Source organism: Chlorocebus sabaeus, chromosome 11, assembly GCF_047675955.1.
Source record: "Chlorocebus sabaeus isolate Y175 chromosome 11, mChlSab1.0.hap1, whole genome shotgun sequence".
In the NCBI taxonomy this organism is placed as follows: Eukaryota; Metazoa; Chordata; class Mammalia; order Primates; family Cercopithecidae; genus Chlorocebus; species Chlorocebus sabaeus.
The window spans coordinates 90441087-90575584 of NC_132914.1; the positions used below are offsets into that span (position 1 = coordinate 90441087).

The 134498-nt window shown below is 41.3% G+C and overlaps 2 long non-coding RNA genes and 2 pseudogenes across 4 annotated transcripts; 1 reads left to right on the top strand and 3 right to left on the bottom strand.

Moving 5' to 3' along the window:
• Window positions 1–6925: 6925 nt before the first annotated feature.
• On the bottom strand, window positions 6926–41529 carry LOC103239517 (uncharacterized; annotated as a pseudogene).
• Window positions 41530–59445: 17916 nt separating this feature from the next.
• On the top strand, window positions 59446–67253 carry LOC119623849 (uncharacterized). The gene is made up of 3 exons (XR_005239908.2): window positions 59446–60461; window positions 61382–61511; window positions 66724–67253. It is a non-coding gene; the product is annotated as an uncharacterized lncRNA (long non-coding RNA).
• Window positions 61496–77193, bottom strand: LOC140712785 (uncharacterized). 3 transcript variants are annotated; one of them, XR_012094555.1, is made up of 4 exons: window positions 77069–77193; window positions 75347–75492; window positions 68555–68652; window positions 61496–65488 (listed from the first exon to the last, which is right to left on the bottom strand). It is a non-coding gene; the product is annotated as an uncharacterized lncRNA (long non-coding RNA). The 3 variants fall into 3 exon arrangements; XR_012094553.1 differs by having other exon boundaries at window positions 68555–68788; XR_012094554.1 differs by lacking the exon at window positions 68555–68652.
• Window positions 77194–104442: 27249 nt separating this feature from the next.
• Window positions 104443–104561, bottom strand: LOC119623910 (5S ribosomal RNA; annotated as a pseudogene).
• Window positions 104562–134498: the final 29937 nt, after the last annotated feature.

Here is a 134498-nt window from a genome sequence, read left to right on the forward strand (position 1 = left end):
TAATGGCTAGGTAGTTCCTTCTTTTGTCTTCCAGGTATGCATTTTTGAGACACAATTCATAAGGCTGCTCAGAAAGTTCCAGTGAGATAGAAGAGAAGTTGTCTGTAGCCACGGCCAAACCTGTAACTCATCCTCTTTTGGGCTTTTCCTCCTTCCCTGTCTCACATCCCTTGTTCCCTACTCCTCTTCTCTGGAATAATTTTTCTCTTTTTTTTTTTTTTTTTTTTTTTTTTTGAGACAGTGTCTTGCTCTGTTGCCTAGTCTGGAGTGCAGTGGCACGATCTCAGCTCACTGCAACCTTCACCTCTTAGATTCAAGCAGTTCTCCTGCCTCAGCCTCCTGAGTATATGGGATTACAGGCACGCACCACCATGCCCTGCAAATGTTTTGTGTTTTTAGTAGACAGAAGGTTTCACCATGTTGATCAGGCTGACTTCCAGTGATCCGCCTGCCTTGGCCTCCCAAAGTGCTGGGATTACAGGCATGAGCCACCACGCCCAGCCTCTGGGATCACTTTTCAAATAAAATATCTCAGGCTCTGCTTTCAGGGCCACCCAAGACAAGACAGTATATCGTGGCTTCTTTGTAATTGTCTAACAGAAATCATAAAATTTTGGTACCAAACGGACCTCATGTCTAATTCTAACAGTATGACTGAAAACAAATTGTTTAGCCATCTTAAAACCCAATTTCCTTATTTTTATTACAAAGATAACATGAGTGGCCCCTATGATGTTTGTCTAAATACTGAATCAGATAGTCTCTCTGAGAAGCGTAATAGGTACCTGACACAGAGTAGCACTCAGTCAGTATTCATTCTTTTCTCCTTATTCTCACCCATTGTTCTGATAAGAAATAAGAACTTTTTAAAAAAGAGTTATAAGGTAGAAATGAAAACAGATATAATAAATGGAGAGTTGTATGTTCAAAGAAAACATATTTCAAATATACATACTTACTAGCATAAATATGGATGCACATGTAAACATTCATTAAGCTAAACACTTAAAATTTGTGTGTTTTATGTAAGTTATGCTGTAACTGCCTATTTATTTTTTTCTTTTTTTTTTTTTTTTTTTTTTGAGGCGGAGTCTCGCTCTGTCACCCAGGTTGGAGTGCAGTGGCCCGATCTCAGCTCGCTGCAAGCTCCGCTTCCCGGGTTTACGCCATTCTCCTGCCTCAGCCTCCCAAGTAGCTGGGACTACAGGCGCTCGCCACCGCGCCCGGCTAGTTTTTTGTATTTTTTAGTAGAGATGGGGTTTCACCAGGTTAGCCAGGATGGTCTCGATCTCCTGACCTCGTGATCCGCCCGTCTCAAGAGATGAGGTCTTGCTCTGTTACCCAGGCGGGAGCACAGCGGCACCATCATAGCTCACTGTAGCCTCACACTTCTGGGCTCAAGTAACCTCCTGCTTCAGCCTCCTGAGTTGCTGGGACTACAGGAATGCACCATGTGGTTATTTTTTGTAGAGAGAGGGTCTTGCCCAGGCTGGTCTCAAACTCCTGGGCTTAAGCAACTCTCCTGTGTCAGTCTCCCAAAATGTTGGTATCACAGGCATGAGCCACTGCACCAGGCTTGTAATTTTTTTTTAAGTTAAGAATTTTATGGATGTGGTAAATAATCCCTAAAATGAAAGGATGCTTTATTGTTCTAAAACGCATTTAACATAGATCCACAATGGGATGCACAAATGGGTTCTTATTTCTATCAGAGCAGGAACTCTTTAACAAGTTTTAAATGGAAATGCCCTTATTAAATATATATATTCAAAACAAAGTGTTTACGTATACTAACCCATCCTTGTTTTTCTTGTCTTTTGTTTTTAGTTGAGACAGACTCTGTCACCTTGGTTGGAGTTCACTGGTGCAATGATAGCTCACTGCAACCTCAAAGTCCTGGACTCAAGTGATCCTCCCATCTCAGCCTCCTGCACAGATGGGGCTACATGTACTCACACCACACCCAGCTAATTAAAAACAAATTTTTTTGTAGATACACAGTCTCACCCTATCGACCAGGCTGGAGTGCAGTGGTGCAGTTATAGCTCACTGCAGCCTCAAACACCTAAGCTCAAGCAATGAGCTCCTCCGCAGCCTCCCAACTAGCTGGAAATACAGGTGTGTACCCTCATGCCCAGCTACTTTTTATCTTTTGTAGAGACAGGACTCACACTATGTTGACTGTACTGGTTTTAAACTCCAGCTTAAGCTTTCCTTTCCATCTCAGCTTCCCAAAGTGCTAGGATTACAGGTGTGAGCCACTATGCCCTGAAACTTGTGAAACTCAAAGTTTCATAGTATGAATGACAGATTCTTTAAGAATCTGATAAAAAGGGAGCATCACATTTTTAATCTCTTGCATACTTTTAAAAATACGTCAACAGAGAAAATAAAAGACTGGATATTTATATTAGAAAAACGAATCGTGGCCAGGAGTGAGGCAGAGGAGGTGGGGCCGGCCAGTCATCAGAACCACCTCAGGAGGCGGAACATTGACACAAAGGGAGGACTTTGGCTTGATCTCTGTGGAAATGGGAAGGAAAACCTTGGTCTTATTAGCGGCAGATAACCAACCGAGATAATCCACCTACAGTGGGGTAAGAAATTTCACAGTGAAGTAAAACAAAAAAGTGCATGCCATAGGAGTCACCACACAGCCAGAGTCGGGGGCGTTGCTGGAACACCTCAGAGTAGGAAACCCTTGTCAAATAAATGCTAGGATGCTACCCTCTCAGGTCTTGACTTTTACTGTACTAGCTTCTGTTCTTATCGTCTTTCCCTCCTAACCTCAGACTGGGGAAAGAGGAATCGTGGAAGAAGGGATCCCTGAGTGCAAGAGCGGAAGGTGTCACCAGCTCCCCTCAGTTCTCTCTGCCCACCTCACCTAGCGGAGTGGCAATTTCTTGAGTGCCACTTGCACAGGCAGGGAGGCACTCACAGTCTTTGTTGGATTTGTGGAATGGATCCTGTGACCCACAGACAGCGATGGGGTGCAATGGGTGCTATCCTGTATGGAAGTAGAGCGGTAGGTGGCCCTGTCCTTGTTTGGAGGCATTCACGATGCAGCTGAGAAGACAGAAAATGCACTCCAGCAGGGGCCTACAGTGGACAAGGTTTCATGCCAAGTGAGGGAACCCAGAAAAGTACATGAATGATGACCAGTGCGAGGGTGGCCCAGAAATGGCCAAGGAAGGAAATGTCATGGGAATGATTTGCTTACGTTATGAGTATCCAAGGGCAAACTTGTACTATGATTCTAAGATAATAACAATTACTGCTCGAAACAAAAGCACATATCACTTTTGAGATGTATGCCTTCTTGTAACACATCTCAAAATGCCAAGAAAACTACACATAAGCCTAGAGACAAGTCAGTAGACACAAGAGAGACAGAGTCATATTAAAACAGGTTGTGAAGGTAGCAGCTGCGGCAGGAGCTGAGGGGGTAAAGGAAGCCCATCTAGAGAGCCAAATCGTCCCGGTTACTGAAGCGTAGAGCCAAGAAACCCCATGGGGCCCTCCAGAGACCCAAAGCATGCTGCCAGCCTTGGGTGCCTGCTACATGGGAGCACCCAGATGCCAACAGAGTAAGGCTGTGGCACAGCACTGACATCGTGAAAAGACTGCAGATGTGTACGGGCAGCTGAGAGACACTGATCCCTTCCTCTTCGCCTCCTCCCCACTTGACACACTGAAGGAGCCTAGGAAAGTGTGGAGTGGAAGACAGAAGCTGTGAACCAGAATGAGATTTAAATTATGCAGACCTAGTTTTTTGAAACGGCAGATTTCTACAATCTGCCCTGGATGTTGTTGGACAGAAAAAGGGATTAGACATAGCACCATGGAAAGTGCTGATTAGGGGCCAGGCACGGCGGCTCACATCTGTAATCCCAGCACTTTGGGAGGCCGAGGAGGGTGGATCACTTGAGGTCAGGAGTTTGAGATCAGCCTGACCAACATGGCGAAACTCCATCTCTACTAAAAATACAAAATTTAGCCATGCATGGTAGTGGGCGCCTATAGTCCCTGCTACTCGGGTGGCTGAGGCAGGAGAATTACTTGAACCCGGGAGGTGGAAATTGCAGTGAGCCGAGATCACACCAGGGCACTCCAGCCTGAGAGACGGAACCAGACTCCATCTCACACACACACACACAAAAAGTGCTGATTTTAGGGACCAAAAAGTGAATCCATTCCATGTTTATGTCCCCAATATGTTGCAATTTTCCAGTTAACTGCTTCCTGAGAGGTCAGTGATGTAAGAGAGGCATGTGTACATGCAGTATCCGTTCATACAAACAAGGAATTGATTTGAAAAGATTCAAATAGTTTCAGGGTAGGATAAAAACAGCGACATTCACACTGCGATTCTTATTGTGACCTGCATTGAACCAAGTTCATTATCTTAATCTATCTCACCCTCCCAAAAAGTATTGCATTATCCCCATTTCTCATACGAAGAAACTAAGACTTTAAGACACTTTGAGGGCTAAGGAGTCTGAAGTCCTGCTGTTTCTAAGTGTCTAGTTAGTGGCTCTCTGCCCTCAACCTCCTCTTATTGCTTGTCCTAAACCAGGATTCATTAAATCAGTCTAGTTCTACTTTCTATTACCTGATTTTATAAATGTTTAAACTTAGTCCCAGAGAAATTAAAGGACTTGACTAAAGTGTTTAGTATTTAGTGGCAGAGAAAAGATTTCTAACATAAAAAGATCTTCTACCTGTAGTCCCAGCTGCTCGGGAGGCTGAGGCAGGAGAATGGCATAAACCTGGGAGGCGGAGCTTGCAGTGAGCTGAGATCTGGCCACTGCACTCCAGCCTGGGGGAGAGCAAAACTCCGTCTCAAAAAAAAAAAAAAAAAAGATCTTCTAAGTTTTACTCCTGGGCTTGTAATAAACCCCTTACAAAGAAAAAGAATTATTGCAAACTTGCCCTATCAACATGTGATATGCACTTTTGTTTTGAGCAGTGATTGTCTTTACCTTAAGAGAAACATAGTACACAAAAGATGACTGCCTCTGGCTGTCCTCTTATCGAGAGTGGGCAATGGAGGGGCTTTGTACAATTCTTGCATTCTCAGCACCTCGCGTACTGCCGGCAAACAGTCATTACTCAATGAATGTTTGCTGAATGAATATTATACATGACTCAATATTCCCTGGACACAAAAAAAATAGTTCTTTTCCCCCTTCACATTGTGAAGAGAACACTAATGAACAGATTGACTTTGTTTTTTCTGCCAACTCACATCATTCCAAGTTTTATTTGCGTTTGTAATAAAGATGCATACAAGTGGGCTCATCCATCATCTCCTCTGAGCTAACCATCATGACATCATTACCAGTCCCCAGATACCAAGGCCAGATCTTCTAGGTCAGTCTCTCTACATATGTGTACTGCTTGTTCCTTTGCATTACTTATTTCTTTTTTGTAGTATAGCTGATATTCCAGGAGCTGACTCCCAGACCCTCTTTGCCCCCAATGACTTTCAAGGTGCAAGATTCTGTTGCCTCTCTTTTGCTGATAGATGTTGCTGAAAGGCCTCTGTGGAAACTTACAAAATCATATGAGTTTTCTTCTCCTCCCCTTCTGTTAAATTCTAACTCACCATCCCTCACCCATACCTCAAGCCCAGCTCTCTCCCGCAGGCAGTCTCTGCCAGTCAGGCCAGGCCTGAGCTTGTTCTCTGCATGTCTGAAGCAGGGAGTCATAAAAGGAAATATTTCTCTCATTCCAAAGTTGCTTCATCTTCATGGGCAAAGACAGAAAAAAAAAAAAAAAAGCAGAGGAAGGTAAATGCAGCAACTCTGAGAAATCTTAGTTGATTATTTACTGTTTAACCTTCGAAAGATTCCACTGCAGAAAGGGAGGGCAGGTATTTATACAGTTCCTAGCCCAGGTAACTTCTCTTTGGTTCTAGGCCAGTTAGCTTGAGCTCATTTGCAAGGAGGCCAATTCTATGACCCCTTTCGTTTCCCAGAATGCCTCACAGTGGACACCCAAAGCAGTCGACTTGCTAACAAGGCTAAAGGAGTTAGGTTTTACATCATTCCTGAATTATTGATGGTGCTTTGCAAATTAGCTTTTCCTGTGCACATGACTCTCCTTAGCTAATCTTTACAACATATAAGACAGTTGTCAAAACTGTTTTGCAATATGATTCTGGGGTTTCAGAGTACTGTTTCATGGGTCTTGAGTTTTCAGAACAAATCTCTGTGCAGAGATAGGAACTATTCTGCTTAATAAGTATTATTATTATTAATTATCTAAAGCAATTACTCAAAATACCTAAATGTAATTTGCAGAGTAGTCAGGTAATAACACCATGTAGAAGCTCATGTTAAGGACTACCATTTCAAAGAATGTAGGGAACACTATCCACTTTTCTCAGGGTCCTTAGAAAAATATAGTAAGTGAAAATAAAGGCTGGGCATGGTGGTTCATGCCTGCAATCCTAGCACTTTGGGAGGCCAAGGCGGGGGCCTCATTTGAGGTCAGAGGTTTGAGACCAGCCTGGCCAACATGGAGAAATCCCATCTCTATTAAAAATACAAAAATTAGGGCCGGGTGCAGTGGCTCATGCCTGTAATTGCAGCACTTTAGGAGGCCGAGGTGGGCGGATCACTTGAGGTCAGGAGTTCGAGACCAGCCAGGCTAACATGGTGAAACCTGGTCTCCACTAAAAATACAAAAAAATTAACCAGGCATGGTGGTACATGCCTGTAATCCTAGCTACTCGGGAGGCTGAGGCAAGAGAATTGCTTGAACCTGGGAGGTGGAGGTTACAATGAGCCAAGATCACACCACCGCACTCCAGCCTAGGCGACAGAGCAAGACTCCATCTCTAAAAAAAAAAAGTAGAATGGTTTATTATACACAAGAGGCAAATACAAAATGACACATGGTAAACAGACTGAACCAAATACCAAAAATAACAATGCACTCTTTTCTTTTTTTCATCCAATAAGAAACCTTAACTTTATTTATGATAGAAGCAGTACAAATTTCAAACCAAGCTGCAGTCACTCATTTGAGACACCAAAAAAAGTTGCTTTCAGATGGTTACATTGTTAATTCCATAATAGCATTTACAATATTATTACTGTGTTCTTTAGGGCTCTGACTGCCTTTGCTCTCCACACATTCCCTTGAGACTTGACCAATTTATGTCCTTCACTTCTACACCTGTTTCATCAACTTTGTATTCTTCACTCTCCTTTTGTACTGTTGGAGTCTGTGTGTTTTCTTGAATGTCTGAGACAACTTCACCTTGAACTTTGAATTTCTCAGCAGCTGCTGCTTGTGCTGGCTGAGATAAATCTTCGATCTTGGCTTCCCCCAAAACTATGTAGGTATCTGAAGCAGGGCTCTTATAGACATCTGGTTTTGTGATGACAAAGAGGATATTCTTAGATTTCCGGATAGTAACTCTAGTAACCCCTGTAACCTGTTGAAGACAGGTTTGGACATAGCCTTCTGTGTCTTCTTTTCACTCCAACTCTGTTTTGCTTTACTGACTGGTTCTTCATCAATTTCAGCTGCTGCCGCCACAATGCACCCTTTATTATGGCTACACCAGTTAGGAAGAGCAGTTGGATGCAAATCACAGAGGTACAACAAGCAGCTAAAGAAAATCAATGGTTACTATCACACCTAAGAAAGTCTGAAGGTATGCAGTCCTCTGTCTTTTGTATCTGCCATCCTTAACCTCAGGACCCGAGAAGGAGGCTGGAGCCCTAGTCATAGCATCCATATCCCAGAAAAGAAAATGGGAAAAAAGACAAAAGGGGTAGGCCAGGCAAGGTGGCTCATGTCTGTAATCCCAGCACTTTGGGAGGCCGAGGTGGGTGGTTCGTTTGAGGCCAGGAGTTCGAGACCAGTCTGGCCAATATGGCAAAACCCCGTCTCTACTAAAAATACAAAAATTAGCCAGGTGTGGTGGCACACACCTGTAATCCCTGCTACTCAGGGGGTCAAGGCAGGAGAATCACTTGAACCCAGGAGGCAGAGCTTGCAGTGAGCCAAAATGGCGCCAGTGCACTCCGGTCCGGGTGACAGAATGAGACTTGGTCTCAACAACAACAGCAACAACAATAAAATGTTCGTTATTTACTGAAATTCTAATTTAAGTGTCCCTTATTTGATCTGGCAACCCTGACCACCCAACAACTCCTGGGATTTCATTAGCCACCCCTACTGCGAGGGAGGATGAAAAATGGAGCCTTTTAGCCAGGCACTTTCCCAGGCTGCAGTTATTCTACTGAGGAAGACATGGAGAGTGAATATTGGGTAAGGAGTCAACAGTCTTTGCAGGAGTGAGGGTGGTTCTGGGAAAAAGTAACAGAGCCACATCCACGCCCCATGACCTCTGTGAAGAATTTCTTGACTGCATCAGCCTCTTGTGGTCACTGTGACCTCTGAAAGCCTATGGCCTTTTTTTGTCTTAGTTCTATTAATAGATACAAAGTAAAGATATTGATTTTTAATTAACATGTAAGAACTGATGTATTCAGGTGGCTACTGTCTTCTTCAAAGGGTTAATCACACAATATTGCCATTCTTAAAAACACCTTTAGAACTCAGATCTGGTAGAAGCAGAAGTCTCCCTTTACAAGGCATACAGAAAGTTGCAGGTTGTAGGCAGGGCCAGGGATGTGTTGGAAATTTGCTGACTCTGAGTGCTTCAACAAATTGCATTCTATGTCAAACTCATGCCATTCCAAATAGAAAGACCAATTTCAAATGTCCTCGCTCATATGGGAAAGCTGAAAATTAAAACAACTGAACTCATGGAGATAGAGAGTAGAATGATGGTTACCAGAGGCTGGGAAGGGTAGCAGGGAGCAAGGGGAAAAATGGGAATGGTTAATGGCTGCAAAACTATAGTTAAATAAGATCTAGTATTTGACAGCACAACCGGGCGAAAACAGTCAACCATAATTTACTGTATATTTTTAAATTGCTAGACTGTATATGTGGCTTATACTTGTAATCCCAGCACTTTGGAAGGCTGAGGTAGGAGGATCACTTGAGCCCACGAGTTCGAGACCAGTTTTGGCACCATAGGGAGACCTCTTCTCTTGGAAACGTTCAAAAATTAGCCAGGCATGGTGGTGCATCACCCTCTTGTGGTCACTAGGGCCTCTGAAAGCCTATGTCCTTTTTTGTCTTAGTTCTATTAATAGAACTACATGGGAGGCTGAGGCCGGAGGATCACTTGAGCCCAGGAAGTCAAGGTTGCGGTGAGCCGTGATCTTGCCACTGCCCTCCAGCCTGGGCAACAGAGCAAGACTCTGTCTCTCAAAAACAAACAAAAATGAAACTAAAAGAGTAGAATTGGGATGTTCCTAACAAAAAGACATAAGTGCTTGAGGTGATGGACACCCCAATGACCATGATGTGATGACTATGCACCACATGCGTGTATCAGAACATCACAAGTACCTCCGCCATGAATACCTACACGTATTATGCCCCCATAATAATCAAAAATAAAAAATAAAAACTTACACCATTTCTCCCCAGAGCCTTCTCCTACCTTTGCAGGAATATAAGATTATCTTCCCGGATATCAACAGCTCTGGCCAGTGGGGACAAGACTGATGAGAAGCACTGGTTTACGAAACCGACCTTGGAAAGCTCATGGCCTCTCGTAACTCAGTCATCTGTGGCCTGATCAATATCACTAAAGCATAGTTTGTACTCTGTGGTATGTCCTAGAATAAAGGTATGGAACAATGGAGGAAAACAGGCCTGAATTAAAATGTTCTCCATGTTTCTCTCCAAAAATTCCAACTCGGAAGTCCCTTTTGCCTGATAGTGACTGCTTACAGTTCATACCCAATGTAAACTATACCTCCATGTGTTTTTCCCCTGGCTCTTAACTGGCTGAACTTGGGATGTTTTATCAGGGTCCGTCTGTACCTCTTATGACACCCAGTCACATCCAACCTATCCTCAGGTCCCTTCCCCAAATTAACTCTGTGGCCCACTGACTTCCAAAAGTAGGGTCAAAATTATTTTTCTACGATTAAGCCTTAATAACATCACTTATATGTTTCATCTTTTCCTGGAAGGCTACTGGGTAAAAACATTTTCATGCAGGTGCTGATAATAGTAAACACATTATATATCTTCAGCCTGGGGTTTAACCACATTCATTTCTGGGTTTGTCATATGCTCTCTCGCTATTTATACTGCTTTGGGTCAGCTACTTGATACTTAATAAAATTTGCCTCCAAGCTGTCCTGCAGGGAAAATGACCTATCTGGGGGGAATGCTGTTCCAACTCTATAACCTCTGACGATTACCCAATAGTCCTCCAAAAAGGTTGCAGGGCAGGAGCAAGGGAAGGTCCATGCCACTTCCTGGCATTTAATGGCAACAAGTGCTTTAGTGTAAGTATAATTATATCCCCTGCTTTCAGGAGGCCTTTCCAGCCAGCCTCTCGGACACGGGAGCAACCGTAGATGGCTTGAGCAATGTGGAAATTCGGCCTCTGCTCAAGGTCAGAACAAGCCGTTCGCCAGCGTTGATTTTACCAACCTTTCGGTTATTTTGGAAAGCCGAAAGAGAACGCAACAGAGGCAAGAATGGATCTATGGGATGGAAATAATGAGCCATTTATAACCCAAAATGAGACTGCCAGGAAAAACAAACACACAAAAAAGTACATTTTATCAGAGGCTTGGGCTGCCCAAGGCTATTGGGGTGCAAAGTACTGCGTGTTCAGCTGCCTGGGCCAAGAGCTACAGTAAGTCGGGCCCCCTGCAAAGCTCCCCTCCTGTCAGCCTCATCAAGCAGCCTTAGCCACCTGGTGGAGAGGAGCTTTAGTGTTTTTAAAGTGTGTGCTGGGTGGATGTTTCACATTTTTGGTAAAGATGTGGAGTCATGTTGCAACACTTAAGTGCTTCTGCGTAAAACTTGCGCAATTCTGACAGGTACTGGGTTCCTCGCATCAGTGGCATCCTCCGCTCACATACAGCTTATGTAATGTGTGATCAGGCCCCCCAGGTTTCTCCCTGTAGCCTTTCAAAAAATTTCAGGCTCTGAACTTGGCCCTGGTTTCCGGCAGTTCTTTGCTCCAAAGGTGCATGGAATGGCTCAGCTGTCAGCACCTGCTGGTGAGATACAGAAAAGTGCCACGGGTTGATCTTTCTCTGGCATCAGCACAAAGGAGGCTGGCAATGGTCCCCAGATGGCCTTGGCCTGCCCTGAGGCACCCTATAGGGAAGGAGAGTGAGGCCGGTTCATCTAAGGAAGAGTAGGTCGGAGGATTGAGCCGGGGCTGCTACCAATAGGTAACAAACATGAAAAGGATTTCCCCAAAGCAAAACTTTCTAGCCAGAGCAGCAGCACAGTGAATGGTTTACTCACAGCTCCTTTGTCTGCTGATCGGAGATTTGGCACTGTGCTTGCCTCTTGGGCTTACCTGAGCAAAGTTATACAGTAGGTCAAGTGTTTGATGCCTTCTCACCTCCAGTCACTGTACTGGCACCCGCCTCCGTGCCTGGCTTCTGTTTCCATCCAGGCTTCCATCCACTCAACAAAGCTTTCAGGCACCTGCTCTATGCCAGGTGCTGTGCCAAGTGCTGTGCACCAGGCAGGGCTTTCTCAACACCTGGTGGCCCCCTGTGGTGCGCTGGGCCAGTCCTAACACGGGCCTTCTCTCCAGTGTCACTCTCAGCCCCACCATGTCCCAAAATTACCCTCCCTGCATTCATTTCCTATGACTCTTTTCCTTTCTTCAACCTTAGAGGTGGGACTATTTCTTTAGAATTTTTATCATAGAAATCCAACATATTTTATTTTTATAAAAGAATTGTTCTTGGTAGTCACAGATTTCTCCCTGTGGAATCTGAGTTTCTGCAGATTAAAAAGTGATGATGTGAGCTGAGCACTGCAGGTGGTGCCTGTAATCCCAGCTACTTGGGAAGCTGAGGCAGGAGGATCACTTGAGTCCAGGAGTTTGAGACCAGCCTGGGTAACACAGAGAGACCCCCATCTCTAAAACATTAATTAATTAATGCTAATTAATTAATTAATTTAAAATGGTGGCTCGAAGAAACAATGTCCTCCATGGAATGAACAAGGCATTAACTGAAAAATGTGAAACAGGAAGGAACAAGGGAGTAATACATTGTCTGAGCAGAATCTCTACAATTTCACCAGGTAGACAAGTTGCCCCTTTCATCTCTCCATTTATTGTTGGTAAGCTGTATGTGTAATGGTTAAGGAGACAAATTCTGGAGCTGGACTACCTGGGGGTTCAGATCCCAGCTCTGCAGGTTATAATCTAAGAAAGCTATTGATATTTGTTTCTTAATTTCTTCATACGAAAAGAGGGATGGTAGAAATATCTGAGCACATCTCACAGAGTGGCTTAGGGATTAACATAAATTAATATGTATGAAATTTTTATAACACTGGGATGCACAGTAAGCACTCTATAAATATTAACCTTGATTTTTCATGAAGGCAACTCTATGCTGTCTACTTTGCAATCAGATTCTCAAGGCAGTTACTGCATTCGAAAGACAGAAATTGTTATTTGGCCTGCAGTTTCCACATCTGCAAAGTAGGAAGAAATGACTGAATAAAGATGTGGGGGCGGAGGCTGCGTTCCGGTCTGTGATCTCCACTCGCTTCGCAGCCTTGGATAACTCACTCACTGTCTCTGCATCCTGGAGATTGCACTTGATCTGAATTTCCCAAACTCAGGTCATTCAAATAACACTTAGAGAATCTTTACCATAGTCCAGTCCACTCTCCTGTTCTCAGCTACTACCTTGATGTTTTCCTTTAGATAATCCTTAAATCAATTCACTTTCATATGTAGCCTCACGGGAAGCAGTAATATGCAAGAGTCTGATATGCTACAGATTTTTCTTTTTCCTTATTTATTTATTTATTTATTGTGATAGCGTCTTGCTATGTTGTCCAGGCTGGCCTTGAATCCCTGCCTGGACTCAAGCGATTCTCCCGAGTAGTTGGGACTACAGGTGTGTGCCACCACAGAGGGCATGATACGCTGTCGATTTTTCTAATGCATGTTAACATAAATGCCTAATGAAAGTTTTAAACATTTGTATAATACCCAAATCATCTTGCGTCCTATCAATGAGATGAGGACAACATTTCTGGAAACTCTGGATCAAATGTTCCCTCTGGATCCAGGCAACTCTAAAATCTATAATGTTATACCATGTTCATTCAGGTCGTTATTTAACTTACGATATGTTTCTTTATACCATTTGCCTCCTTGAGAGCTCAGACTGTGGCTTACACCTCTTTGGGCACGTAGCATGTAGAAAAGTGCTTGATAAATCTGTATTTAATGTGAAACAATAAGCACACCATACATACGTACAAATATATCCATCGCCTACTCACCCCTAGACCCCAGATCCACTGCCAAAACGCTAGTTTCTTTCTCTCCAGCTCAGTGTCACCGTGTTCCTCTAGTGGCTGTTCATAAATGAATTGAAGCATGTGGCGATCCAGGCCTTGTGTGGGCACTCGGGAAATGTCACCTTCCCTGACCCCCTTCCCTCTTCCTGTGCCTCTTTGTTCATGAGCTGCCGTTCGTTTGTCCGTGTGGAAAGTGGGCCCACTTCCCAAGCAGTTTAGAGCCCAGGCTCCTGGGTCAGAATCATTGTTGTCTTCAGTTTCAGCCCTAAAAGACGTTCCGTTGCCAGGTCCAGAAATGTCTAATCTAAGAAAAAAAGAAAGTATACTTCTAAAAGCTATTATTAAAGAGATCTTGAAAAACTGTCTGGTGATTTCTTAAAATCCATCAGCAAAAATGGAACACACACCCACAGCATCATGACACCATTGTGGGTTCACGGTCTGAGCAATTTCACAACCAACCAGCATTTACTAAGCACCTGTTTGACCCCTCTGTGTGTCCGTAACCTTGGGAGACACAGATCTGAATGAGGCTATCTATTAGACCATGAGACTAGAAGAGACTCAAAGACTGAACACCTTGAAAGCAAGGAATATGTCTCCATCTTTGCCTCCCCAAGGGCTCAGCAAAGCATCATGCATGTGGTAGCTATGCATTAAATATTTGATCCGTAAATGAACAAATGGATGAATGACACTGCTCCAACACTGAAGGAGCTTACAGTCTGTTTGAGAAGAAAGAAGCCATAGATAAACGATGGGTTAATTAACAATAAACTCCACATTACAAGAGATAACACTGGCTAATGAAAATGTCTAAATGAAGGGGGTGCTGTCGTTTACTTTCCCCCAAAACACCAAATGTTGATTCAGCCACAGGTCTCAAAAAAGAATATGTGTTATTCACTCTTCTGTACTTTCATTTTTCTGCACGTGAGTCCAACTTTAGAAGGAAATTGCTAGGTTGTTGTCATGTGACTGATTTTTAAAAATTAATTAATGTATTTATTTATTTTTGAGATGGAGTCTCGCTGTGTCACCCAGGCTGGAGCACAATGGCATAGTCTTGGCTCACTGCAACCTACACCTCCTGGGTTCAAGCAACTCTCCTGCCTCAGCTTCCCCAGTAGCTGGGATTACAAGCACGTGCCACCATGCCCAGCTAAGTTTTGTAATTTTAGTAGAGACAGGGTTTCACCATGTCGACCAGGGCTGGGCTCGAACTCCTGACCTCGTGATCCACCCGCCTGAGCCTCCCAAAGTGTTGGGATTACAGGCGTGAGCCACCGCGCCCAGCCCATGTGACTGATTTCTAAAGGCCACCAACCTTGTTGGCTCCTGGGAATGAGCAGGGTATTATTTAATGTAAATAAATCAGCAAGTGTTTATCCTTCCATGCATTCTTCAGTCATCCACAGGCAAAGAGAGAAGTGGCAATGATGACATTTTTAGAGCTATGAAGTTGGAATATACAAGAGAAGCTGAAAGCTTTCAATTAATGATTTCTTAGGCTTTAAGTCAGGGTGACCCTTCAACAAAAAAGGGCTTTAGCCACCACTTGCTGGGGAGAGGTGCTGGGCTTTCTACACAACTCTCTGGGACTCCAAATTGTCAGCATAAAAACAGCAGCCCAAATCAATGTTCTCTATTATTCATTAGTTACCGAAATACTTTTCCCAAATATGCACATAGCTGAAAGATACCTTCTTTCAAAACGTTTTAAACCATTTTTAGCCCATGAATCTTAGTCCATCTTTAAAGGGCACCCATTTTTTTTCAATCCACATATTTCAGTCGATTTCACTGGGCAGTGATACCATCACCAGCTAAACCCTAATTAATTGGGAAGAATGACATTTCCATTAAAATTCTTTTTGAAAAATGATTTATGCACCTGGCTGATAAAAATTTCAAACAGGGCAAAACAATATAGAGTGGAAAGCAAACTTCTATCGACCTCCGGAACACAGTCTCCCAATCTTCTTCACAGAAACATCCAGTGTTAAATTTCTTGGATATCCTTCTAGAAACAGTCTATGTATATATAAGTGCACACACACACACAAGAAGTCTTTTAAAAGGTTATGGAAAATGCATATTACGAAAAACTTACGCATGGATTTTCATTTTTCTTGCACCAAAATAAACTCATACTAACCTGTTACAACATGTCTGGACAGAATCTAGTTGAGGCAGTAAGAAGGATAAGACTTCAGTTTGAAAAGCGCCTCTGTCAGAGCAACATGAATTCTGCTAAAATTGAAGCAAGAACAAACTTCAAATCTAGGGTGAAGCTTGGATGGAAGAATAGTGAAATCATTGAAACTGCACAAAATGTGTATGGGGACACTGCCCCAAAGAAATCAACAGATTACATATGGCTAATTCATTTTAAGAAGAGATGACACAGTGTTTAAGATGAAGCCCACAGTAGCAGACCATTCCCATACATTTTCGAGGAAAAAGTTAGTATTGTTGGCTCACGACTATAATCTCAACACATTGGGAGGCCAAGATGGGAGGATCGCATGAGCCCGGGAGTTTGAAACCAACCTGGGCAACATAGTGAGACCCCCATCTCTACACAAAATTTAAAAATTAGCCAAGTGTGGTGGCACAGGCCTGTAGTCCCAGTTACGTGGGAGGCTGAGGTGGCAGGATCACCTGAGCCTTGGAGGTCAAGGCTGCAGTGAACCACTATTGTGCTACTACACTCCAACCCGGGCAACAGAACAAGACCCTGTCCCAAAAATAATAACAATAATAATAATATTGTTTGTGCCCCAATTACAGAGGACTGACAGTTAGGAGCATAAACCTAATTATAAACATAATCAGCATAAGCCTAATTATAGCCAACACCATAGACATCACAGGTGGTTCAGCTTACACAATTCTGAATGAAAAATTAAAGTTGAACAAACTTTTCACTGGAAAGGTGACAAAGTCACTGCACTCAGATCAGCTGCAGACAAGAGCAGAGCTTTCAGTGGAACTTTTAAAGAAGTGGGATCAAGATCCTGAAGCATTTCATTGAAGGATTGCAATAGGAGATGAAACACAGCATTACCAGTATCATCCTGAAGACAAAGCCCAGTCAGAGCAATGACTACCAAGAGGTGGAAGTTGTTCGGTCAAAGCAAAGGCAGACTGATCAAGAGCAAAGGTCAGGGTAACAATTTTTGGAGATTCTCAAAGCATTGCTGTTGACTTTCTGGAAGGCCAAAGAATGATAATATCTGCTTCTTATGAGGGTGTTTTGAGAAAGCCGAAACTTTAGCAGAAAAACTCCAAGGAAAGCTTCACCAGAGAGTCCCTCTCCACCGTGACGATACTCCTGTTCATTTGTCTCACCAAACGAGGACGATTTTGTGAGTTTCAGTGGGAAATCATTAGACATTCAACATACAATCCTGATTTGACTCCTTCTGACTTTTTTTTTTTTTTCTAATCTTAAGAAATCTTTAAAGGATACCCATTTTTCTTCAGTTAATAAGGTAAAAAAGATTACATTGATATGGTTAAATTCCCAGGACCCTCAGTTCTTTAGGGATGCACTAAATGGCTATCACTGCTTACGAAAGTGTCTTGAACTTGATGGAGCTTATGTTGAGAAATAAAGTTTATATTTTTATTTTTATCTTTTAATTTTTTCCATAAACTTTTTGAAGTCCCCTAATGCAGCAGTCACCAACCTTTTTGGCACCAGGGACCAGTTTCGTGGAACACCATTTTTCTACAGACAAGCGTGGGTGGAGGATGGTTTTGGGATGAAACTGTTCCATCTCAGATCATCAGGCATTAATTAGATTCTCATAAGGAGTACACAACCTGGATCCCTCACATGGGCAGTTCACAACAGGGTTCACACTCCTGTGAGAATCTAATGCCCACTGATCTGACAGGAGACAGAGCTCGTTCGCTTGCCTATTACCTTCTGCTGTACGGCCTGGTTCTTAATAGGCCATGGACCAGTAGCAGTCTGCTGCCTGGGGACTGGGGCCCCCTGCCCTAGAGTGTGTGTGTGTGTGTGTGTGTGTGTATGTGTGGTGTGTGTGTATTCCCCTCCCCTTCCTTACATATACTCTTACATTCTTCATTGAAACTTAACAGATATTGTGAAGTTTGCTGCAAATCTGCACAGCTGCACTATATTTCATAATATGACTGTCCCATAATTTGCCCAGCCTCTTCTGAATAGACATAATGGTGGTTTTCAGTTTTTTGCTTCCACAAACATACTTTTGCACATATGTATGAATAGGACTACAGAATCAATTCCTTAAAGTGGAATTACAGAATCAGAGGATATGTGAGTTTTCATTCTAATAGACATTGCCAAATGGTGACACTTAACTTTTGATGAGAACTGCCAAAAGTAAAGTATTTGTTCATGCCAGAAACACGAGTGAAGATAGCATTTTATTTTAAATTTTAATACCTCAGGCAAGCAAGTAGCATATTTATTCATGAAACTCATTTGTCCCGGTCTTGCCCACCTAAAACACATACACATTGTTATGAACCCATTCAAAACACACTTGTGACAACAGTTTACCCAATGAGGAACTTGCCAGAAGTTTCCTATCACCAAATTGTATGAGTATTTGTCGCAATGGAGTTAGCTTGCACGCTCTCTACTTTGCCCTGGCTGTGTTTACTACATTTCATGGCCCTGCTAGTAACACTGTCTTTTCTTTTGTAACCAAAGGTCAAGTTTGTGACCCTGCTCCACTCCCCACCTCCTCTGCCTTAGTTTCTTCTCACCTTAGTTTCCTCATAAAAGTAACCAGTCTTAAAGTGTCAGGGCAGGCACGTTATTGATGTATCAGCGAAGAGCCCCTGGGCGCAATGGAACTTGAATTTGATTTTCTATTACCTGTGAGGGTGAGTTAGTAAACAGACAGCCTTGTACTCTGTTCAGCGGCTTCCCTTGCTGCCTTTGTAATGGAAAAAGTAGAGACCCAGAACATTCTCCCGTTTCTCTAGTGTTTACTCAACACACACTCTGTGCTACCATCGCCATTTGTGGCTTCTTTCCTATTTGCTCTTGTAACATGAGAAACAGTGTGGAGGTTTTATGCTTGTTTTGTAACCAGCTATAACCATTTCCTTTTCTCTGCCTCTGACTATAAACACATTTCCTTCCTGGTAACCATTGAAAATCTATATCCGACCAGGTTGAAACCAAATGAAGTCATTTTGGTTCCATTGGTGACAACCAATTAAATATAATTCTGTTTACATTTAGAATGGGTTGTAAATTTAAGAAAATGACTTAAGCCCTACTTAAAATATTTTTTGGCTCATAAAACCATGAAATAATTTCTGTACTATGAGTAATGAAGAAGCTTCATATTTACATTTACCTTTAAATTGCTCTCAAAGAGCCAGAGACTGGACATAAAAAACAAACAAACAAAAGATTCAGACTCTGCAAGGAAGCTATTTCACTATCCCCATGCTGTGAGCTGGTTAAGCTCCTTAGCTCAGATAGTCCTATTTTCTTAGGGAGCAATGGAAAAAACAGATCTCCTACTTAAAAATAACAGTAAAAACAAGGAACAAACTGCACTATGTTGGTAAACCTCAAACTCACGTAAGTCAGTCACCTGCCCAAATGGGAGTTTAGAAGTTGGTGCTACTACTCTTAGTCCCACCATAAGAGGTCACCAGAAAACAGGATCCTGAGTTCTAGGAAAAGGGATAAGAATAGACAACAGGTGGGAGCCACCAAACTATTCCAGACCTGGTGACAGAAACCTTAAAAGAAAAGCTCCAAATACAATTAACTGACCAAACCCCTCCACACAGTGGAGAGGCTTCAAAATCAATAAAGACAACGCCCCACTTCTGGGCACTTACAACAAAGATGCAGATGTATCTTTGGCAATGGACTTTTCTTCACAAGCATGTATTAAGCACGTTTTATGTGTTGTATTTTCACTGGGTGTTGTACAAAAACTAAAAAGTCATCAACTCTGCCCCATAGTGGGTGGTCGTTAAATGTTGTAAAATAAATGAATCCGTGAACGTGTTCATGTGTGAATGAATAAATAAATAAAGCTTTTAATATGGTTATGGGAGAAAACACAGCTTTAATTTTCTGTTACTTGTTGGGGTGGTATGTACAGAACACAGTGGAGTGCGTGGCCAGTTCCACCCACGGTAGTGTGGCAAGACCTCAGACTTGAGGTGACAATTGATTGGGCGTTGGTCAGATGAAAGGAGGAGTTTAATGTAGACAAGTAAAAGACCACAGAATGAGCAAAAGCCTAAAGCAGAGATCAGCAAACTACAGCCTGTGGACCAAATCCCATCTGCTGCCTGTTTTTGTAAATAAAGTTTTATTTGAACAGAGCCGTGTTCATGCATTTATATTTTTTTCCATTGGAAATATATATATTTCCAATGCAATTATATTATATTGTAGTGCTTTCACACTACAATAGCAGCACCAAGTACTTGCAACAGAGATCACATGACCCAGGAAACCAAAAATATTAACTATCTGGCCTTTTACAAGTAAATGCCTGCTGCCCTCTGGCCTAGAGTTATGAAAGAACTGAATATTCAGGAACCTGTAGGGAAGTCCTAATAGTTGACACTTGTAGTCCAAAAAGGGGCTCAGTGAGAGAAGAGACAAAACGATGAACGGAGGCCAACCCTGAAGGTTCTTCTGTGCCATATTAAGAAATTCAGTTTTGCTGGACGGGCGCAGTGGCTCACGCCTGTAATCTCAGCACTTTGGGAGGCCGAGGCGGGCAGATCACGAGGTCAGGAGATCGAGACCATCCTGCCTAACATGGTGAAACCCCATTCTACTAAAAACATTAAAAAATTAGCTGGGCGTGGTGGTGGGCGCCTGTAGTCCCAGCTACTTGGGAGGCTGAGCCAGGAGAATGGCGTGAACCCAGGAGGCGGAGCTTGCAGTGAGCTGAGATTGCACCACTGTACTCCAGCCCTGGCAACAGAGCCAGACTCCCTCTAAAAAAGAAAAAGAGAGAGAAATTCAGTTTACTCCTTTAGGAAATGGGTAACAAGAGCAGTTTTGCTCTTAGAAATATGTCTCGGGGATCAGGATAGACGAGAGAGATGCAAGATTGCAGCAGGAGATCAGTTCTCCAAACTTCACATCTCATAAATTCCTTGATTCAACAAACATTGGAAAGCTTAATGCTGTCATTATGCCTCTTGCTCTATCCTTGGGAAACAGAACCTGGCACACAGACATGCTCAATCAATATTTATTGAATAAAGGAATTAAGGAAAGAATAAAGACAATATTGTAATGGCATCATTATTAAATGGTTTTCTGAATAGGCTGCCTCTCTATGAGACAAATAGCTGAGATTCTCACAGATTTCCAGTTTCCATGCTAGCAGGCATTGAGATCCAGGCACAAGGAGGTTAATAGTGAAACACAAGCCAGAGAGAAATTCCTCCCCTTCTCTCTGGTGCCAACATCATCAAATACCAGTCACTAGCCAAACCTGTGTTTATTCCATGCCCTGTGCCCTAATGAGAGGGGGTGGGACAAGAAGCAGCTCTGCTAATAACTGTCATGAAAATAATAATATCACTTGGCTCTATGCACCAACTTTCATTGGAAGATCTTGAATCATTTTTTTTCTCTTGCATAACTATTATTTCCATTTTATTTCCACTAAAGGAGAAGCCAAACCACACAGAGAGGCTGTGACTTGCCCAAGGTCATGGAGCAAATCAGAAGAGCAGTTTTTAAAAGCTGAGAAGAATATCAGGGGATGTGAAATCCAGTTGCCTTCCCAGCCTAGAATGGGCTGCATTCATGACTCAGTAAGACACACGGCACTACCTAAGCTCAGTGTCTCCGAAAATGAGTCACGCTAAGGAAGACTCAGGGCCTGAGGGGCTGTGTCAGACCCATGTTTTCAGTAGTCATTCATTGTTCCTGCCCATCAGATTTTAACGTCTGTCATCACAGGCAGGGCCTCTTGGGAGGTTTAGCCTACAGAATTGGGGAGGTCTGCCTTGGGGGTGTCTGTCTTTTCTGGATGTTTACCCAGCTGTCAGTTCCTATGAAGCCCAGGTCTCCCCATTCCATTATCCATCAGGAACCTTCTGCTGGGGTAGCCATGGTTTCCACTCGGTCCCCGATGATTCTGGTGTTTGCCTGTTGTCGCAGCATAATTACTAATAAATCCTTTTTTTACTCTAAAAAATGTCCCAGTTTGGACTATAAATTAATTATATGGTCACTCTAACTGACAAATCAAGAAGCATCTATGCAGAAACTGAAAGCCCTCTTTTCATCATGATGGGTCTATCTCAGCCACTTTTGTTTCATGGACTTAGAATCTTGAACTCACAATAGGCCCAAACTCCCAGTCAGTTAAGGAATCTCCTCCAAGCTACATAAATGTTCCTGGTCATAGAGTTAGCTACACAGTCCATAGACCAGTTAATTACTAATTGTGAGTAATCACTTCCTTACCTTGTACCAAAATCTGCCTTCCATATCTTTTATACAATGTTCTTAGCACTATTCTCAAGAAGATGAAAACTCAATTCTCCTTCCCAGTCCCATAAGAGAACCCCCTTAAGTCCTCTGTTATCCAGCCCAAACACCACAGAGCATCAGGAACAAATTCTAAACAGCATTTGGGAATGTAGCTTTGGAGTCAGACATACCTGGATTCGGATCTGGGCTCCATCACTCCCTAGATAGATGGCCTTTGGTAAATACTTAACTTCTCCAATTTCACTTTCTTTGTCTGTAAATTTTGACAAACATTAACTACTTAAGCTAAGCACGACTGGTTATAGAACCAATAGCTAGTTCCCTTTTCTTTCTTACTAACCAAGGGGCTCACTTAAATGCTCTTGGATTACTCAGCTTTCTTGCAGCTAGATGTGGTCATGCAACGCAGTTCTGGACAAGGAGCTGCAAGAAGAGGCACCAGCTGGAGTTTCTGAGAAAGCCTGTTAGAGGGCACACATCCAGCTTGCATTCACCTTGTCAGTTTGTGCTACTTAGCTTCTCCCTTCTTTCAAATACTCCCTGCCTAAAAATTAGTTGTGAAGCACAAAATAGAACAGCTATGCTGCATACCTGAGGAAGAAAGCCTCCAGCAAAAAGAGACTGGGTTCTTGATGGCACCACGGGGCCTGCACACTCACCCTGAAATGCTTACAGCTGGACTTCCTATTACATGAGAAAAATAAATCCCTCCATTGGATTTATTCAATGGTTGAACCATTGAAATTGGGTTTCTGCTACTTGCAGTCAAACCAGTCCTAAATGACACATACTTCAGAAGGTTGTTTTGAACATAAAATGAACTTACTATGGTGCCCAGCACAAAACATATAGTGACTGGTTTACTATTATCATTATCATAATTATTATCATTGCTTCTCATTTCCATAGACCTTAGAGAAAGGGGCAAGAGCACGTAGCTATAGCAATCCTTCCAACCTCTGATAGCACCAACACAAAAATATCTGTGATCTCTTAAGCACACACAAAAAAGTCAGTTGCTGATGTCTCAACAAGTGCGTCTTTGTTAGTGGCTAATGAAGCCAGTTCTTCAAAGCACCAGATCCCGAGAGCACAAAGAAATGAAATTCCACCTGGCTGGCAGGTCAGGGAGCAAGTTCTTTCCTGTAGTGAAGGGTGAGCCTGGTTTCCTCTCTCGATGGGGAATCCATCCATATCGTATCCTGCATCTCCCGGAAGTGCTGTCCTTTCTGAATGACAAGCAAAGCACAACACTTTAAGGATGTCATTATTTCATGGGAAGAGAGTTTCTGCTCAGAAACCAAAGCCACACCTAAAACCAGCTGAGCTTAGGAGCACATGTTCAAGTGGAGCACTGGGAAGTGGAATGAGCTTTCTATAACCTTACTGAAGCATCTGCCAAGATCAGACAAGGATGGGACTGGCCATGCATTATTCCCTGGAGTCCACCAAGCCACAGATTTGGGTTCACGGGGTCCTATCATGGTATTCATCCCACCTCCACCTACTCCCTACTCCACTCTGCAGATATAAAGAGTGGTGAAGTGAAAACACACACACACACGCACACACACAATACAAAAGAAAACATCATAAGTTTCAGAGTTCAACAGACCTAGGGTTCAAATTCCAGCGGGTCACTTATAAACCAGGTACTTTTGGGCAGACCATTTGCCCTTTCTGAGCTGCAGCTTTTGTATCTGTAAAATAGATAAGAGTTTCACAGGTTTGCAGAGGATTGAAGGAGAATGTCTGTGTGGCAGTACCTGGTACAGGGTTATCATTAGTCCTTCTTTCCCTATCAGCAGGATGGCGCTGGCTGACTTTTTGTATTCACCACCCAAGCCCAAGGAGTGGACCCGGCTCAGGTCACTGCCACCAAGGGCAGCTTGTTTGTTGCCTTCTACCCTGTGCATCATCATCCAAGTTTTTGGGCCACACTTGGGGAGCCAAAGCCTTCTCCAAAGCTGAGGTCATAAAGCAGAAAAAGACAAAGCTCTGCTTTCAGAAAGCAGGTTTGGTTGGCAGTGAGCAAAGCCACATCTCTATAGCCAATCCGCCCTTGGGTATAGGAGTGAGTCCCCAGCAAATCCAGCACAAAGTGGCTGGCCCGCTCAGCCCTCCCACCCACCACAGCCATGCACAACACCTGGACAAACATCTAAGGCCTGGGAAGCAGCTTCGCCCAGCCTCTCCATCTCCGGGCACAGCCCCCTTGGGGCACAGCCTCAGGCCGGATGGAATATGACAGTCACAAGATTCACACCTCAAGCCATGAAACATACTCTTCTCCCTACGTCACCTGGCAGGTGTCATCGGCAGTTGGTTTTACAGCTACAGTGGCACACACAGCATTTTCTTCACCTCTGTGTTACAGGGATGGCCACTGTTACTCTCCTCACTTTTAACCACTGGAGTATCTAGGGATATTTGTCAACAGGGTTTGTGGATATTGAGACTGGCTGGATATTCATACATACATTTCTCTGTAACTCCATAAGCTGGCAACATAAGACCATGCAAAAACCAGAAATGTGGGGTCCATACATAATGACTCCATACAAAATGTGTTTTGGCATACAGTATAAGAATAGATAAACCAGTAATAGCAAACAATGTGTATTAACTGTACTTCAGGCTCTGTGCTGAGCATGTCACTTTCTACAATTATTATTATTATCCATTATCCCCATTTTACAGAAAAACTCCCTTGAGTCTTCTTGGTGTATTCTAGATTTTAATTATTTGTAGGTTTTATATATTATAAATCTTTTCTCACTCTGTTCCCTTTTTCGTTAACGTTGCTTATTGTGTTTACCCTTTACAGAATTTTAAATTTTTAAAATATAGTCAATTCTATTAAAATTTCAACTTATGGCTGGGCATGGTGGCTCATGCCTGTAATCCCAACACTTTGGGAGGCCGAGGTGGGCAGATCGTTTAAGGTTAGAAGTTTGAGACCAGTCTGGCCAAAAAGGTGAAACCCTGCCTCTACTAAAAATACAAAAATAAGCTGGCCATTGTGGCATAAGTCTGTAATCCCAGCTGTTGGGGAGGCTGAGGAAAGAGAATGGCTTGAACCCAGAAGGCAAAGGCTGCAGTGAGCTGAGATGGCATCACTGCACTCCAGCCTGGTCAACAGAATGAGACTCCATCTCAAAAGATAATAATAACAATAATTTCAACTTATGGTTTGTGTATTGAGTACCTTCTTTAACACCTCTAATATCATTTTAGCTTTATAATTTTACTTTTGCACTGAATTCCTCTTTGGCCTATGCTTGAGAGAGTGAACCAATGAGCTGTTTCTCCACTACCAAGTAGTAGGTTTTAGGCAATCCATCCCTTCCGCACTGATTGATGATGCCATGTTTTCCCAAAGCAGGTTCCCATGTAGACTCAGGTCTGGCTCTCACTCTCTGCTCTTTCCCTAGATACTGATCCCATACTGATTTTTTCTGGAAGGGTGAGTTCCTTCTCTCTGCTCTTCTTTTTCAGAATGACTTAGGCATCATGAACCTTTATTCCTTCATATGAATTTTAGAGTAAGTATGTTGAAGTCCTCAAAAAAAAAAAAAAAAAAAAAAAAAAAAAAAACCTTGCAATAATTTTATCTGAAATTACATTGAATTTATAGGTTAATTTTGAGGGAAATTAACATATTTGTATTTCAAAGATGTGGTATATATTTCTACTTATTCAGATCTCTTCAAACCAACAACTGATTTTTAAACTTTTCTTGGTAAGTTCTTTGATAGGTTATTTTCTACATGCTTTAGAGTTTGGGAATAGTATCTTATTTAAAAAAAAAAAATTCAAGATGGTTTTGACAAAGAATAATAATTCTTAGGCCAGGCACAGTGGCTCATGCCTGTAATCCCAGCACTTTGGAAGGCTGAGGTGGGAGGATCACTTGAGGCCAGGAGTTTGAGACCAGCCTGGGCAACATAATAAGACCCTGTTTCTACAAAAAAATAAAAAATTACCCAGGCATGGTAGTGGGTACCTGTAGTCCCAGCTATCCAGAAGGCTAAAGTGGGATTGCTTTAGCCCAAAAGTTTGAGGTTGCAGTGTGCTATGATCTCACCAATGCACTCCAGCCTAGGCAACCCTGTCTCAAAAAAAAAAAAAAAAAAAAAAAGCAAAACAAACAGAAAAGGAATAACAATTGTTTAAAAGTAATCAGGTATTCATCATCTCTGCTGAAGTCTCTTATTTAGTCTATTGATTAAATATGCTGAGACAACCTTTATTTCTTTTTTCTCTCCTTTTCCTTTTTTCTTATCTTCCTGTCTTGCCGAGAAACTGCAAATACAAAACAATTAACAGTTACCTGTTGTTAAACAGTAACAATGAAAGCAGGTTGTGTCTAAATTTTCTTTTAAATCCCATTGTATGACCCTTTACAACTTTCAAATAACTTCCATACCCATTACACCATTTGTGTTTCATAAACACCCTTTAGTAGGGAGAACAAGTATATGGCTCATTTTATAATTAACATTTAATACGGTTGGGTTTTGGAGGATCACAAAACGAGAAAGGATCAAAATTCATATTCAGGTCTTTAAAGCTTCAAGTTCTCTCACTATAACAAGCTGATTTATATCTAAACAAAGTATATAAAACTACACGATTTAATTCAGTAACACTGAATTTTAATTTAAATCTCATTCCATCCTGAAAAAGATGATCTGATATCATCCTATCATTTTTAAAGAAAATTGTATCAGCTGATATTAAATGCCTAAACATTTTCAAGGTGTAAGAGCCATATGACCATTATCAATTAGGGTTGTAATTCTACTAAGAATTTGGGTCTATACCATAGCAAAACAATCAGTTAATTTGGTCAGTTTAGGTAAACAGGTCAGTTTTGTGGGAAGGAGGGAAATTAGGTAAGAAATATTCATCAAATTAATTTTACTAACATTGCAATACAACTAAAAATTTTATTTGGTTGGGCATATTCAAACATTTAAAAGCTGCTGTAAAGATAATATTGTTACCTCATTTTTATAAGAAGAAAAAACTAAGTAAATCAATTCCTTGCTTGTGCAAAAATAGCCCAAGGGGAAGTGACACACCTGTGAACAGAACTCATGAATTAAACCTGAGCTTGGTCTACCAGTTCTCTGTAATCAAGTCCCATGATTCACTGACGGAAATCAATGCCTCTTAAACTCACTGAATGACAGACACCTCAACAGACACACATCTGTGGATTCCCATAGCTCCTTTAAAAGTAACCATCAGGAAGCAGTTAGGGAGTGCATCTGTCTCTAACAATGAAGGTATTTTTCCTTCCATTTCTTGCATCTTCTCTTAGGGAATGTGTAACTGATCGTCCTTTCTAAATGGTGCTGTTACTTGGAATGTACAAAGTATGCTGACTTATGAAAGAGTTCCAGGCTTAGACAGCAGGAAAACACAAATAAAGCTGTGCTCAAAGAAGAAGAATCAAAGTATCTCAGAAGAGGAAACCAGAAAATTGTCATCTTTCTTAAATACAGCTTTGCAAGCTGAGTGATAAAATACAATAATGTAACTAAGCAGGAGGCTTACATAACTGTGAAAAAAAAAAAAAATTGAGGGGCAAAGAACTGTTCCAAATCCATTGTATTTATTAGAACTTCTGATTTCCTTGCAAATGACACATGCAATAAAATTTACTGTGAGCTAGCTAACAGAAAAAAAAAAAAAGTTTTTATGGGAAATAAGTATTGTCAGAAAAACTAATAGATTCTATTTTAAATCCTCAAGATTATAAAATTGAGCTTTTAATAGATGAAGAAAAAAAAAGGCTCCAGAACAGAGGCATCACGGAGGCAGTGATTTCTATTTAATCTATTATCTGCCAAAGAAAAAAAAAATCACCTCAATTGAAACTAATATAGTTTTATTTGGCAGAATATACCATAACAGCTAATAATGCAGTGGCTGTCTGTATTAAGTGAATTTTCTTTTTGTTAAAAAAATATACCCATGTTTGTTAAGCACGTGAACTGTACAAGTTTATATTTGGCCAACTCCTGTCCCTCCACCTGTTCATTCAGGCATTAGCCCTAAGGACTTACAAAGCAAATGAATGTATCTGTAGGGCAATGGGTAAAAATAAACTGAACTATTCTTGTAACACTATCAAAAATGATCTGACCAAATAGAAGATCACATTTCATGAGGCAAAGTAGTCAAATGAGATGTTTCCTCACGTTTTACGATTGGTTTGGCTTATTCACTGAGTATAAAATAGCTGACCTTCATTCCAGGAGAATGAGCAGCAACCAAATTTAATGCTATTTGCTCAGGGGTTCAAATCTGGTTTCACTGCCTCTGAGGCAAAGTTTCTAAATGTGCTACTGTTACACAGAGACCCAATGCTTGGCACATAACTAAGGAGGAACATTTAAGTCAATGGACACTATATCAGCTTTGTGGGTTAATCATGTTATTTCAATGTGTTCCTCTCTCTGGGAATAAAGTTCAAGTAGAAGTTGGATAAGTTATTAGCTTTTGGAGTTAGCATATTTTTTTTTGAGTAAGCACATATATATATTTTTTGAAGTAAGCATATTTTTGTGCTTCTTATATATGTATAATGCTTATTATATATAATATATTAAAAATATTCTCTATAATAAGAAGTTCCCGGCTGGGCGTGGTGCCTCATGCCTGTAATCCCAGCACTTTGGGAGGCCGAGGTGGGTGGATCATGAGGTCAGAAGTTCAAGACCAGCCTGACCAACATGGTGAAACCCCGTCTCTATTAAAAATACAAAAATTAGCCAGGTATGGTGGTTCACACCTGTAATCCCAACTGCTCGGGAGGCTGAGGCAGGAGAATCGCTTGAACCTGGGAGGCAGAGGTTGCAGTGAACCAAGATCGTACCGCTGCACTCCAGCCTGGGGGACAGAGTGAGACCCAGTCTCAAAAAAAAAGAAGTTCCCAAGGACAGGCAATTATAAAATCAACCAGTACTATCACTCCCTGGCTCACTATTCTTTAGCCATATTGGCAATGGATTGCTTGAAAAACCTAGTCATGGTTGATTGAATTATCGTTCACAATTTTTCACATCTTTCCCATATTAAATGATTTATCCACATTCATCTACATTCTTCCAAAATACCACCCAAAATGGGTAAAATATTTTCCCCATCCCATTGATTTTGGGCTGGGCCATATGGCCTCCTTTAGCCAATGAAGTGTTCCTGAACATGTTAAGAGGCCTTAAATGTGCTTGTGTGATTCCATTTGGGCTCCTGTGCTCCTATTGTGTGCTATGTAAGGAACATGTTCCCGGAAGTTATTGGTCAACACAAGATGAGTAACATACAAGGGAGACCTGAACCCTGGAGTCCAGTCAAGCCCTACCAGTTGCAGCTGACCCACAGACTCATGTGGGAGGAATCAATGCTTATTGCTTCAAACTAGAGTTGTGGGTAGTTGGTTGTAGCAAAATCTCAGTGCCTTCGCACATACCCTTCCCTCTACTAGAAATCGTCTTGCACGACCACTCTTTGCCTAGTTAATTCCTACCTATGCTTCAGATCTCAGTTTAAATGTCTTGACCACAGGACAGATGTCACAAACCAGATGACCTCCCTCTTCACATCCTGGGTTTCCTCTTTTGTGAGATTCATCACATTTACAACGTTTGGCTTCATGGCATTCAACTAGAATACAAGCTTCTTTAAGTGGTGGGACCACAAAGTATTTTCATTGGTATTATTATTATTCCTAGCACACGACACACAATGCGAATACGAAGTAGATTTAATAAATATTTGTTACATGATTTTTTTTAAAGGCCATGTGGTTCTACTATGTAAGAGTTAGAAAAGAAACTTAATTTGTATGAGTTTTGGTTTTCAGCAACTATAACATGAATACAATAATACCTATCTCCTAAAACAGTGAGGATTAAATAAACCAACCATTAAACTTAATGAATTTGAGGAAAGACTTAGTATCTGACACATGGGTGCATAAAAGGCACTTGATAACTGACAATTTTTATTATGGTTGGAAAGATAAATATATTTGCCCTCTGTCTAAGAACTTGATTTATTTTAAAGTGATATTTTTGCAAGTCAAAAAAAGAAAGAAATCAGATTCGGTTCCTACTTATGATTATTTAATTTGGATATTTCAAAGTATCCTGCTTACTTCCCAGGCTCTGAGTTCCTCTTAGAAGCACTTTCAGGTAGAATTCAGCTAAGAAGAAACAGGTTGGGGATTGATACTTGGTTTATTTGAAACATTCGTCATTAAATGACTCTATCCTTTTAAAAAAGAATGAAATTCATTTTTGCTATTTATGTTTATTTCTATTTGTATTCTTTCCCACCATTTTTGCCATTTAAAATTTTTTTCCCTGCTTAATTAATTTTTTAGAGTTGGTACTTACTTATTTTCAAAATGTTTTTCTTCATTCCTACAAATAGCTTTTGGAATAGGATTTTATACAACCTAAATCCGTTTTTTTCTTTTGCCAAAAACAACATATATCCACTACAAAACATTAGAAAATACAGGTAAGTGTAAGGAAGGGAGATTTAAATGTTTATAATCCTGCCACTCAGAGATATCCACTGTACATTCCTCCAAATAGTTTGATTCAAATGCATATTTTTAATAATAGTGGAATTATATTGTACATTTACCCTTTTGAAGTTATTATTTCATTTAATTGCCACAATTATCTTTCTATGCCAATATTCATCTACATCTTCTATTAGTAGCCTTCCATCATAACGTCATTTACCTGAGCAATTCCCTATTGTTGGAAATTTAGTACATTTTACTTTTTTTCTTTTACTATTATCAGCAGTATCTTTGTGAATAAGTGAAGAGATAACAATAAGTTACCCAACCTTTAGAAAACACCACGTAATGGGGTCTTGCAGTGCAGAGCAGAACAGATCATTAGCCCAGCTGTAATCCAGTCCTTTCCTTGCATTTCTTATTGTGAGTCTAAGACCATCATTGGAAAATAATAAAGTTTGGTAGGTGGGCTAAACTAGAATAAGAGAATTTGAGACAACACTTGTTCTGGTATCGGTAATGAATGTGCAAACCAGAACCTACAAATCGACTCGTGATCAAAAATACCTTAACAGAAAGCAGGAATTCTGAAATGGGAATAAGGGAAACAGAAGGAAACCTACAGACCCCTGTTGTTCTCACTATCTGCAGCTACCATGTCCACATTTGTTTTGACAAACACTCCTTTCCCACAATCTGGTCTCTGGTATCATGAGCACTGACATTCCCATTTTCCAGATAAAGGCACTGAGGCACACACAGAGGGGCTGAGGACAGTGTCCACAGTGCCACAGTTAGTAGCACAGCCAGGGTCTGAGCCTGTGTGTTCTGGCTCACAGACAAGCGTTCACAGAGTTCTCAGTAATACCGGGAATTATTCAGAAGAGGGAACAGGGTGCAATGCAGCAGGGAGATTCGCAGAAGCAGAATTCTCCTGAGAGTCAGCACGGAGGCATTTGTTAGCTACTCAACACTGGTCTAACATCCACGGTAAGAGGATCATAAATACCTCTATCCACCTCCCTAGGGCAATATGAGCATTATTGCTTATTCAGAAAGGTGTCCCTGTAAGAGCTTTGATATTCTCAAAGGAAAAGTGCTGCCGAAAATTGAAAATATTTTCTGTGCTTCCACTATGCATGTGAGAGAAAGGGGATTTGGATCAGGTAAAAGAATTATTGGCAGACACATCAATTCTTTGTCTAATCATATTAGGATAATACTCCTGAGCTCCTTGAATGGAGGCGTCGTGAGTACCTGCCGTGCTTAGCACACACCTTACAAAACAGTGAAAATCTTACTCAACACAATCAGAACTGCTCATTCATGAGCTAATCAGTAATGTCAGTCAAGAAAAAAAAAAGGGGATACATTTATGTTGTAAATGTAATCACTCTACAGGTTCTTCCCGCCCGATGCACAGAAGAAATCAGTTCACTGACACCATGGTATTGGAGTGAAGAATGAGTTTAATTTATGCAGGGTCACCCAGTGGAAGGACTGGCGTTATCACCCAAGCTGGTCTCCCCGAAGGCTCAGAGGCTAAGGTTTTCCAAGGCTAGTTTGGTGGGCCAGGGACTAGAGAATGGGTGTTCTTGACTAGTTGGGGATGCAATCAGAGGAATGTGAAAAAAAAATAATCTTCATGTGCTAAGTCTGCCTCTGGGTGGGGGCCACAGGACAGGTTGAGTCATGAGTCACAAGTCCAGGTAGGGTTAGCAGGTTGCCAGAATGCAAAAGCCTGAAACACATCTCAAAAGACCAAACGTAGGTTCTACAATAGAGATGTTATCTATAGGAGCAACTGGGGAAGTCATAAATCTTGTGACCTCTGGCCACATGACTCCTCAGCAATAAGAGATGATAGAAGCTCTGCCTATACCTTAGCAGAATTCAGGCCCCTTCCATAATCCTAATCTTGTAGCTTTTCATTCTTCTACAAAGGCAGTTTCAGCCCCTGAACAAGGAGATGATCAGTTTTAGGTAGGTACTATTATGATCCTTGTTTCAAAGTTAAACTATACACTAAATTCCTCCCATGGTTAGCTTGGCCTACACCTGGGAATGAATGAGGACTGCCAGCCTGTGAGGCTAGAAGCAAGTTGGAGTCAGCCATGCTAGACTTCTCTCACTGTTGTAATCTTTGCAAAGCTGGTTTCATAAACATTATATTTTATTTATTTTTTAATCTTTTTAAGATGGAGTCTCACTCTGTTGCCCAGGCTGGAGTGCAGTGGTATGATCTCAGCTCACTGCAACCTCCACCTCCTGGGTTCAAGTGATTCTTCAGCCTCAGCCTCCGGAGTAGCTGGTATCACAGGCATGTGTCATCACACCCGGCTAATTTTTTTTGTATTTTTTAGTAGAGGTGGGGTTTCACCACGCTGGCCAGGATGGTCTTGAACTCCTGACCTTAGGCGATTCGCCCACTTCGGCCTCCCAAAGTGCTGAAATTACAGGCGTGAGCCACCGCACCTGGCCCATAAACATTATATTTTAAATTACATAAATATAAATGTATTTGCCAATCTGGTGGAAGGCCATGGTTCTTTCCCTCACTATAGATTGACTGGCAAGGGTCCAATACCACATTTTTTTGCCTAAACCACACCCATAAGATCTCATTTTTCATTTCCAACTTTTCTTTCTTTGTAGTGGGTGAGAACTTAAAGACACTCATGAGCAAAATACTGTAGAGTTTATTATTTTTCCTAATCTCTTATTGCTAACTAATTTAACATTAGTGAGTCTTTCCAAAGTATTCCCGTTAAATGTCATTGTAGTAATTCTCTCTCTTCACTCTCATGTTACTAAAGTAATAATATTAAAGTAAATAGCATAATTTTAATAACAAGTAAAACTAGCACAAATATGTCAGGGAACAAACAATTCTGATTCTCACAAAGCACAAAACTCGGCTTCTCAGAGAAGAAAGGGATCGGTGTGGACAAAGTGGACAGCTCTGTTCAGTGTGTTTTGAGCACCAGCCCAAGACTTACAAAGGGAACGGACACTGGTTCCTCCTACGAGTCGCTTAAGTAGAAGTTGGTTTAAAGAGTGTCCACTATAGTTTTTTTATTATTATTAGTTAATTATTAATATTAAGCAGTGTATTTGTGGACAATGACTGGTGACAGTCCCAGGCAGGAGTTTAAATCATATGTATCCATTCACACTCAAAGTTTTAAAATCCCATCCTCCCTACCCAAATAAATTTCCAGAGTCTGTCAACTTGCCTCTCTACATAATAGGTTTGAGTTCACATTATCCTGCTCGTAGGACCATAAAAGACCCTGTTACTCACCAGGGAAGCCTCTTAAGATGAGAGGGAAGAGCTAGAAGAGCAAATTAAATCTCAACTTTTATTTTCTTCCTACTACTTACAAACATTGTAAGCTTTCTTATTATTTCTTATTTTCTGCCTCCAACCATTGGAAGGTAAGTTCTGCGAGAGGAAGGATTTCATCTCCCTCACCTACCTCTATATTCTCGGCACACTTAGAAGAGTGCCTGGCACAGAGAAGTTATATAATAAATGTTTGTTAAGTGAATGATTGATTTAACCCAGGTAAATACAACATGGATGTTTGCTACACAAATTTGATCCCGCTTAATGGTTAACTTTTTGTTTTTCCATTTTTTAAATAAGTTTCTACACTGTTAGAAATTTTTCAAATTTCTTGGCGAAAATACAGCATGCAAAAGGCTAGCTAGATTTTAATCTTGTCTAAATCAGGTCAGAAAAATCACTTTTATTCCAGAAAACACAAAGGGCAAAGTACAATGGCCAGAGCTACCTAACAGCTACACCCACCAGGTGTGCAAAGCGATTTAATATTGTCATTCAGACTCAGCTCTAATGAGCAATCTTGTTTATCTACAAAACTGTGAACAACCAGCTGCTAACAACCGGACATTGTCCCCAAGCCCAGCACACTTCATGTCACCTCTCGATGCACCTACAATCTAGGACCGTTATTAGAACTTCTAATAAGGACCACGATAGAACTGCTGAGAAATAAAGAAAAAAACGAATTTCATTGTATGCTTTAAAACTTTATGTTTAGTTATTTTAAGTATATGTTTTGTTCTGGTACACTTAGATTTGCAACTGAAAAGAGAAAGGCATATCAGAAAGAAGGTTTTGTTAAAGCAGGCTGATGAAGAAACCAATGATAGATGGAAAGCACAACTAATTTTTAGTTACCAGAGGAAGCAACAGAAAGTTTCTCCAAAAGAAAGAAAAAATAAAGAAAGCAGCAGCCAATTGGAGAATTACTTATTGTATTATGCCAATTAAAATGATAGTCAAGGGGCCAAGCACAGTGGCTCATGCCTGTAATCCCAGCACTTTGGAAGGCAGAGGTGGGTGGATCATTTGAGGTCAGGAGTTTGAGACTAGCCTGGACAACATAGTGAAACCCTGCGTCTACTAAAGATACAAAATTAGACAGGTTTGTTGGCGGGCACCTGTAGTCCCAGCTACTTGGGAGGCTGAGGCAGTTGAACCCAGGAGGCAGAGGAGGTTGCAGTGAGCCAGGGCACCACTGCACTCCCGCCTGGGTGACAGAGTGAAACTCCAGCTCAAAAAAAAAAAAGATAGTCAAGGGCTTCATGCCCCACGTGTCTCTCTCTTTTCGTTTTTGAGACAGAGTCTCACTGTGTTGACCAGGCTGGAGCGCAGTGGCTCAGTCTTGGCTTACTGCAATCTCAGCCTCCCAGGTTCAAGTGATTATCCTGCCTCAGCCTCCTGAATAGCCAGGACTACAGATGTGTGCCACCATGCCCAACAAATTTTGTATTTTTAGTAGAGATGAGGTTTCACCATGTTGGCCAGGCTGGTCTCGAACTCCTGACCTCAAGTGATCCGCCCCACCTCAGCCTCCCAAACTGTTGTGATTATAGGCATGAACCACCATGCCTGGCCCCACATATCTCCACAGAGTGAACATGACCACGATCTTTCTTAAAGCATCACCTTTCATAGTCTTTCAATATAGAGTTATGGACTTTACTTCAAACATTACCTCGTCTTCCACATTCAGCCATCAAAACCATTGAATACAACCTTTAAAACGTTTTGCAAGTTCAGCACTTCTCCATTCCATTGATACTGATTCAGACTCTGCTCCTCACTGCAATGAGCTGTTGTAACAGCCCCTGAATGATCTACTTGCCAGTGCTCTATTCTTGTGCTAATCCATCTCATGAAGCCACCAGGCTTCCCTCTGACCCAAACTCCCTGGCATACCATTTAAGGCTTTCACCCCAACTCACCTCTGAAATCCTCTTTTTTTTTTTTTTGAGATGGAGTCTTGCTCTGTCACCCAGGCTGGAGTGCAATGGTGCAATCTCAGCTCACAGCAACCTGCACCTCCCAAGTTCAGGCAATTCTCTACCTCAGCCTCCCGAGTAGCTGAGATTACAGGCGCCCACCACCATGCCTGGCTATTTTTTTGGTATTTTTTAATAGAGACAGGGTTTCACCATCTTGGCCAGGTTGGTCTAGAACTCCTGACCTCATGATCCACCCACCTCAGCCTTCCAAAGTGCTTGGATTATATGTGTAAGCCACCACGCCCAGCCTGGAATCCTATTTCTAGTCAGTCCTCCTGCAGCATATATTTTATGCTTTAGGCACAATTAGTAGATAGTGAGCTACATGAGTCTGAAGCCCAGTGGGACAATCTGGAGCAACTGAACATTTGTAAATAGAGTAGTTCATGATTTCTGTGGTGGATACTGTGATGTGCCACTCAGATCCTTCAAGACCATGATGCTCATTCTTCCAACTGCAGGGGAGTGCGGACTCACAGCTAAATCTCTCTCCAAAGAAGCTGCCTTACTCAAGCTCACATCCCCTCCACACTGGCAGCCCATATCCAGTGACTGGTTGAGGCAGAGCACAGAAGCCCAGACCCCTTGCCTTCATGGCTGATAACTCTGACGGGTGATCCCAGCTTGAGGACTCATCCCACGCCATGGGCTCTGTGTTGGCTGTATTATAGCTTACCTTCTCCTTCTGCCCAGTCCTGATTCCCTTACTTCCAAGGAACTCTTCCCTATAAAGCTCCTGCATAGAAATCTTAGGCACAGGGTCTGATTCCAGGAAACCTACCTAAAGTGGTTTTATTTACATTTTACTTGAAATATTATTATCTTATAAAAATGACTTGCTTTTTAATTAATGTTTATGCTTGACCATTTCAACTTTTTTAAGGTTTCAATTTAATTCAGAATGTTTAATTGAAAGGAAGGAACATCTATATCTCTTTTTTTTAAGTATTAATTCCTATCCAGCTCCACAATCAGATATTGCTTAAAATATCAGAGCCAGAACTCTGAAATCTGGCTCCATCGTTTCCCAGCTGTGTAACCGTCAGTAGGTTACACAGCCCCTCTGTGTTTCCATTTCCTCACCCATAAATTGAAGATAATAACAATAAAATGATCCTAAATAAACTGTTGGGAAGACTAAATGAGTTATCATATATAAAGCATTAAGAATGATGCTTAGTAAATATACATGTGCTAAAATTCATTAGGGTAACACTAGCTGCTATAACAAACAGACCTAAGATCGTCCAATGACTTGACTATATAATAGATATTTCTTCCTCATTTGTTTACATGGTTTTACAGGGACTATGTTAATAGATGCCCAGTTATCTTCAGTACATAGTTTCTCCATCCCAACTGGCCAGAAAAGGGAAAGAAAATGAAGGAGTATGTACCAGAGAATTCTATGGAGGTCATTCTTCCTGCTCGAATCCCATTGGCCGTCATTCTTCCTGCTCAAATCCCATTGGCCAGAACATAATCACATGGCCACACCTCACTGCAAAGGAGGCTGGGAAGTGTAGGCTAGACAATGGATTGTAATGACTAGCTGTCTATACAGCAAATTTTGCTGTACTGATAATTATTGTTATCATCTCATTATTACCAACTTTCAAGCTTGGGCTCTTATCTCCACTTACCTAGAATGTTGCAAAAGCCTCCTCACTGGTCCAACTCCAGGCTATTTGCCATCCCAAACCCTTCCTCCACAACAAACCCAGAGTTATTTATCTAAAATCCAAGTCTGATCTTGTCCCTCACCATCCTCCAACTTCAGTTTAATATCCTTCTGTGACCTCCCCACTGCCTCAGGTTCCAGTCAAGTCCCCTTCAGTGCCTTCATGACTCAGTCCCTCCACATCCCTTTAGTTCATCACCAAAATCCCCACCCACCTTGCAGCAGGTGTTTGTGATTTGACACCCACTTTGTGCCTGCAGCAGTGCTGGACACAGGCTATTCCAGTGAAGAAGGCGGGCGGGATCCCTGCCACATTTTAATAATGTAGCCAAAAAAACAAGTAAACAAATAAATATGTAATATTAAGCTATAAGGAGTGCAGTGAAGAAAGATACAGCGTACAAAAAAAAAAAAAAAAAAAAAAAAAAAAGGGAGTGGTGAGCTAAATGAACAGGGAGTAAATAACATCTTAAGTTTCACGTGCAAGTGACAGTCATTCTGCAGCAGGATACATTGTGGACTTTTTATATTCACTGTAATTATCCACACCCCTGAGACTGCATATTATAAAAGAGTGCTTATCATTGACCTATATTTGCATTCCTTTTAGCTTCTTTTATAGCTGTTATTCAGGGAAATAATATAGAGCACTAAAGATTGCCTAATGTGCTATTTGTGTGGGATGTTGAGAGAATGTCATTTGCTATTGCCCCACGGGGCAGCGACGGTACAAATGACTCAATTTTTTCCCTGCAACCTTCTTTGCAGGAAAATTCAACTAAAAATATTTAATAAAACCAAGTTTTACTCAAGTATGAAAAACTGTTCTTTTTTAAGTTCCCTGGGCTATGTTACTGTCACTGTGATAGCTTAAAAAGTATTACATATATGATGTTCCTGTCACTTTACTGGATTTAGGTTTTCAAATTCAGAGCAGGTGAAATTGAAGGTTTTCTTACAGAGGCTGTTCTTTTAACCAGGGTGATTTTCTCCCACCCGACTTAGCCATTTTTTAAATTTTTGTTTTTGAGATGGGAACTCGCTCACTGCAGCTTCAAACCCCCAGGCTCAATTAATCAATTATCCTGCCTCAGCCTCCCAGGTAGCTGGAACCACAGAAGGATGCCACCAAGCCCGGTTAATTTTTAAAATTTTTTTGTAGAGATGGGGGTCTCCCTATGTTACCCAAACTGGTCTCAAACTCCTGGGCTCAAGCGATCCTCCCATCTCAGGAAGGATCCTCACAAAGTGCTAGGATTACAGGTGTAAGCTACGGCAGCTGGCCCTGACCTAGATTTGTATTGGTCTCATATAAGCACATGCTATAATGTGAGATGCACATTAAACCATGAATTTCCTCTTATAATCCTTCTGTTAAAACACTGGAACGTTTTATTCAAAAGGATTTTTAAAAATAATCTAATTGTTGGCCAGGTGCAGTGGCTCACACCTATAATCCCAGCACTTTCGAAGGCCGAGGTGGGCAGATCACTTGGGGTCAGGGGTTCAAGACCAGCCCGGCCAACATGGTGAAATCCTGTCTCTACTAAAAATACAAAAATTAGCCAGGCATGGTGGCACACACCTGTAATCCCAGCTACTTGGGAGGCTGAGGCAGGAGAATCACTTGAAGTGGGAGGCAGAGGTTGCAGTGAGTCGAGATCATGCCACTGCACTCCAGCCTGGGTTGCAGAGCAAGACTCCATCTCAAAATAAAATAAAATAAAAATAATAATCTAATTTTTAAATAGTTGAGGAATCATTAAATAAAATGTGGAATATTATAAAGTCATCAAAACTCAAGTTTGTGGGGCCAAGCATGGTGACTCATGCCTGTAATCCCAGGACTTTGGGACGCTGAGATGGGAAGATTAATTAAGGTCAGCAGTTTGAAATCAGCCTAGGCAATATAGTGAGACTTTGTCTCCACAATTTAAAAAGAAGAAGAAGAAAAAAAAATTAGCCAGATGTGGTGGCATGTGCTTGTAGTCCCAGCTACTAGGGAGGTTGAGGTGAGAGGATGGCTTGAGCCAAGGAGTTCAAAGCTGCAATGAGCCTTGAACTTGATTGTGCCACTGAACTTCAGCCTGCGCAACAGAGCAAGACTCTGTCTTTAAAAACAACAACAAAACAGTTGTTGTAAAACACTTAAATACTTAATAGCATGGAGAAATAGTTGGGATATAAAACCAAGTGGAAATGGGAGAACATTTTTAAAAAGTGTAAAGAGTACAACTGTATCGGTCAGATTTAGAAAACCTAAAAGCATCTCAAAGAAGTCAGAAGAACAATAGTCTAGGACTGGCAGAGTAACTCACAAAACTGTTAGGATCCCAGAGCGTTCAACCTCACTACTACCCTATCCTCAGTGTGTGACTTCTAAACAATGGCCCAAGATGGCTGCTTGAGCTCCAGCTGGTATAGCCACATCCCAGCCATGGGATGAGAAGAAACAGGTGAGGAGGGCCATTGCCGTTTGTGATAAACAGAATAATGGCCTGCTGAAGATGCCCAGGTCCCAATGCCTGAAACCTGTAAATATGTCATCTTTCATGGAAAAAGGAGCTTTGCAGATGTGATGAAGTCAAATATCTTTTGATTGAGAGGTTATCCTGAATTATCAACGTGAATCCTGGATAATGTAATCACAAAAGTCTTTATAAAGAAGGATCAGATTCAGATAAGGAAAAGTGATCATGGAGACAGAGATAGTAATGTGAGCAGGGCGCTCTAAGTCAAGAAAAGCATGTAGCCTCTAAAAGCTGGAAAATGCAAAGAAACAGATTCTTCTCTTGATCCCCCAGAAGGAACAGCCCTTTCAACTCATTTTAGACTTCTGACCTTTAGAAAAGTAAGATAATAAATGTATATTGTTTTAATCCCTTAGTTATATGGCAATTTGTTACAGCAGAAATATGAAACTAATCCATTCTCCCTTAATTTACCAAGGAAGAAGATAAAATTGATAATGGGGCATAACTAATATATTCCGCCACAGTGTTGTCCTTTAAAAATGGGAATATATGACCAGCCTGGCCAACATGGTGAAACCTCGTCTCTACTAAAAATACAAAAAAATTAGCGGGGTGTGGTGGCGTGAGCCTGTAATTCCAGCTACTCGGGAGGTGAGGCAGGAGAATTGCTTGAATCCAGGAGGTGGAAGTTGCAGTGAGCTGAGATCTTGCCATTGCACTCCAGTCCGGATGAGAAAAAAGAAGGGGGGTGGGAAGGGGAACATATATTCCAAAAGAAAGGGGCTAATTGTGTTTTCCTAGAAGTCTTTGGTTGTAAATATGGAACCCCAATCCCAATTGTAGTTCAGGCTAGGAAGGGGAGGAGAAGTTTATTTATAACTTAGTTAAATGGCTCACCCCATTAAGGAACAAATGAAGGATAAAGTGTATACCCGTAACGCCTGTAACCAGGATTTGTCCAGCATGCTCTCTCATTCTATTCCCTCTGCTTTTCTATTTGCATTCATTCTCTTCTACTGAAGATGGACCTAATTCACATGATGAGAATCAAGGCAGTGGGCATCTCTGGGTCATTCAGTCCATCTTAAAGATCTTCACCTGATCATTCATTACTTCACCCAGTAAATGCTACATATTTACTGGGTCCCTACCATGTGCCAGGCTAGTGGGCAAGACAAACAAGTCCCTGGCCTCAGCCTGGTAGCTAATACAGATAGTAAACAAATGCACAAACAATATCTTCACAGATTATTTCAGGTGTGATGATGGAAATGTGCAGAGATAAAATACACAGCAACTGGGGAGACCATTCCAGAATGGATGGTCATGGAAAGCCTCTCTGAGGAGACATCCGAGACCCCAAAGATAAATAAGGCAGACTGAGGGGACAGTGAAGACTCCATGGTGATGTCATTGAACAACAAGAAAGGGAGTCATACCTGGAAAAAGGTGGGCAGATGGGGACAGGGAGAGCTGGGGCCGCAGCCAGATCTAGCAGCGTCTCGTGGATACATCTTGGTTTTCCCTTGACAGTCCCCCTTGCATCTGTTTTCCTTACATTCGTATTCACAGCCATCCCAGTTTGAATATCAGTCATATAGTCATCCTACACACGAACTACAGGAGTCAGGATTTTATCCTAAGAGAAATGAAAAGGTATTGAAAAGTTATAAGAAGAGCAGTGAAATGATCTCATTTTTATTCAGGATCCCTGGAAACCAGAGAATCAGCTAGTAGATGCAGGAAGTTCAATAAGTCAACATTCAGGACACTAAATTTTTTATTTATTTGTTTTTCTTACTTTGAAAAATTGTTATTTTTATTTTAGAGACGGGGTCTTTCTCTGTCACCCAGCAGCGGCGCCATCATAGTTCTCCGCAGCAGCCAACTCCTGAGCTCAAGCAATCCTCCCACTTCAGCTTCCCAAGCAGCTGGGACTACAGGTGCGCACCACCACGCCTGGCTAATTTTTTACACAGACAGGGTCTTGTTTTGTTGCCTAGGCTGGTCTCAAACCCCTGGGCTCAAGCGACCCTCCCGCCTGGGCCTCCCAAAGTACTAGGATTATACGCATGAGCCACGACGCCCAGCCTGAATTTTTTTAAATATAAGAAATCAATATAAAGACAAAATAAAAAATAGGTAAAATTTGTGCGTTTACCCTAAGGGATAGATACACTCTTATTATCCTCAGCTAATACACAGACCTTAATTCTACTGCTGATTTCCTTCCCACTTCTCTTCAACTCAGAAGCACTTTCTGAGGCAAAACATAGCTCCAGCTTCTGGTCTCATGGCAACTTGGCAGCACAAGGCTTCTAGGCTAAAATCCCAGCTTCCATGGATCCACGCTGTTTCAGTCACAAATATTTACCTTGCCTGGCTCCGCAGGCTAATTAAAGGGGTAGGCTCTGTTCTTCTTGGCTGTCCTCTAAATTGCTTTCAGAGGAAGAAGCAGTGGCGGGACCAGAATGGCAGCCCTATCACTCATCTCCACACAGTGACTACCTTACAAATATCCTGTTCAGATTAGAAAAGGGGTTTGCAGCCACACCCTTGCCTCTCTCCAGCTGGATCTGAAATTGCACCTCCCAACGATGATTTCCCCTGGAAGCTAACATTAGCCCCAGCCGTGTATTCGACTGACAGTGCCTCTGAAAGAGGGGCTCTCAGGATCAAATACTAATAGCTTATTATACCAGTTAGAACACAGTGTTTCACTGTGAATATTTACTTTTATTATAAAAATGACATATGCTTATTATAAACAATTCCAGGTGAAGAAAAGGTGGAAAGTTCACAAGGAATTTTTCTTCTGCTCCCACTCAGCCCCAGCACTGAACCAAAGACTGCCCTTCCTCTAGAAACTTTTGTTATCAGTTTCTGGCATTTTCTATGCATCCACAAGCAAATGGGGAGATACACACACACACACACACACATCTCTCTCTATATATATAGATATATATGTGTATATATATGGATATAAACACACACACAAACATACATAAACATATATATATGCATTTAAGTAGATCACCATAAAGGCTTTAAAGTGATTTCATAATAACAAGGAAGTCCACATTTGATAAACCATGAAGTGGAATCATGTAGTTCCAGTCAGAAAAGGGCTTGGCCCTTTCTACAAAGCTGAGTCGCTGGGTGAATCCTGGTTACAACTCACAACTGAGTCAAGAAGCCAAAACCAAACTGCCAGGCCCAGGAAGCAATCAGAACATGAGGTGAGGTTACAATTCTGAAAACAGATACTCAAAGCCTGGGCAAGGGAGGGAAATCAATGGAGAAGGTAGAAATACACTCTGAAAGGCAAGGGACTGAGAACGCTGGGTCTAGTCAGAAGGGGAGATGATATGATTTGGCTGTGTCCCCACCCAAATCTCATCTTGAATTGTAGTTCCCATTATCCCCACTTGTCGTGGGAGGGACCCAGGGGTAGGTTATTAAATCACGGGGGCAGGTTTTTCCCCATGCTATTCTTGTGATAGTGAATACGTTTCATGAGATCTGATTGTTTTATAAAGGGCAGTTCCCCTGCAAATGCCCTCTTGCCTGCTGCCATGTAAGACATGCCTTTTGCTCCACCTTCACCTTCTGCCATGATTATGAAGCCTCCCCAGTCATGTGGAACTGTGAGTCCATTAAACCTCTTTTCCTTTATAAATTACCCAGTCTTGGGTATTTATTATAGCAGTGTAAGAACAGACTAAACAAGAGAGAAAGCACCCCAGGGTTTACTGTCATCATTGGGGTGATGAGTAGGGAGCAAAAGTGGAGAAGTGACAACTTGAGTTTGCCTTACAGGAAAAAGCAAAGATATCACTGGAAAAACAGAACACACCCATAGACAAGGTAAGAGGAGACAAGGAGCTCACAGGGGCTGGGGCTGGATGGCATCTACCTGGGAGGCAGTCTCCCTCTGCCTCCTCTTTGAGAGACTTCTAATAATACTATAAGTTGCCTTTCAGCTTGCTTTTGTTTGCTTGCTTGCTTGTTTTAATATGGTAAAATGTGTATGTAACATAAAATTCACCATTTTAGCCAATTTTTTAGTGTATAGTTGAGTGGCATTAAGTATGTTCACAATGTTGTACAACCAGCACCACCATTCATCTCCAGAATTTTTTCATCTCCACAAACTGAAACTCTGTCCTCATTAATAACTCCCTATTCTCTATCATATTAGTTCATCTTCATACTGCTATGAATAAATATCTGAGACTGGTTAATTTATAAAGAAAAAGAGGTTTAATGGACTCACAGTTCCACATGGCTGAGGAGGTCTCACAATCATGGCAGAAGGCAAAGGAGGAGCAAAGGCATGTCTTACATGGTGGCAGGCAAGAGAGCATGTGTAGGAAAATTGCCCTTTATAAAACCATCAGATCTCATGAAGCTTATTCACTATCATGAGAACAGCATGGGAAGAACACACCCCCGTGATTCAATTACCTCCCACTGGGTCCCTTCCACAACATGTGGGGATTATGGGAGTTACAATTCAAGATGAGATTTGGGTAGGGATACAGCCAAACTATATCACCTACTTCTCTCAGCTCCTGGCAATCACCATTCTAGTTTCTGCTTCTGTGAATTTGACTACTCTAGGTACTTCATATAACTGGACTCACACAGTATTTGTGCATTTTTGACTGGCTTATTTCACTTGGCATAATGTCTTCAAGTTTCATCTATGTTGTAGCATGTGTCAGAATTTCCTTCCTTTTTACAGCTGAATAATATTCCATTGTGTGGATATACCACATTTTATTTATTCATTTATTAGTTGATGGACACTTTGATTACTTCAACCCTTTAGCTATTGTGAACAATGCTGCTATGAACATGGGTGTACTTTCAGGTGCTTTCCCAAATGAAATATTCTAAGCCATGAAAGATGAACAGGGTTTTTCTAAGCAGAAGACATTCCCAAGTGAGGGAAAGTGTGGTGTGAGGTAGCATGGCTTGTTCAGTGAAAGGTAGGAGGCCCCGTGAGGCAGTGATATGAAAGAGGGGAAGAGTGACAAGTGAGATAAAAAATGTGGGTCAGGCCATTGAAGTTAAAAATACAAAGAAGAATAGAACATATTCACCACCTAGTTGTGCTGTGTCTTAATATCTTGCCCTATTTACTCATTTTTCAAAGAAATACATTATTACAGATACAATTGATCCTTCCTGCAAAATCCCTCATCTCATTCTTTCATTCCCCTTCATAATGGTAACCATTTTCCGGAATTTTAAATTTATTTTTTCGTGTTTTATAAATTTACAACGTATATGAACCATGTCATGTTTTGCATACTTTTAAATTTTATATGAGTGGCATCATACTCTGTATATATCTATTTCCAACTTGCTTTTTTAAATCAACATTATGTTATAGGGTTTTACTTAGATTATTTCATATTAATACTCCATAGTATAAATATTTTACACTGTATTTTTGCTCCGCTACAAACACTGCAGCAATAAACATTCTTGTATATGTTCCTTGTTTATATGGCTATGACTTTAGGCTGTGGACCTAACAGTCTCAATTTGTAAAGGTAGATTGCTCTTCAACTAAGTAGTGGTATCAATTTACACCCCAACAAATGGGGTTCACTTGTTCCCATTCTGCCACATCCTTAACAACAGTGAGAATTGCCAAATGTTTAAATTTAACAAGTTGATAAAATAGAAGATAGTTAAGAACTCAGATTTTAGAGTGAAATCACTGGTATTCAAATGCTGACTTTACTGTTTGCTGGTTGTATGACTTCAGCCCTACTTTATCTCTTTGGAAGAAGAAAGAGATTATAACACCTACCTCATGCACCCATTGCCAGGAATATGTGTGTTAACATATGCAAAGCATTTGGAATAATATATAGTTAATGCTCAGTAAAGCCTTTAGAATAATATACAGTGAGTGCTCAATAATGAGCCCTCTTTTAACATTTTGAATTGGCCATTCAAATCTTATCTCCTGTGAATTTCCTATTCCTTTCCTTACCCTAGGATTTATCATTTTGACTTGTAGGTATCCTTTAACTATTCTGAACAATAATAATTTATTTGTGGTTATATGTTGGAAATATCTTCTTTTAGTCTGGCTTGTCTTTTTCATTTTTATGACATTTTTTGTTAAGAAGTTTTAAATTGGAATATAGTCAATATATCATTCTTCGTATTCTTTTATCTTTTGTTTAATCAATCCTTCTCTTCAGTGCAGTCATACAAATACTCTTCTATATTTTATTTGTAAAAGTTTTTAAAGTTGTTCTTCACATTTAGGATTTTATGATTTAATCCACGTCGAATTTAATTTTGTGACTAGTAGGAGGTAAGGAGTTTTTTCAATCACTTCTCTATATGAGAAACCAAATATTGTGATATCATTAATGAATTTGTAATGTCATTTTTTTCATGTTATTTCTATATATGAATAGGTCTGGTTTTAGGCTCTGTATTCCATTACTCTATTTTGGGGGGTTTTTGTCTTTTTTTTTTTTTTTTTGCCTACAACAAACATTTCTTTCTTTTTCTTTCTTTCTTTCACTTTCTTTCTTTCTTTCTTTTTTGCCTACAACAAACATTTCTTTCTCTTTCTTTCTTTCACTTTCTTTCTTTCTTTTTTTTTTTTTTTTTTTTTTTTTTTTTTTTTTTTGCCTACAACAAGCATTTCTTTTGGTTGGTTAGTTAGTTTGTTTTGAGACAAAGTCTCATTTTACTGCCCATGCTGGACTGCAGTGGCTTGATCATAGCTCACTGCAACCTCAAACTCTTAGTCTCAAGCAATCCTTCTGCCTTAGCCTCCTTAGTAGCTGGGACTACAGGTGCACTTCACCTTGCCCAGCTAATTTTTTTATTTTTTGTAGAGATGGGATCTCACTATGTTGCCCAGGCTGGTCTGGAACTCCTGGCCTCAAGTGATCTTCCTGCCTTAGCTTCCCGAGTAGCTGGGACCACTGGTACATGCCACTGCACCTGCTAATTTTTTTTTTTTTTTTTTTTTTTAGAGACAGGGTCTCCCTTGTTGCCCAGGCTTTCACTGTCTTAATTACAATAACTTTAACATTCATCTTGATATGCTAGGTTATTTCATTACCACTTTGGTTGAGCTAAGAATTCCCTTTCCTGTCTGGTTCCAGGTCCAAGTTGGCCAACAGAAGACCTTGTGTGAGACTTTGGGATGTGGAAGTGAAGGGGAGTCCTTTACTCTGTGAAGCTCTTCACAGTTAGATGGGGTAACAGACACAGAAGTATCCAACAGATTCCAACTTGCCCTTGTTCTCCTCTGCTTTGCATCCTGCTCTTCTTCCCAAATTCTGGTCCTGCAGCCTAAGACCTACTACCAGATACTTGGCTAAGAGCCACAGAGGAGGTGGCTTCACAAAGGCAACAGCTTCACACAGACATCTCCATGAGTTCCCTCTGCAGGACAAACTCAGTAGTTGGATGTGTAGTTGGCTTCTTAAATTTTCTGTAAACTCTGACTTGTCCACTTATGCCAGTGCTCTCAGAAGATGGTTTAGACTCTTCTCTGAGCTCCCAGCTTCTTCTTAGAGATTTTTATCTCCCCAGCTCCTCCCACAATTGGATAAGGTCTGCTTTCTAGACTAAATCCCATGTCATAACAGTCTTTGTGGTTCTAGTTCCTTGATTGAACCCTGACTGACATATTTGATAGGTTAAAGTGAGCCTTCCTATCTTGGTCTTCTACAAACTTCTTGGTCCTTTGGTCTTGCACATGGCTTTTTAAATCATCTTGTCAAGTATCCAAAAAAAAAAAAGTGGGATTGTTTTGAATTAATTAAGGAAGAACTGACTTTTTATAATATTTAATATTTTAAAAATTATTTATTGATGTTAATGTTATCTTTATATTAATATTGTGCTTTATACTAATATTGTACTTAGTAACTTGTTGATTTTTTATGTTAGCTCCAATTGCTTGTCTGTATTTTCCCTTAGACTCTATGAAGGCAATTTCTGTAAATAGCGATTGTTTTGTTTTGCTTTTACAATTAGTATGTCTTCCTTTTCCTGCCTCACTGTTCAGCTAGAACCCCCTACATTTTTCTTTACTGTCCTTGTCTTATTTTGGATTCAAGTTTATGTCAGTCTAACAAAATGAGCTTTGGGGTACTCTCTGGAATAGTGTATATAAGATTGGGATTATATATTCCTTGAAAATCTGGTAAAACTCACCTGTAAAAAATTATTTGTGGCCAGGCATGGTGGCTCACTCCTGTAATCCCAGCACTTTGGGAGGCTGAGGCTGGAGGGTCACTTGAGGTCAGGAGTTCAAGACCAGCCTGGTCAACATGGTGAAATCCCCGTCTCTACTAAAAATACAAAATTTAACCAGGTTTGGTGGTGGGTGCCTGTAATCCCAGCTACTTGGGAGGCTGAACCAGGAGAATTGCTTGAACCCAGGAGGCAGAAATTGCAGTGAGCCGAGACTGTCTTTAAAAAAAAAAAAAATTATTTGTATGTTATTTCATAATATAGGTAGCTATAATCATTGATGTAATATCTTTCAGGATCATAGAATTTAGGTTATTTCTTCTTAAATTTATATTGATTATTGTTTCCTGGAAGTTAACCATTTTGTATATCTTCTGAGTTAATTGACATAAAGTCATACCTGATTGTCTCTTGTTAACTGTTTTAATTTCTGGTATATTTGTTGTTGTGTCCCTTTCTAATTCACAATTTCAATATTGCTTTGAATGTCTTTTGTATGTAACATAATGCTGAAACTGGCTGTAAGAAAGCCCAGTTTTAAATCGTTTTAATAACCAATTCTTCCAAAAACCCAGAGTTGTGAATAGGAATAGAAACAGAAATACCACTAAAACTACTGCTGTATAACTTCTACCTACCATCCCTAATTCTTCCCTTGGGAGTCACATAACCTCCAATGTGTACTTCTACATACTCCTTAGAAATTGTTACTCTTAAGTAAATCCAAAGTGGTGGTATTTTGTTCAGTCCGTTCAAAAAACAAAAGACAATACATATCTCTCCTGAAATACATCTTTTGCAGTTTAAGGAGTCTCCGTTTCTGAAAGGTACTCAAACACTCTGCATCCCAAGTTCTTTGCTAGCACTCCTTTCTGATGATCTGTCCCCAGGCGTCAGCGTCTGGAACTGAGTCCTTTAGTCCAAGTGTAGTCGGACCAACACGAGGAGAATGAATCTAAGACTATCCTCTCACTGGACCATTCCCTTCACACTTCCTAAAATACATTTCTTGCTTGTTCGCACACTGTTGACTCATGTTAATTTTGTAGTCAAACAAACATTTGAGTCTTTTTGACACATGCTGTTGAGGAACTTTTATCCCCAAGTAATAAAAGAAGACTCCATTATATAACTCCCTAGTCTACAGACTTCCAAAGAGAATTTAAAACATGTTTGGGCCTTGAGCAAAGCACTGAGATTAAAAGTTGAGGGTGAAGGAGTAGCAGACAGTACTATCCTCGGCAATTAGAGGAGGAGTTCCTTCTTTATAAAGGAAGGCATATCAGCTGGGTTATACCATAGTCCAATTTCCACAAACAGGGAAGGAAAGAATTCCCATTTACTGAGTAATGACTGGGCACTAAGTCTAGGTTAGATGCTTTATGTGTCTCTATCTCAGCTTTCGTGCTGATAACATCATTGGGTCAAGGTGCAGTGTAAATAAAGAAGGATGTAAATAAATGCTAGGTAAAGTTATTCCCATTTTATGTATGAGGAAACAGAAATTCACAGCATGACTTGCCCCAAATAATACAACTAAAAAGTCTTGGGGACCTGTTCAACTTCTGCCCTCTCAGCCAGGAATGAATGACTGCGAGCAGAGGGGAGGCAGCAGGCAACAAGAGCAATTGTATGACGATTTGTGGTTTAATGAAGGACAGGACTTTCACCTACCTTAACTCTATTGGATCACCGGCTCCACCTACCATAAGAGGCTGATTCTCACAACGGCCTCTTATGGTAGGTGGAGCAGGTGATACAATCTTTATTTTACAGGTAAAGATTACAGAGCTCAGAGAACTGAGGAACCTACCCAAGGTTGCCCAGCTAGCCAGTGGTAGAGACACTTCGACCGCTGGCTTTCTAACAGCAAGCACCTCTTTTGGCAGCAGGTATGGGGCAAGGAGAACAGCAGGGGCCTGGGGCAGGTGTTGACAGATCAACATGGACATGGGGAAAGAAAGCCCAAAACCCCTCACCAAGAAAATGTAATGCTCTGTTATTTATTTTGTTTTTTAAATCTTCTCAAGCCTTTGAGATGCACAGAAGAGGCCTGGTGTGGTGGCTCACGCCTATAATCCCAACACTTTGGGAGGCCAAGGCAGGTGGATCACTTGAGATCAGGAGTTCGAGACCAGCCTGGCCAACATGGTGAAACCCCATCTCTGCTAAAATACAAAAATTTAGGCAGGCATGGTGGCTGGCGCCTGTAATCTTAGCTACTTGGGAGGCTGAGGCAGAGAACTGCTTGAACCTGGGAGGCAGAGGTTGCAGTGAGCCAAGATCACACCACCGCACTCCAGCCTGGGCTACAGAGCGAGACTCCATCTAAAAAAAAAAAAAAAAGAGGCACAGAAGAAAGCAAGCCAAGTGTATTAGTCTGTTCTCATGCTGCTAATAAAGACATACCTGAGACTGGGTAATTTATAAGGAAAGGGGCTTAATGGACTCACAGTTCCACATGGCTGGGGAGGCCTCATCATCATGGTGGAAGGCAAAGGAGGAGCAAAGTCACGTGTTACATGGCAGAAGGCAAAAGAGCATGTGTGGGTGATCTCTCCTTTATAAAACTGTCAGATCTCATGGGACTTATTCACTATCATGAGAATAGCACAGGAAAGGCCTGCCCCCATGAATCAATTACCTCCCACCGAGTCCCTTCCACGACACATAGGATTTGGGTGGGGACACAGCCAAAGCATATCACCCAGGTTGATGACAGAAGCAGCAGAGGTGCCTAAGACAGAACACATCACTCCTTCTGCCACAAGCATGAGCTGGAAATGCCTCCAGTCAAGTATCCTCAGAACAATCGTTTTCCCAGCTATTTAAACTCCACTTAAGTCAAGCCCACCAGCTTATTCCAGGCCAGGCTTTGCCTGCTAATTAACAATTCACCTGCTGGTTACTAGTTCCTACAGGGCCTCAAGTGAGACCAAATCCCCCAGCTGGGAGGTCCTCTTTTTTTTTCCAGCACTGCTAATTCAGATCTATTGCCCGTCTCAAGCCTGGCTGAGAAGTTGTTCCCCTAACAATCCCTTAGTTGCACCAGGGATTCTAGATGCCCTCAAAATTCAAGCCAACATTCATTATCTGTCAACAGGTGGTGGACATGTAGTTTTATGATTGCACTCAAGTTCCTCCGAGTTTTGTTTTTTCAACCAAGACAGACATTCAGAAATCCATATTTCCTATAGAGGATTTAAGAAATAGAAAAATGAAATTTAAAAAAAGAGATAAAAGACATTAAGAAATCCAGAAGCAGAAACACAACTTCTCCAGTATTTTCCAAGCCTGGCTATGGATCAAATTCACCCAAGCACCTTAAAAGAATATACAGATACAGAAAGGATTCTGCAGCAGAGAACCACGTTAAACATTACTTGGATGCCATCAGCAAAATGCAGACTCTGTTTAAAAAAAAAAAAAAAAAAAAGAGAGATGAAGGAAGATAAAGGGAAAACTTATACATTAAAAGAGACTTAAACATAAAAACCAATGTGATGTTTGCACTTAGTTGGTTCCCATTTCAAACAAACACAAGGTAAAAACAGACAAATGAAAAAAGAAAATTTGGGACATTTGGGAGACAATTAAAATTTTGAACACTGGCTATATGATGATATTAAAGACTTCTTATTATTTTTGTTAAGATGTAATAATGGTATTGTGGTTATATTTTGAAAAGATTTCATATCTTGTAGAGAAATGTACTGAAATATTTTTGGCTAAAATGATGTGTCTAGGAATTGCTTCAATATGAAGGAGAGTGAGTAGAAATCCAGATGAAGCAGGAATAGCTATCAGTCGGTAATTTTTATATCTGGATGTTAGGTTCATGGAGGCGAGTGGGGTTCGTTATACCTTTTGTTCTACTTCAGTATTTGTTTGAAATTTTCTATAATAAAACTTTAATCTCCCCAGGTTTGTGAATTATTCTATTTCTTTTATCCTCATCCTTTAACACACCTGTATACATGGAACTTCCTGTGTAAAATGTTTATTCAGTGTTTACTCCCCAGAGGAGAAGCAAAGAGGAAGTAAGAGTAGGGTATTTTTGAACTGTGTACAAATACAACCAGTTTCAGACCCTTATATATGATCTATACTCATTCTAGACTGAGCCACATAGAAGAGCTATTCCTGAAGTCAGATCAGCCTGGTTACCTGTAAAAGACTAAAAGACTAAACTAAAACAGTCTTTTTTTTCTTCTGTGGAAGTACACATGTGTGCTTGCAGGTGTACGTGTACTGAATGGCTGTCATGTACCTTTGTGCAGGCTGTGCACTGCACAAGGTTGTCACATCTAAGGGGGCATGCTTCACCTCATCAATACATTGTAGATCTATATATTTATTGTGACAACAGTCTTGTAAGTGGCAGCAAAATGTCTTCTAACAAAATTGGTATTTTTGGTAACTTTCTAAAAGATGGAAGCAACAATATCTTAAAGTAGCGGTGTCTTTTCTAATTATGTGCTTATGGTATGAGCTAGCAGTGGACCTGAACTGACTGTCTTGCTTGAGTTTGAATCTCTTTACTCACTGAGTTTGTTATTTATTAGCCCTGAGTTCAAGTTTCTTCGTCTGTAAAATGGGATGGTAATATTATGTACCCTGAGAGCACTGTTCAGAGCATTACATGCATAAAGACAGTATCTGGCCCATAGGAAGCCTTCAAAAAGTGTTAGAGTGAGCTATTACCATATCTGTTCACCCATATCAAATTTTATAGGTGTCGGTATGTTGCATTATTTATAAACTCAACTAATACATTTTGCAGTAGGCTGAAAAAACTGTCTCCATTAGTTTATGAATCCAAACTATTTTAAAAAGAGAATTTTCCCCTAACCATCAGTTCTGAAAAATGCAGGGAAGCTCAAGCTGCAGGTAAGCAGCCGGGGTTTCTAAGCTTCTCTGCGCACAGAAGCTGTGTGCGTATGCTAATGAGGAACCCTTTGAAGAAAAATGCTGGGGTTTTTCCATCGCTCTAACTACTTGGCTAGTAAGCCTGTAATGATGGGAAAAGACCCAGTGGGAGTTGCCAGCCACAAAAGGGGTTTTACCCCACAGGCAGAATAGAGTCGAAATGCTTCAAGAGGTTAAAGTCTATTTTTAAAAGGAAAGAACACAGAGTATGCCTTTAACTTGGTGTTAAAAATAAACTCAGCCTCCTCCTCTGCGTTTCCCACCCTCTCCCACTGTCCTTCCGTCCCCTGCACTGCCCTGCCCTGCCCTAAAGGAAAGAAAGAGTGCTTGTGTTTCATTTTTATTCTTCTCATGCGCTTTTCTTGCATTATTATTTGTTTACTCTTAGCCAAACTTGGTTTTCCGTTCACAAAACAAGTTGCATTTTTCTCTTAAAAATTCCTCAGGGACCCCCAGGAAGCAAGATGGATATCAATTAGAACCAGCCCATGTCAGGATGAGTAAAAGATTAGCACGGAGATAAGCAAAGTGGAGCCCTTACAGCATCCCTCGTGCCTAGAAAGTATCTGCAGGGGACGTTGTTCAAGCAAGAGGGCCTTTTGTTTGTTTGTTTGTTTGTTTATTTTTGAGATGGAGTTTCGCTCTTGTTGCCCAGGCTGGAGTGCAGTGGCGCCATCTCAGCTCAAGGCAACCTCCACCTCCTGGGTTCAAGAGATTCTCCTGCCTCAGCCTCCCAAGTAGCTGGAATTACAGGCGCCCGCCACCACGCCCGGCTAAGTTTGTATTTTTAATAGAGACGGGGTTTCTCCATGTTGGTCAGACTGGTCTCGAACTCCCGACCCCCATGATCCTCCTGCCTCGTTTTCCCAAAGTGCTGGGATTTGAAAGCTTTTTCATATTGGGGTAAGTCCAGACCCTTCCTGAGGCATGACTAGACATAGAAACACTACTTTGCTGAGCTGGTTTCAATAAATTTCATTCAGCAGCCATAAAATTAAAATAGATCGATGTGACAGTTTTTGTTCATTAAAAGCTAATCTGTGTGGCAGAAAAAGTGCCAGCTGGAGTGGATAATCTGGATTTCTTATTGTATATAGATGGCGGAGGGATTTCAAGACCCCAGTTGGAGCCAAAGTTGGTGAAGGACAAGGAGACCCAGGCGTGTGCATAGTACTACAATTTCACTGGAGGGAAATGTAAGAGATGAAGGGGTGGCTGGAGGCTTAAGACCCTGTTTACTTAAAAATATTTTTTTAAAAAAAGAAAAAGTAAGACAGTCCTTAGGCAATATAAGATAAAGGAAAAAACAGCAAAAATCATTTTAAGAAATAAAATTCTGCCAACGTGGTGGTAAACACCTGTAATCCCAGCACTTTGGGAGGCCAAGACGAAAGGATCACTTGAGCCCAGGAGTATGAGACCAGCCTGGGCAACATGGCGAAACCCCATCTCTACAAACATACAAAAAGTAGCTGAAGGTGGTGGCGTGCACCTGCAGTACCAGCTACTCTGAGGGGGTTGGGGAGGCTGAGGCAGCGGGGATGGCTTGAGCAGGGTAGAGAGAGACAAGGAAGAAGGAAGGAAGGAAGGAAGGAAGGAAGGAAGGAAGGGAGGGAGGGAGGGGAGAAAGAGAGAACAAGAGAAAGAAAGGAAGGAGGGAAGGAGAGAGGGGAGGAAGGAAGGAGAGAGAAAGAGGAAGGAAGGAAGGAAGGAGAAGGAGGAAAAAGAAAAGAAAAGAAGAAAGGAAAGAAAAAGCTCTAGCTGGGTGTGGTGGCTTGTGCCTGTAGTCCAGCTATTGAGCAGGCTGAAGCAGGAGGATCGCTGGAGTCCAGGAGTGTGAGGCCAACCTGGGCAAAGTAGCAAGACCCCATCTCTTTAAAAAATTAGAAAACAAAGTTCTTGTCTAGGATTGGCCTCTAACTTGCAGCATGACCTCAGTCCAGTGATTTTCTTCCCTACAATTTCTTTTTCACAAAATCAGATTCCTCTCTTGTTAGACCTGTTCTTTAATAGGAATATATAATTGATAAATTACATATAATTGATAACAATAAGATATTACATCAGAGCGCTTAATAAGTGAAAATCACAGTACAAATGCATGCTTAAACACTGTTGAAATTTAATGAAGTAATTTTGACACATGTCTAGAAAGTCAGAAGGGAAATTTTATTACTAAAGGTTGAGTTTGAGCCAATTGTTTTCCAGTTTTCAAGAACGTGAAGCAATGTAGTACAAAAGCCTGCCTAGGGACCCTAGCACCTAACCCAATATGCTTTAACAAATGAGTAAAGGAAGAATGCCAAGATTTCCAGCCTGCAAAGCTTCGCCTCTGGGGAATCTATGGCCTTCTTGCAAGGGATCTTCTAGTTTATAAGCTCACCAATGTAATTTGAGATCCAGTGAAAATGCTATTTTCACCATATGTATATGGCACCATTTTCAAATGTATGTAGATTGGTTGTGACTAATAAAATACATTAAACAAATTATAAATTTATCATTTGTATATGTATTAATAAAATACAGATTCATTTAAAACATTACCAAAATTGAGTCAATTGTCAACATCTATTTCTTGATCAACCAATTCTAAAACTATAATTTCTTCCAGCTGGGAACTCTGGAGTTTAATATACTATAGCTTTCTGTCATAAATTCATCTCTGCTGGATTAGTTAATTCTAGAAAGTGATGGAACATTGATACTTTGAGTTACTTGAGTGCCAGTAACTCAAAGTGCTTCACTAAAGCAAAACCAGGAATCAAGTCTGTGATTAAAAACATTTGAGTCAATAACTATTTATTTACCTATTTGTGTTGTCCTGAGAAGGCTTGAGGATGGCTTACCAAGATGCACACAATTCAGCAAGATACAATCAGTTAAATAAAAGTGATGAGGGAAAAAGATAGGATAGAAAAATGAGTAGCAGGGCTGTGGTTAGGCCATAAAAGGTGTTCTGTGAAATCCCACATTCTTCCAGTGCTGGCCTATTTGGCTCTGCCCTTTTTAAGTAGCCAAAGGGAAGAAGAAACCATTATTAGATACATAACTCATATTATCTGTTAATAAATATACATCAGCTTCTTACAAGATGCCCAGCTCTTTCTGCTGGAAAGATGAGAGAAACTTCAAGAAATGGCAGCATCCCCAGCAACATACCAGTTGCAACAGATCAAAAGCTCAGTTTTAGCCCATGTCCTCATGCCAAAGCCAGATTCAGTAACTCAGTTTTTATAGACTTTCTCTAATGATGAAAAGGTACTTTTCCAACACTCAGTGAAAATGATCTTTTCCCTCTTGTTTAAGTGGGGAAACAGGCAGAGAAGAGCGAATTGCTTCCACTTCATATACTAGGTCAATTGCTAAGATAAAAGTATAAGTAATTTGTCGTAGGTAGATATAATTACCTCCAGATGTGCATTTGCAGATTATATTATGATTATGAAGCACTCTTGAGAACTCCTTAATGGTGTAATGGTGACCTTTTACTCCATTTCATTTTCTCTTCCAATCCCCGATGCAATTTTCCTCACTCTGACTCTTATCCTCTTGCCTTGGTCACCACTGAGCACTCGAGGACATACAAAATAGATGGCCTCCACAAAGCGGAGGTCCAGGGGAAGCCATCACAGAGATGGATGAAATGGCAGAGCTGGAACACTCGGGCATGCACTATGGAGATGGCCTGGAATGAGTTTCTGAAGAGAGGCTGGGCCTCCAGCACCTCACTGCTGACCAAGAAGTCCAGAAACACGTCTGTACAACTTCTACTTCCATGGCACCAGCAAATCACCAGGCCATTTAATAATTCATGAAGCAAATATATACTGAGTGCCTTCTAAGGCACCAGGTGCTGAGCCTGTGCTAGAGAATCAAAGGCAAAAAAGGCACAGGTGTGTCCCCATAGAAACTGTAGCTTAGCTGGAAGAGAGTCCATCACACAGGAATTTTAATATGGCATACACACGTTGACTCTGGAATCAAATTCTTGAATCCTACTCCCACTTTTGCTATGTAAGTCAAACTCTTGAGGCTTCGGTTTTATCATCTGTAAAATGGAGATAGCAACTACCTTCTAGAGAAAGAGCCTAGAACAGTGCTGGGCAGAGTTCCCACGCCCAGACCACTGCTTTCTCCTGGGATCCTTATCTCTGTAAGAATGACCAAAATTTACTGTGCTTATGATATTCCAGGCAGTATTCAAAATATTTGAAGTGTGTCAATTTATTTTCCCTTTATCGTAGCCCCATACAGAGGATATCACTATTATTTCCATTTTACACATCTGAGACTCAGTGACTCAGTGCCTGGCCCCAGGTTCTCAGAACGGCAGTGTACATCAGTGGTTAAGTGGACACACTCTGGGGCCAAACTACTTAGATCTTGCAACTTAGAAGTTGTCAGAGCTTGGAAAAAGTAATGAACTTCTCTGAGCCTATCTGCTACCTGTTTCTCTCAGTTTGTTCCCCATCTTTACCGCGACCTCTGCAGACTACATTTTCCCAGGCTCCTGCCAATGAGTGTCTGGTTAACTTAGCCAATGGGAAGCAGTGGTGGAGCTTAGCAGTAGGAGGAGGGAACATCAGGGTACTTAAGCCCTTCTCAGTTTGGGGTGGCTGCTCTGATAGTGGCTGCGCCTCCTCTAGAGCTCCAGTTCCCGCTGGGCAGTCCCAGTGCCTCACCTCTGGTGACATCCCCACTTCCTTCTGTCCCTCCAACCTGGAGCAGCAGCTTCCTACTGTTTCTCATCTTTGGATTGTCTTGCAACCTCCATTTGTTTTTTGTGTTCTTGCAACAGCCTTGTAGTCAGAGCCCTGTGTCAAACTTCCTCTGGTGAACTACTAGAGTGGCAGATGCACTGTGCTTCAACAGTCTCATCTGCTAAGTGGAAATAATAATTGTGTCTACCTCATGCGGTTTTTTCAAAATTAAATGAGTTAATATATTTAAAGTGCTTGGGACAAACCATGGCACACAGAGTGGCAGCTATACTGGAACACACAGTCAATTCACCAAAGTCCCTTTCTAGACCCCAGAGAGGAGATCTCCAAAGCCTTTGAGAATGAATAGGAGTCAAGCAGGTACAGAGAAGACGGAAGGACATTCGGGCTGTCTTAGTCCCTTTGTGTTGCTATAAAGAAAGACCTGAGGCTGGGTGTTTTACAAAGAAAAGAGATTTCTTTGGCTTATGGTTCTGCAGGCTGTACAAGAAGCATGGCGCCAGCCTCTGTTTCTGGTGAGATCTTCAGGCTGCTTCCACTCATGGTGGAATGTGAAGGGGAGCTGGTGTGTGCAGCGATCACATGGTGAGAGAGGAAGGGAGCAAGCAGAGGAGGAGGAGCCAGACTCTTTTTAACAGGCAGATCTTATAGGACCTAAGAGTAAGAACTCACTGATTACCACAAGAACAGCACCATGCCATTCATGAGCCATCTGCCCTTATGACCAGACACCCCCCACGAGGCTCCACCTTCAACACTGGGGATCAAACTTCAACATGTGATTTGAAGGAGACAAGTATCCAAACTGTATCATAGGCAAAGGGATCAGACAACTAAGCGGCCAAGAGGTGAGAGAGAGAAGGGGACCTTCCAGGAGCCAGGAAAGGAAAGAAGCACAGGAAGACTGGGGCATGCTGACAGGGCAAGGGGAGGGGATGAAGTCAGGGAGAAGGATGAGGCTGAAGAGAAAAGAGCCCAGAGCATACCTTTTCAGGCATATTGGAGTCCAGACTTTGCCCTGAGGACAATGGGGAACCATTGCAGCATTTTACTGAAGTGATACATTTGAATTTATGTTTTAGAGAGATTTCTTTGGCTGCAGTATGGAAAATAGATAAGGTGGGAGATTTCTTTGGCTGCAGTATGGAAAATAGATAAGGTGGAAAGGAGAGAAGAGAGAACAGCAGGAAGAGCTGTTAGGAAGCCATTGTGAGTGCCCAGGCAAGAGATAATAGCCTGGACTAGAGTAGTGACCTGGGAGCAAAAAGAAAGAAAAGAAAGAAAGAAAGAAAGAAGGAAGGAAGGAAGGAAGGAAGGAAGGAAGGAAGGAAGGAAGGAAGGAAGGAAGGAAGGAAGGAAGGAAGGAAGGAAGGAAAGAAAAAGAAAGAAAGAAAGAAAAAGAAAAAGAAAGAAAGAAAGAAAGAAAGAAAGAAAGAAAGAAAGAAAGAAAGAAAGAAAGAAAGAAAGAAAGAAAGAAAGAAAGAAAGAAAGAAAGAAAGAAAGAAAGGCAGGCAGGCTCAAGTTATTCAGGAGGTAAAAGGAACTGGATTAGCATTGGATGTGATGTGGGAGCCAGGGGAGAAGATGACATCAAAAATGATGCTCCAATTTCTGACTTGGGTAAATGTACAACAGCAAGCAGCCCAACCGAGTGATTAGAAGTGTGGGCTACGGTTTCAACAGCCTGCATTCAAAGTCTGACTCTGTCCACCGCTAGCTGTTGAACCTGGGGCAAGGCACTGATTCACTGGGTGCCTCAGAGTGTAAGAAAGGGATAATAATTGTATCTTCTGTACAGGGCTCTGGAAAAGGTTAAATGAGGTAAAGTATGTCAAATGCTTGGAACGGAGCCTGGAATATCACAAGCACAGTAAATCTTGGCCACTATTACATAGACAAGATCTCAGAAGCAGGCATAGTTTGTGGGGGTGGGAGCATCATGAGTTAGGTTCAAACACACTGAGTTTAAGACATCTAGGGAACCACAGAACAAGTTCTGGGCTGGAGATGTAGATTTCATTTGAGAGCTGCCAGCAGTAGAGATGGTAATTGGAGCCATGGGAATGGAGGCGATTGTCCAGGGAGTGTAGGTAAAGTGAGAATAGATAAGTACCAAAGGGCACAGTCTGGTTATGTCAACATTTAAGTGACAATTTCAGAAAGAGAAGCCAAGGAGGAAACCAGAGAAAAGCAGTTAGAGAAGCAAGAAGGCAGCCAGCAGTGGTCCCAGTACAGCTGTGATGGGGAGACAAAGATGAAACAGCAGGAACTGGCACCAAGAGTTATTGGTGTAGCTTGGGCTCTCCCCTCATCATCCTCTCCAGTTGGGAGTCGTGCGACAGGAGCAAGAAGCCTGTCTCGGCACATGTGTAAAAGAGCTAACTCCGGACACCCGTGTCTGATCTGTGCTGACCCACAAGCGTGAGGTGTCCCACCTTGGTGACTGGAAATGACACCATCCAATTTTTCTGGCCACTGTGTTGCACCCCTGAGTTTTTCCTCCATATGACAGACTTCACAGTAAATATTCCTACTGAGTCCAAACAACCACTATGATTGAGAACAAGCATGAATCCGCCACCCACCTTCTCCTGGAAATAAGGTGATGTGTAGGTTCCTCATCTCCTTTCCAGTGTCCACAAACCCGTCTGAGTACTGGCAACTTCAAATTTTTCTTTCTTTTTTTTTTCTGTTACAGACACTGATTCCAGAAGAGTGTTCCATATGCTATGCTTTTTAAAATTTATTATTATTTTTATTTTTATTTTTTGAGACAGAGTCTTGCTCTGTCACCTAGGCTGGAGTGCAGTAGCACAATCTCAGCTCACTGCAAGCCTCCCAGGTTCAAGCGATTCTCCTGACTCAGCCTCCTGAGTAACTGGGATTACAGGCATGCACCACCACGCCTGGCTAATTTTTGTATTTTTAGTAGAAATGGGGTTTCACCATGTTGCCCAGGCTGGTCTCAAACTCCTGACCTCAAGTGATCTGCCCACTTTGTCCTCCTAAACTGCTGGGATTATAGGTGTGAGCCACTGCGACTGGCCCATATGCTAAATTTATTAGAACCCCCAAACCTGGCCAAAGGCCTCACCCCTAAGATTCTGGTGGCAAAGCCAGCATATGCTGGACTCAGAGGAGGTCTTCAGATACCAAGAGGATTACTCTAATTCAAAGCAGAAATGTTGTGAAACTGCTTTATATTCTGTCTAGCACAAGCAAGTGGGGGTTGCTATTTTTATAATCATCATAAGAGCCTTTGACTACATAATTTTGGGAAGTGGTGATAAAAAACAGAGTACTTCTCCCTTGAATTCTACCACCCCCAAACTTTCATTAACATCCAATTAATTTTCTTAGAAAAGTTCATCATGAAACTCTCTGCAGCACTTTGGCACAGTAGTATCTATGCAATTGGAATGACACAGTAATTTCTTATCCTAAGGAAAAATATTACTCTGTCAAAATGAATCTTTTAGCCTAAGATGAACTGGTTCCATTTCTCATTTCTCTTTTCTCAAGGTTACTGGGTTGCTGAACTCCCACGAACCAAAAAGAAAACATTAAATGGTATCCAAACCAGCCTGGAAGGGACAGCGAGAAAAGCCAGAACCAAGACTGACCAACCTGAATGCTGGTAAATGTTATCAAGGTAACAACTTCTCATGTATCAGTATGTGACCAATAAAAAGGGAATGTGCTTGATTAGCAAAAAGAATCACCAGGAAAAATAAGGCATATTGGCATGATGACTTTATTATACAGCAATAACATAAATGGCAATCCACTCTCGTAGAATATTTGTGTTGAAATTAGGAAATGGCAGCAGATTCAAACACAAAAGCTAATGGAAGCCCTAAATATAGATGATACTCCATCTGGCTGCCAAGAGCCTGCCTCAGCACATTAACCAGAAGACCAAACCAGAGAAGGGAAATAGCTTTTAAAAGTGCAAAAGAGAAAAGAGATTCACTTAGAATTTTATCTGGTTAAAAAAAAACCATCTAGTCATAGGATGAGGAGTCATCTGTTTCATGGACTATTTATGACTCAGATGTTAATTCGGATGCTATCTTTAAATACATGGAGAGAAGAGAGAAATTTTTTCCCTTTATTTAGGCTTGAAAGAGTTTTGTTGAAGCAGGTAGCTCACAGCTGGTAAGTGGCATTCAGTTGTTTAAAATAATTTGTACGATTTGGCTTTCATGTTTGCTACATTTGTGCAATAAACAGAACTGATGTTTCAATTCCTCCAAAACCATTTTAAACTCTAGCACCATGGGGTCCAAGTACCCCTAACATTTTGCAAGAGTTATACTTTGCACTCAATGAACAGCAAGCCTGTGTTTACAAAACAAAATTACTTTTTTCCATTTTCAGTTTTGCTTATTAACAAAGTAGATATTTCTCAAGTCAAAATTTCTCCTTTGTTTATGGTTGGATATCTTGGCCCTGATGAGAAAACAAAAATCCACTGATTAGTACAGAAAATCACCATCCAGAAATCTCTCTTTACAACAATCCTGTGGCTCACAGAGCCATCATGATTGCCAATGTCCTCGTAGAAGATCAACAATAGCTATTTGCAGTTGATTCAGTTCCTCTGTTTAGGAGATTTTTTTGTAGCATAAATAGATTACAGGGTTTGCAAAAATGTACATTTATGGTTGACCCTTATGCTTCTCAGAATCTGTTTGGAGTACTGAGGCATGCTATCCTGGGTGTGTTGATTTCTCTTTGTGCAAACTCTGCTGAAAACCAAGGACAATCAACAGGATGAAGAAAGTTTAATTCAGGACCCACGTTGATAGAGATTACATCTGGGTCTAAGGTCAGGGATGCTTTAGTCCTTGTTAGAATCTCCAGGGAAACCCTAACTCCCAGATATTAATCAGATCTGTAGAACCCTGCTTAAGACTGTCCAGTGGCTCTGAATTACAGTAAAACTCCTTACCCTAGCTGATAACACACTTTACAATCTGACCCCTGTTCAGACCTTACCAGACCTATTATGGGCTGTTTATCCTGATCACCTTGACCTGCAAAAGGCTGTCTTCTCCCTCTGTCTCCACATGGCCTTTCCTCTGTGGGTAACTGTGTCCTAATCTCTCTCTTCTTAGAAGGACACCAGTCTTACTGGGTGAGGGCCCACCCAGAGGACCTCTTTTTTGCCTTAATTACCTCCTTAAAGGCCCCATATTCAAAGACAGTCACATTCTCAGGTACTAAGGGTTGGGATGTCAACATATGAATTTTGGGGGGCTATAATTTGCCTATTCTGCACATTTCATATACATGGAATCGAACAAAATGTGGCCCATTGATTCTGGCTTCTTTCACTTAGCACAACGTTTTCGAGGTTCATCCAAGTAGTAGCAGGTACCAGTGACAGAGCAGGAGCACCATCATCTTGGACAAACATTGCCATTTCAAGTTCCGGCTCCCTTTCTAATCTCAGTCATTTCAAGGAAATCACTTCTCTTCTAACAACAAGCAGCCAGAAACAGCAGACAGTAAAACACAGATAAGACAGGTCAGGGGCAGAAGGTAGGGGCAAAGTCTCTTGGGTAACCGCCAAACTTCACACTCATACAATGGGCCCCAGTAAAACAGTGGGCCCTAATAAGCACATCCCTTTCCCTTTAGGTGCACTAAGATAGGGAAGCTAAAAGCAGACTTGGGTATGCCTGCAGCTGCAAAAAAAAAAAAAAAAAAGTATGGAAACAAACACAGAAATATTCTGAGCTTGTGATAAGCTCTCCTGCCCTAAACCCTTAAATACTCTTAGTCTGTAAGAGAGAGTGCCCCTGACCTAACTCAGCCAGAAGCCCCTCTCTGGTTTATTTCCCAAAATAAACCTGTCTTTTACTGTGAAGCTGCTTTTCATGTTTCTTTCTTCCTTCTTCAACTCTCACTATCGGTACTTTATTCTTTTTATGACTGAATAGTATTTCACGGTACAGCTCTATCACATTTTATTTATCCATTCCTCAGGTGACAGAGATTTGGACTGTATCCACTTTTTGCCTGTTATAAATAATGTTGCTACAAATGTTTGTGTACAAGTTTTTGTATGAACATATGTCTCAGTTATCCCGAGTATATACCTAGGAGTGGAATATTCTGGGTCATAAACACATATAACTTTGTGTTTCCCTTTTTGGGAACCCACCAAACTGCTTTCCCCAGCAGCTGCATCATTTTACATTCCCACCAGCAATATATGAGGGCAGGGCATGTTTCTAGAGATTAGATAATCACAAATGAAGGGCATTGTTCTTTATAGCCTGCTGAAGGTCAAAAGAGGGAGGAAGAGATGTTTGAGTAAGGAAGAGATGCTTTATTAGGAATATGAAGCGTTCACAAAGTCCTGCTTACTCATTTTCAGCCAACTTTGCCATGGCATTATTTAATTCGCATTTTCACCTCATCTTCAATCTTAACACGAATAGCCTGGGTCTCAAGGCCATCTTTTCCCAACCAGTATAAGCACCTTTGAGACAGCATTCAATATGTGTCATTTTATTTCCTATTCAGTGGGGAAAATTAGGTCTTGCTTTGCCCACTCAGCTTTATTCCTGGAAACACACTTTTCAAAAAGTAGAAAGTTCAGTCTTGCTTTAAACCACCAAGCTGCCTGAATGGATTTCATCCATTATTTCGGGCTTTATTTTAAACTTTGCTTTTAATAGGCACAGAACCAATGCATATTTTAAACTTTTGACTCAGGCAAATTTTATATGTCCAAAAGACTCTTGGAAGTTAAGCAAACATAAGGGGTACTGTGTGTGTGTCTCTGTGTGTGTGTGTGTGTGTGTGTGTGTGTGTATCACAGAATGAGGGGCACATGCTGCCAATTTAGTAATTAATTTTCAGCTAACAGAAGGCCACTACCTATACTGTCTGTGGCAGCCAGAGCCCCACCATACTGACACCAAGTTACTGTGCCTCCTTGACAGAAAGTAACACAGATCGCCATCAATGGATAGACAAAAATCTCTGAATCTGTAGTTATGTGTGTGCATCTTACAAGTGGAGTAACAACAAATAGAAGAAATATATTTACAAATGAAAATGAAGCTACATTTATTTACTTCACTAAAACTGTTTTTTTCTTCTCATCAAAGATTTCTCTATTCATGCTACTCAACATCCCAAAAAGAATCAGCACAAGGCCACAAACTCAACAAAATTCCTTCTCCTGTTCATAAAACTCCTGTCCTGACTCCAAGCCCACACCCTAATAAACAGGCAAGCCTGTGCTCTGCACCCTGAAGAGCAGTCTCCTAGGCTTTGTCCTTTCAGAGAGCGGATTTCCAAGGAGAGGCCGTCCATCTACCCAACTCTTCTCAAGGCCACATAGCTCCTCTCCAAAGACAGCCATCCCCAGTGGTTCAGCTGATCCTGATGGCTGCGCCTACAGAGAAAGAGGGGAAGAGAGATGGGAGAGGAAGAGCTCCCAGGAGTCAGGATGCAAGGTGAAGTCAGCTGTTGATCAGCGGTCACTCAGCAACCGGACCAGGTGACACTCTTCTTCTGCAGGCTGTAGGCTGTGAGAGTGTTCTGAGTGGCATTTAAGGATAGCTCCCATGAGCGTGCCAGCTTCAGCAGGGCGTCCTATGGCAAGCCCTAAAAGGCAGAGGGAAAAGAATAACCAAGTGGAAGTGGGTCATCATGCCATCTATCAGAGACAATGTGCGTGAGAATGCTGCTACTAAATGAATGAAAAACTCTTTGTAAACTCAAAGTTTGTGGTTCCCAAACTTGAGCATGTATCATTTTTTTTTTTAATTAAAACACTGATTTACTTGGCCTTATTCTAGAGGTTGGATTCATTCAGTCTGGGGTAGGACCTGAAAATTTGCATTTCTAACATTGCATTTCCCAGAGGATCTGATATTGCGGGTCAGGGGCCACACTTTGAGAACGACTTGCCAAAATACAGGATCTATGTCAGCTGAAGCTATAATGGGCAATCATGAGCCATGCCCAGACTGAGCAGCAAAAGGAAACAATGTTACTGTCTAAAACAAGCAAGAAAATAATACAATATTTTAAAATAACAGAATATATAATGCTTGAGTTGCCAGCAGCGAAGTGTTAGGATGAGGTCCTTGAAGTCAGAGAAAGCAGAGATGAACCAGTTTTGAACAAGCCCTGTCCTCGAACTCAGCAGAAGGAAGAGACCAAGTCCATTATGCCCTCAGTAAACCGTTGGCCCTGGAGTATTGGCTTTCCCTCTTCACAGATGAGGAGTTCCATCTTCTAACTCACACAGAGCAGGGAGAGGATAAGAGCTGAGGAAATGCCATTGGCCCTCAGCTGGTCACTATCTCTACTAATACTGCTTCATATGGGTATAAGGCTTTACGGTTTTGAAAAGCTTTCCAGTGATCAAAACAATGTGACATGAGCGAAAGAATAGACGAATGGACCAAATGAACAGAATAGAGAGCCCAGAAAAACACCCCCCCAAATATAGTCAACTGAGTTTTGACAAAGGAGCAAAGGCAATACAGTGGAGAAAGGACAGTCTTTTCAATAAATGGTGCTGGAACAACTGGACATCTGCATGCAGGAAAATAATAAACCAGAATCTAAACCAAGACCTTACATCTCTTTCACAAAAATTACCTCAAAATGGATCAAAGACCTAAAGGTAAAAATGCAAAACTGTAACTGGTGACAGCCAGAAAGAAACAAACAGTAATTGAGTGACTACTAGTGCCAGCTATCGAGTTAAGTACTTTTAATAGCTTATCGCATTGATTCTAAACTCTGTATACAATGTATTATTCCCAAATTACAAACGATGAATTTTTTGCCAGTGATAAAGCATAATTTCTCTATGTTATTCCCTATAGAATCTGGAGCAGGAGGAGCCTCACTCTCCTATCAAAAGGAGAAGAACCTGAAGAAAACACTTCTCTTCCTTCTCTCTGCGTAGGGGCAGTGACCTTGAATTCAACCACCATCATCCCTTCCAGACACCAGAAGGGGGAGTCCCACAAGGCAGAAGGTGCCCCTGTGACACGTCCACTTCTCTTCCATGTTCTTTACCTCCTTGCTCAGGAAGCCATAAAGTTGAGCTGAGCAGAAGGTGAATGTCATTGCAAAGTTTACGCAGACTATGCTGACAGGTTCATGAAAACACTACTGAATATGTTACATATCACCAATGCTCACAGCATATCCTGTGTTGGAAGTGATACTTTTCCATTGCCAGTAACCCTCCTTTGTCCCAGGAGCTCACTGAACAGCTAAAATCGGGTGATATTTTTATATGGAACATGCAACATATTAAGTCCTTTTGCTCAGTGACCCAAAAAGGAACTAAACAGTACCCAGACTAGAAATCAATGTTAAATTATTCAAATAAATTCCACTTAAAGAATGGTGGCTTGGGAAGCACTCAGCCAGAAAGAATTCTCCCAAGATTAGTTTACTGTGAAGTAGAAGGGAAGAACGTTTTAACTTTGGTTGGAAATTACACAGAAGGTGATGAAACATCCTCTAAGAAGCGGTTCTGATCCACTGTAGGGCACCCCCCTCTCTCCTGCCACATTCCCCCATTTTACCCACTAAAGAGGTTCTTTGACGAGAGGCTAAGGAAACCAAGCAATATAAGATCTAATCAAAACTGAGTGCTGGAAATGTGTGGGGAGAAATCCATAATTAAACTGAGCAATTAACTCCAGAAAGCTAACTGGGGCCAACTCTGATGCTACTATAAAGCTATAAAATCTCCAGCATCTCATTTCTTTGTCCCTCTACCCAATTTCCTCTCAAATATAAGCCTCTCTTTCTCTCTCCTCTCTTCTTCATATTTAATAAAACTGTTTGCAAGAAAGAATCTTAGGTTAGTCATTTGCACTTTAGTATGAATTAAAGCCAGTGTGTCAACTCTCACAGGAATAAGAATTTCAAGCCATACTTCTAATTGTGGAATGGCTGTTACTGAATTCTTTTAAGGGTATTTCATGCAACAGCTAAATATAAGGAAGAGGAGAGAAACTGTCCAAGTCTTTCTGTGCCTAAAGTCTGCCTAAAGTCAGCTTTCAGCTGCCACTCCCAGTTGAAAGTGAATTCAGATTAATTCCTAGACATTGAATGAGAGTTATAATTTACCCTTTCAGGGATCTACTGGTTTTCTTTTCTTTTCTTTTCTTTTCTTTTTTTTTTTTTTTTTTTTTTGAGATAGAGTCTTGTTCTCGTTGCCCAGGCTGGAGTGCAGTGGCGTGATCTTGGCTCACTGCAACCTCCGCCTCCCGGATTCAAGCGATTCTCCTGCCTCAGCCTCCCAAGTTCCTGGGATTACAGGCATGCGCCACCATGCCCAACTAATTTTGTATTTTTAGTAGAGACGGGGTTTCTCCATATTGGTCAGGCTGGTCTTGAACTCGCAACCTCAGGTAATCCACCTGCCTTGGCCTCCCAAAGTGCTAGGATTACAGGCATGAGCCACCGTGCCTGGCCGTTTTTTCTTTCTTTTTTACTTTTATTTTAGGTTGAGAGGTATGTGGGCAGATTTGTTATATAGTAAATGGGGGTTTGTTTACACATATTTCATCACTCAGGTACTAAGCCTAGTACCCAATAGTTATTTTTTTTCTGATCCTCTCCCTCCTCCCACCCTCCAGCCTCCAACAGGCCCCAGTATCTGTTGTTCTCCTCTTTGTGTCCACGTGTTCTTACCATTTAGCTCCCACTTAGAAGTGAGAACAGGTGGTATTTGGTTTTCTGTTCCTGCATTAGTTTTCTAAGGATAACGGCCAGCAGCTCCATCCATGTTCCTGCCAAAGACATGATCTCATTCTTTTTTATGGCTGCATAGTATTCCATGGTGTATATGTACCACATTTTCTTTATCCAATCAGTCACTGATGGGCATTTAGGTTGGTTCCACGTCTTTACTGGTTGTGAATAGTGCTGCAACAAACATTTGCATGCATGTGTCTTTATGGTAGAATGATTTCTATTCCTTTGGGTATATCCCAGATCTACTGGTTTCTTCTCCTCTAGGCCCAGAAAACAGGTCAATTTCTGATGGCTTTTACATGTCAGGCCTATAGGACCCATTCTTACTTGACACCATTCTTACTTGACACCAGGTATCTCCACTCCAGATGCCCTTCCCCTTACCGGGTTTTACTTGAAAAGCACAACATGAGTGGCTTGGGCCAAATGTGGCCATAGGTCCTTCAACAAATGTTGAGTGAGTGCGACCCTTGGAGCAGAAAGTTGACAGAGCTCTGACACATGGCTAGTCCCCCAGAGGCTCTCACTGCTCTCTTAGTTGGAAGAACTTCAAACTCTCAGACAGTGGAAAATTCAGTCTGTTCCAAGCAAGAGACACAAATGTGCTCTTAAAATTCATACTGACATTTGGAACTGCCCAGGGTATTATAAATATAATCGTTCTGAAGTGTGAGTGTGTGTCAGGGAGAGAAAGAGATGGAGAGAGAGAGAGGGATACTGTGTATGTGTGTGTATATGTGTGTGTGTGTGTGTGTGTGTGTGTGTGTGTGTGTGATGACAGAAAGGAAAGTGAGAGCAGACCCAGGGACAGCAAGTATCCCTGCCAAGAACTCAAGGCCAAGCACAGAGAAGAATGTCCACCAGATACCCAATGACTACATTCCGGATTTTATACTGTTTCCTCCTCAGAGAAAAGGGGGGGAATAAATTAGAGAGAATGCGAAGGGAGAGAGAGAGTGAACAAGATGGGTGGGGATAGAGAGCGAAAGGAACAGGAAGTGGGAGCCTTACTACACATAGACCAAGAGGCCCAGACTGAGAGAGAGAGGCTGTCAGAATGAGGAACTACTGAGAGATTACAGGCTTCTCTACCAGTTACAAGTGACTAATATCTACATTTATTGTGTTTTGAAGCCATCAAGTTCTATGTCCAAATGACCCCACCCCTTCCATAATGCAGCACCAAGACTAATCCAGCATCCATGGGGCATACTGTTTCCTGCCAAACAGATGGGCTTATAGAGGTTGGTCTTACATAGCCTCTTCTAGGTCTTGGACACACACCGTCCAGTCTCTGTGGCTGAGGAACAGAATAAAGTTATATAAAGTGAACTGACCCTACAAGTGGGCTCCTATGACTTTCCTTGCTCTTGAACTAACTGAGCTGACCAGCCAGCCTGAAGCAACACGGTCCCAGGGCAGGGGCTCTTAATCTTTTATGTGCCAGGTTCCCTTTGGTAGGCTGGTAAAGCCACTGATTCCCTTCTCAGAATAATGTTATTAGGCATAAAATGAAATACATAAAGCTATAAAGGAAATCAGTTACAATATCAAATATTTTAACTATTACAAATATAGTAATATTTTTACTCCTTTATCAGTGCTTTAAATAATTGGATCTGGTGAAGGGTCAAATAACAACCCCATCATTTCAAAGAGTGATGGGAGAAACTGTGTTTCCATTGTCTACAACAACTACCAGGTGATATGAAAAGATCTGTAATTTCTGTGGCAAGAGTCATAGGCACTGCTAATGCCACTGCAGTTTCTTCCCTATATTCTTAATAGAAGCAAAAAGCTAGATTTCAGTGAGCGGTTAGATAAAATAAATTTATGAACCAGAACAAAGGCAATGAAAGGAAGGGAGCTGCAACAACAGTAATTGTAATGACAAAGCAACATCTGCTACAAGAACAACAGCAAAAACTGGCTGCAGTCCCTGCTCTGTATCAGGTCCTGGGTTAAATGCTTTCTACTCATCTTTCTCTTTCATTCTGAGGAAGGCATCATTTTGCCTACTTTACAGATTAGGAAACTGAGGCTTCAGGATGTTAGGGAACTTGTCTAGGACTATAGCCAATAAGTAGCTGTGCCAAGAATGGAAGTCAAGGCTGTCTGACACTGAAGTCCACATTCACTGTGCACTGTGTCTTCAGAAAGAGATAGGATGTGTGTGCATATGTGTGTGTGTGTGTGTGTGTGAGAGAGAGAGAGAGAGAGAGCTGCTTCCTTTTTCTCATTCATGCCAGAATAATTGGACTGGTTTAAACATCTATACTTTCACCCATCTTGACTATCCATTTCCATCTTATTAATGTTTGCTCTTTTCAGTTCAAAGACCCTTATGCTTCATTTATTCAATATATGTAGGGTACTGGCTATGTTTACTGACACCAGAAATTCAAAGATAAATATGTTCTCTGACTTTCAGGAAGCTTATAACTTATTGGAGAAAACAGATATGCAAACATAAATTATAATATGCAGCAATTAAAATTCAATTTGGACAATAAGGAGAATTTATTGACTCACGTACCTGAAAAGTCCAGAAGTAGACAGGCTTCAGGCATTGTTTGATTAGGGCTTCGTCGGTAGTGTGCTAGGAAGTATGTCACAACTGACTGACTTTCCAGAGAAAAAAGAGCCATGAGTTTGTCTATTTCCATGGTGTAAATACTCCCACCATGACCTATTTCAAGCTACCAAAGCAAAGTCACTGAAGATAGAATTGGGAAGAGATGTGCGCAGTCACCCCTCGCCTGATGCAGGCGAGCTCCAGCATGCTATGACCATTCTCATTTCTTCACAGTTCTCTCAGTTTTTCCATCCTCTGTATGCTGGCTTTGTCCTGATGATGCAACCAGCAGCTGGGACCGTATACTTTCCTTCTAGTGTCTAGCAAGCGTCTCTTCTACTAATCACCAAAAAAAATTCCTGAGCTCTTCTGGAAGAATCGCTATATCCAAAGAATATCACCCAGCTGGCTTAGCCTTGGGCGGCATATTAAAATAAGTAATAGCTACCTTCTCTTAAGGCTCTTTATTTCACCTACCAAGTACTCCTTGTTGGACAAAGCTATGGTCTGAATGTTGTTGTCCCTTCAAAATTGGTATGTTGGAACCTAATACTCAATGTGATGGTATCAAGAAATGGGGGTTTTTGAGGAAGCGATTAAATCATGAGGGCTCCACCCTCATGAATGAGATTACTGCCCTCATAAAAGAGGTTGAAGGGAGTGCCCTTGCCCCTTCCACCATGTGAGGTCATGAAGGTGCCATATGAGGAATGTGAGGTGCCATGTGAGGTCATGAGCAAGAAGGTGCCATATGAGGAATAGGCCCTTACTAGGTGACTTGATTTTGGACTTTCCAGTCTCCAGAACTGTGAGCAATACATTTCTATTGTTTATGAATTACCCAGCCTAAGGTATTTGGGTATAGCTGCCTGAATGGACTAAGACAGACAGAATTAGCATCAAAAACCTATCCTTTAGAAGGTGGAATTATCAGCAAGACAAGAAAATAATGTTCATGTTTGCTCATTTTAGTGCCTGTGTCAACCAGATGTTCCCTTCAGATCTGAGACCCTCATTTTCCCACTCTGGAAGTATTGATTGCTGATGGCTCACAGCTGAGTTCCTCTCAAAGCATTGTTCTGATGAAAAGGAGCTGCCAAACTCAAGGATATTGTCCCCCTTGAGAGGACACTGCCTCTAATGGCTGATCAATGAGTGAGTATAAAAGCCTGAGGTCACCTCAATTAGGCATGTCTGAAGGGTCATCCCGGCTCCAGTGCTTCCAAAGGGGAATCCGATAAAGCCTCTGTTGAAATCATATACTGGGTCAATTTCTCCCTCTGTGTCATCATCCTTCCCTCTCTTGCCTACATCGTTCCTATGTGCCCTCCCCACTAAACCTCCTGCATGCAATATCAGTGTCTTTTTCCATAAAACTGAATATTCAATGCCTATCTCTAAACAAGTCACCAGATGTTCTAGACAAATCAGGGCCCATCTTGGAACCGGGAGTGGAATCAGTCCCATTCACATCCCATGGCTGCCCCATGGTGGGAGAGGGTTGGGATGTATCTTGAGACATAACCGCACTGTCTGCTACATCATAAGGCATGCTAGGTGATGTAAAAGACATATGAACAATATCACAGTCCAATGGCTGAGGCATTATAGGCATAGAGAAAGAAAAAAGCAGGCCCTGACATCCAGAAATAATCACCAGTAGACCTCAATATTATTACAAGCTGATCTAACACTCACTGCCAGGCCATTGTTCCCCTATTGGACATAGACAATCTCACAGAACACCAACCTCAGACAACCTTATTCTGAACCATGATAAAATGAAACAAAACAAGGTCACTACATAATTTTGTCCATGCACAAAAACAAGGTCACTCTGCCCTCTGTAATGCACTCAATCGTACAGTTGCCTGGATTTCTGATGGTATCCAACCTAGAGCAAATCCTTAATTTCTTAAGCCTTCCACAAATCACCCAACCAAAATCCAAATCTTCTAGTAGTTTCTTTCTAACACAGTTGCTAAGGTAGTGTCCTTCAAGTATGTTCTCCCTTGATCAATGAGTAATAAGCTCAGCTTGTTTGATTATCAGTGTGTTCCTGGTGGTCTTTTGCTGGAGGGCATTGGTAGCCTTCAATCAGTGTTTGTATGGTGAATAACTGGGTGTGTAAATGGCTATGCTGCCCCTCTTTCAGGAAAAGCTTGACAGAAGACCTTTGAGCTGGTTCTTCAAGGAAGATTGAGCTTTCCCAAGCAAAGCAGGGTCAGAAAGAAGTCATTCCAAGCAAAGGAAGCAGGATGTGCAAAGGTTGGCATCACTGAAATGAAGGATGAAGAGTCCATATGGGTGGGGTGTTGGGTGGACTGGAAGGGTGCTAGGACCAAATGTGGAGATCCTTGTAAGTCACAACTAATCCTGTAGGCAAAGAGGACAGAGAAGCAGGAGAGAGAGAGAAAGCTCGAAATTTGACATCTGATTGCAGGGAGAATTCCTGGAGTAGCCATAACTATTTTTCCTCCAACCCTTTCTTTCTTTTTTGGAGAGAAGGAGAAGACATTTGCTTTGGTTAAATCTAAATTGCATATTTTGAGTTTTCTCAGTTTTCCCACCCTGACATTTAAGGCGCACACCTAACAACACTGAGCCCTTAATTCCCTGGATATTGTGAATGCTTCGAAGACATCATGGCCTTCTCTCAAAGGTTTGGTAACTTGCACTTCACTACATAATTCCTGTTGCTTCTCAGAAGTGCAATTCAGCTGGTCACTTCCTCTGTTATTTATAATTAAATAACTTACCATATATTCTTTAACCAAAAGAGACTTCCAGATGCCCTGATAGAAAATGCCAGTCTTTCCGCTTCCTTCTGTGGGTCCACCTTTGACTCTCCATTCGTGGCGCCCCCAAGGTGACATTCTTCCTCTAGGTTCATATCTCTAGGGCCTCCCAGGCAGTACGATTCCTGCCATCCCTCCGTCTGTGTTTAAGTCTTGCTTGTGCTCCACAAAATATTTCTGCCTTAACAGCCCTACAGCTGCACGGCCTCCTCTTCTGTTCCCTTCTGTCTGTCTCGCCCTGCCCTGCCACTGAGCACTCACATTTTATAACATCTTACCTTGCCAACTAGTTTTGTGAGTATCATGTAAGTGTTTGTTAATTATAAATCTTTTGCAAATGACATATATCTGATACAACTGAAGGAGACTGAAATGTCCCCATTCTTATAAATCCGTGTTAGTGCCGCCCTAGACTACCCTTAGAATTTTGTGTATATTTGTGAAATCCACGTTTTCTACTTTTACTCTCTCTGTATATCTCTCAATAACCTATGTAAGTATTACTTTGTACTTTTAAACATAAAAATGATCATAGTGTTGTATCATTTTATTCTATGCTTTTTTCACTCACAATTATGTTTTAAGATTCAGTTTTGTTAATATATGAAAAGCTTTTAGAACAGTGCCAGTAAGCACCATATAAGTATTAGCTACTATTCTTTTCAGTATTATTGTTATTTTGAGGCAGCATCTCATTTTGTCACCCAGGCTGAGTGCAGTGGCATGATCACAGCTTACTACAGCCTCAACCTCCTGGGATCAAGTGATCTTCCAACCTCAGCCTCCTGAGTAGCTGGGACTAACTACAGGTATGCACCCCATGCCCAGCTAATTTTTGTATTTTTTGTAGTGATGGGATATCACCATGTTGCACAGGCTGGTCTCAAACTGCTGGGCTCAAGCAATCTGCTTGCTTTAGCCTCCCAAAGTGCTGGGATTACAGGTGTGAGCCACCACACCCAGCCTATTATTTTCAATATTATTAATAAATGGATTTACAACATTCCTTGTAATTATAATAAGCTAACATTGATCATATGACATTTTATTTATCCCATTCCTTTCTTGATGTGTTGGGACTTAGAAAAAGACACCCCAGAGTGAAGGCCTCTGAAGCAAAGTCTCTATCTGAACTTCTCCTGCCCTGCTGTCTCTTGCCCCTCATTCTTCCCTAAGGCAAGCCACAGAAAACCATAATTCCTCTTCCCCAAGGCAGGTCATAGAAACCAAAACAGCTTTTACCCAAAGCCAGTCATAAAATCTAAAAATATTACTGTAATCTTCCCCTGCCTTTCTGAGTAAGTGCTGGCCATAAAGAAATTAAGACCCTCATCCCAGAGGGTTCCCATTCCATACCTGGGAGAAAGAAATGCTGCACAGAGAGGCCAAGAAGAAGCTGAGCTGACAGGGCTTGGTAGGTTTCCCGACTTAGTCTATTTCCATTAGATTATCCCTGTTTCCCCCAGTCGTAGTTCTACACGGCTGTCCATTCTTCATCGAACCTAAGCATTAAAAAAGGGATCAATTTTTCCGAATCTTTGGTCTCCATTCTGAAGGCTCTCATGTCTCATAAAACTGTGATCAAATAAATGTGTTATGCTTTTCTTCTGTTAGCTTGTCTTTATTATAGGGGTGTCAGCCATGACCCTTATGACAGGGAGGAAAGGGGTCACCTTCTTTCTGCCCCTAAGGTACATATTTAGGTTGTTTCCAATTTTTCCCAATTAATTATAAGCAGTATCCCAAAGAATATCCCTAAACATGCCAAGTTCATATGTTCAAGAGTTGGTATTTGCTTAAAAGTGGACTTGCTGGGCTGTAAGGAGAATGTATTTTAGGTTTTGCTAGCTATTGTCAAATTGTTCCCCCAAATGCCTATACCCTCAGCAGTGTATGAGAATTCTTATTTTTCTATCTTTGCCAACCACCACTGATTTTTTCAAAAGTTTGTGAGTGCAAAGTAATAATCTTGTTTTAACTTGCATTCTTCTTTTCATTAATATGTGAGATTTGGACAGTTTTTCTCTCCATTTATTGGCCATTATGCACTGGGCCTTAACCTTTTCTGGGGTCTTAGACTCCTTTGAGAATTTACTTCAGAAAAATGCACATATATATATACACACATACACTTTATAAACACATTGAGGGACTTCACAGAGTCCCTGAAGACCCATCCACGAAGTCCCTTCAGAGCAGAAATTCTCGAGCTTTTAGTAGATATGAGAACCTTCTGGGATTTTTTTTTCTTTTTTTTGTACTTTTCAGTAGAGACAGGGTTTCACCGTGTTAACCAGGATGGTCTCGATCTCCTGACCTCATGATCCGCCTGCCTTGGCCTCCCAAAGTGTTGGGATTACAGGCGTGAGCCACTGCGCCCAGCCTGGGAAGTTTTTAAAAATGCAGATTCCTAGGACCCATCTTTGAGGATCTTGACTCAGAGGGCCCCAGGTAGGAACTGAAGGGCTGGTGCAGGTGATGAAAAAAAGAAAAGAAAAGAAAAGAAAAGAAAAGAAAAGAAAAGAAAAAGGAAGGAAGGAAGGAAGGAAGGAAGGAAGGAAGGAAGGAAGGAAGGAAGGAAGGAAGGAAGGAAGGAAGGAAGGAAGGAAGGAAGGAAGGAAAGGAGGGAGGGAGGGAGGGAAGGAAGAGAAGGAAAGGAAGGAAGGAAGGAAGGAAGGAAGGAAGGAAGGAAGGAAGGAAGGAAGGAAGGAGAAAGAAAGAAAGAAAGAAAGAAAGAAAGAAAGAAAGAAAGAAAGAAAGAAAGAAAGAAAGAAAGAAAGAAAGAAAAGAAAGAAAGAAAGAAAGAAAGAAAGAAAGAAAGAAAGAAAGAAAGAAAGAAAGAAAGAAAGAAAGAGAAAAGAAAGGAAGGAAGGAAGGAAGAAGGAAAGAAAGAAAGAAACCCAACTAAGACTATGCTTTCAGGGGTCATTTCGGTAGCTCGTTAAGAAAGATAATCTTAAGAGTTTCTGGATTCCCAGTAAGAACTCCTATTTCTGCTTTCCAAAACTTTCCCTTCTCCCACAGCTATGAAGCAAAGGATAAAGTCACCAAGTTTAATGTACAAAAGCTGTAACTTGCCTTTAAATTGATGCTGTAGCTACTTTTAAATCCATGGTTACTTCTGTAGATATACCTTGTGCCTCTCTCCTCCTTAGCTGGGAAGGTCGGTGAGGGAATGAATAAATAGGGTGACATGTGAGACAAGGAAAAACACAAGGAAAGGAAAAAATTTAGGAAATTCAAAGCTATTCAGAAAATGCTACATAAAAAGCATCATCCTACTAAATATGAACAGCTTGTGTTTGGAATGGTTTGTGTTTCTAATTTTATTACATGAGCAAGCTCATTTTTTTTTCTCTGCTAGATACTTCAAAGATTCTTTTGCAAAAAGAAGGGAAATAAATTTAGTTTCCTCTCGGATCTAAAGTCACATAAATGATTCTGTTGTAAGATGGAGAAAATTGATTGCTTCAATGGCAAATAAGATATTTTTTTAATTTAAAAATTTAGTACTAAGGAAATCATGTACCAGGGAATTCTCAAAATGTTTTGAGAGAGGTTGAGAATCCCGGTATGATGAGATGATGATGTTACTCATGCACATTTTCCCCCGCTTTCTTTTTCAAGCCTGCAAGTGTCAACACAGAGTTAATCCTTATTTTTGACTCAGTCACAAGCAGATGCATTCTTCTCTGAGCTGGTCAGTGGCCAGTATCCTCTTGAACCTTTGGTGGAATTCAGGTCCATGAATGATGCCAGGAACAAGAATTAGGATCTGATTCTAGGACTTTAGAATGACTTACTCGGTACCTTTGTCCAGTAACAACAGAAAAATGACTCGGTTGCTCTGTCCGTGAAACTAGGGCAGTGATACTGGCTGCCTGCCTCACACAGGGTTGAGGGGAAACCAGGCTTACAAAACGACAGAGGTCTCCGGAGCATGGACATCACATGGGAGGGGGTGGGGATGCCTTCACAGAGCCGAAGACAACAGAGGGGGCAACCTGACACAGAACTAAAGGAGGTCCTTGAACCCTGCCATGCCAGCCTGGTTGGAGGGCATCCTGTATACACTGGAGAAAATGGAATGAAGTCAACTTACATCTTTTGTCTTTCTGGAGACCATCTTTTTACTTTCATGGGTTACTCATGGATTAAGAAGAAAAATGGTGGACATGACATTTTCTAACATTTTCTGGTATCCATTATCTTGTTTACTTGGCCATACAGTGCTTCTTATACTCTAGATTTTCAGATTCTAGACGTATGTTCATTAAAAGCAGGAATTAAAATTAACATGCAGACATACATAGACTTGTGTGTGGCGGATAAGGTGCCTGGCACTCAATATAAATACTGGATATAATAAATGAATGAATTCCTACACACAGAGAAAAACAACACACACATACACACACACACATACACAAATAAGTCAGCATTTTTCCAGGACTCAACCACAAGGAAGAAGATTTGGGCAGCAGAAGCACTGCCAACCTCATTCCTGCCTGTATTATTTAGGATATAAATACCATTGGAGTAAAGGAGACTGAGTGACCATAACTTAAACAAAATAGAAGTTTATTTTTCTCTCATATAACATGGATGTTCTGTAGCATCACAACCTCAAGTTCCTTCCACTTTTCTTAGAGTGTTATCCCCATCTGCATGGTCCGTGTAGCTCACCACAGCATCTGAATCCCAGCTGATAGAATAAGGAAAGGAAGGAGAGCATATCTTCCCTTTCAAGAAGGCTATATCTTTTCTCTTCACAGTTCTTGGGCCAGAACTTAGTCACATGACCACATCTAGCTGCAAGGGAGCCTGGGAAATGTAGTCTTTATTCTGAGTAGCTGTAGATCCAGTTGAAAAATCAGCATTGTCTTAAAAAAATAAAAAATAAATAAATTTTGGGGCAAGTAACTGTCTCTGTCACACTGAAAAAATAAAAGCACAAAGATGTAGGTTTCCCAAAATCACTAGAAAAATTCCCGGTAAACCTAGTACTAGTACTAGCCTGGGTGCAGTGGCTTAGACCTGTAATCCCAGCTACTTGGGTGGCTGAGGCAGAAGGATGACTCGAGGTCAGGAATGTGAGACTAGCCCAGTCAACATAGTGAGACTCTCATCTCTAAAATAAAAATTAGCCAGGCATGGTGGCACACGTAGAGCAAGATCCTATCTCTAAAAAGGAAGTAGCTGATACTTAGGTGGTTTCACAAGCACGTCAATCTACTAAGCAGATGTTCACTCCAGAGAAAGACAGTTCTCAACTTCTAACATTCGCCTTTTAAACAATTTACCCTTTCATCTATTAATCTCTGATAAATCTAAGCTTCATTTCCCATACCAAATTTGGGTTTTCATACTGCAGGTAGAATTTTATGTTTTCTGACCTCTAGGAGAATAAATACCCAACCTGATCACCACACATACAAGGCTAGAAGATGAATATATTTGGTGTGAAATCAGAGATCTGCCTGCATTCAGCTTGGGAAATAAGGATAAAAAACCAAGGAGCCTGTCCAGAATAGGAAAGGTTACGAATGATCAGACAACCTAACAGTGATAATTAGTGTAACCATAACATAGTTAAAATCTATGGAGGACTTACTTTGCATCAAATGCTTTGCCCATATCATTTTATTTAGAATTTTCTTTTAATGTTGGAAGGAGTATTAGTCTGTTTTCATGCTGCTGATAAAGACATATCCAAGACTGGGCAATTTACAAAAGAAAGAGATTTATTGGATTTACAGTTCTATGTGACTGGGGAGGCCTCACAGTCATGGTGGAAAATGAAAGGCACATCTCACATGGTGGCAGACTAGAGAAGAGAGCTTGTGCAGAGAAACTCCTGTTTTAAAAACCATCAGCTCTCGTGAGACTCATTCACTATCACGAGAATGGCACCAGAAAAATCGCCCCCATGATTCAACCATCTCCCACTGCGTCCCTCCCACAACACATGGGAATTATGGGAGCTACCAGATGAGATTTGGGTGGGGACACAGCCAAAGCATATCAGAGGGCTATCCTGTTACTAACCCTACTTATAGTCAAGGAAATTGGGCTTAGTAAAAAGTCAAGGAACTTGCCCAAGGTCACACAAATACCAAGTGGCAGAGCCTGGACCTTAACTCAAGAATCTAACTCTACTGTTGGTACCTGAAATCACTGATCACTGTGGAGTCTCAATTAAAGAAAAAGACAGACTGGTGGGAGCAGGGAAAAGCAAAAAAAAAGGCAAATAAGCTATAAGTCTGCCTTTCTTCAAGGTCCAGGACATACAACCCTCCTGTGCAAATAACTCATAATCTTCCTGTGCCCAGCTATCACCAGACCTTTGGCTAATACAAAAAATGCAGGTTAGCTCCCTGCAACCTTGGCGTTAGCAGTACTGCACGTAGCACTCTGCAGCCCAAAACCATCCTATAAAATCTCCAGTAAGCCTTTGTCTCCTGGCAGTCAGCTTCTCTTCTGCTGATTTGCCCATTGCTTTCTTGCAATGTATTTTCATACTTTCTCTAATAAATCTGCCTTTCTTTATCTACAACTCTCTTGGTAAATTCTTTTACCTCCACGCCACTGGCCCAGATAATCATCGCTCCCCAGCAATGATCTCTACCACCATGCTAATGGCAAGGAGGACGGTGAGCCATGTCCCACGCATCCTTCCTGCCCACCATCACATGGATAGGTATCAATCTTGTTGTTCATCCTGTCTGGGAGTATTGAGTTGGGTGACCTAAAAAAGAATACAAAAGTTCCAACCATCAGTATTTAAGAAGTGATCTCAGAAATTTACTTAAATCTCCACATAACCGTTGTACAACAACAACAAAAAAATCCGGAAAAAACTTGAAATATATTAAAAAGATACTTCAAACTTTGAGGACAATGTTTTGTAATTACTAAAGTTTACAAAATCTACACCATCCCAGATGGTCAGATCTACAAACTACTCTTTTATGTCACTCACTGCTATTGGAATTCATCACGTAATGATTTGTGTAAGTTTACCTTGCCAGTGGAGAGAAGACTCCAAGAAGGTATGTTTATTCCTAAATTGGGAACAGAATAGGTGTCCAATAATTATTTACTGAGTGAATTAATGTTTTTCCTTCAACATACCTTTTTAGAATTATTTGCCACCTATTAGAAATGGTTAATATAAATAATTATATTATTAGATGTTGCTGTGCTTCAAAATTTGATACTAAGAACTTGCACTATAAAAAGTTTTGCTTAATCCGTGTTAACTTATCACAGGAATTTAATATCCCACTGACTTGTGTGTGTCTGTGTTCCCTGTGGGATTTCATTTCTATTAATAAGTTTGTTTACTGGACTACTTTTTGCCCCCAGCATTTCGTGTGGTCGGTTTTAAATTTGACACCAGTGGATATGAAGGAGTCAAGTCATTAAGAACTCAAACTGCTTTAGAACATGGTAATTACGCTCCAAGAGGAATGACCCCTGGATCCATGTGTCTTTAATAAATCCATTCTTGAAAAGAAATCCCTTCTCCCTGAGATATATAATTAATGTAATATGAAGTCTAAAAATAAATTTCTCCCCAGAAATTCCAGGTGAAAATTTCAGGACGCTTTTTACCCTAGCATTTTGATTCTTCATCACATAGGCAGACAGGATTCTTACTAAGTATGCACAAATGCTTAACAGGCACAAGGGACTTTGACTTCCTTAAGGTTTTCTAAATGCTTGCTCTCTCAAATGCATGTTCATGTTACTGTTTCCTTTTGTGAGCAAGCCCTCCTTCCACAGCTCCCTCTCAATCCAGCCTTTCAGCTGCAGGATTGTAAAGAACTGAGGATTCCCCAACATGAGAATTGGCCAAGAGTTTAAATACCCCACTACCTTTTATAGGTGGTGGGAGCCATTCATCTCAAAAGGAGAACAGCACCCCAGTGTCTTTCTGAGTTTGCATCGAGGGCTCCTCACTGAACAGAATGTTCGCAAGACAATGACATGCAGATTGGTTATCTAGTTTTTTTCCATGAAGATTTTCCCCAACCCCAACTTTTTATTTTGAAAATTTTCAAGCCTACAGAAAAGTTGAAAGCACAGTTCAATGAACATCCATAAACCTTTCACAAAGATTAATCAGTTGTTAACATTTGTCACGTCCCAAAGAACATTTTCTGCCTCTTTCCATATCTGTATTTGTGTGCTTATAAATACAGAAACAGGGTCTTGCTATATTGCCCAGGCTGGATTCTAGTGGCAATTCAGAGCCCCAAGCATGGCTCACCACAGTCCCAAACGCCTGAGCTCAAAAGATCCATGATCCTCAGCCTCCTGAATAGCTAAGACTGCAGGCCTATGCCACACACCCAGCGTGTGTGTGTGTGTGTGTGTGTGTGTGTGTGTGTGTGTTATTGAACCATTTGAAAGTAAGTTGCAGAAATCATGAAGCTATACCCTTAAATACTTACTCTTATTTGTCCTAAAAATTCAGGGATATTTTCTTACATAGTTATAATATCATTGTCATACCCAAGAAACTTTCCATTGATTCAATAACATTATCTAATAAAGAGTCCATAATCACATTTCCCCAGTTGTCCTATAATGTATTTTACAGTCCGGTTTTTTAGGGGAGTGCCTATCTGTATTCATTCAAGGTGCGTGCATTGCATTTAGTTATCATGCACATTTAGTCTCTTTTAATCTAATTCTACCTACCTCCAGCCCTGCCTTTTTGGTTTTGCTCTGTCTTTCAAGTTTTTTGAAGAGTTTAGGGCAGTTGTCTTACAGAATGTGCCCTAATCTGGTTTTATCTGATTGTTTCCTTGTGATTCAATTCTGCTTAAGCAATTTTGGCAAGAATGATACAATGAGATGCTGTTCCCATGAACTTTGAATAAACTCAAGGACAAGGATTTTTCTAAGCCTGAGTGATCAGATTCAAAGAGGTTTAAAAAGAAAATCATTTTTGAAAATGAGAATTTAGTAAGTATATGGCTCTTCATAGCAGGGTGAGATGTCCCAAGCAAAATGAAAAAGTGGAGTGCCCAAGATTAGTGTCCAAGATTATTCATAACTTGTATACGTTTGAAAGGGGCCTTTGTTATGCCAAATCTAGCAACCTTTGTTGAATCATCAGGACTGAGATTTGGGCAGGGTCAACCTCTGCTCTTGCAAAGTGGATAATTACTAACTTGGTGCAATTTCAGGAATGCGGAGGCCACTCTTCCCCACTCAGCTACACTGCCTCTATTATGGGAGTGGTGACGCCCATCTGCTATTATTAAAGATCAGAGCTTCTCTCTAATGACTACTATATGTCAGGCCTTGTGCTTAGTGGTTTATTAATCTGTTTCTTACAAAAACCTCATGAGGTAAACATTATTATTCCCATTTCCTAGGCGGGAAAGAGAGGCTTAACAATGTAACTTCCCCAAGGACCCATGCAGCTAATTTAAGATGCGAACCAAAATCTCTCTCCATAACTAAAGTTCCATAATTCCATGTTCCGTGTGATACTCCTCTATTCCCCAGTCCTGGTCTTACCTCACTTCCTAAATGGCTTTTCCTTCTCTCTCTAGAGCATACATTACACTGGACATCTGATTACCCCATTTTATGTCAACAGGTCCTTCTATTGGCATAAACAAATGCTAACCATTATTGTTTGTGCCAGGTCTAGTTTGTGCCAGGCACCTTGCTGAATGCTCTACACACCCAATCTCATCTACTCTTCCCAAGAACTCCAGAAGGAAGGTGTGCATCAGTAATGTCCTGTGACCACTCTAATAGTAGATGGCAGAAAGAGAATCTGAACCACATCTGACTTCAAGTCTGAGTTCCTAACAAAGATAGGAATAACAAGGCAACCCCGGATGCTACAGTAGCCAGACGCTTGCTAGTAAAGGCCAGAACACTGACTCACTAAGCTCTGAACTCCTCTGCCCCCATGCTGCCAGAGGCACAACCCCAACAGACTGCCCAGCACACTGCCCTAATGGGCCATTGACTCATCTGCTCCAACGAGCAAATCACTGCACAAAACTCTTCCCCCACAGAAAGGTGTTGGTCCTCTGGCATTCAGAAAGAACCAGGAGCCAACATACCACTCACAGGAAGAAAACGCACACACTGTCTCTATTTGTTATTCCTCCTACACAAACTCTTTAAAATGATTGAGCTTAATAAAAGAAGATGTTTCCCTGCAGCTATAGAGAGGAAATGTTCTAAAGTAAAAATCAGAACACAGTCTGACTAGGATCACTACGGCTATAGCAAGGATGTCCTCAAGGGGAGAAAATGAGCTTAGCTGAATGCATCCAGTCTGTTCTCCTGGACCTTCTAATGAGCAGGACCTGCAGAAGGTGAGGAAGGTTATGGTCGCACCCGTAAACACCTCTTGGAAGCACCTGCCTTATCGGTGCCCCATTCTTTCACAACTGCACCCCACTCCCGACCCCACTTCCCTGCCAAAGCTGACAGCACCAAGAGTAGAGGCCTGTTAGGGCATCTTTCCCAGATTCTCTCCTAGAGACTGGAATTCAGGAATTCTCACTCTTGAAGATTCTCGAACTTACAGCAGTAGAAAAGCCAGGAGGAAACGCCAGTCTTGGGTGAGCAGAATAAAGCAGCCTGAGTAAGAGATGAGATGAGAGATAGACATGAGCCTGGGTGGACCCATCACAGCCCCGTCTCAACACCGCCCAGTGAATCTACCACACATCTCTAGTACGTTTGTCTCCCCATTTCCAAAATGAACATTTTCCTCTCTTCAAACCCCAGCCCTCCCATGCCCGCCCTACCCTTCCTTTGAGTCCTGAATTGTATTCCTTATTGCCTTTTCCTGGACTCCTCTGTCATAATTATGCCCCTCGTGGATTATTCCCATGAACATAGAGTAATACTGCCCATCTTCTAAAAACAAACAACCTCCAACTGGGTGTCATGGCTCACGCCTGTAATCCCAGCAGTTTGGGAGGCTGAGGCAGGTAGATCACTTGAGGCCAGGAGTTAGAGACCAGCCTGGCCGACACGGTGAAACTCCATCTCTACTAAAAATACAAAAATTAGCTGGGTATGGTGGCACAAGCCTGTAATCCCAGCTACTCAGGAGGCTGAGGCAGGGGAATCACTTGAACCCAAGAGGCAGAGGTTGCAGTGAGCCAAGATCGCACTACTGTACTCCAGGCTGGGTGACGGAGAGAGACTCCATCTTAAAACGAACAAACAAACAAAAACATACACAAACAACCTCCCTTTTCCACACATTTTCTTCTAGCCCACACTTCATTTTTCTGCTCCTCTTCAAAGCAAAGAGTTGTCTCTATTTACCACCTCCACAGTTTAAAAAATTTTCTATTCTTTCTTCAGTCCACTTTAGCCAAGCTTCTTTCCCAATCACCTTGTTGAAGTCAAAATTAAAATACAGAGACAAATCTCTACAAGTAATGTTTTCTTTGGCAAGAAAGGATTCCAATGTGGGGTGTACACACAGTCCGGGTGGTTTTTGGTATGTCCAAAGAACAATAGAAGGTTGGGGTTTTATAAAAACGAGAGAGGATCGTTATGCGTGGTCCTGAAAGAAAATTCATTGCGATTAGCAAAGATTTGGGGAGCTGGCAAGCTCCAATTGGTGGGCGAGGGTGGTGGGCAAAGTTAGTCCTAGAATTGCAGCAAGTTATTTCGGCAGCTATAGATAAAACTGGTTTCAAGGTTACAACGAGCAGTTTCAGCTGGACTTGCAGAAAGCAACATTTCTAGAGCAATGTGAGGTATCCTGGGTGCTTTTCCCCAGACCCCTTGACTCTGTTTAGTTGAGTATGACAAGAATGACCCAATTCATATGACCAACTTTCACGACCCCATGAAGACTGGTCTCATCAAGGTTACTAATGGCTTCGATGTTTGCCTAATCTAAGGATCATACGTTAGTCTTTTCTCACTTTGATGGCCTGCAGCATTTGGCAAAATGATGAGCATTTTCTCCCATGCAAGATTTGCATGACACTCCCTTCTCTTGGCTTTCCTTCTCCTTTTCTGCCTCCTTCTCCATTACCTTTACTGTATCCATCTTCTCTTGTTCTCCAAATATTGAGGGGAGGGAGAGTGAGGCAGGAAAGGAAGGAAAGCAAACACAATGTTGCATCCCTGAGCTGGCTTTCTCTTAGGATCATGCATGGCCAGTGACTCCACGTCCCAGGACCTCCATGCAAGAGACCATAAGAACAACTGCATCTGAGCACTGGCTGTCCAAGGAGAGGAAGAGGGAGGAATTTATCCACCAGCTCCCATTCCCCAATGGTCAAAAGTTTACTCCACAGGGTGTTAACTCCTCCTCACTTCCCAGTTGCTTCTACAGAGGCATTGAGCACGTTTCTGTCATCAATAAGAAATCCCCGAGATGGAAAGTGACACCCACAAAAGGCCAGTGGGAGCAACACAGAGCCAGCCACAGAGGCAGAACAAATCTGCAAGGCCGCTGAGGCATGTGAGCCTGACAGCACCTGGAGTAGCTCATGAGAGGTGTCTGATACCCCAGTCCTATGTGCACGACGCCAGACTTGCCAACCTCACATTTCCTCGTGAATGTCTAAGAGGCATGTGAAGCTGAACATGGCCAAAAGAGAACTTTTCTTCCTCTATTCCCCAACTTGCTCTTCCTATATCTTCCCTGTCTTGGTCAGTAACATCTTAATCCAGCTAGTTGCCAAGCTGAAAAGTGAAGGGTTATCATAGACCTCTCTTGCCTCCTCGCCCCACTCATCTATCAGTATGTCTTGTTGGCTCCACATACAAAATGTATCCCAAATCCATCCACTTCTCCTGTCTATACTACAACCAACCTAATCCTGCCCATCACCATATCTCAGATAGATTCTGCTTTTCTGAACTGGTCCGCCTGCTCTTTGTCCCTCTAAAACACAGTCTCCACACAGTTGCAACCAGAGATCCTTTCTTTTTTTTTTCTTTTTTTTTTTTTTTTGGGGGGGGGGTAGCATCTTATTATTTAAAAATTTCAAAACCCCCACTACCCACCCTTAACAAGTATCCAATCTTGGCCAGTGTCATTCATCTCTATCTCTGATTTTGAGGTAAATCTCAGGTATTACACCATTTGGTCTATAAATGATCTGATTTTGCATACGTTTGCATCTCTTAAAGATAGGAACTTTAAAAATAACCACATCTAAGGAAAAATCAATAAAAATTCCAATTAAAAAAACACAAAGTGTTTTGTTTGTTTGTTTGTTTTTGACAGAGTCTCATTCTATTGCCTAGGCTGGAATGCAGTGGCACAATCATGGCTCACCCCAGCCTCGACCTCCTGGGCTTAAGCAATCCTCCCACCTCAGCCTCCTGAGTACCTGGGACTACAGGCCTGTGCCACCACACCCAGCTAATTTTTGTATTTTTTGTACAGATAGGGTTTCACCATGTTGCCCTGTCTGGTCTTGAACTCCTGGCCTCAAGCTACCTACCTGCTTCAGCCGTCAAAAGTGCTAGGATTACAGACATGAGCCACTGCACCTGACCCAGAATGGTCTTTTTAAAATGTAGAGCACAACATGTCATTTCTTTGCTGAAAACCTTCCCACGTTTTCCATCATGCTCTGAACAAAGCCAAACTCCTTCTTAAGACTGCTTTCACATAGCTGCTGCCTATGCCTCTGGTCTCATTTCCAGCCAGGCTCTCCCTGTCCGTGCACACCAGCCACCTTCCTTCTTCCCTGGGAGCCCTTGTTCTAGTTGTTCTCTCTACCTAGGAGGCTCATTCCTGTCATCTTCCTATGCTTGGCTCCTTCTTGTCACTCAGGTCTCAGTTTACATAAGGACACCTCTTATCACCTGTCTCAAGTAGCCACCCAGTCCTCGCCACATGACTCTACTCTAATTCTTGCCATAGTCTTGTGCCCATGACATTTCCAGTGTGTCCTGGACAGGTTTACTCTTATTGTCAAGCATGACTATTAATAGCACTTCATTCACTCTCAAAAGTAGGCAACAAGGCTGGACACGGTGGCTCACGCCTGTAATCCCAACACTTTGGAGGGCCAGAGTAGGATGATCGCTTGAGCGCAGGAGCTCAAGACCATCCTGGGCAACGTGGTGAAACCTCGTCTGTACAAAAAATACAAAAATTAGCTGGGTGTGGTGGCACATGCCTGTAGTCTCAGCTACTTGGGAGGCTGAGTGGGAGGATCCCTTGAGCCAGGGAGTTTGAGGCTGCAGTGAGCTGAGATCACACCAATGCACTCCAGCCTGGTGATAGAGCAAGACCTTGTTGCAGAAAAAGAAGTAGGAAACAAATGTTATGATCACTCTATTTATAAGAAATTTATTTTTGTTTGACTTTTACTAGTTTATCACCTATCTCCTTCTATGAGGATATAAGCTTTTTGATAGGAGGTCTCTCTGATTAGTTCTTTACTGTATCTACAGTAGTTGGCTCATAGTAGGTGCTTGATAGATATCTGTGGAAGGAAGGAAGAAGGAGGGAAGGAAGGAGGAAAGAAGGAATGAAGGAAGAAAGGAGGGAGAGAGGGAGGGAGGAGGGAGAGAGGGAGGGAGGAGGGAGAGTGGAGGGAGGGAGGAAATGAGGGAGGGAAGAAGGAAGGAAGGAGGAAGGAAGGAAGGAAGGAAGGAAGGAAGGAAGGAAGGAAGGAAGGAAGGAAGGAAGGAAGGAAGGAAGGAAAGGCATGAGGAAGGGAGGGAGGGTGGGCGGGCTCTGGCCCTGACTTTCCAGTTCCTAGTTTCAGTCATCTTTTGTAGTAAGCACTAGGCTTCCATAATCTCCCATTAAAATTCCTGTTTTGCTTAACATAGATGGAATGGTTTTCTGTGACTTATAAACAAGCAATTCTTGACGCCTGCTGATTTATTTTAATAAACTGTCCACTTTCCTTTTCATGCTATACTTTACTTCTAGTGAATTGCTTTATTTAACAAAGAAAAAAAAACTTTTATCAGCACCATCCTTTTAAAAAGTGTTTTCTTTCATCGTAAGCCATTGAGAAGTCTGGAATTGCAAACAAACAATCCTAATACAAGGTAATTCTTTCTGCTCCAAAATCTACAATAAATATTAGTGACACTGTGGCAATAAAACTTTAGATCCTGATTATGCATGAACCCGTTTTTACAAAAACGTTTTGGTGGAAGGTAGAAATGCATTGTCAAAACAGCATTAAACCCTTGAAATAAGAGCCAGATTTTTTTTAATTCAAGTATGTAAAGCATGTGTGTTGCCATGGCTTTCAGGTCATTCCATTTCAGGAAATTCATGCTTTAAAATAGTCATTGTCAAATAAGAGCCATTCTGAAGGAAATGAAAGGTTGGGTATTATTCAAGGAGAACAATCCAAATATCAACCTCATTTTGTTTTGTTTTTAATAGGAAATGCTGGGGGTTGGGGGTTTTCTCTGAACTTCAGATAGCAGATAATGACAGCAATGTTGATTCATAGTGCACAATATTGAGAAAAAATAAATAAACTCATTCCCCAAGTAACAGTAACAGTAACAGTCTTTGAACAAAGAATGAGGAAACCAAGTATGGAAGGAGACAAAGAAGTTTTACTAAAGAAATGTGCTCCATACCATTTCTCCAACCTCAGCTCTGCTCTCTTTCCCAAAAGAAAAGATTATATTTAAAAACCAAAAGAAAATTAGAAGATCATCACACCTCCTTCCGGTAGCCCACCCCCACAAGCAACAAGTGCCATTTCTGTAAGAAAGGCACTATAAATTCATTTGTTTCATGAAAATCCATTGTATTGAACTGTGCTAGGATTTGGATGTACAGTGTGAGTAAAACAGAAAAAATCTCTGCCTTCTTGGAGCTTGCGATCTTGTTGAACCCTCAGAAATACAAGGCCCAAATCCAAGCCTATGTGATTTTTCCCGATGTGATTTTTCCATCAAGGAGGCAGCATTCCATAGGCCCTATAGTCAGTTAAGGGGCCTGGGTGAAAATCCTGGCTTTACAGTTTACAAGCTGGGTGATCTCAGGCTAGTTACTTAATCTCCCTATGCCTCAGATTCCTCTTCTGTAAAACTAAGATGGTAATAACATCTACCTCACAGGGTTGTTGGGAGGATTAAATGAGGTAAGCAGTGCAAAGCAGTTAGATTAGTGCCTGACATAGATTAAGCAATATTTAAGAGTTTGCCATTTTTATCATTAGTACAGCAAAGTGGGATTGACCAAAAAGGTCTGTATTTAGAACAGTTAATCAATGAATATAATGCACCAAAACATCCCTGTACACAGTTTCCTGGTAGCCAGACCCAGACAGGAATTATGAGGTTTCTTATTTGGAGAAACTGAATGGCTCCAGAGAAAAGACCTTGATATGGTTAGGCTTTGTGTCCCCACCCAAATCTCATCTTGGATTATAATTCCTATAATCCCCATAATTCCCACGTATCAAGGGAAAGACCAGGTGGAGGTAATTGAATCACAAGAGCAGTTTCCCCCATGCTGTTCTCATGCTAGTGAGTGAGTTCTCAGATCTGATGGTTTTATAAGGGGCTTTTCCCATTTCACTTGGCACTTCTTCCTGCCGCCTTGTGAAGAAGGTACCTTGCTTCCCCTTTGCCTTCCGCCACGATTTTAAGTTTCCTGAGGCCTTTCCAGCCATGTGGAACTGTGAGTCAATTAAACCTCCTCCCTTTATAAATTACCCAGTCTCGGGCAGTTCTTTATAGCAGCATGAGAATGGACTAATACAGACCTCCATAGGATAGCATGCAGAAATTTCTCAGTTAACAAAGGATTCAGCTCCTTAATTTAAAAAGAAGGAAAAGAGAATTTTCCAAGTATTGCAGCCAGCTCCCTGCTGCCAATCGTCCTAAAACAACTACCCTCAGAAAGTTAGCCCCACCGAGGTCTGAAGCATCCCCACTCCACTCTCCAGCAGCTCACGCATCATTATGCATGAAGAACTAAGGGTGACCAGACTTTTGATAATAGAGAGACACCAAGAAAAGCAGGTATCTCATCAGAAACAAAGAAAACAAGAAACTGAAGAGAACCTGAAGCCCCTGAAAGATTAGGGAAGATATTGCACCTATAAAATAACATCAAAATTTTATGGGGACAAAAAAAAAAAAAAAGAGAACAAGAGAGTTTGGGGAGCATTAAAAATAAAATTGCTCAAATTGAAAATTCATTATTTTTAATTTGTTAAAATAATGAACAGTTAGAGGATAAATTAAAAATAAAGATAAATTAAAAATAAAATAAAGAACAGTTAGAGGACAAATTAAAAAGCACACACTCACACACACACACACATATATATACATATTAGTCAATCCTGTTCCCCTCCCTTAACAGTCAGTGGCATCAAGAGCCTGTCTCCCCTAACCCATTTTTCTTTCCCATGCCATGCCGTGGGCGGCTATAATACAGCACTCTTGACACTAGAGGCATCTGGCAGATGAGGCTGGAAAATGTCCAATGAGGGATGGAAAGAAGGAGTGATGGCAGAAGTTGAGCCCAACTTCATACCTTTGCAGCCTCCTGGGCTCAGTTCCTGCTGCCCATCCCTAGACATGCTCCTCCCCTCTGCATAGAGGCAACACCTGATGAAGGTTTCATAAGTACACAAACAATGGACTGGAATTACACAGACTGGTTGTGTGTCCAGACTCTGCTATGAAGTTTCCAAAGAGGCGAAAAAGCATGACCATCAGAACAGCTATCGGCTTGCAATCTTGTTGTCACCATCAGCCAAGAAGAAACTATCAATTTTATTTGAATGGCCTTTGGCAATATTGGTCTGAGAATATGTGACAAGAAATAATAATGATTACTATTAAATTGATTATAAATAAATACATATATCAACTGATATATAAAACAAATGATTGGGCCAGGCACAGTGGCTCACTTCTGTAATCCCGGCACTTTGGGAGGCCAAGGCAGGAGGACAGCTTGAGCCCAGGAGTTTGAGGTCAGCCTGGGCTAACATAGTGAGATCCTGTCTGTACAAAAAATTCAAAAATTAGTTGGGAGTGGTGATGTGCACCTGTAGTCCCAGCTACTCAGGAGACTGAGGTGAGGGGACCGCTTGAACCCAGGAGGTCAAGTCTGCAGTGAACTGTGATAATAATAATAAATTGATAATGTGAAAGAAAAGATAAATATGTAAGGGATTGATCCAAGATCTCAAACATTTGATAGGGGTTCCTGAAAGAGAAAATGAAGAGGATAAAATAATCAAATAAAGAACTTTTTCCAAGGTTTGAAGAACACAAATCTTCAGATCGAGAGAACTTAGCACAGAAGAAAAACCTATACCAAAAAAACAGCATCATGAAATTCCAGAGTATGAGACACGAAGAGAAAAAATAAAATCCCTGCTTCACATGATACACCAAGGTTGATGACAGGTAGATTAAAGACTTAAATGTGGAAGTCAAAACTTGAAAACTTTAAGAATAGAATATAGCATAGCATAGGATAAAGAATGATTTTTCAAATAAGACATCAAATGTGCAACATATAAAGAAAAATCTGTAGCTGAGCAGGATGGCTCATGCTGGTCATTTCAGCACTTTGGGAGGCCAAGACTGGTGGGTTGCTTGAGCTCAGGAGTTGGAGACTAGCCTGGCAACATGGCAAAACTCCATCTCTACAAAAAATACAAAAAAAAAAATGGCCAGCTGTGGTGGCTTGTGCCTGTAATCCCAGCACTTTGGAAGACCGAGGCAGGAGTTTGAGACCAGCCTGACCAACATGGTGAAACCCACTCTCTACTAAAAATACAAAATTAGCCAGGCATGGTGGCATATGCCTGTAGTTCCAGCTTGGGAGGCTGAGGCAGGAGAATCACTTGAACCCAGGAGGTGGAGATTGTAGTGAGTTGAGATGATGCCGTTGCACTCCAGCCTGGGCAACAAAAGCAAAACTCCATCTCAAAAATACAAATAAATAAAAATAAAAACAAATTAGCCAGGCTTGCTGGCACATACCGATAGTCCCAGCTACTCTCGAGGCTGATACAGGAGGATCACTTAAGCCTGGGAGGTCAAGACTGCGGTGAGCCGTGATCGTGCAACTGCACTCCAGCCTGGGTGATAGAGTAAGACCCTGTCTCAAAAAAAAAAAAAAAAAAACACAAAAAAAACCGAAATGAGACATATGACTACATTAAGTTTAAAACTTATATTTAATCAAAGGACACTGACATGATTTGGATGTTTTTCCTGCCCAAATCTCAAATTGAAATGTAATTCCCAATGTTGGAGGCAGGGCTTACAGGGAGATAATTGGGTCATAGGCACAGATCCCTTATATCTTGGTGCAGTCCTCGTGATACTGAATGAGTTCTCACGACAGCTGTTTGTTTAAAAGTGTGTAGCACCTTCCCTCCCTCTCTCTTACTCCTGCTCTCACCATGCGACGTGCCTGCTCGCACTCCACTTTGTGCTATGACTGAAAGCGCCCTGAGGCCTCCCCAGAAGCTGAGCAGAAGCTGGTGCAATGCTTGTACAGCCTGCAGAACCATGAGCAAACTAAACCTCTTTTCTTTATAAATTATCCAGTCTCAGGTATTCCTTTATAGCAAGACAAGAACGGCCAACACAGAGAACATATCAAAGCTGCCTGATTGTTCACTCATCCTTTTGCCCTTTCCTCCTGTACTCTGACTGCAGTTCTCAGCCTTACTTGCAGCAAGTGTAGCCATGTGATGGCATAGTGGTCAATGAAATGTGTCCGTCTGGGACAAGGCACCCTCCATCACTTAAAGATACACAGCTAACAGGGCGTGTGTTTTGGGTTTTTTCGTTTGTTTTTTTATTCTCAGTGTTCAAGACATATTTGAAGGGAGGAGGAGGTGGAGGTTGCCGCGAGCTGTGATCATGCCACTGCACTCCAGCATGGGCGACAGAGTGAGACCCTGTCTCAAAAATAAAAATAAAAATAATATGGAACTCAGAATAGCAGCATTTAACTTTCTAGGAATGGTCATCATTCAACTTCAGCAACACGTATGCATTACTACTACTTCACATCAAAATCCCCATGGTTGCAAATAAAATATGAAAGTGCTTTGCAAGTATAAAAGGTAACATAAACGGAAGTGTGCTGCTAAGAGGAAAGAAGTGCTAAAAAGAGAGAGTGAAACCCACGAAAAACATTATTTTATTTTCAATAAGAAGAAACAGTTGCAACGTCCTTAGCAATTCAACTACCCTTGCTTGTGCTTCAGTGTCTAAGTCTGTAACATGGAGGTAATAATAATACCTCCCTTATAGGATTGGTGTGACAATTAAATGGGTCAATAAACTTTGGAACTTAGAACAGTATCCGGCATTTCCACATAATGAATAGTTTGGTTTTTTTAATACTATTGCCTTAAAAATGTCAATGCTCGCAGCCCTCAGTAAAAGAAAAAAAAAAAAAAAAAAGGAGAATGAGTTGAGAGAAGAGGGGGATGGAAACATAAAAGAGGCTGGGCACTTTTTACAGGCAATCTGACTTGACGCCTCCTTACGAAATTATGAAGCAGATAAAACTGTGCCTGTTTTATAGATAAGGACAAAGTGGCCAGAAACTATATGGCTATTAAGTATACTCCGGACACATTTTCATTTCATTTTACTGTTTTTCCTCCTTTTTAAATTTTTCCATAATTTATTGGGGTACAGGTGGTATTTGGTTACATGAGTAAGTTCTTTAGTGGTGATTTGTGAGATTTTTGGTGCACCCATCACCCAAGCAGTATACACTGCATCATATTTGTAGTCTTTTATCCCTCGCCCCCCTCCAGCCCTTCCTTCCAAGTCCCCAAAGTCCATTTTATCATTCTTATGCCTTTGCATCCTCATAGCTTAGCTCCCACATATCAGTAAGAACATATGATGTTTGGTTTTCCATTCCTGAGTTACATCGCTTAAAATAATGGTCTCCAATAATAGTCTCCAATCTCATCCAGGTCACTGCAAATGCTGTTAATTCATTCCTTTTTATTGCTGTATAGTATTCGTGTGTGTGTGTATATATATACATAGTATATATAGTATTTGTGTGTGTACTATATATATACACACATACCACAGTTTCTTTATCCACTCATTGATTGATGGGCATTTGGGTTGGTTCCACAATTTTGCAATTGTGAATTGTGCTGCTATAAACATGCATGTGCAAGCATGTTCTCCGAATAATGACTTCTTTTCCTCTGGGTAGATACCCAGTAGTGGGATTGCTGGATCAAATGGTAGTTCTAGTTTTAGTTCTTTAAGGAATCTCCACACTGTTTTCCACAGTGGCTGTACTAGTTTACATTCCCACCAGTAGTGTAGAAGTGTTTCCTGTTCACCACATCCATGCCAACATCTACTGTTTTTTGATTGTTTGATTATGGCCTTTCTTGCAGAAGTAAGGTGGTATCGCACTGTGGTTTTGATTTGCATTTGCCTGATCATTAGTGATGTTGGCCATTTTTTCATATGTTTGTTGGCCATTTGTATATCTTCTTTTGAGAATTGTCTATTCATGCCCTTAGCCCATTTTGATAGGATTGTTTGTTTTTTCTTACTGATTTGTTTGGATTCATTGTAGATTCTGGATATTAGTCCTTTGTCAGACGTATAGACTGTGAAGATTTTCTCCCACTCTGTGGGTTGTCCATTTACTCTGCTGGCTGTTCCTTTGGCTGTGCAGAGCTCTTTAGTTTAATTAGGTCCCAGCTATTTATCTTTGTTTTTATTGCATTTGCTTTTGGGTTCTTGGTCATGAAATCCTTGCCTAAACCAATCTTTCAAAGGGATTTTCCAATGTTATCTTCTAGAATTTTTATAGTTTCAGGTCTTAGATTTAAGTCCTTAGTCCATCTTGAGTTGATTTTTGTATAAGGTGAGATATGAGATCCAGTTTTATTCTCCTACATGTGGCTAGCCAATTATCTCAGCACCATTTGTTGAAAAGGGCGTCCTTTCCCCACGTTACATTTTTGTTTGCTTTGTCAAACATCGGTTGACTGTAAGTATTTGGGTTTATTTCTGGGTTCTCTATCCTGTTCCATTGGTCTATGTGTCTATTTTTATACCAGTACCACACTATTTTGGTGACCATGGCCTTAGAGTATAGTTTGAAATCAGGAAATGTGATGCCTCCAGATTTGTTCTTTTTACTTAGTCTTGCTTTGTCTATGCATGCTCTTTTTTGGTTCCACATGAATTTTAGAATTGTTTTTTCTAATTCTGTGAACAATGATGGTGGTATTCTGATGGAGATTGTGTTGATTGCTTTTGGCAGTATGTAGATTGCTTTTGACAGTATGATCATTTTCACAATATTGATTCTATCCACCCATGAGCATGGGATGTGTTTCCATTTGTTTGTGTCGTCTATGGTTTCTTTCAGGAGTGTTTTATAGTTTTCCTTGTAGAGTTCTTTTGACTCCTTCGTTAGGTATATCCCTAAGTATTTTATTTTATTTTTTGCAGCTATTGTAAAAGGGGTTGAGTTCTGGATTTGATTCTCCGCTTGGTTGCTGTTGGTGCATAGAAGAGCTACCAATTTGTGTACATTAAACTTGTATCTGGAAACTTTGCCAAATTCTTTTATCACTTCTAGGAGCTTTCTAGAGAAGTCCTAAGGATTTTCAAGGTAAACAATCATATCGTCAGCAAACAGTGACAGTTTGACTTCCTCTGTACTAATTTGGATGCCCTTTATTTCTTTCTCTTTTCCGATTGCTCTGGCTAGGACTTCCAGTAGTATGTCGAAGAGGAGTGGTGAGGGTGGGCATCCTTGTCTTTTTCCAGTTTTCAGAGGGAATGCTTTCAACCTTTCCCCATTCAGTATTATGTTGGCTGTGGGTTTGTCATAGACGGCTTTTATTGCATTAAGGTATGTCCCTTGTATGCCGATTTTGCTGAGAGTTTTAGTCATAAAGGGATGCTGGATTTTGTTGAATGCTTTTTCTGCATCTACTGAGATGATCATGTGATTTTTGTTTTTAATTCTGTTTATGTGGTGTATCACATTTATTGACTTGGGTATGTTAAACCACCCCTGCATCCCCGGTATGAAACCCACTTGATCATGGTGGATTATCTTTTTGATATGTTGTTGGATTTGGTTAGCTAGTATTTTGATAAGGATTTTAGCATCTATGTTCATCAAGGATATAGGTCTGTAGTTTTCTTTTTTGGTTATGTCCTCTCCTGGTTTTGGTATTAGGATGATGCTGGCTTCATAGAATGAATTAGGGAGGGTTCCTTCTTTCTCTATCTTGTGGAATAGTGTCAAAAGAATTGGTACCAATTCTTATTTGAATGTCTGGTAGAATTCTGCTGTGAATCTGTCTTGTCCTGGACTTGTTGCTTGTTATTGGCCTGTTCAGGGTAACTAATTCTTCCTGATTTAAGCTTAGAGGGTTGGATTATTTTTCCAGAAACTTATCCATCTCTTCTAGGTTTTTCTGGTTAATTCATAGTAGCCTTGAATGATCTTTTGTATTTCAGTGGTGTCAGTTGTAAAATCTCCTGTTTCATTTATTAGTGAGGTTATTTGGATTTTCTCTCTTCTTTTATTGATTAATCTTGCTAATGATCTATCAATTTATTTACCTTTTCAAAGAACCAGGTTTTGTTTAATTTTTCTTTTCTATTTTTGTTTTTGTTTGTTTCTATTTCATTTCGTTCTGCTCTGGTCTTTGTTGTTTCCTTTCTTCTGCTAGATCAGTCCCCAACTCCTACTGGCTTGGAGGGTTTCTGCTCAGAGATCTGATGTTAATCTGATACATTTTCCTTTATAGGTTACCTAGTGCTTCTGTCTCACAGCTCTTAAGATTCTTTCCTTTATCTTAACTTTGAATAAGCTGATAACAATGTGCCTAGGCGAAGATCTTTTTGCGATGAATTTCCCAGTTGTTCTTTGTGCTTCTTGTATTTGCATGTCTAGATCTCTAGCAAGGCCGGGGAAGTTTTCCTCGATTATTCCCCCAAACATGTTTTCCAGGCTTTTAGAATTCTCTTCTTCCTCAGGAACACCGATTATTTTTAGTTTTGTTCATTTAACAAAATCCCGGACTTCTTAGAGGCTTTGTCCATATTTTCTTATTCTTTTTTCTTTGTCGGATTGGGTTAATTCAAAGACCTTGTTTTTGAGCTCTGAATTTCTTCTACTTGTTCAGTTCTGTTGCTGAGACATTCCAGACCATTTCACATTTCTAAAAGTGGGTCCCAAGTTTCCTAATTTTGTTGTTTTTTCTTTAAGCTATCTATTTCCATGAATATTTCTTCCTTCATTTCCTGAATCTTTTTTTTTTTTAATTTCCTTGCATCGGGCTTTGCCTTTCTCCGGTCCTTCCCTGATCAGCTTAGTAACTAACCTCCTGAATTATTTTTTAGGTAAATCAGGAATTTCTTGCTGGTGAAGTAGTATGATTTTTGGGGCAGCGGTGTCGAAGATCCTTGTTTTGTCATATTACTAGAGTTGGTTTTCTGGTTCCTTCTCATTTTGGTAGGCTGTGTCAGAAGGAAGATCTAGGACTGAAGGCTGTTGTTCAGATTCTTTTGTCCCATGGGATGTTCCCTTTATGTAGTACTCTCCCCCTTTTCCTATGGATGTGGCTTCCTGTGAGCTGAACTGCAGTGATTGTTGTCTCTCTGCTGGGTCCAGCCACCCAGTGAGTCTACCCGGCTCTGGGCTGGTACTGGGAGTTTTCTGCACAGAGTCCTCTGATGTGAGCCATCTGTGGGTCACTTAGCTGTGGATACCAGCGCCTGTTCCAGTGGAGGTGACGGAGAGTGCAATGAACTCCATGAGGGTCCTTAGCTTTGTGGTTTAATGCTCTATTTTTGTGCTGGTTGGCCTCTGGTCAGGAGGTGGCACTTTCCAGAAAGCATCAGTTGTAGTAGTATGGAGAGGGATCAGCAGTGGCTGAGGCCCTTGAACTGCCAATATTATATGCCCTTTGTCTTCCACTACCAGGGTGGATAGGGAAGGACCATCAGGTGGGGGCAGGGCTAGGTGTGTCTGAGGCCGGACTCTCCTTGGGCGGGTCTTGCTGCGGCTGCTGTAGGGGATGGGGGTGAGATTCCCAGGTCACTGGAGCTGTGTACCTAGGAGGATTATGGCTGCCTCTTCTGAGTCATGCAGGTTGTCAGGAAAGCAGGAGAAAGCCAGTAGTCACAGGCCTCACCAGCTCCCATGCAAACCGAAGTACCAGTCTCATTCCCACCTTTCCTCCCACGACAGCCCAAGTCTGTTTCCAGGTGGAGGGTGAGACAGGCTTGAAAACTTGCCCGAGGTTATCTGCCTCTCAGCTGCAACAGAAAAAAGCTTTAGTTTTTCCCTTACCTGTGAAGTCTGAACACCTGATTCACCCCCTCCCCTTAGATCTGGCCAGGAGGCTTCTTGCCCTGTTTAAATTGTTGCAAAGTTCAGCTAGAGAATTCCTTCTGCCTGTGGAGTTTTCCCCCTGCTCCTCTGGCCACCCTCTGGATGGATCCCTGTGGTGTCAGGCAGGAATGGGCTGTTTGGGGACCCAGCAAGCTCCCAGGGCCTTTCTGCTGCTTCCTCTACCCATGTATTTTGCTCAGCTCTCTGACTTGACTTAGGTCCAGGTAAAGTCAGAAGCTTCCCCCGCAAACAGACCTTCAGTTTCTCCAGCGGGCGTGTGTTCAGGAGAGGAGGGTCTCCCTTTCCCACTTCCACAGTTGGGGCAGTCACAGTATTTGGGGTGTCTCCCGGGTCCTGCAGAAGCAGTTCACTTCTTTCAGAGGGTCTGTGGTTCCTCTCGGGATTGCTGGTTTGTTCTTGCAGTCGATCTGGAGATAAAATTCACAATCCAAGCCTCCGCATGCTGCATTTTCATTTTACAAGGCACTACAAGTGCTTTACCTTTCAGATAAGCCATATAATTCCATAGATGCAACTCCATTATAATATGCTAAAGATTATTTAAGCTGTCATTCTTGCTAAATTGAACCATAATCAAACTGTCAAGGAGGCATAAAAACTCAAAGACTGCTGTTAAATCACCCTTTTGCCTCCTCATTAGCAGGGAAACTGACCTTACATGTTTTAATCTCACCTCACAAGTGTTATTTCTCCAGCCTTCACTCACTGCCCCTTCCCTCTACAGTCCTGAACCTAGGGTTCTAGCAGAAGTGAAGCTGCTTTGGATGGGCCCCTTGTCCCATATGTCCCACCCTCTCTCCCTGTTTCATTTTGGCAACCTTGGCTAATACTACCAGAGATGTGTCTTATTTTGTCAGTTTTCTCAAAGAAGCAACTTGCCATTATCAATAACTTTTATTTTGTTTTCTATTCTACGTAATTTACATGTATTAAGTTTTTAGCCTTTGTAGTGTATAGTTCTGTAATTTCTGACAGGTACAATCATGTAGGCAGAAACATGAAGATATAGAGCATTTCAATTATCCCTAAAAATTCCTTACAACCCTTTGTTGTCAGCTCCTTCCCTCACCTCCAACACCCCTGAAAACTACCATGTGTTTTCTATTCCTCCAGCTTTGCCTTTTCCAGAATATCATATAAATGAAACCATGTGGCATATAGCTATTTGAGTCTGGATTCTTTCAGTTAGCGTAATACATTTGAGATTCAACCAATTGTTGCATGTATCAGAAGCTAGTTTCTTTTTATTTCTCAGTGGAGTTCCATTGTTTGGATGGACTACAGGCTGTTTATCCACTCACCAGTTGAAGGACATTGGGGTTTGGGATGTGATATGGTTTGGCTCTGTCCCCACCCAAATCTCATCTTGAATTCCCACATGTTGTGGGAGGGACCCAGTGGGAGGTAATTGAATCATTGGGGCAAGTCTTTCCCATGCTTTTCTCCTGATAGTGAATAAGTCTCATGAGATCCGATAGTTTTAAAAAGGTGAGTTTCCCTGCACAAGCTCTATCTCTCTTTGCCTGCTGCCATCCATGTGAGACGTGATTTGCTCCTCTTTGCCTTCCGCTATGATTGTGAGGCTTCCCCAGCCATGTGGAACTGTAAGTTGATTAAACCTCTTTCTTTTGTAAATTGCCCAGTCTCAGGTATATCTTTATCAGCAGTGTGAAAACAGACAAATACAGGGTGCTTACAAATAAAGCTTCTATAAATATTTGCACACAGGTTTTCATGTGACTATCTATTTGCAGTTTGCTGGGATAAACATCTAAAATTGGTATTACTGGGGCATAAGGTAACTATATTTTAACTTTATAGGAAACTGCCAAACTTTTTCTAAAGTGTCCATACCATTTTGCATTCCCACCAGCAATGGTAAAGACAGAGTTCCAGTTTGGGTACAGTGGCTCATGCTTATAATCCCACCACTTTGGGACGCCAAGGTAGGAGGATCACTTGAGCCCAGGAGTTCAAGACCAGCAGGCTCTGTCTCTATCATAGTTAAATTAAAAAGAGAGAGGCCAGGCACAGTGGCTTACATCTGTCATCGCAGCACTTTGGGTGGCCAAGTTGGGCAGATCGCTTGAGGTCAGGAGTTCAAGACCAGCCTGGTCAACATGGTGAAGCCCCGTCTCTATGAAAAATGTAAAACTTAGCTGGGTATGGTGGCGGGTGCCTGTAATCCCAGCTACTCGGGAAACTGAGGTGGGAGAATTGCTTGAACTTGGGAGGTGGAGGTTGCAGTGAGCCAAAATTGGGCCACTGTACTCCAGCCTGGGCAATAAAAGTGAGACTCCATCTCAGGAAAAAAGAAAAAAAAAAATTAGAGAGTTCCTCTGCATCTTCAAGAGCACTTGGAATTTTTTTTTTTTTTTTTTTTTTTTTTTTTTTTTGAGACAGTCTCACTTTGTTGCCCAGGCTAAGTGCAATGATGCAATCTCGGTGCATTACAACCTCTGCCTCCTGTGTTCAAGTGATTCTCCCACCTCAGTCTCCCAAGTAGCTGGGAATACAGGCACCTGCCATCATGCCCGGCTAATTTTTGTATTTTCAGTTGAGACAGAGTTTCACCATGTTGGCCGGGCTGGTCTCAAACTCCTGGCCTCATGTGATCTGCCTGCCTCAGCCTCTCAAAGTGCTGGGATTACAGGCGTGAGCCACTGTGCCTGGCCAGCACTTGGGTTAAAAAAATTTTTTAAGCCACTTTATTTTGGGTTTAGTGGTATCTCTTTGTGGTTTTAATTTGCATTTTCCTAATGATGCTGAATATCTTTTCAAATGCTTATTGGGCATTTTTATATTTAAGTTTCTTTTTGAGTTGTTTGCCCATTTTTTAATTGGTCTGTGTTTTTCTTATTTTTGAGCTTTGAGAGTCCTTCAACTATTTTGTCCTACAGCACATATTGATTTCCTGCTTTCTTTTTTATTCTCCCAGGGGCTACATCTGACATTTTTGAGATGAGTATACAGATTGCGTTTTGCCCAGAGCCACTAGTCACAAGGGAAGGAGGGGTCCAGATATTTATAAAAGATGGGAAAGGCCTTGATTGTACAGTAATCCAAAGTTTTCCAATCTCTTCATCCAAGTACAACACAGTGGGTCTATGATAAGAGAAAATAAAGAAACAACATAGCACAAAAGTCTTAAGGAATGGGCCAAACTGTGTCCAGAATTGGTTCCTTCCGGTGGGTTCTTAGTCTTGCTTACTTCAAAAATGAAGCTGCAGACTCTCACGGTGAGTATTACAGTTCTTAAAGATGGTGTGTCCGGAGTTTGTTCCTTCAGATGTTCAGATATGTCTGGAGTTTCTTCCTTCTGGTGGGTTCACAGTCTCGCTGACTTCAGGAGTGAAGCCGCAGACCTTTGCAATGAGTGTTACAGCTCTTAAAGGTGGCACATCCAGAGTTGTTTGTTCCTCCTGGTGGGTTCGTGGTCTCGCTGACTTCAGGAGTGAAGCTGCAGAGCTTCGCAGTTAGTATTACAGCTCATAAAGGTAGTGTGGACCCAAAGAGTGAGCAGCAGCAAGATTTACTGTGAAGAGTGAAAGAACAAAGCTTCCACAGCATGGAAGGGGACCTGAGTAGGTTGCCGCTCCTGGCTCCCGTGGCCAGCTTTTATTCCCTTATTTGGCCCCTCCGACATCCTGTTAATTAGTCCATTTTACAGAGCGCCGATTGGTCCATTTTACAGAGTGCTGATTGGTCTGTTTACAAACCTTTAGCTAGACACAGAGCACTGACTGGTGCATTTTTACAGAGTGCTGATTGGTGCATTTACAAACTTTTAGCTAGACACAGGGTGCTGATTGGTGTGTTTACAATCCTTTAACTAGACAGAAAAGTTCTTCAAGTCCCCCTTCAACCCAGGAAGTCCAGCTGGCTTCACTTCTCAAAACTAGTGAAAGAAGTTAGTTTGGTAGCTACTTCACTCTGAGACAGGACCAGAAGGTACCATTTTCATTCTACCCTTTTCTCAAAAATAAGGATTTCTTGTATGTCCCTCATCTTCAGTTTCAACAGGACTGATCTGGTTGGCTGAGCACTGGAGCCAAAGTGGAGAGGAAGAGGTAGCATCCTAAGACGAGGGGACACTGGGGGAAGGAGAGGAAGAGGAGTGCCCTTGTGCACACCAGAGGGATGGCTCAGTATGTACTGAGCAATGATTTTCTTTTCTTGGTTTTTTGTTGTTGTTGTTATTGTTGAGACAGGATTTCATTCTGTTGCCCAGGCTAGAGGATGGTGGTATGATCTTGGCTCACTGCAACCTCTGCCTCCCGGGTTCAAGCTATCTTCCTGCCTCAGCCTCCTGAGTCACTGGGACTACAGGCACATGCCACCACAGACTAATTTTTGTATTTTTTGTAGAAATGGGCATTTCTCCATGTTGCCCAGGCTGGTCTCAAACTCCTATATTCAAGGAATCCACCCGACTCAGCCTCCCAAAGTGCTGTGATTACAGGAGTGAGCCACCATGCCCAGCCTGAGTGATGATTTTCTATGTTGCAATATTATCTGGACTCCTTGTGCACACTTGGTCAATAGAAAGATTTTTAGGTAGGAAAGGCTTAGAAATGGTAATCTGTTTAGGAGTAAAAAAAAGATCAGGAGGGGCATGCCACTATGTTTGCAAATCTCTCCCAAAAGATTACAAATATCAACACTCCATACCAAAGAAGAGGGCACAGATGAATCTTTATGCTAATGCACTGTAATATCAACCTTCTAGCCATTCAGGACAAAGTGAGGATAAGAATTAGCTCAACTCCCTATCACTGTTTCCACTACATTTCTACTTTCACAAAGGAGAAAATTTTTAAATATTATATAAATTACAATTATATTCTATAAAATATAATTGCTATGTGATAAATATAATACACAATTATAATATGCATATTTGTCTATTTTAATAGATGTACTAAATCACTGGCTTTTAACTTTAGTCAAATAATCAAAACAATCTTTGCACTTCTGATTCCATATTATTTACTTGACCTGAGAATATGTTGTGGTTTTGAAGTACTCACAGCATCTACGAAATGAAAAAAGGCAACTTCAAATTGCCCAATCTTTCTTACAGCACCCGGTATTCCCATATGGTCTCCCATTCAAGTACTAACCAGGCCCAACCGTACTTAGCTTCCAAGATCAGACGAGATCGGGCGCGTTCAGAGTGGTATGGCCACAGACCAAATTGCCCAGTCTTTCTATGGGAAACATAAGTAGTATATTTTTTTTCCTTTCTCTATGTCAAAATAGGCAATTAAACCTGCAATACAGAAATGTGAATTCCTTCAAATCAAAATCAAATTACTGTGCCCTAGTAACTCACCAAATGTCTTGACCTCTATAGTTTTTTCATTGACCCCTATACTTTGGATGATTTCCTTAATTATCAGAATTTACATAGGGCTGTTCCACATCGTGGCACTCTGTGCAAGATGAGTGGTTCAGAAAACACATCATCATGGGTCATCGTTTATAATGAGAAGTAGATTAACCCAGGGGCATGCCATCAGATGATCTGCCAAAGGTACAGTTGACAAAGTCTTCATCAGTCAGTACTGATATAAATACCATCCTCCTCAGCAGATTATTTGCAATGTGTCTCTCAGAGCTAAATCAGTACTCTAATTGCAACATCAGTTAGGGGCCCTGCTTGGTGATGAGAGGGGCAAAGATAAGAGGATGTTCTCCACTGAAGCTATTTATACACACCACGTAGTCCTTAATTATCTGTAGGGAGAGGAGGGAAATAGAAAGAAAGTTGACATGACTGAAATTGAATCCACCCACCGCCCTTTGTACCACTCCAGCAAGAGAAAATTCTTACTAAGAAAAGTACTTACTTTCTAAGAGAAAAAGGTAAGAAACCTCGATTCTATGAGAGTACCGCCTACTCAGTTGCCAACTGATATTTAAATGCTAATATTCCTTTTTATTGTGTGAGCCTTACAACCATTCAAGACTTCAGGATACTTAAAAAAAAGAAAACTTAAGTTTTATATCCCCAAAATTAAACAAGCAGTCTAGGTAGAATCTCCTTTTATCGTTAAAGATAGAAAAAAAATGTGGATTAGAAAATTGAGGCCGGGCGCGGTGGCTCAAGCCTGTAATCCCAGCACTTTGGGAGGCCGAGACGCGCGGATCACGAGGTCAGGAGATCAAGACCATCCTGGCTAACCCGGTGAAACCCCGTCTCTACTAAAAAATACAAAAATCTAGCCGGGCGAGGTGGCGGGCGCCTGTAGTCCCAGCTACTCGGGAGTCTCGAGGCAGGAGAATGGCGTGAACCCGGGAGGCGGAGCTTGCAGTGAGCTGAGATCCGGCCACTGCACTCCAGCCTGGGCGGCAGAGCGAGACTCCGCCTCAAAAAAAAAAAAAGAAAATTGATTCAGCTATTTCAGAAGTTTGGTCAATAAAAAATCCAGACTTAAATACAAGAAAACTTCCTGGAACTCAACATACAATTATTGATTACTGTTGGGGCTCAAAAACCAATACCCAAGAATATGATGTTTTGCCATCCTGAGCTGAAGAAGCGTCAAGGTCTCTCTGACCTTCCCTGCACCCCTCCAAGAAGCTGAAGTTTCTTTAGCTGCCTAAGATCCAGACCCACCGAGAACAACTGTTTTTTCTTACCAAGATATAACCCCATCTGAGCAGACCCTTTTATCATTTCAATTCCAAACAGAACTATTTACAAGTTAATCCTGCATTGCCCCTTAATAGAATTCTTTCCCCCTCTTCTATAACCTGTTTTACCAGGATCCAAGCCCCCATTGTTTCTGTAACCTCAAGATGGTTTATAAGCTTCTGTACCACATTGAGTAGCTGGGTCTTCATTCTGAAGGCTCTCATATACACGGCAAATAAATTTGTATGCCTTTTCTCTTTCTGAGCAATCTGCCTCATGTTAGTGATTTTCAGTGAACCTTTAGGGGGCCAAGAGCCTATGGCCCCCACATTACATATTCATAAATTGATATATGCCAGGAGATTCAAAAGATAGTACAGGATCAAACATAAGGTATATTTGGGAAGAAATAGCTATAATAATAACTGTTTTTGTTTAGTGCTTCTATGTGTCTGGGACTGTGCTAAAAATTTTGCCTATATTATCTCAATAAATTCTTTCAACAACTTAGTAACAGACACAGAATTATCCATGTATTACTGATAAGGAAACTATGGCTCAGAAGATTAATCAATCCAAGTCACATAGCATTAAAGGGGAAGTATCAATATTCAAATGCTCATCTGACTCCAAAGCCTATACCCTAAAATACTACTCTTCATGGTATATATTTGTATCAACCTCATGGCTTATCTTACTTATACTTCTTGTGTTCCCATAATGTTGACTGACCTTTTTATTGATACTGGCCCAATTGTCCCATAGAACTGATGATTATGGTTTTTTAAATAAACAGAAATTGACTCTCCTTGACCTTAAAACTTGAAACTTACATTGTTTTATCTGAGTTCCTTCCTCAGGAAACTGACTCTCAGGTAAGAAACTGAAACTCATCAGATCACTGCATCCAGACAATGAAGATGCCAGACACCTCATCCATCATGATTGTTTCCTTACCCCTCCATGATTTCTGTTTTCCCCTACATAGCTACCTTCATACTCTGCTATACAACCACTGTATCAATCCCCAATTTTATTTGGTTGGAAGAGATGGACTTGAGACTGATCTCTCCTCTCTCCAGCTAACAAGATCTAAATAAAAATTCTTCTTCCTTGGCAATACTGGTTGTCTCAGTGATTGGTTTTCTGTGCTGTGAGAAAGGTGACTTAGACTGAACCCCTGGCATTTCAGTGACATTATGACCTTTCAAGGCACCTCTTGCCATTTCCCCATGCATCTTTAAGCTGTGAATCCACTATGAACTGTTTAACTTTCTGGTTATTTCCCAGCTCAAATCTAACAATGAGGTCATTGTAGGTCTAGATCTTTCCAGTCTGCACAGAGGCTTTGCACTGGGCACCCTGACAATCCAGTGATTGTGCATGTGTCCTATACCTAGTCTCATTCCAATCAGCTGGTGGCTGGCAGAGAGGGAGCAGGAGAGGAAGGGAACCCTGCCCTTTTGGCAGGGGTTCTGGGTAGGCCAGCTTTCCTTGGCAAAGCTACAGAAACTGGGATTGACTTGGGTAACACAAATGCAGACTAGTTTGAAACCATCAAAAATGATACTGTAAAATAATATTTAATGACATGAAAAAGTCCACTCTCTAAGTTAAAAAATAAATACACACATTGTATATATGCATTCAAAGTCTAAAAGAATGTTCATTAAATTATTAACAATTTTGAGAACTAAGAAACAATTTTAACTTTTTTATTCCTTTTTGTATTATTTGAACTTATAATAATAAATGTATATACTTGTAAACGTTAAAAAGTATGTAAATGTTTTCTCTTTTGGAAAGATATAAGAATCTAAGTATACCATTTGATGAAGCCATATTATTATTATTATTATTATTATTATTATAGATGGAGTCTCACTATGTTGCTCAGGCTGGTCCAAACTCATGGTTTCAAGCAGTCGTCTCACCTCAACCCCCAGCCATATTATTTTTTAAATTTATCATTAAAAATAAAGAACTTAAAAATATAGCTAGGAAAACATTCATTGCCATATTGGCAAGATAAAATTTCAAATAAAAGAGTCTAACAGCAAAACATTGAATAAATATATACATCAATGGATATTTTGTAATTTTAAATATACTTTATTTTAACAGATATGACATGGAAATATGTGCACAATATATTAATTGAGGGGAAAGTTACAAAACAATAGAGTATGGCTCTGTTTTATAATTAAAATTCACATTAAATATATTTATGCCTAGAAAATAATCTAAATTTAACAAAAAGTAGGTGGGATTATAGATTATTTTAATTGTCGTAAATTTATGTATCTATATATTTTTTATTATTCTACAGTGAAGCTTCATTACCTATGTAATTGTTAGAAATAAAGGTTGGGGGTTGGGGAGTTTATTTGGTTGGGGTTTTTTTCTTTCTTTTCTTTTTTTTTTTTTGTAGAGATGAGGTCTCACTAAGTTGCCCACAGTGGTCTTGAACTCCTGGCCTCAAGCTGTCCTCCTGCCTCGGCCTTGCAAAGCGTTTGGATCATAAATGTAAGCTACTGTGCCCAGCCTTGGGTTTCTATTTTATTTAAATATCAGTGGCTCTCACTGGGATTTAGGAGTTTTCTTCTTTGTCATCTCACTTGACCCTGCTGAGAGCACATGGGAAAACCATCAGCAGTTAACGTTGTATAGTCCCGAAACAAAACAGACTAGACTAACGAGTGTACATTTTAATAGAGAAGGCAGAGGCAATTTCTCAATCACCATATTAGGTTTTCTTAATGAGTGTTCATGTATTCATCGAGTGGCAGATTGTCCCCAGAGCCTGGTTCTACTCTATAAAGTCCTGTGCTCCTCATATCCATGGTAACAAAATATCTGCTAGAGTTTTTATTCGCAAACTTGGCAGGCTGCTGGAAAGTAATGGTGAGGAAACATGAATATTCTAACGGTAGTACATTATTTCACAGTAGCTGTAATCTGAAAATTATACCTTTATGAAAAGTATTATCTTCCTCAAAAAACTGAAAATAGGATTGTTACTGGTAGCTAATCCATATGGGTCTGCAGCAACCTCAATTCTTGCCACCGCAGAAGAAAGAATTTGAAGGGCAATAAGGCAGAAGGAGAGACTGAAGCAAGTTTTGGTGCCAGAGTGAAAGTTTATTAAAAAGCTTTAACGCAGTAAAGAAAGGAAGGACAGTACACTTGGAAGAAGGCCAAGCAGGCAGCGTGACCTCTTGACTTGGGGTTTTACAGGTTGGCATGCTTCCAGGATCTTGCATGACTTCTTCTCACTCCTGAGATCTTATGGGGAAGTTGCTGATCAGTTTCAAGTGTTTTCTATCTGTTAGGAGACTGCCTGTCCCTGGCATAAGCTGTAACCAATTATTACTTTACAGAAACAGTTAACGATGTTGCCCAACACTCCTGGTATGTGTTGCAGGGGCTGAGGCCCTCTCCCGCCGTGCTCATACCTCACTAGCTTCCCACTGTAACAGGGTTACTATTGATTTGGTAGTTCCACTTCTAAGTACCTACCCAAAAGAATTGAAGGCAGGGAGTTGAATAGATATTTGTACACTCATGTTCATAATAATATTATTTACAGTAGTCAAAATATGGGAGTAACCCAAATGTCCATCAATGGATGAATGGATAAACAAAATACTATTTAGTCTTAAAAAAGAAGGAAATTCTTCACCTGCTACAACATGGATGAAACTTGAAGACGTTATGCTAAGTGAAATAAGCCAGCCACACAAGGGCAAACTGAGTATGATTCCACTCATTATGGAACTAGCCTCTCACTCAACATTGATGTAAGATTTGTCTCTGCTGATACCTGTAAATCCAGTTAATCATTTTAACTAGATTAGTCATATTCATAGAGACAGAAAGTAGAATGGCGGTTGCCAGGGGTTGGAGAGGAGGAATGAAGGGTTAGGGTTTAATGTCTACAGAATTTCAGCTTTGCAAGATGAAAAAGTTCTGAAGATCAATGGTGGTAATGGTTGTACAATAACATGAATGTGCTTGCTACTGAACTGTACATTTAAAAATAGCTAAAATAATATATTTTATGCCATGTAAATTTTATAATTTTTAAAGAAAAATCTATATAAACTAAAAAATCATTGTCAGGCATGTAATTTCTCATGTAGCTCATTTAGCTCTAAGACATATTTCAAAATTATCTTCTTTCCACTTCCATGGTCCCTAGCCCAATCCAGACCTCCTTTCTCTTATATGATCTAAATTATTGTAATGACCTCCAGAACCTGGCCATGTCTTTCTCCCCTCCAACTCATTCCTTTACCTATCTCCAACATGATCTTTCTTTTTCCATTTTATTTATTTATTTCAATAGTTTTTGGGGTACAAGTGGTTTTTGGTTACATAGGTGAATTGTACATTGTTGAAGTCAGATTTTAGCACACCTGTCACCCAAGGAGTGTACCTTGTACTCAGTATATAGTTTTTTATACCTCATCCACCTCCCACCCTTCCCTCTTCTGAGTCTCCAAAGTCCATTATACCACTCTATATGCCTTTGCATACCCACAGCTTTGCTCCCACTTATAAGTGAGAACATATAGTATTTGGTTTTCCATTCCTGAGTTACTTCACTTAGAATGATAGCCTTCAGCTCCATACAAATTTCTGCAAAAGGCATTATTTCATTCTTTTTTTATAGCTGAATGGTATTCCATGGTGTATATAGATCACATTTTCTTTATCCACTCATTGGTTGATGGGCACTTAGGTTGTTTCCATATCTTTGCAGTTGCAAATTGTGCTCCATATTATCTTTCTATTATCCTTTCATTTACAAATTATTTTCAGACATACAGAAAAAAATATAAGCACCCACTTACCTGCTGCTCAGATTTTTAAAGTGGCATATCTTTTTTGTATTCCATGGTGACTCCATTCCTCTCCTTCCCCAAAGTAAAAACTATTCTAAAGTTGGTATGTATCATTCTGTCCATCCTTTTACACTTTTATAACATATATATGTGTATATACATATTTATGTGTTGTCTGTACATGTATACGTATATATGTATATACACATATAATATGTAGTATATTGTTTCATGTGCTTTAAAAATCTGACACAAGGCCAGGCACGGTGGCTCACACCTCTAATCCCAGCACTTTGGGAGGCCGAGATGGGCAGATCACGAGGTCAGGAGATTGAGACCATCCTGGCTAACACGGTGAAAACCTGTCTCTACTAAAAATACTAAAAACTAGCAAGGCGAGGTGGTGGCGCCTGTGGTCCCAGCTACTTGGGAGGCTGAGGCAGGAGAATGGTGTGAACCCGGGAGACGGAGCTTGCAGTGAGCCGAGATCCACCCACTGCACTCCAGCCTGGGCAACAGAGCGAGACTCCATCTCAAAAAAAAAAAAAAAAAAATCTGACACAAATGCTATTATGTGCTATATGTCTTTCCTCAACTTGCTCCTTTTGCTCAACATTGATGTGAGATTTGTCTGTGTTGGAACATGTAGACCCAGTTAATTTATTTTAACTGCTCTAGAGTATTCCACTGTAGAAAGAGTACCATAATTTATTTATCCCTTCCTCTACCAATGGTCATCTAGGTTACTTTCCATTTTTTGTTTTACAAACAATGAATAATCCTTTCAAATATATAAGTTTCTCTAGGGTGTACACCTGGAAAGGCAATGACTAGATCTTAGGATCAATGAGGAGCATTTGGATACAGCAAGGGAAAACCTGGCTCACAAAAGGTCTAGAGAAAGATGTTGCTGGAATTGGTTCGATGGCTAAGAGATCAGTGCCTTTAATAATCTCTTGGCCTTCCCTTCATTGTCCGAACATGACTATAGCAGTTCCAAACACTACCTTCTCAGACCATACTCAAAACCAGGCGGTAAGGGAGAGTACATAAAGCCATCCGGCAGACATCCTATTTCTCACTGGCTAGAAATGAGTCACATAGTAACCACTAGATGCAAGAGAGAATGGAAAAGTTAGTATTTGGATTTTCCAGCCTCTACAGTGGGAGGTGAGAAAGGGAGAAATTACTGGAAACAGCTTTTGGGTACCCAACCAATATATCTACCACATCATTAAGTTAACTAGATATTGTGAAATTGCTCATTCAATATAGTTGAACAAATTTACACACCCTCAAGTAATATAAGAGTTCCCATCTCCCAAAATTCTGTCGATATTGTTAGATGTTTTATTTTTTGCCAAAATAATAGGTGTGAAATTGTGTATCATTGTGGCTTTAATTTTCATTGCCCTAATTATTAGTGAAATACAGAACCTTGACAAATGTTACTGATTATCTGGGGTTCCTATTCTACAATTTCCTGATTATATGCTTTATCCCTTTTCCCTTGCGTTTTTTTGTCCTTTTTAAAATTGTGTTAAAGAAGTTATGTTTTTTTTAATATAGTCTAAATACTAGTGTTTGTCAGTTTTATGTGTTGCAAATATCTTCTCCCAATTAGTGAATTTCTTTTAGATTTGTATATAATGTCCTTGTCTTTATGATTTGCATTTATTATGGTCTTGTTTTAAGAAATCTTTCTCCACTATGAAGTCATAAAGACATTTCCTATATTCCTTCCTTCATTTTTTAAAGTTTCTATTCTGACATAGGCCCTAAGTCTCTCTGAATTGATATTATTCATATGAACGGATATTCATTTTTCCATGTGAATTATTTCAGCATTGTTTATTGAATAATTCACAATTCATTGATTTACAATGTCTTTCCATCATATATCATATTATCATATATGCTTGAATCTGAGTTTATATGTCAGCAATTTTTTAAATTGTGTTATTTAAATAGTTTATACTTTTACTAATTTTTGGTCTATTTGATCTACCAGTTTCTGAGAGAGATATGATAAAATCTCTTCCCCTATTATCATAAATTTGTTGATTTTTACTGGTCAAATTTTTCTGTTACATATTTTGAGGCTAAGTTGTTGAATATATATAAGTTCAAATGTAGTAATGTTTTCCTGGAGACTTGTACCTTTTATTAATGTCTTCTTTAATCCCCAAGAATGATTATTGTCTAAAATTCTTTTGACTGACGGTGATATTGTTAATGCAGCTTTTTTTTTACTCAGTATTTTTCTGTAATTTTTTTCCGTTCTTTGATTTTCAAATTTTTTTTTTTTTTTTTTTTTTTTGAGGCGGAGTCTCGCTCTGTCACCCAGGCTAGAGTGCAGTGGCCGGATCTCGGCTCACTGCAAGCTCCGCCTCCCGGGTTTACGCCATTCTCCTGCCTCAGCCTCCCGAGTAGCTGGGACTACAGGAGCCCGCCACCTCGCCCGGCTAGTTTTTTGTATATTTTTTAGTAGAGACGGGGTTTCACTGTGTTAGCCAGAATGGTCTCGATCTCCTGACCTCGTGATCCGCCCGTCTCAGCCTCCCAAAGTGCTGGGATTACAGGCTTGAGCCACCGCGCCCGGCTGATTTTCAAATTTTTGTGTCATGTTCTAGAAGTGTACATTATATTCCTTTTTCCCCTCTATTTGAATGAAAACTTTATGTTCTGTTTTATTATTTTCATGGTTACTCTTTAACTTTGAGCAATACTGAAATAAAATTCTAAAATTAATCAGTTTCTTTATTTACCTCCGGGAAAAAAATATCAGCTTCTTAAAATACTTTAATTCTAATCTCCCCCTTCCATTTTCCATGCTATTATTGTCTAGTATTTTCATTCCTCCTTGCTTTAAAACCCTCTAAACATGTCTATGTTTGAACAGTCAATGTCCATGTAGACTTATCAGCATGTTTACCAATTTGCTTGTTTACCCTTTCTTCCTGCATCCTACTCTTATGAGGTTATTATATACAAAGTACATCCATTAGCAATTCTTTCAGCAATGGTTTGTGACACTCAATGTTTCATCTTTCTTTGAAAATCTCTTTAGTTTGTCTTCATTTATAAATATTTTAGCTAAGTATACAATTCTAGGTTAACAGTTATTTTCCCTCAACACTGATGATATTAGTCCACTGTTTTTTGACATCTATTATTGCTGAAAAGGTACTGCTGTAAGTCTGTTTATAACTATTGTTCACTAGTTGGTAGCATGTCTTTAACATTTTATAGCTATGAAGTTTTTCATTTTTGCCTTTGCTACTTCACCATGATATGTCTAGGCCTGAATTTGTTCTTAGTTTTTATTAATGCTGCTTTAACCTGAGAAGATACTTTTCTTCAAGCTGGAAAATTCTTAGTCATTATCTTTTCACACACTGCCTCTCCTACAATCTTTCTGTTCTCTCCTGAAACTCTTATTAGATATCTATTATACCATCTCATTCTATTCTTCATGTTTTTATCCTAGTTAAGTAAATTAAGATATTTTCATACCTTTATTTCTTTTTTTTTCTTTCTCAAAGCTGTATTCTGGATGATTTCCTTGAATCTGTTTTCCAGTTCATTAATTTTCTCTTCAACTGTATGTAATCAGATGTTAAATCCATCCCAAATGGGTTTACTTTCAATGAACATGCTTTTCATTTCTAGAAATTCTATTTGTATCTTTTTCAAATATATGAGTTTTACATTAATGTTGCCCTATTCTCTCCTACACTTTGAATTTATTATTATTAAATTATATTTATTTAATTAATATTAAACTAAATTATATTTATTATTATTAAAATATAAATATTTTTAAAATATTTATTATATTCTCACTCTTACCTATTCAGTGCATCTGTTAGTTATCTTACAATGTTTTGTTTTTCATGTAACTTGTAAATATTCTTATCATTTTTAATTCATTTTCAACTGGAATTGCCTTTTCTAAGGGAATGGTGTATATCCTGAGTTATGGGTGCTTATGTGCGGTACCTAATAAGAGGTGAAAGTTTCCCAGGTCCAGGAACAAAGTACAGTAGTAGTCCCTCGTTATCCATGGGAGATACGTTCCAAGACCCCCAGTAGATGCCTAAAATTGCAGATAGTACCCAACGTTATATATACTTTGTTTTTTCTATACATACATACCTATGATAAAGTTTAATTTATAAATTAAGCACAGTAAGAGACTAACTTTTCTTTAGCATATATTTGGCTTTTCTTTGGCATATCCAAATTGCCAGCATCACTACTATTGCCCTTTGGGGCCATTATCAAGTAAAATAAGGTTTACTTGAACACAAGCACTGCAGTAATGTGACAGTCAATCTGATAAGCAAAGGCTACTAAGTGACTAACATGTGAGTAGCATATACAACATGGATATGCTGGAAAAGGGATGATTCATGTCCTAGGTGGGACAGAATGGGATGGCATGAGATTTCCTCATGAAACTCAGGACAGTACACAATTTAAAACTTATGAATTTTTTATTTCTGGAATTTTCCATTTAATATTTTTGAACTACAGTAGACTGTGGGTAACTGAAATTACAGAGAGTGAAACTGTGGATAAATGGGGACTACTGTATTATAGAGGTAGCAGGAGCTGGCCACAGAGTGTTGGTGCAGGGGTCATGACATGTGCCTACAGCCACCAGGTATCCTTTTTGGAATTTGACAGTGTATAAATATCATTACTACTATACCCTAGATTTTCCTAATACAGTCATAATTTCAGATATTGTCAGTCCTCATGTTAGGCCAGCGTTTTTCACTGCAGGTTGTGAACTATCAGTGGGTTGTGGAATCAGTTTAGTGGGTTGACCTGCAGGGTTTTTGTTTTTAAAATGAAATGCAGATTAAAATAGAATAGGAAATGTCAGAGTTGCATTATGTAAGAGGAAGTGTTGTGTTTTGAAATGTTTTGCAGTTACAAATGTATATGCATGTATGTGATGAAAAATGTATTTCATGCTGTGGGTCATGGTCAAAATTGTTTGAAAGCCTCTAAGTTAGATCATATGTCCAAATATGAGGATTAGAAAATATGGAATAAATTATAAATTAGTTGATTTAGTTCATGTATTTCTGTCAGTACTTCATCAGAGAAGTCAGCAAAACATGGTGGAATGCAAGTCGTTAGTGTTCCTAGTTTATCACTGCCCTTTTCAGAAGCATATTTCTTTCCTAATTCACTCCAACATCTCCACAATCTCGACAGGATTTTCAACTCTCTTTTGTGATAATCACTTAGGAGTACGTCTGTATGTGATTATCATAAAAGGAAAGCCTAAGTAGTCAAGAATATCAACAAATAGCAGATTGCTTTAATATTTTAGTCTACTTAAGTAAACAAGGATTTTTCCTATCCCTCTGGCTCTTTAAACTTGTAAGCTTACATGTTGATATGCCTCTGAAAACTTTATCTTCTCAACCTTTTGGGTCAAGAGAGGCCCAGTGGGGACAACATGGGCGATCGACACACTTGCCCAGGATGAAGCAGACAGCTGGTTGATACCATGTGAAACCATGGAACCCCGTGTTAACAGATCTTCTAATTTTCAAAGAGAAACGAGAAATTTTCATTTTTATGTGAAATATCCTGTTTTTAAATGTTGGGGCCAGGCACGGTGGCTCACTCCTATAATCCCAGCACTTTGGGAGTCTGAGGCGGGCAGATCATTTGAGTTCCGGAGTTCGAGACCAGCCTGGCTAACATGGTGAAACTCCATCTCTACTAAAAATACAACAATTAGCAGAATGGCTGGGCACAGTGGCTCATGTAATCCCAGTGGCTCATGTAATCCCAGCACTTTGGGAGACTGAGGCGGGTGGATCACCTGGGGTGAGGAATTCGAGACCAGCCTGACCAATATGGTGAAACCCTGTCTCTACTAAAAATACAAAAATTAGCTGGGTGAGGTGGTATGTGCCTGTAGTCCCAGACGCTCAGGAGGCTGAGACAGGAGAATTGCTTGAACCTGGGAGGCAGAGGTTGCAGTGAGCCGAGATCACTCCACTGCACTCCAGCCTGAGTGGCAGAGCAAGACTCCATCTTAAAAAAAAAAAAAAAAAATTAGCCAGGCGTGGTGGCACACACCTGTGGTCCCAGCTACTAGGGAGGTTGAGGCAGGAGAACCACTTGAACCCGGGACACAGAAGTTGCAGTGAGCCAAGATCATGCCACTGCACTCCATCCTGGGTGACAGAGTGAGACTCCGTCTCTAAATAAATAAATAGGTGTTGGAAATTTATTCAAAATCATTTCAAACACTGTGAAAGACAAATACAATATGTCCACAGGCAGCCCCATTTGTGATCTCTTCCCCCAGAAGTACACTAGATAAAACTTCACAAGGATGACTCCAGAGTCTCCCTAATTTTACCACATTCTCACCTTCTTCCCTCCCTCACCCTCACATCAACTGCTCACTCTGAGTTACTAACGCAATTGATATGTGCCTCTGTTATACTGCTTATGACATTATATGGTAGTTATGTTGTTGCTGTTTGCTGTTGTTTTCTTTTAACATATCCATCTGCCCTGCTAAAAAATAATTAATAATTCAATGTGCAATCCTGAGGTTGGAGCTGTCATAGTTTGAGGAAATCAGTTTGAATCCTAGCCCTGATGGACAACTTTGGGTGGGTTTTCACATCTAAAATGTGAGTGAATTGTAATAATGGATAACATGGTTGTTGCATTGTCAGCCTTGCAGGAGAAGCCATCACCTCGAATTCATGTGTGCAGGGGACACTACAATAGAACTTTCTTTGCCCTGATGTAAACTGATGTCGATTGGACAGATGTTTCTTGGATACCATCTATTCCCTCTTGCTGCAGCCTCTTAATGGCCCTCTCAAGGTTCTCGAACTAGGCACGTTCCATATGCTGGGAAAAGTCATGCTCTGATTGACAGTCACCTTCCCAAGGCCTCTGATAGCAAAATTCAGTGAGGATTATGGAGATAGATTGACAGGGAGATCAGCCATCCTGCTGCCACACACACCTTGACAGAGAGATTTACTGCCTCTCCGACATCACTTCCGAATCAACTTTTTTTTTTTTTTTTTTTAAATGGGATCTCACTCTGTCACCCAGGTTGGAGTGCAGGGGCACAAACATGGCTTACTGCAACCTCAACCTCTTGGGGTCAAGGAATCCTTCCACTTCAGCCTCCCAAGTAGCTGGGACTACAGGCATATGCCACCACTCCCAGCTAATTTTTGTATTTTTTGTAGAGACAAGGTTTCACCATGTTGTCCAGGCTGGTCTCAAACTCTGGCTCAAGTAATTCACCAGCCTCAGCCTCCCAAAGTACTGAGATTATAGGCCTGAGCCACTGCACCCAGCCCAAATCAATTTTTGCTCTTCATTCCCAAGAGGAGAAAACATTAAAAGGTTTTCCTTTTTACCATTTTTCCTTTCTTTTCCCCTTGGCCTCCCTTCTTCATCCTTACACCATCCTCCTTCCTTCTGGCATTAGTTTCCCCTCAAGCGAAAAGATAACGTGTACCTCCAAGATTCTTGATAATTAAACACCATATGATTTCTATAAGCTAAATGCCTGGCGAAGCAATACTTCCTTCATCAAAAATTAAAACAGGAGTGGCATTTACTTTCCTCCAATGTCACCTAAGAAGTTAAAGTAGGACACGAAGCCAGGAACTTCTCAATCTCAACTTTTAGTTGAGAGTATTTTGCCCATTGGATTATGGAGCTCTTTTGATGGTAAAGTTAGTAAATTTAAATTACCAGGAAATTAACCTTTAACCCCACTGAAGTAGTCAGAGTAATTCCCAATCTACAGAAGGGAAAAACAAAACATGGCAACTGAGTGATTTGTTCTATTACAAATCCTGTACAAGGAATAATTTGGAAACTGGGCAGTTTGTTCCAACTAATTATAAAAGTTGAGCAAATAGTCAAAATGCTTATTATGCTAATTTTTCTTTTTTTCTGGATTGTGTGCATAAGGCCAGTGTGAACTTAAAGCTCTGGTTCTTTCATGCCTGTAATAAACCAAAAGTTTGTGCTCGGAGCAGAGTACAGAATTATAATTGCCTATTTGTCCTTTTTACTATTCTTTTAAGACTCCTGCAGTTTTACAAATGATATAACAGGACACTCATGTATGCTGAGCTACAGCAACAGAGACACATGTATACCTGTAGTCAGACCTTCCCACAAGGCTTCAGGAAGAAACCTTGAGTGCAGACTGAATTTTTAAATTTAAGATTATGTGTAGTAGGCCATGCGTGGTGGTTCATGCCTGTAATCTCAGCACTTTGGGAGGCTGAGGCGAGCAGATCACCAGGTCAGGAGTGCAAGACCAGCCTGACCAAGGTGATGAAACCCCATCTCTACTAAAAATACAAAAAAGAAAATTAGCCGGGTGGTGCGCGCCTGTAATCCCAGCTACCCAGGAGACTGAGGCAGGAGAACTGCTTCAACCCAGGAGGCACAGGATGCAGTGAGCCGAGATCGTGCCACTGCACTCCAGCCTGGGTGACAGAGCCAAGACTCGTCTCAAAAAATAATAATAATTATGGGTAGTGGGTGGAATACTGAGAGTTTATATGGGCCAGGCACTTTCTAGATGCTTTATAGGGTCCCATCATTTTCACAACAACTCCAAAAGGTAAATACTAGTGTTATTTGCATTTTGCCAGCGAAGAAAACGAGGCATAGGGAGGCTGAATGGCCCCTCTACTATGTGTCTGAATTGGAATCAGGAAGTACCATTTCAAAGCCCACAGTCTAGAACACTCCACAGGCTAAAGCCTGAGAACCACGTCTTTCTCTCAATCTGATTGGTTAGTGATGCAAGAAAATGGACAGTCATATATACCTTTGTGTCATTTATATTCTTTTTGTGGAGAAGTATGCTTGCATTTATTTATGATAAAAATCTGGCTGGGTGCGGTGGCTCACACCTGTAATCCCAACACTTTGGGAGGCTGAGGTGGGCAGATCACCTGAGGTCAGGAGATCTAGATCAGCCTGGCCAACATGGTGAAACCCCGTCTCTACTAAAAATACAAAAATTAGCCAGGTGTGGTGGAACATGCCTGTAATCCCAGCTACTCAGGAGGCTGATACAGGAGAATTACTTAAACCCAGGAGGCAGAGGTTGCAGTGAGCCAAGATTGCACCACTGGTGCTCCAGCCTGGGGAATAGAGTGAGACTCTGTCTCAAAAAAATAAATAAATAAAAAGTAAAGTAAAATAAATAAATAAAAATTAAAAAATCTAGAGTGGCTAACCTACATGGAAGTTTGCCTGTGGACACACGAAATGGAGCTGGTCACTCCACGGTTTCAGGCAGGTTTCTCTAAGGAGATAAGGTTTGAGAAAAGCTCTCAACAAAGAGAAGGAGGGGGTTGGCAGATGTGGAAGAAGAGCTTGCTCTTGCCTGTTCCTGGCACCTCAGCCCCAACCCAGATGTAGAGAGCTTGACGTCAGAGACTGCTGCCAGCCAGGAAGGAATGGGGCCAGGGGTGACAGCTGCCCTGGGAAAGGTGGAGGCTGCCCAAACTTTAGAAAAACTCTTCATCTTGGCAATGGCAGGTCTTCCCATTCATCATGGAAAGGTAAATATAGGAACCCATGAGATAACCATCTGCTAATGAGGGTTTACTTTACTAAGGCAGTTCTTACTTACAGATCAATCCCTGGCGAGTAGTTGGCATTTCCCATTGTTAGGGAAAATAGATTTTTCCTCCAAGATACTCTCAATACTTCAAATCTGTCACCAAATAAAAGAACAAACTGTGTTTTCTATGCTCACACTCAACACAGAACACTTCTGTGACCAGATGTGTGGGGTTTTCCCACACCAGACAATTCTGCAATTATCTGAGGATGCCAAATGGGGGTCCTGCAATTTAATTCGATTCAGACACTATGTACCTAGAAGTAGCGTCAGATTCCACGGGTTCAGGGCTCAGTACCACAGGACTTCTCCCCTACTCTCCCCCACACTTCAGACACCAATTATGAGCCCAAGTTGTCACTGGTGCCTCTGACTGATTGGGTATAAATCAGAGCTTCCTGGAACCCACCTCAGGTTCCATCATTTCCTAGAATGGCTCACAGAACTCAGAAAAACATTTTGCTTACTAGATTACCAGTTTATTACAAAGGCTACTGATAGGAACAGGAGGCAGAGAAATTCTAAGCAGAAAAGGGCAGGGTCCCTGGCGAAGCCCCAACTTCAAGCATGGAACCATAACCTAAAGTAAAAACATGCATTCCTGTTTTCCCACTCAAATGTTGCCTTTTCCAAAACCACCCATGGCCCTCTCCACCCCTCATCCTGTACCCATAAAAACCCCTAACCCAACTATTGGAGGGCAGAGAAAGGGAGAAGAGAAGCAGAAGATGGACATCAGAAACTGCAGTTGGACATCGGAGAGAAGCAGTTTGACTTTAGAGAGACAGCTTGACGGTGTCCTTCAGAGAGGAGTCCAGATGGGTATGGCTGTACTCCAGGGGAAGATCACCTTCCTGCTTCATCCGCCTTCCAGCTTCCCTTCCCACTGAGAACCACTTTCATCGGCAATAAAATCCTCCACATTCACCACCCTTCAATTCGTTCATGCAACCTGAGTTTTCCTGGACACCAAACAAGAGCTTGGGTGCCACAAGTGCACACACTAAAGGCTGTTATGCTGATCCTCTGCCCTCACGAAAAGGTAGAGGTCCCACTGAGCTGTTTAACGCTTAAAGCATCTGTGGACAGCAAAGCTAAAAGACCACTGTAACACACGCCCTCTGGGGCTTCGTGGGTCACAGGGACACCCCCTACCCCGCTCCACCCAGATGCTGTCATGGGGTCTCACGGAGTTTTGTTCCTGCTGGCGCCCAAAAACGCTCACTCCAACTCCTGCACCCGCTCACCTGCATACTCCCCCTCCCTCAAGGAGTCGAGAGCTGCAGGCTGAGTAAGGGAAGTACCTCATTGCAACACCCATGAAAGGGTCAAGGGAAATTTCCTGTCACAGTACAACTCAGGAACAGCCAGATGGAAGAGAGATGTTTCCCTTGCATATGGGAAGATACAGGCGACAGGGTGCAGAGCTTCCTTGCCCTCTCCAGGTATGCCACCCACCAGGCACCTCCGCAAGGTCAACAACCCAGAAACTCTCTGAGCCCATCCTTCTGAGTTTTTAAGGAAGCTTCATTACTATGTAGGCATGATCGATTACATCACTGGCCATCAGTGACCAACCCCCTCAGCCTTACCCTCCCCCCTTACCTTACCCGGAGGGAAGAGTTGAGTGGTGGGGCTGAAAGTCCCAACCCTCTTAATCACATGATTGGTTCCCCTGGCAACCAGCCACCCTACCTCCACCCACCCTACTTGTCCAGGGGTCATCCAGAAGCCCCCAGCCTTCAGTCATCTCATTAACATACAAAAAGGCACTATCACTAAGGAAATTCCAGGGTAGGTAGGTAGGTAGGTAGGTAGGTAGGTAGTTTTTGAGACAGACTCTGTTGCCCAGGCTGGAGTGCAGTGGCACAGTCTCAGCTCAGCTCACTGCAACCTCTGCCTCCCAGGTTCAAGTGATTCTCCTGCCTCAGCCTCCTGAGTAGCTGAGATTACAGATGTGCACCACCACACCCAAGAAATTTTTGTATTTTTAGTAGAGACAGGGTTTTCACTATGTTGGCCAGGCTGGTCTCAAACTCCTCAAGTGATCTGCCTGCCTCGGCCTCCCAAAGTGCTGGGATTACAGGCATGAGCCACCACGCCTGGCCAATTCCGGGGGTTTTAAGAGCTGTCTGCCAGGAAATGGAGGCAAAGACCAAATATATTTTTGTTACTAGGTCACATCATGTACATTTTTAAAGGCCTGAGTGTCATTTCTAAAGAAAGGAGGGGGTAGCAGGGGCTGCCAGAAGTGGTGGGCAACATTCTAAACACAGTTGCCCTCACTGGCATTATAAATCATTGCTATTTATTTTGAAATAGCTGTGCACAAGAAAAAAAAAAAAACAGCTATAGAAACCTTTACAAATTTAGGTAAAGTTGTCTGGAGTTTTTGGTTGTTTCATTTGTGAAAAGCTGTTTTCACAATCCCAAGCATTGATAAATGAAAGCTACAGCATGCCTGCATAACCCAGGAAGGCCCTGGACAGATGACCTAGCTAAGATTGAGCCAGCACTTGTTTCCACAGTTTCTACCTTCTAAAGATAGAAATAATTGGGCACGGGGTGGGGAAGGGTGTCCCACAGGGACATTTTGACCAATGCTAAAGAAATAAAGAGGACAGGAGCCCCTACCACAAGTTCAGCCAGATTAAGCCAGATGAGAATGGTAAGTGGGACTTCAGGGGAGCCAGAGCCAAAAAGAGAGAAGTCCTCAGTCGTGAGGGCATGAAGTCAGAGGGACACCCTAAGGTGGTCTATTGGCCAGCTTTCAGTGTCCTGTGGAAAAAGCTTGGGTTGCTCCAAGCCACCAAGCAGCTCCCCTAGGGAGCATTCAGATACTTGCCCTATAGTCCATGGGGTGACCTACATTTTTTTTTTCTTTCTTTCAAGAGGACTGAGTATAGCAGTGGACTGACAACTTGAAACCCAGCCCAGCTCACTGGCCCCATAGGGGTGGACCAGCCTGTTTTGTGTAGTATATCCAACTTTAAACTAAGATTTCCTTGCTTCCTACTGGGCCAGTCCAATATGATGCCCATGTCTTGTAGTCTTCCAATAGTTTGAGAAAAAAAAAAAAGGAAACAAACGAAGGAAGGAAGGAAGGGAGGGAGGGAGGGAGGGAGGAAGGAAGGAAGGAAGGAAGGAAGGAAGGAAGGAAGGAAGGAAGGAAGGAAGGAAGGAAGGAAAGAAGGAGGGAGGGAGGGAGGGAGGGAGGGAGGGAGGGAGGGAAGGAAGGAAGGAAGGGAGGGAGGGAGGGAGGGAGGGAGGGAAGGAAGGAAAAGGATGGACAGCCAAGCTGGATTTCTGAACCTAAGTATTCCAGTTAGCAGACAGGCCAAAGGCTGGGCTTACTTTACTCTCAAGACAATCTGTAATCACCCAAGGGGTTCACCTTACCCACTGCCTGGACAGAGCCAGTTTCTCAAGACAGGGGAATTGCAACAGAGAAAGAGTAATCCATGTAGAGCCAGCTGTGTAGGCTGGAGTTTTATTATTACTCAAATCAGTCTCCCTGAGCATTTGGGGAGCTGAGTTTTTAAGGACAACTTGGTGGGTGGGGGGCAAGCCAGTGAGCCAGGAGTGCTGATTGGTCAGGGATGAAATAATAGAGAGTAGAAGCTGGCTTCTTGGCTGGTCACAGTGGCTCACACCTATAATCCTAGCACTTTGGGAGGCTGAGGCAGGTGGATCATTTGAGGTTAGGAGTTTGAGACCAGCCTGGCCAACATGGCAAAATCCAATCTCTACTAAAAATATAAAAATCAGCTGGGCATGGTGGTGCACACCTGTAATCCCAGCTACTGGGGAGGCTGAGACAGGAGAATCTCTTGAACCCGGGAGGAAGAGTGTGCAGTGAGCTGAAATTGCACCACTGCACTCCAGCCTGGGTGACAGCACAAGATTCTGTCTCAAAAAAAAAGAGAAGAAGCTGGCCTCTTGCACTGAGTCAGTTCCTGGGTGGGGGCCACAAGATCAGATGAGCCAGTTCATTGATCTGGCTGGTGACAGCTGATCCATCAAGTACAGGACCTGCAAAATATCTTAAGCACTGATCTTAGGAGCAGTTTAGGGAGAATCAGAATCTTGTATCCTCCAGCTGCATGACTCCTAAGCCATAATTTCTAACCTTGTGGCTAATGTCAGTCCTACAGAGGCAACCTAGTCTCCAGGCAAGAAGGAGGTCTGCTTTGGGGAAGGGCTGTTGTCATCTTTGTTTTAAACTATAAATTACAAACTAAGTTTCTCCCAAAGTTAGTTCAGCCTATGCCCAGGAATGAACAAGGACAGCTTGGAGGTTAGAAGCAAGATAGAGTCAGTTAAGTTAGATCTCTTTCACTGTCTCAGTCATATTTTGTAAAGGCGGTTTCAAATCCTATGAAGGAAATACTATTTCTTTTGTCGACAGATAAGAACATCAAGGCACAGAGTGCTTAAGTAATCTGCCACAACCTGTCAATATTTTTTTAAAAGTCTATGTGGCTCTAGAATCCAGATGTTTAAACACTATCCTCTTCTCCCTCTCAATTAGATGATCAAAGTGGTTTGACAGTACCTGCTTTATAGAAAGAGTTCAATAAATATTGGCTACTATTATTCTCCTTTTATATATAGACATTCATATTCTGGTTAAAATTATCAGCTAAGATTATCAGTTAATTAAAACATTTAAAATAATAATATAATAATTTGTAAAGGCATATTTCCTAGATCTCTACTAGGTTTACATAGTATCTATGGTAGCCAGCCTCCAACATGGCTGCCAACAATCCCTGCCTCCTGGTATTCACAACCTTGTATGCTCCTCTCTCATATTGTATCAGGGTTGATCTGTACAATCAGTGGAATGCCATTTCTGAGGCTAGTTTATAAGACATTGTGACTTTTGCCTTTCTCACTTTCACAATGAGATCCCTCACTTTGGTGGGATAAGTTAGCTGCCATGTTGTGAGTAGCTCTATGGAAAGGCCCCCATAGTAAAGAACTGAAGCCACCTACCAAGAGTCATGTGAATGATCCACCTAGAAAGTGGATCCTTCCCCAATCAAGCCTTCATATGGCCAAAACTCAGAAGAGACCCTGAGCTAGAACTACCCATGTATTAGTCCATTTTCATACTGCTATGAAGAAACACCTGAGACTGGGTAATTTATAAGGCAAAAAAATTTTAATGAACTCACAGTTCCACATGGCTGGGGAGGACTCACAGTCATGGTGGAAGGTGAAGGAGTAGCAAAGGCACATCTTACATGGCAGCAGGCAAAAGAGCATGTGCAGGGAAATTGCCCTTTATAAAACCATCAGATCTATGGTTTTATAATAGTGAGACCTATTCTCTATCACGAGAACAGCATGGGAAAACCTGCCTGCGTGATTTAATTACCTCCCACTGGGTCCCTCCCACAACACATGGGAATTATGGGAGCTACAATTCAAGATGAGATTTGGGTGGGGACACAGCCAAACCATATCAGCCCAGCTAAGCCACCTCCAGACTTTCGAGCCCTTAAAAACAATATGAAATAACAAATGTGTATTGTTGAAATCCACTATGTTTGGGGTCACTGTTATGCAGTGATACATAACTAATACATCATCTCTTCTAGAAGCCTTCAACTGACCCCCAGCATTCTGTGCCATATCATAGCACCTACTATATTCTGACTTACATCTTTTCCCTTCATTCTCCCATTCTAGGTAATGAGCTCGAGGACAGGTACTAGCTCATAACTGATTTTTGAATTCCCAGGATCCAGCATAATGCTGCAATTGGTATGGACTTCAATAAATGTATGTTATTGAGTTGAACTATCTTCACTTACTGTACGTCCTTTGTCCTTAAAATATAGTTTGCATTTCAGATTTCTCATGAATTCAGGTAGTTCCTGCCACCTAAACAATTATGCCTGGTTTCGTTCAACTAGTATCTGATTATTAAAGTTAATATTAAAATTGTACTATCCAAGATCTTAGACACATCTTTTTTATTTTTGCAATAGAATCATACTAACTTGTAACAGAAGAGGTTTGATAGTATGTAAGGTAGCAACGTTCCTGTGTTTTCAAAGTCATTGTGCCATTAGCCCAGAATTTTTCTTTTTTCCAAATAGGATTAAATAACCTGGAGATAAAAGTAGTTTTCCAAAGGAAAAGGTAAAATAATTTCACAGAAAATATTTCCTGAGTTGGTCTTACTACATCAGAAATTGGGATTAAAGATTTTATTTTTTTAACTCATTTAATTCATGGAATATAAATTTATTGTTATCAAAGATATCAGTTCAATTTTATTATTGAACCTGTAATTCATTCTATACTTTGATCCTGTGAAGACCAAATTCATCATTTTCTTCTAAAATGTCATATACAACTTGAGTGATCAGTGACATTTCTTATTTTGTTTTTGTAAAATAAGGAAGACATTAAAGCCATGAACTTCCTCATATGAACTTCCTCAGTAAATGGAAAGCAGTCCACATCAATGCATTCTCCATCATGGTCATTACCGAGGGATTCACTACTTCTAAGTGGCTCTACCCTCAGCAAACAAACAATGGCCCACTTCATCATTTCCAAGTTGTCTTCTATCCTTGCTCCAAAATATACTACAATCCAACAAAGGAATGGACATCATTCTTGCTGATATGTCCCCAGATGAGAGCATTCTTAAGAGAAGTTTCACAGCTCTGAATAATGTGAGTGTATCTATAAGCACTGACAAAATACACATTCAAGGGAAGTGGTGGTGGTCTTGGCATTGACACACAGTGGAAACTCAACAACAATGTAGACTACAGTCAACACACATGTAACATCCTCAAGTTATATCCCACTTCAGTCTAGCCTGGCAGAAACAACTAAAATAAAATAAATAAGCATTCAACATCCATATAATAAGTTCAGAAATTAAGTGTGAAAATGAAAATCATCTATCCCACATACACATCTTGGAAACTAAGGACTCGACCTCTCTCTCTAACTCTCTCTCTCTCAACACATACACTCACTCACACATATACATACACTTTCTTTACTACATTAACATGTTTACTACTCCATTGTCTTTATTAGCATAACTTTACCATTCCAGGAGATTCTAGCCTAAGCAAATAATTTGATTATTCATTACAGAAACTTCCCAAAAAGATCCTTCACTCTTCAACAGGAAGTACCAGCAGACCGTTAACACCCTAAGGATCTTCAAATCCCTCACCTCAAAATCCTTTCCTTGCTGTTTCCAATTCTACACTGTTGTGTTATTATCCTCATTCAATCTTCATCAAGTCCCCTTATTGAAAGATCACCTTAAACCAAACTCCCAATAAAATATATTTTTTAATTCACCACTGATCAGAAGGCATAAAATAATTTATTAAATAATAAAATACAACCTTGCTTTTTCCCCCTCAAGAGATATTACCAAAGCTCTGTCTAGGAGGTGATCTCCCTTACCACAATAAATAATAGATAGCTTTGATTTATCAACAGGTTGTGTTGGTGATATTCGGAGAGTCAGCATTTGACAAGTACTTAGTATGGATTGAGCAATAAGCTAAAACATTTGAAAGCTGATATATGGCTTAATCTAAACTAAAACTAAAGCATCTGGAAACGTAATCTATTTCCCCCTAGAGGTCAGAAGCCCTCACTGTTTAAACAATTCCACATCTGGACATTTAAATTTCTGCCTGGTCCAGCATTTGTCACCGTATGTTAAGAGGAATTATTTGCCTGAATGAAAAAAGTTTCCATGGTCAAACAATTTGAAGACTGCTCAGTTAAGAATAAAAACCATCATTTCTTCACTGTGGGACTTCTCAGGGCCTTTAGGGTATACTCCTGGGTATCAAAAATATCCAAGAGGGAGTTATTAATATATAGCCTATGCAAAATGTATATAGATGCTTTGTCCTACAGCAACTCCCTAGATTCTCACTGGATACAACAGGGATGATGGACAGTTTTATCTCACTTTCCATCCTGCCCTTTATTCACAGGCCATTACTAGAGAACGTGGCTAGAAAGGAAGATAAATGACCATGCTGTCTTAGCCCTCAGCAATCAGCTCCATGGTAATTTTAGGGCTGCCTTGATCTGTGGGCAGGGAAAAATGAAGGAAATGAATTAGCCTGAGTCCTGCCAGCCTTTAAATGAGGATGCCTGTGTGCCCTGAACTATGCTTAGCTAGTTCCAGCCCTTCTCCCCAAAGGGAATGCTGGTTTTTCAATATATTGCCAGGAGTTCCTTCAACCTTTCCCACATCTATGAGCACCAGGCAAAAGTTGTCTAATTGGTCCAAGTTGCTGATCTTTGCTCAAAGGAAGGCCCTGTTGGCACGGACCCCTCAGGTTACAAAGAGGTGGCATCTGGCATACTCTGCCCCACTAACAGCTAAAATCCTCACGCCGTTATCTTTCCTGACCATACCCTTCTGCTAAGATCTCCACTTAAAGGACAACGTTCTGGTCAGCACTCTGACTTCCTTCTTTTGGGTTGAGGAGAGGAAATTGACATTTACTAGGCACTTTCTATGCATCTGACATCACACAGGACACTTTACATGCTTTATTCCATGTAATTCTAACAAGTACAAAAAAAAAATCATAATAGCAAAAGTTTACCTGGTGCTTCCCATGTATCATGCACTGTCATAAATGCTTTACATAGTCTTACTCTCTCAAGGCTCAAGGCAACTCTACGTGGTAGATGCTGCTATTACCCCCACTCTATAAATGAGCAAATAGAGGGAGAAAGAGGTGAAGTAGCTTGTGTAACGTCACATAGACAGTGGCAGAGCCAGATCAGAACAGTCACAGTCCATGCATCTAACCACACTACCATTGTCTGCCATTATCTGTCCTGTCAGATGAGAAAACCAAAGCTTAAAGAAGTGGCTCTCTCAAAGGCACACCGGAAGTGGAAGAACTAGGACCAGAACCCATGTATGTCTACTCCCAACTCTGTGTTTCTCCTCTAGACCACAGGCTGTCAGAGAATAGTTCCCAGACCAGCAATATCTGTAACAACTGGGAAACTTGTTAGAAAAGCAAATTCTTAGGCCCCACTCCAGATCTACTAAATCTGAAAGTCTGGCATGGGGCCCAGTTATCTCTATTGTAACAGGACTCCAGGTGATCCCCATGCACACTAAAGTTTGGGAGGCACTCCTCTACACCACGCTGCCTTCTGTAGAGCATTGAAATTTGACTTTACCGGCAAGGACTAGAAATGGTGTTGTCTAGTGGTTAGAAGCTCTGGAAAGCTAAGAAACAACTTGGTCATGACCCAGCATATTTCACTGGCCTTGACACTAGACAGGCCAGGGGTTGCTTTTTTCCCCCTTAGCAAATTCATGGAGCAGAAAAAGAACGGCTGCACTGTGATCAAGAGGAAGACTAGATTCTGTCCTTGGCCATTCTTAACCCTGCTGATTGCTTTTCAGATCCAGAGATTCTCAGTGCATTTCTGTTCAATGTTCTGCTGCTTCTGCCTGCCAGCTGTGTCTGCTCCCACCTGTGACCCTTCTTGTCTTTCAACCCCTCCCACTTCAGGAGGAAACACTTCTGTGGCAATACGGTCAGCTGATGAGCTGCCCTCCTGGTTAGGATATTGTGCAATGAAACACACTTCTTACAATTCTGGAAGCAAACTCTTTTTTTCTCCTTTTTTGCTGTCAGGATCAGTTCAGTAGCTACACTAAAGCTTTCATCACTCACTGCTTCACTGAAAAGTTTAAGACCGGAGCGTTCTGCTGAATCAAGCGGTTGTTGAGAGGTTCAGTGTACGTATATAAAACAGAACAATAATTGATTTTTATAGAGGCTGAAAGAAAGTTAAGGAATCTTGGATGGCTCAGGGTGGGAGCTTGAAAGGCTTCTGACTCAGGACAAAGGACCACATGGTCCTCAATTTGTGCTTAATAGCTACAACCTGGGGAAACAGAGGGAGACACGGTTAATAGGGGAAGAAGCTAAGTTAGCTCCAAGCAGCTTATTTTGCAGTCAGGGATCAAAAGGATACTACTTTTAAAAACCATATTTCCTTTTTAACAAACATTAATTCAAGCTCATTGAGTTTCTGCAGGTCATACGTTTCAACCCAGGATCAGCAACGTGGAGTGTGTTATTTCACTTTCAATGCTGAGGTGAGGGTGGGGACCTCCCCCTTGGGGGAACATGCTGTATGTTGATGAAAGTTGCAAGGAGAGTTATGAAGGCGCTGCCCAAATCTCCTTAATCTCTTTTTCTTCCTTCTTGATAGGTTTCTAGGGATCTGTTGGTTGAATTGTTTTGTGCTTGATTTGGAATCTTGGCTTTTATTGGCCCACAGTAAAACTAATTACCACTGCAAAGGGCACCAAATTAAGATTAGCAAGCCTGACTTGATTTATCAAAAAGGAATGTATGTATGTAATGGGTGAGTGTGTAGATGTTAGAATCAGGCAGAACACTCCTCCGTTTATGACCTCTTCAAAACCTGGTTGCGGCCGGGCACGGTGGCTCACACCTATAATCCCAGTACTTTAGGAGGCCAAGGTGGGCAGATCATTTGAGGTCAGGATTTTGAGGCCAGCCTGGCCAACATGGTGAAAACCCATCTCTACTAAAAATACAAAAATTAGCTGGGTGTGGTGGCACATGCCTGTAGTCCCATCTACTCAGGAGGCTGAGGCAGGAGAATCACTAGAACCCGGGAGGCAGAAGTTGCAGTGAGCCGAGATCATGCCACTGCATTCCTGCCTGGGTGACAGAGTGAGACTCCATCTCCAAAAAAAAAAAAAAAAAAAAAAAACCAAAACCTGGTTGATTTTGTTAAGGATTAAGTGGGAAAATACAGGTAATTCCCAACCTGCACAGGAGTGGCATTCAATACCATTCACTGTTATCAGTGAATTCACACTCATCAGAGTCTAGCTGGTGCCTGCTCCTGTGCCAGCGAGGCCCTGCAGGGTCACAGAGGGACTCTCTGTTGGGGGCAGGCCTAGTTACAGCTGCACTATCATCAGCACACCTGCCCCCAACCTAGCCCTGTGACTTTCGAGAAGCTTTGTAAACCCCTAATCCTCCGTACCTTCTCATCTGAAAAAACCCACGTCCTCCTGGGGCTTATGGAAAGCAAGTGAATGAAATTATCTGCAAATTTCAAATTGCTCTTCCAGGTTACTAAGAGAGAATCATAATTTGTTATATAAATAGAATATACACTTTTAAATTTCTCAGTCTGATTTTAGTTGAACTTTTAGTGCTGTGGCATAATAGAAAGAACTCCTGAATCTGGGATTAGAAAACCTGAATGTAGGTCCTGGTGCTGAGATACTGCCCTTTATTAGCTGTGCAACTCTGGGCTAGTCACCTAACCACCCTGGGCCTCAGTTTTCTTATCTAAAAACTTGGTTAAGATTATCTACCCCTTAGGCGGATTTTTTTTCTTTTCTCTCCATGCCCTGCCTACCCCATAGGTTTTTGTTTGTTTCTTTGTTTTTTGAGACAGAGTCTTGCTCTGTCACTCATGCTGGAGTCCAATAGTGCAGTTTTGGTTCACTGCAACTTCTGCCTTCCAGATTCTAGCAATTCTCGTGCCTCCTGAGTAACTGGGATTATAGACACACACCACCATGCCCAGCTAATTTTTGTATTTTTAGTAGAGATGAGGTTTCGCCATGTTGGCTGGGCTGGTCTCGAACTCCTGGCCTCAAGTGATCTACCCACCTCGGCCTTCCAAAGTGCTGGGATTACAGGCATGGGCCACCGTGCCCAGCCCCCTATAGGTTTTTGTATCAAAAACATCACTCCAGCCTGGTCGAGAGAGTGAGATCCTGTAAAAAACAAACAAACAAACAACAACAAAAACAACTCACAACTCTACAGGCAGGAATTAACTCTTCCTGGTTTGCAAATAGGCTCAGGGACTTAATTATCCAGAAGTCACACAGTGAATAACCTGAGATTTTAAACCAACACCTGAGCCCACACATGTAATCACTATTATTAACACTGTTCTTTTATTGTGCATGCCATTTTTGGAAGAACAATGAAGTCTATTTGGGTTGACGATTCCAAATCCTGCATCTTAAATCTTCTTATTAAACTGTGTGAAAAATGTTACCATGCAATCTAAATTATGATCTGTTTTCCTACCCTCACTCCTCCAAGATAATTGCAATTATAAAACACTTGATGTAAATTAATCTCTATTCCTCAAACTTGAGAGTTATACTAAAAAGTCTCAATTATAAATGACAGGTAGATGCTGTTCCTAGAGCAAAATCTGTCTTGGTTAGTTCTAGGATTTTTTAAAGTATTTGATATAGACCAGGCACAGTGGCTCACATCTGTAATCCCAACATTTTGGGAGGCCAAGGTGGGTGGATCACCTGAGGTCAGGAGTTCAAGACCAGCCTGATCAACACGAGAAACCCCATCTCTACGAAAAATACAAAAATTAGCCAGGCATGGTGGTGCACACCTGTAATCCCAGCAACTTGGGAGGCTGAGGCAGGAGTATCACTTGGACCCAGGGGGCAGAGGTTGCGGTGAGCCGAGATCACGCCATTGTACTCCATCTTGGTGAGCAAGAGCAAAACTACGTCCAAAAAAAAAAAAAAAAAAAAAAAAGATGTAAAATATACCAGAGAGAGAGAGAGGTAGTCTTTAAAGCTTCCCTCACCCCATCCCAGACAAAAGCAACAGAGAAAAATTTTCCCAGGACCCAAGCTCAAGATATTCCTGATACCAGCCGCCTCCACACGCAAGGCTGCTGTCAGTGGAACTGAGAAGCTGCCAAGAATCCAGGCCATTTGCACTCCACATTTGGTCTGAGGCCAGAGTGTTGTCTTTCAGTTTTTAGACAAACCTCCCAGGGTGAGGTAGACCCAGCAATAACCATATGTGACCATCACAGCCTGCAGGAAAGAGAAGAAAGGTAAAGACAGCCTTCATAAATGGCCCTGATCTTATCTGCAAAAGCTGGACCGCTCTTTTTCCAATACAGAAGCAGAAACAGTCAAGATTAAGCTTTGCTTGGGGAGGTAGGGAGTCCTGGTCCAATGGCCCATATCATGCTAATCAACTTCTGCAAAGGACTGTGTCCTGGGGCTGTGGGCCTTGAACAGCACACTCGGGTCCACGGGTTTGATCACAATATGACTATGCCTGTGTTATTTAAAGTTTGTCCCAAGGAGTGTTATGATGTGCTTGGTATGGGCTTAACCCCTGGGAGGCACAAGCATGTGCATGCCTCATTGGCACTGTGTCCATATAGAGCATTGTGAAGGGACTATGTGGAAGGAACAGGAAAAGAGAGACTGCTTAACATCCTTTGCTTTGCTCTGCCAGGTTTTATATTTACAAGTTTCTGTGTGAAGGATACTGATGTATGTTCTTGGGCTCCATAAGGCAGCGGGGAGTGACAGGAGTAAAAAGGAAGACGCCTAAAGACACTGCAGTTTCCTGGTCTATTTGGTCAACAACTATTTAATGGGGGCCCACCATGAATCAGATAATGTACACATGTTGTAGATACAAATGACCAAGAGCAGGCATGACTGCTGCCCTTACAGAACTTGGTATCTATTAGGGGAGTCAGCCAACAATCGAATAGTCACATAAATGTATGAAAAATGGAAATTGTGGCAAGTGCTAAGAAGGCATAGTCATGGTGCTGTGAGCACCATTAACGGAATATGACCCAGTCTAAGAGGTCAGCAAGGGCTTCCCTGAGAAAGTGATGCTTCAGGTGAGACCTTCAAGATGAGCAGGTGCTAACTAGGCAAAAAAAATGGGGTTGGGAGGCAAAATCCTGGCCAAGGGAATAGCACACGCAAAGGCCCCATTTTGGGAGAGAGACACCTTGGTGGAAGGTAGGAGATCTGACCTAAGAGTCACCAGGAAGGCCCACCAACCCCTAAACACCTCTGCCTCCTAAAATTCCGTCATTATTAAGGAATGCTTTGGGTTAAGATTGTTTTTCTCTTGAAA